Source organism: Aythya marila, assembly GCF_965140915.1.
Source record: "Aythya marila genome assembly, chromosome: 3".
In the NCBI taxonomy this organism is placed as follows: domain Eukaryota; kingdom Metazoa; phylum Chordata; class Aves; order Anseriformes; family Anatidae; genus Aythya; species Aythya marila.
In genome coordinates, this window is record NC_139044.1 from 29,715,866 (window position 1) to 29,860,044 (window position 144,179).

The 144,179-nt window shown below is 41.3% G+C and overlaps 4 protein-coding genes across 5 annotated transcripts; 1 reads left to right on the forward strand and 3 right to left on the reverse strand.

Annotated features, from left to right (window-relative positions):
- Positions 1–1,940: 1,940 nt before the first annotated feature.
- On the forward strand, positions 1,941–11,123 carry SCCPDH (saccharopine dehydrogenase (putative)). The gene is made up of 12 exons (XM_082755802.1): positions 1,941–2,190; positions 2,331–2,443; positions 2,944–3,024; positions 3,588–3,717; positions 5,323–5,372; positions 5,911–6,041; positions 6,560–6,677; positions 7,817–7,936; positions 8,039–8,095; positions 8,616–8,727; positions 9,277–9,358; positions 9,814–11,123. Exons 1-12 carry the CDS (start codon positions 1,980–1,982, stop codon positions 9,917–9,919), a joined length of 1,311 nt encoding a protein of 436 aa, XP_082611928.1. The 5' UTR covers positions 1,941–1,979; the 3' UTR covers positions 9,920–11,123.
- Positions 11,124–11,134: 11 nt separating this feature from the next.
- On the reverse strand, positions 11,135–35,875 carry LOC309877090 (kinesin-like protein KIF28; the record flags this gene model as incomplete). Its single annotated transcript, XM_082758171.1, has 22 exons — positions 11,135–11,296; positions 13,344–13,528; positions 13,768–13,918; positions 14,746–14,852; positions 15,210–15,376; positions 16,017–16,151; positions 17,044–17,318; positions 19,058–19,165; positions 19,933–20,051; positions 22,230–22,374; positions 23,391–23,514; positions 23,897–23,951; positions 24,848–24,938; positions 26,372–26,490; positions 27,650–27,792; positions 28,809–28,876; positions 29,797–29,908; positions 30,471–30,625; positions 31,196–31,420; positions 32,505–32,540; positions 35,183–35,386; positions 35,723–35,875. 22 exons carry the CDS (start codon positions 35,873–35,875, stop codon positions 11,135–11,137), a joined length of 3,039 nt encoding a protein of 1,012 aa, XP_082614297.1.
- Positions 35,876–39,465: 3,590 nt separating this feature from the next.
- On the reverse strand, positions 39,466–84,891 carry AHCTF1 (AT-hook containing transcription factor 1). 2 transcript variants are annotated; one of them, XM_082756280.1, is made up of 36 exons: positions 84,871–84,891; positions 78,518–78,644; positions 77,080–77,333; positions 73,710–73,890; positions 72,721–72,928; positions 71,442–71,558; positions 70,091–70,175; positions 65,526–65,676; positions 64,821–64,953; positions 64,551–64,732; positions 64,013–64,074; positions 62,982–63,110; positions 61,402–61,492; positions 61,222–61,311; positions 60,914–61,054; positions 60,075–60,179; positions 59,431–59,524; positions 58,021–58,144; positions 57,852–57,908; positions 56,592–56,738; positions 55,669–55,856; positions 55,356–55,500; positions 55,131–55,262; positions 53,378–53,525; positions 53,140–53,290; positions 52,490–52,600; positions 51,687–51,882; positions 50,429–50,632; positions 48,720–49,146; positions 47,102–47,204; positions 46,127–46,224; positions 45,329–45,507; positions 42,078–43,917; positions 41,157–41,290; positions 40,563–40,669; positions 39,466–39,937 (listed from the first exon to the last, which is right to left on the reverse strand). In XM_082756280.1, the coding sequence occupies exons 2-36, from the start codon at positions 78,636–78,638 to the stop codon at positions 39,745–39,747; spliced, it is 6,828 nt and encodes a 2,275-aa protein (XP_082612406.1). In that variant the 5' UTR covers positions 78,639–78,644; positions 84,871–84,891; the 3' UTR covers positions 39,466–39,744. The 2 variants fall into 2 exon arrangements, with proteins under 2 accessions (XP_082612406.1, XP_082612405.1); XM_082756279.1 differs by lacking the exon at positions 84,871–84,891 and adding an exon at positions 84,700–84,787.
- An 18,861-nt stretch (positions 84,892–103,752) lies between these two features.
- Positions 103,753–131,340, reverse strand: SRD5A2 (steroid 5 alpha-reductase 2). Its single transcript, XM_082755751.1, has 5 exons — positions 130,853–131,340; positions 109,449–109,612; positions 106,718–106,819; positions 105,623–105,773; positions 103,753–105,062 (listed from the first exon to the last, which is right to left on the reverse strand). The coding sequence occupies exons 1-5, from the start codon at positions 131,248–131,250 to the stop codon at positions 104,996–104,998; spliced, it is 882 nt and encodes a 293-aa protein (XP_082611877.1). The 5' UTR covers positions 131,251–131,340; the 3' UTR covers positions 103,753–104,995.
- Positions 131,341–144,179: the final 12,839 nt, after the last annotated feature.

The window sequence follows — 144,179 nt, forward strand, 5'->3', positions numbered from 1 at the left end:
GAAATATAGCTGACTTGAAATAAGAGATGAAATCTTGAGGGTTGCAGCTTGCTAAACAAGGTAAGTCTGCCCGATTTGGTGTAAAATTTCAGTCCCTCGGAGGAGAGAGGATTCTCAGCACTGCATACAAGCCTGCGCTTGCCAAGCCATTGCCTAACAATGCAATGCAGGCCTTATCAAATATGTACGGCCTACAAAGCTTGTGCTGTCCTGATCCCTCGCAAGTGGTCTGGTCCGAGTAGTAATTTTTAAATTGCTTTGCTTTCTGGAAGTGACAGGGGATGAGATATCAAAAAAGGGATGATGGAGAGGGATGAGGGAGAAAAGGCAAGAGAGCAGTAAAGGCAAGCTTCCAGAGCAAAGGGCTGAAGAAAGCACATGGAAGATCCCAGCCAGCCCTGTAAACTATGTCAGAACCCCTCTGCAGCGTGCACACTCCTTACAGTTCGACAGTATTATGAGCAGAGCTGGAAACTATCCCAGTGCGTAGGAAGGATGAGATGGTAGTAAGAGACCAGCTTGCCTAATGAGATGTTCAGTGACCTCAAGCACAAGGAACTGGTTTTGCAGGGTTGCTCTGTAAATCATATCAACAAAATTAAAAAAGAACAAAACCTGTCTTTGTCCTTCCCTCCCCCACTCTTTGTTTTTTGTTACTGAGTTGTTTCACTGACACAGCTGATAGTGTAGGCCTACAAATAACTGCATCAGCACAACTCAAGGAGTTGAGCTAGGAGGTGAGGATCTCACATGCCTCTGGAGATGGCACATTTAAAATGTGTTCAGGAAGGACATCAATCTTCCCATCCGAGATGGGAGAAGATGGGCTAGGCAGTGGTGATCTGAAATAGCCTGTGAGGTAGTACAGATCATGAGCTGAATGTGCATCAGCAGTGGGACACTTCCACAAAAAAGACAGATGTTTGGGCACGTAGAGACAGGGATCAATTCTGGCACATCCCATAACCTTTCCAATTGATTTAGCATTGGTAAAGTGAATATGAGACTTAGCAGTGGACCCAAATTTCAAGAAAAATGTAAACCAGCTAGGGGAGATTCAGAAAACTACAGGAAAGATGGATGTGTGAAATGAACTGTGGGGAACGATTAAAAAGAATTGGTGTTCTTTAGTCTTGTGAATGCTGAAGAGATACAAGAAAATTTCCAGCTTTGCGGTGTTGTTGGTGGTGTTTGTTCGTTTGTTTGGTTTCCTATATATTCCTTGGGAATCCAATCTTTTGTCAACGTACTCTAGGAAGAGGAGAAAGAGTACAGAGCTGAACCTGCATCACGTAGCAATCTAGCCTTGTGTTTCCAGCGGTAAGGACGACAGTGCCGGAGGATATTGCCTGAGGAGAGTTGTGAAAGCTGCTGTCACTAGAGGTTTAAAAACAGGCTCAGCAGGCATCCATCAGTGGTGGTTCAGGTATGGCAGCCCTGCCTGTGAGCCTCTGGGATCCAGGCAAGCAGCCGGGCCGTGGGAAGCACTGAAAATCTGGCTGTGCCTCGCTGTGCTGGGCTGTCGCCAGTGTTGCCTTTCACCACGTTTCTGCAGGGTCACCACCGCCGCAACTGAGCATTTTATTTTACTGGCGGGGATTTAAGGTTTTCTTTTCGATTAGTAGCAGCCCCTAGTTCATCCTCGCGACCTGAACTGACAGATGGTGATCACTCATAGCAGTGCCATGCCGGTAAGGAGAGAGCAGCCTCTCCACAGCCATCTCTGCTCAACCCCCTGCTCCCCCAGCCTCCTCAGCCGCACCCCGCTGCGCTTCCACTCGCCCCAGCCCCCGAGGGGGCGCCCACGGCACCGAACGCCCCTCGCCGCCTCAGCCCGCGCGGGTTGGGTACCGGCCCTAACGGCCGCCCAGCGGGCGGGGCGGGGGCGGTGCCAGGCGGTGCCGGCCGCTGCCAGGCGCGGAGCGGCCCCGCAGAGCGGCGGCTGGGGCTGGGGCTGGGGCTCGGGCGCTGCCCTCGACATGGCGGCGGGCGGCAGCAGCGGGGCGGGGGAGCAGCGTCCGTACGAGCTGGTGGTGTTCGGCGCCAGCGGCTTCACCGGGCAGTTCGTGGTGGAGGAGGTGGCGCGGGCGGCCAGCGGCGGGGAGCTGCGCGGCGCCCTGCGCTGGGCCGTGGCCGGGCGGAGCCGCACCAAGCTGCAGGAGGTGCTGGAGCAGGCGGCCGAGAGGCTGGGTACGCGCCGCGGCTCGGCTCGGCTCGGCTCGGGGCGGGGGGCGGGCGGCGGCGGCGGCTCCTCCGCTGGGAGCAGCCGAGGGGCTCGGGGAGGGCCCCGGGGCCGCGGTGCCGGCGGTGACGGCCTCTCCGGTGCGCAGGGAAGGCGGCGCTGGGGCCGGAGGTCGGCGTGCTGCTGTGCGATGTGGGCGACCCGGGCTCGCTGGCCGCCATGGCGAGGCAGACGCGGCTGGTGCTCAACTGCGTGGGCCCGGTGAGTGCTCCCCCGCCGCGTCTCCTCGCCCCTTTTTTTTAAAGATCTGGGTTGGAAGGGAAGGCCGAGGAGCTCTGTGCCGAGGCCCTGGCCGACGATGGTTCCGGCTCGTTCAGAGCAGATCAAAGTACGCGAGCTGGAAGTTAGATCATGGCAAGGCCTGCGGAGTTAGTTAAGCAGAGAATATGCAGGTAATGCAAATGCAAAAAGCATACATTGAGATAAGAAGATATTAAACCAGCTTTGACGATCTTATCTTTGGAGAGAGGTACGGTGGAGTGGTTTGTGCAGCAATCTCCTTTATCAGTGATGAAGTTTGCTCTGCTGCGCCGGCCCTAACCTCCCCCCAGAAGGCAAGACTATTGCATTTGCCCCACTTAGAAAAATCAATAGCTATTAAGCGCTTCCTTATCTGGTAGATACACACTAGATGAAGCAGGTTGGGTGAGTTGTGTGGGGGGGTTTATTTTGTTACGTGTGCTGTTTTTTTCCTTCTACAGTATAGATTTTTTGGAGAGCCTGTCGTGAAAGCTTGCGTTGAAAACGGTGCGAGCTGCATTGACATCAGTGGAGAGCCCCAGGTACATGACATCTGAAAAATGCTACCTTACCTTAAGAGAGCCTTAGGCTCTCTTAAACTACTTGGTTAAGAAGTTTTATGTTTCTGCTAGCGTTTTTGAACATGCAGACAAGTTCTGCCTCCTGATGTGCAGTTTGAAGATGCGTTAACTTTAGGATGTGTGAACGTGTAGTATTTGTATAGTTTTCTCACCCTTAGACAAGAGCCCCCCAGGTTCTTTCTGGAAGTCCAACATTTTTAATTTCTCTTTAAGTCTCAGTTGTGATTCCAAGTAGGAATTTTGGATAGATCATTTTTTATTTTTTTCCCACTGCTGTGACATTTTCATACCATAAAAGACAAATGATACACATCTGCCTTAAAGATGTATGTAAGTAATTTATATAATAAATATAATGTGACATAAATATAACTAATTAGTGATATATAAGTTATTAGTGATATAACTATAACTAATTTTAAGTATGTAGGCTGCTATGATTTGAGAATAAAGCACTGATGGTTAATATTGGACATTGTCAGATATGGGATCTGCTTAAAGTATCTGTTCTGATTGTGTTTTAGTTTCTGGAAGGAATGTACCTGAAATACAATGAAAAAGCCGCTGAGAAGGGAGTGTATGTCATTGGAAGCTGTGGCTTTGACTCTATACCAGCTGATATGGGAGTACTGTACACCAGAGACAAGTTGAAAGGTGACTTTCTTAACATGGCTTTATGCTGAAAAAGACACACAGATTATGCTTTTCATCTGTTTTCCTAAAACAAATGCTTGTGGCAAGCTTTCTTCAATTTGTCTTTTTGTCTGCCTTTACCAGCTAACTAATTTCAACCAAATCTGGTAGACAGATACAAAAGAAAATCTAAATCACGTTCCATTAGATTCAAGCAAATTGTTGTTCAGGTAGAGGTGAGATTCAAGGTGATGCTGTTCACTGAGAGGTTTGTTTGTTGCAAGTGGACTGCTCAGCCAGTGTGTGGGCATCCGTGGGCAAGCTGCAGCATACTTCTCTTGTGCAGTGAGAGTATTGTACGGAAGAGATGGTGGGGACAGGATGGCTGTAGGGAAGGGACTGCAAATCAGTGGATGATCAGGTTTCATAGGTTTTGTTTCTCCGCCTCCAGTACTGAGCAGCTGTTGTACAGACCTAAGTAGGTAGTGTCTTACAGTGCCTTTTATGTCAAGAGCAGCTGGACAGTAACTCAGAGAATATATAAATATAAATAATTATTTGAGAAAATTATTAATAAATATTATTAATAATTAATATTATTAATATTTTATTTTTATTATCACTTTATTAATAATTAATAAATAATTATTAATAAATATTTGAGAAAAGATGTAAAATGATTTAATTCTCTGCAAGGAGTTCTTGATCCTAATCCCACACAAGGATACTTTGTTCATCAATTCTGACTTTGTAACTGGAAGGGCCAGTAAGAGAATCCAAATGTTTTGCCTCTAATATTCTATTAAAATTGCTATTACGTGCTTGATATTGGAACATGTCATCAACTTTCAGTTTAATAAAACTAAATCTATAAAAGGATCTGATTAGAGAGAGAGAGGAGGAGAGGCATGAAAATGAGTATCTGGTTGTTCATAAGCTTATAATTTGATGTCTGATACTTGTTTTGAATAAAGATGTCTTTTATCTCTTCCTATTTTGACTTTCTGGTATTATCACCTGTCTATCCAGTTGCTCGTTATGTTTAAATCTGCCCTTACAGGAACAGTTTATAAGCTCAGAAGGAACTGAGCAAAGTGAAACAAAGCAGAATTTGGAGTTGTTTTCTTTTGCTGTTCACCACAACTAAGCAACCTTTGTTTTAGAATATGTTGAGTGTTTCTGCTCTTTCTTTTTTATTTATTTTTATTTGTTTTGTAATAAGAGCTACCAAGCTCTCTTAATTCATCTATGTTTCACAGCCGATGTTGTCCTTTATCTCAAAACTTTAGGGAAATCTAAATATGGCTTTTAATATTCTTTTCCTCTTTTGATTTATTATTTACATTATCTTATTAACTAGATAAAACAACTGTAGCATTTAATGACTCAAGATAAGTTTAATGACCGTTACTGAAGTACTTTATGTATGAAATTATTATTTGCTAACAAAAAAAAGCTCCAGATCTTAATCTTAGTTTACTTTACTTTGAGATAAAGATGTGTCTCTGTCCTGTCTGCTAGCGATGTCAGTAGTCTGCCATTTGAGGCTGCCAGAGTGTCCTCTGGCTATGTGAACTAACCTGAGTGTATATCCCAAGTAATTAAATGTTTTCTCCTCTTTTCAAGGTACCTTAACTGCTGTCGAAAGTTTCCTGAATGTGAAATCTGGACCTGAGGTTAGTTGCTTTATACTGTCATGGGAACTTGTGATCACATCAGCGTAGCCTGTTTGAGTAACTGTTGTTACGTTAATGCAGAACAAGCTGTGCCAGTGCCTTCACAACGAGTCTGTATTCTTTAGAAGCTAATATATAGTATATAATATAATATTTTATTCTTTAGAAGCTAATAAAGTATCCCAAGGATACTTACCCTTTTGTAAGGTTTGCTTGCATGGGCTGACATAAAATTTGTTGTATTAAGCAGTTTCAAGAAATACTTAGATTTTGCAGTTTTCTCGTGTACTCTACTACTTTGGCAGTTTTCTTGTGTACTCATACACAAACTGTAGTGGATATGTAAGTGTGTTGCCGGTAATCCTAATATTTTGGCTGTTTTTTTGTTGCTATTTGTTGGGGTTGTTTTGAGATACTTGATAGTGCATGTAATCAGAATACCTTTGTGTAATAATTTTGTAATGTAATAATTCCGAAGTCATCGTTAAATATTTAAAGCCTTAACTGCATTAATTATTGTTTCATGGTATTTTACCAGGGTGCTTGTATACACGATGGGACTTGGAAGTCTGCTGTTTATGGCCTCGCAGATCAAGACAACCTGAAGAAGCTTCGAAAAAAGATAGGATATGCCCCTGTTCCTGTAGTTGGTGCAAAACTTAAAAGAAGGTATAAAAAGCTTAAAATGTGAAACAAGCTGTTTTCTAACAGTTCCAGGATTTATTTTATAGAATGTTAGCATATTATTAAATGCTAAAAATATGCATTTAAGACTTCAGGAAAATCTACACATACACACACTTGTCTGGTAAAATTGAAGATATGTTCATATTTCACTGAAAAATAACATGTTAGCATTTACCATGTCTCTCAGTGTGTTCTAAAAGACTTAGTGGCATGGCAAACTTTTATTTCAGAAGTGATGAATGTAGAATGGAAAAAACAAATATGAGAATATTATTTTGATTATCATATTTATCCTGACCATAGTTCATGGAATTTCTAGTTGAGTCAAGGATAAATTTGAATTACTGAATTAGTTTCAGTGAAAAGAGATAATGTCATAAAAATGCTTGAAAGAAAGACAGTATTGATAGCACTGCTATGATCGATTTCTTTGTTTGCATGAAGTTTTGAATGTTTTTTTTTGTTTTTTTTTTTTTTGTGAATGTTTTTTCCATTTGCAGAGGATTTGTGTTCTACAGTCAGGAATTCAAACAGTATGCTATTCCATTCATGGGATCTGATGTTTCTGTCGTGAAACGGTCTCAGCGCTATTTGCACACGCAACTGCAGGAAACACCAGTAAGTCACTGCTACTAGTGTAGTATGTCTTTATTTTAATTTGCAGCAAATCCCTCCTATATGTAATAATAGTTCTTTATGTAGATCTGTGTTCCAGGGTTTCTGCAGTTATATAAATAATAATGAGCTTTTGCTTGTGTAAAGAAAGAGGCTTGTTCTCTTGATTATCTTTTGGAAGCTGCTTGACCTTATGTGGTCCAGGTTCTTCTGCATGCCCAGGCCTGTTTCATACTGTGTGATATCCTGCCTGATGAGCTTGCTTTCTGCTGCTAGAAAGAATAGTTCTGAGAGTCTTTTGTAGGGTTTTTATGCTGTCTGATTTCTGGGTATGTGTTTGTAAGAAATTTTGGGTTTGGCTTTGGGTTACAGAAGTGTTTGAAAAGTGGGCTTCATGCTTTTAGCAAACTGTAAAGGTGTTTAGTTTTGTACCTGTGCAGAGGCTTTTTTGTTATATCAACGAAGATTTTAAAGACATCATAAATGTAGTCTATGTAACAATAGACAGGTTGGTGTCGTACTAAACTTTGTCATAGATAAATTATATGCTGCTCATTTGTATTTGGAAACTTCTTTTATGCTTCAGTCTTTGGGGTACAGAGCGAAGGCAACATGAAGTGTGTTGGTGGTGAGAAGGATATATAGTTCTTGTTTTCCATGGTTCCCTGAGAGGAGACCAGCACTAACAGTTCATATAACAGCTGTGCAGAATCGCTGGCATCAGTTAGGGTTGAAGGAGACAATGCTCTAAAAATATACTTGGAACTATTAATGAGAAGGTTTTGTTGTTGCTATTCCAGAATTGTAATGCAAGGCCTTGGTTTCTCTTAAATTAAAACACAGAAAGAAGGAAAGGAGTATCTTGGGAAAGAAGCCTGAAATCAAATACCAGAAAACAACTTTTAAGTTTTCCACTGTTGTTTACCATACTCTCTCCATCTCCATTCCATAGTTACATTGCTTTCTCGTAATGAATTATAAAGTCAAGTGTTATTCAAGGAGTTGTTTAAACAGCTGAGTTCTAAAGTCTACTGCAAATAGCTCTATGTTGTATTAAAAACTTGCATCCTGCATTTTTAAAAATGAATCTACAAGAAAATTTTGATATAAATTCTACCACTGAAAATATGTTTTTGTCGTAGGTACAGTATGGTGCTTATGTGAATATAGGTGGTCTTGGCTCTGTTGTGAAGCTGATGATTGCAGGCATTTTATTTCTTCTTCTTGTGAAATTTAGCTTTGGAAGAAAACTTCTGACAAAAGTAAGTGTTCAAAACACAAAAGAATTAAGTGCTTGGAGGCTTTTTTACTTTACGTTAACGTGAGTTGTTTGTGTTGTTTTCCTTTTCCCTCTCATTATATAGTATCCAGAATTTTTCTCTGCTGGACGTTTCACAAAGAAAGGACCAACCCAGAAACAGGTAACTGACTGCTTTCCATTCTAGTTATTGAAGAAGTTTGTTGGGGTAATGGTAGAATTTTAAACTGTGGTCTACCACTTAGTCTCCAAGAAATAAATCATTTTTAAATGCACACTGTGTATACCTGTGAATATTTTAAGTAATGATGCCGTCTGTTATTAAGTCATCAAAAGTATGTGGAACTGATACAAGAAAAAGTGGATCATATTTCTAGGTCTGATGTATTCACATGAATGGCTTACAACATAGATGTCAAGGGTGATGATAGATGCAGTAGCAAAAACTCAAGCCCAAACACAGTGAAAGAATAACCGGACTTTAGGGCTGTAACTAACTGTTCCAGTAAAGTTAAATGATTATGTAACTGGGATTGTACCTTTTAAGCAATGACTCAGAATTACTGCCTTCATGTTTAGATGTATCACAGCATTTGGCGTAATACTTGCATTTACTACTTCTGTTTGTCTAAAGAAGTGAGTTACTGTTTTGGTGACCACGCTTCATGTCTTGTCCACTACAGATGGATGAAACCTCCTTCACAATGACCTTTTTTGGCGAGGGTTACAGTGAGGGGCAGAATCCAGAGAACGGCAAACCAAATGTAAAGATTTGCACTCAAGTGAAAGGACCGGGTACGTATGTTAGCAGCTAACTGCAGCACATTTCCTACCCTGATACATGGTTATGGTTCCACTACCATCTACTAAATCCGCAGCCTTTACGGACTATTATCTCAGGTACTAGCATGCATTGTAACCTGCTTTTTGAACAGTTTTGTAGACGGCAAGAATGTACATTCAGAAGGGAGTTAATGAACTGTTGCTACTTTAAATAACAATATACGTAGCCAGATACTGACAGCATCACATCAAAAAGTCTTTTAAGCACAGATGGGCAAAGCTCTTGCTATAGTGAAGAGCTTGTTGTCACTTAGCGGTGATAACTCACAGTTGTTCTGTGGTTATAGGCTTATATTTGAGGCAGATCTCTGTTCACCTTAGTTCTTAAGGACTTTTATCTATTTAGGATGATAACCAGTTTAAAAAAAAAAAAAAAAAAGCTAATCTTAAATGGGGATAGCTTTTTGTTTGTTTGATTATTCTTCATCATGACGTAAAAAAGATTAAAATTAGAAATGTGAATTTTGTGTTTCAACACCCTGTACGTTTGGTTTTCATCAGAACCAGGCTATGTTGCAACTCCAATTGCGATGGTTCAAGCAGCCTTATCTCTTCTGGAAGATACAACTTATCTGCCTAAACAGTGAGTATTTTCCTATGCAGAACATACTGATTTCCATTACAGCTATTGTATGCATGTTTCTCTTTGAAAATACAGATTCTCTATAAACCTGTCAATTGCTTTCTTACCTCACTCAAATGGCAGTGCTATTAAACATGATCCTTGTTATGCAAGGGAGATAGTTTACCATGATAAAGTCACTTACTCTTCATCTGCCTTTCAACTTGAAAGGATGTAATTACAGGTTTTAGTTATGTTTTTGCAGTATCCACTGCACCAGTATCTATATTTTCAGCTATGGAAAAATTTCCATTGAGTTCGCTACATGCAGAAATGAGCCAGCTTGCTCACATGCTCCATCTGGCACAAAGTGGCTTTTTCTTTTCTAGCTAGGGAAACATATTTTTGACTTCAGATAAAGACAGTATTTGGTCACTGTACCACTAATGTTTTTCTCTTTTAATTCTTGTTAACAGAGGTGGTGTGTATTCTCCAGGAGCTGCTTTCTCTAAAACAAACCTGATTGAGCGCCTCAACAGTCGTGGTGTTGAGTTCTCTGTCATTAGCCAGCCTGAAGTCTGACATCAAGACATAACTGTATGAACTAACATCTTACCTGTGTCTAATTCCAATAAAGTTCATTTGGCTGTAGAAGCCTGATCATAAAAGTTTCATTGTGCTGTTGTTTACAGCAGAAAAAATAAGCTAAAAAGTATAATAACGTATGCTATAGTGAAAAAAAAAAACAACACAGGATACTGATTTTAATTCATGAATGTATTAAATCAGTAATTTATTGGGTACTAGTTCTAGAACATTGTTTAATCTCTTTCACCTTAAGTAGGAGAACAGCAGCCTAAATTTTCAGTTACTACATAATTCAATCTGCAATTAACCACAACCTTCTCACCGCAACTATTTGAAGCAGGCAGGCCCTGGATACCAAGTGCCTTAGCAGACAAAACCACTAGTTATTCCTCATGCCTGTTTGGGATAGGCATGGTTACCTTTTGGTGTTCTTATTTTTAAAGGCTTAGTACCCATAGTCAAATCAGAGTAGTTTTTTTTTTTTTTTTCTTAAGGTTTAAGGAGTAGTTTTGTCTTTTTGGTGGGTTATTATGAAGATCAGTTGACTGTACTTAAGTAGACCCATAGTGTTGACTTTCAGTCCTACCAGCTTGCCTGTAGCGAGGCATACTAAAAAAGAGAAAACCCATAGTGTAATATAGAGCTAGCTGAAGACCAGTTGCCATTTCATCCTTTCAACTGAGAACAAGTCATTCTAGTATAATACGTGCAGTACACAAAGCAGTGTCAAAAACAATGCATTTACAAAGTGACTAAGTAGCAGCCTTGTCAGTATAGTAATTGTAGGAAGTTAAACTACTTCTAAACTGTTGAAACAAATGCCATATTTGTTTGTAAATATTAAGTTACCTTTCAGGAGTCTCTGTGGTTGAATGATAATACATCTAGCAAACGTGTTGTTTTGTTTTGTTTTTTTTTTTCTAATACATCTGCATTTAGTAATATAACAGCTTTTTTTTCCCACCGTTACAGCTTGCTGAGATCAGAGCATTGCTACAGATGAACATAGTATTTCTGAAAAACTTCATTTCTTGTCTTAGTGTGAAACAGATTTGTAATGAGTGATTTTTAGAGGCTGATATCATAAACAAAAGCTGAGGGAATGGGTATAACATTTGCTTTAAACTATGGTGTATATAAAATGCTTGTGATAGAACTTACAAACTGAAAACTCACTTTGCACTTCGATGCCTTCCTTGGAGGGAATCCTCAAGATTTGCTATGTGCTGTGTATTCCCGCTTCTTCTTAACTATAAGAGCAACATCACTTTTCAGCTTGTAAATGGTTAACTCAAGTTGTTTTCCAACATCACTTATCATCTGTGATTGTCTCTCTGTAAAAAGACGCAGTACCTGCAAATTATCTTCCTGCTAAAACATAATAAAATAAATGAGTTGGGCTGAACAACCATGTCATTTTTTTACTTAAACAGCAAAGAATACCTGAAGGTCTCATGGGTTTAACTACGGCAGTAACTTAATAAGACGGGAGGCTAGAATAAACCACAGCCTCAAAAACTAAAATTAGGATCATAATTTTATGTTCTTTTGCCAAGGAGAAGAATATGCATCACAACAGGAAGGATGTGTTTGGGAAGGTAGCTCTGCTCTTTCTCCAGGCCAGATGAATTGCACCACTCTTTTGCAGCAACATCTGAGGGTGTAAGACTGGGCACAAGCCAGAGCTTACTTCACAGCTACCTTTAACTAAGCGGCAATGAATTTTTCATGTATGCACAAAAGAGATCTTGTGACTTGACAGCATCTTTTGTCCTTGCGATAACCACCAATCATCCTGCTACTAGATAACCAGAAATTAAGCAGTGGGTTTTAGAAATGTATAGCCTGTAAGCATCTCATACCTTTGTTGATAGACAGTTTAGTTCTTCAATTGCAGAAAACAAATACCAAGATCAGGAGAAACACATTTGCTTTATAATTAATGTCTCTTATTCTGAGAAGAAAAACTTGGATCTGCATCCCCACAACGGTTATACTAAAAATGCACTATGGTTCTGTAGGCTAAGGATTAGGCCAGCATAAGACGAAACAGTAAACAGCTACCAACTTCCATCTGCACAGGAAACATAATACACAGTTCTTTAATACAGTTGGGCCTGAAGTATTTGTTGGGCTAAAATTCAGATCATACTACTCTTAACCCGGATGCTAGAACTGCTGCAATTACAATATTAAATACGGGACCGTGTTAGAGTTTGTTTTGTTCCCTGCTCCCAACCATACAAAGAACAGCCTTTTCTTCAGCTGAGATAGTGGAAAGGAATTACATTAGGTTATTGATGCTTTTCTCCCTGACCTAGGCAGTAACAGTTCACAACAGTCTTACGGCCTAGAATGTCTTTATAAATGCTTCCTAAAGAAACAAATGTCCAAGCCTGCTTTTACATATGCAGATTTACAGTACTGAATACAGGCTGTTTCAAATGTCTGCTAGAGGCTGGGGACAGCACTCCAACTCTGAGCTGCGTTTTAGGCCAAATACATAAGAAGCCAAAACAAACTGATGTTTATATGTTTCTAACTTTTTCCCTGCAGAAAAACCATAAACACTGAAAACAGGAAAATGATAAACCAGTTGAGGAGACTTTCTTACCCTGTATAACTTAAGGTTACACAGAGTCAGAAAAAATCAAAAGAGTTCAGTGTTGCTGGCAAGAAATTGGTCTATTGAGCAGTAACAGGAAGAGCTAGAGCCCTCATGAAAAGGTCGCACCATGAAAGCCTACATATGCCATAAAGTCTCCTTGCCAGCTTCAGTAAAAAATGGCTACATTGCCAAGCAATCTAGAAGACTTCCTGAATACCAAGCCAACCACGTCTAAAAGCCCATTTGCATCACACTCCTGACAAATCTGACTTGTGTTCTAGAGGGTAGTTTTGTGCTGAAGAGTTATTGCTTACTTAAAGTTGTCAGAGCCTGAAGTACAACTTATGTAAATTAGAAAAAAAAAAAAAAAAAGACAAAAAGAGCCATCCTGAAGAAACCGCATAAAGAAGATGATGACAAGCTAATTCCCATGAAGCACTATGTAGACATCCAGCCAAACACCTAACAACAGGCCTGGTTAAAGTATGGCTTCCCTGATAAGCAGGCACTTCTGTAGCAACATGCCCACCTGAGTGAGGCTGTTGAACTCTAGTGTTCAAACTTGCATGTCTGACTGCACACAGTCTGCAGGTCTTGGCAGTACCTCTGGTCCCGCGCAAACCACCTAGAAAACTCCAGGATAAGAAACCAACTGTAGCCCAGCCATACCCATCCTGTGATTCCACGAATCTCCAGTTCCGAAACCTCCAGTTTCAGATTCCTAAATCTAGGACAAAATTCCTTAGAAAAGTGGCCTCTGATCCTTAAACTTGCAAAAACTTCGTAAAAAATTGTAAAAACTTTACCTACCGGTGGCCTGGACTGCTTCAGCTGAAGGAATTGCTGTCTGACCACATTCATGTTTTGATAGAAGATCTTAAGGGCCTTAGCAAATTCTGCATCACAGCTGGTCCGATGGCTGCACATCTCTTCAGTTTCTCCCAAAGACTGTTTCATCATCTTAATTGCCTTGGTAGGTGACTCAGCTTTCTTCTCTAAAATGCAAGAGACATTTTTTTATTATTATTAATAAACTTAAAAAAAAAAATTAAATATATATCTATCTTGAATTTATTGTCATTGGAAATGGCAGGCTAATTCCCTTTGTCAGAGGAGAAAAAGTCAGGGGGATATAAATTAACTTTCTGTAGAGCCTATGTCCTAGGGCAGTACTGGTAAGGGAGAACTGTAGCAAAAGCATGAGATACTGAGACAGTTTGTGATGAGCACTGACTTTCGTGGTGTCCTGTGTCCCATTTCTTTAGTTTGTCTTTAAGAAGGACATTTTCTTCTCTTAAAGCTCTGTTGACCTCTCTCAGCAGCTCTGTCTCTTGTTCCATCTGCAGCAGCTTCCGGTACAGTTCAGGCACCTCGTTACCTGCATCCTGTATTTGTTACAAAACTGCAGTTCAGCTAATTATCACCGAATCCTTACTGATTCCCATCTATGAAAAACACTTCTAAGCAGATAAATGAATATTCCCAATGGGGAAATGGAACTGTTACATTCTTCATGTTATTGAACTTTGAAAACAAACTTTTCTATGGCTTCAGATGGATATTTTTTCTTTCCTTACAGTTTTATTAGTCCTTTAAACAAACACTCATTTATTATTTCCCCAGCTGCCAAGCCAATGTTCGCCGGCCTGTTGTCATGGTATTTCATCAGCAAAAGTGGTAAGAGAATTTCTGCAAGTATCAGGGGCAGTGCTTTAGCTTTACTATCTCTTTCCGTATGTGTGTACATGCATGCATACACAGAGCTGTACATGTATTTATACACATACAGAAATATATACATATATATATATATATGTATATATAAAACAATTGTACTGAAACGTGTGTGAGCACACATGCACCTGTAGAAATCACTTAACTGCTTTCATTTCTTTTACAATCTTTTACTCTCTAATGTAATTAAATAAGCTGCGAAGGTCAAGAAACATTTACAATGGAAGCACCTCACTGTGGTGCTCCAGCAAATGTGTGCAGAGCTGCTCAGCACTTGCATCCTGCAGCTGTGTTACACCCCAGCCAGGCTCTGTCATCCATTACAGTGCTTCAGAGCAGTACACAAGGAGTGCTTTGGGCTCAGATGCAGCACTGTGCTTAATTAGACGTTTCCCGGCAGCCTTCGCTCATTACATATTCCCATAAAAATCAAGTGGGTTTGTCGGAATGTAGTTATCGGTAATCCAGGTACACTTACCAGACCAGCATTGCTTGCAGTCAAAGCTTTGGGATTATCAACCACAACAGTGCCCTCACTTGTGAGCAAAAGACCATCCAAGGAGTAGTCCATCTCCATGCAACCTTCTGCAGCAAAGGAAAGGCAAAGCATGGTCAGGACTCAGCCATCACTTGCTCTTTGCTACTGGTGCCCTTATTGTACACTGTGTACGTTACTTAAGGTGAAAACAAACACAGCCTATTTTTAAACTCTGAATTCAAGGCAGAAATAGTCTTTTCCCCAGCACTTCAACCAAGCTGAGAGCCAGCATGCTCATTTTAAAATTATACCATGAAACCACTAACTGTTTTTCACATTCTGAATGTTTTTGTTTCCGTAATGATGGACAATACAGTTTGATTCTATCTACCAACCATCACTGAAGAAAAACATAAAATATGTAATATAAGACTTTCAAAAGTGAAAATTTCAGGAAGAAATACCTTGAAGTCCCCACAAATCAACAATTAAAGCATTTTTCTGTAAATAATTCAAAAATTCATAGGATGCATTTAGAGCTGAGAAATGGACTGTTTCTTCTATCTTCGGATTCACGTTTTTCCAGACAGGTTTTGTGTATAAAGACCGTGGAAGATCATAAACTCTATACCTAAAGACAAATAATGCAAGCATAAAAAAATAATTAAAAGCCAATTCAGTCTCTGAAAACGTCTCTATTTAAATACACACAAAAGTTGAGCAGAAACAAATACTGCAGCATTTCAAGGTCAGCTGTTCTTTCCTGCTCAATAAAGTGCCTTATGCAGTCATTCAGCATCCGCAGGACATGTGAAAATATTACTGTACTTTATTAATTTTTAGTTCTTATTCTGTTGACAGCAGCAGAGTGGGAAGCACACTGTCAAAAATGCTCAAAAAGCTTTAAAATATTCATAACTCCATTTTTTATTCTGAGACTTCCAGCTTTCTGCCTATTAAGTAATCCAGGGGGCATTTCTCCAGCTCCACCCGTATCTTTGAGGATAACAAATGAAGTCATGTAAATCCTTGCTCAACACGGACCTTTTAAAAATGGGAGGGATATTTTTAGGCCAACACTGCATATCTCTCTGCAGTTTCAGAGATTCAAGGTTAAATTCTTGCTGCAGCTTAAAGGCCCCAGCAAAAGAGATAATGGTTTATGCAGGCTCATGACTTCCACAGGAGCAAGGCTAAACCTGCTCTCAGTTTCACCAGGAGCACAAAACAGGCTTGTTCTGAGGAAGCAGGGAGTTGGTGCAACACAATACCCTATCTGAATGCCTCTTCCCGCAGCATCCCGCAACCATTTGACTCCAAGGCACTCTGCAACGTGAATCTGGAAATCAACCCTTCGCCCCAGCAGCTCCAGCGGATCAATGACCATATCGTCCTCCCCAAAGAGTCTGCAAACAGAAAGAACAGCGATGCAAATTTGACCCTGGTCCTCAATCAACATCAACACAGGGTGATAACAGAAATGAGGACAAGGCTGGGATCAGAGAGGAGAGCTGCTGTTTGTGTGACTTGAACATTTTGATAATTAATAATTACTGGCAAATGAAATGACAGTTTTATGTGACAGCTAGTGTGCTGGTTTTAGTTTTTTCTTCCTCTGCACATCCCCAAGTGAGGACAGAGGCTATGTGACCTTCATTATCATATGTTAGTATACAGAAAACAGCTATGCTTGAAAGAGAAAACAAAGGAGTCCAGAAAGACAATACGGATGCAGGAACCATTCAAAACAGAGAAGGACTAACCTGAATCCATTTTGCAGTATAATTATTTTCTCCATCAGATGAAGCTTCTATCTATGTTGATGGCAACATTACTCAGCTAAAAGAAACTGTGATACTTCCAGCCTACAAAGATCTGCAGGTATAAAGAAAGGGCCTGAGGAATAGGCGCAGGAACTGCTGATATATCGACCCCGTTGCCGAAACTGCAGGAAGACTGCTCAGCTCTGACTGTCCCTCTGTGAGCTGCCAGCTCCAGCTGGGGACAGGGACAGAGCTGTCAGTCAGCAGGGCTGCGAGTGTGAAAAACAGTTCTGGGGCCCTCCCTCCAGAGGAGACAGAAGTGGGGACGGACTGCCCCTTGGTGTTGTCTAATAATCTGGAGCCGATGCCCACTCCCATTTTCAGCAGTGAGATCTCTGAATGTCTCCCTCTTCCACATTTTGCTCAGCACTGCCAGCCTTCACTCCCAGTCACACATTTCAACAGGTGAAGTTCCCCAGTTCCTTTAACAAGGAACGACCGACAGCTCTCCAGTACAGAGGCGGTGGATATTTACCTCCCATCGCTGGAGCACGGAGACAGGTCGATCAGCAGGACAGCTTCCTCCAGCCCTTCGGAGTTCAGCAGCTCGGTCTGCTCCTCCAGCTTCATGCGGTACGCCAGTGCCTGCAGCCAAACGTGAGCGGATCCCACATGAACAACCTCCACCGGGTCCCAGAATGGGTCGCTGTCCTGGTTCACGTCCATGTTCTCCCCTTCCAGAAAACGCTGGTAAAGTTCCTCCATTAGGAACTTCCTATTAATGAACTTGGCCTTTGACCATACCCACACCTATGGAGGAGGCAAAGGAAAAGTGATGAAGTTGGACAATCACGGACAAGGAGAACAGTAAAGCACCTCTCCACCTTGAGGAATGATCGAATAAACTTGGAGTCACCTCTGAAATTACTGAAAAAAACTACCCTGTGCTGCGCAACCTGCCGGAGAGATATACTTTAATTTTAACTTTCTTTTCAATAAAGACTGTTGACTTATTTCTTAAGGGGCTATGGAGGATTACTGGTCATCATCCTCTCTACAACAGTCCTTTATGTGCAGGCTGATGTGGTCACCTCTTCTCTAAAACAAATGAAATTCAGTTCTTTCAGCCTTTCATATCAACTGAAATAATTTGCAGCTCTTAGAATTTCATATTTAAAATATACAATAAACTGTTCTGACTAAGCTATCTCAAAGTTTATACAAACACAATAGAAAGAGAAGATTTGTGTTACTGACTGGTGTTTGGAGCATTCACCTGTAACAAAGAAGCGTGAGGCTTAAGACTGCTCCTAAGAAAGATCATTTATCAGGCAGAATGGGGATTCAAGGGATTTATTAGAACACAACTACCTTTCACTTTCATTCCTTCATTTCATCCCAGCCCAATATTGCTTGTTAATTTGCTTCTTCTGCATTAAGATAGTCTTCCTTTGATCTTAGTTTCCGTTGTTTTCAGCTTTAATATAATTTGTTATTACAACCAGCAGCTGAGAAAATACCACTAAATCTAAAGAAATTAACTCTGGTTGGTTCCTGAGGTTCCTTCTCCTGGTTCCATCACCGTTTTTAAAGAGCACATAAGGGGCTCATATCTATGGCCTAAGCTTTGCACATGCCAGATTTATACAAGAACAAATGGAAATGCTTTCACAAAAAAATATAATGGCATCTTAGGTTGCAGCTGCAATGGTTTCAAAGACTAATGGACATCAATGATGGCAAAATGAGGATAAATTACATCATAAAGTGCTCCTGTAAACCAACAATTTACAAATTAGAGTGTGTCTAAACGGGACTATTAAATATATGAAGTGAAAATGTAAAATCGTTTTTCTTTGTCCAACAGTAGCACTTTCAAATATTTCAAATACAATGGTAACAAGCAGTTGTAGAAAAATCTCTGGTTTCAGAAGGGAGAGCTAAAGATCTCTCCTCCATTATTTAAAAGGTGAAGCTTTGTTGCTAAGCAGCCAGAGATCAGCTGCAAGGGAGCAGCAGCACCTAAGGAGGTGTCAGTGACGGAGCCACCACACGCGGCTGAAGCTGATTTGTTGCAGAGAGGTTCTCTGGCAGCCTCCCCCTGCACTTGTTGACATCAAACACGCCTGCTTTACTTCACCAGGTGCATCCCTGCTGTGATGTTCAGTGACAGAATGTGTCTGAAGGTAGCTAACTGCACCCAAATGCTAAGGCAGACACAGTCCTCGAGGGGCAGAAAGAATACACCTCAAGGATCTCCTGTCCATGCCACAAGCTACCCAGGAGCATGGCCATCCTGTGAACAAGCAGCACATGGGTTCCTTTTTAGAGATGAACAGATCCATGGGCTAGGAGGAGTGCATTTCATGTATGGAGGCCCACAAAAAGGGCGTCAAAGAGTGGAAGAGTAAAAGAAGGGCGTGGGTCTGTTAAGGCACAGCAGAGACAGCCATTGCAAGGATTCAACGTCTGGCTTGAGAACGAGCACACAGCCTACATCTCTCTTATCTTCTCCTAAAGCCTGCTGTTAATGCGTGAGCCCTTCTTACCTGATTTGTCGTTGCATGTGTCACTTTTACTGTTATTTCCTTTTGTAGGTCATGGCCTCTGGAGTCTGATAAGGCTAGGTTCTTCACCTTCAGTTCAAATTTGAGCTCCTATTAATTAATAAAGTTTCTTAAACACATTCCAATCCAAGACACCTTTTGCTACATAATTTGGCAATATTTTCATATAAGAGGAAAAATTATACAGATGTGTGTGTGTATATATATGTATATATATATGTATATATATATATATATATATATATATATATATACACATGTATGAACCTGCTTATAGAATAAATTCTCATAGCAATCTTCCTGCAGTGTCTAGGACTTGACATTCCCAATATTTCAAATTTTGGAAAGAATGAGGCTTCCTTTACATACCTCACTGGCACCATACTCTCCCACCAGGGTGCACAAAGAAAGGAGAATACTTATCCTAACAAGTTTATTTCCATTTTTCCTTCAGGAAACTTCTCCAGAAGTTAGTTAGTTAGTTAAAATGCTGGGAAATTGCATCTTGATCCAAAGGGAAATCTATCTCATTATTCCTAACTTGAACTTGGCTGAGGAGGAATTCTCCCTTCTTGGACTTTTCATCCCCTTGAAAACACCATGGCAGCCACTGTTTGCGTATTTATACAGTGCAACTACCCTGACACTCCGTTTGCAGCCTGCATTCCCAAATTCACGTTCCCCCCATCTCCTCTTCTCTCTGCCTGCCAGATGGTGAGGGAGACTGGGGAAAGCAAAAGGATTGGGGCGCTAGGAAGAGTGAGAGCACTGGCAAATGCTCTTACAGTTATTTCTATTCACACTTAAAAATGTACCAAACGAGTCCAACCCACAGAAGTTGGGGAAACCTTACTCACCTTCTTCAGCTCCTGGCTCATCTGATTCGCCTCCGCCACCAGTGGCATCAACTTGATGTAATCGTGGAACGCTGCCAGGACACTGGGGTCTGCTCTGCCCTCCCCGCTGCCCGCAGCGCCTTTCCGAAGCGGTGCGCCAGGGGGCAAAGAGAAGGGGTAAACAGGCTGCCACCTGACCCGTGGGTAGCTTTAGGAGGGTGCTCATCGACTGCCAAAATACGATTTAATGCTTCTGGCCCTTGCCGCTCTCCTGCTCTGAGCTGGGTGGGCGGCACGCAACCTGCTCTCATCCCATGGGGAGAGGGCAGCACAGGAAAAACAGTAGCAGAAACACATGCTTTGCTCACAGCAGCCTACTTCGCCTTTCTTTCAAAATCGGGCTGACAAATTGATCGGATTAGAAAGTGGATGTCAAGCAGGGAGCTTCTGTCCTGTCTGATGTGTGAAGGATTTCCCCCAAACTGTTACAGGACTCGATGTCAGAGTCCACTGTGGTACTCCTTAGAACAGAGTTTCACTGTTCAGTCATTAATTCCCTGCTGTCTGCAGGTGGGGACTGCTTTTTCTTAGGAATTCAGGTTTTGCAGGGCAATCCAGGATGAAAAAACAGGGACATAACATCTGGATTTGAAGCAGACACAATTAGGTATATTTAGAGAACTGGCTCAGCCCATTCTGACCACCTACAGATTTTGGTGATGCAACAGAACGTCAGCTGAATAATTTTACTTATTTATTTATTTATTAAGACAGAGAATGTGTGCTTGGGTACCAGAACAGCTCTTTACACACAAGTGCTGAGGTGCATATTTGCTGCATCCCTCCCCACAGGAGTGAGGCAATGCTATCAAGTTTCAGGCCTGTAGGCCCAGTCCTCTGGGTGCCCTCAGCACTCCCTGAGACGCTCACCACAGGTGATCAGCTGGACCTCAGACAAACGCCTGAAGGCAGTGGTGTGATTACAGTCACAGCTCTGCCATTCCGTAAATTAGTGAATATTTCTAGAGGGATGGAGTGATTCAAAAGATGAAACTGTCAGGGCCATTAAGGAACTCAAAATGGCCTTGCAGATTAGCACACAATTCAAAAACAATGCACAAACCCCCAAGTTCTTTACGAACAATAAATATCTGAAAGCAAAAGATCCACGTGACATATTCCCAGGACCCAGGATTGTCTATGTTATATTTACCAACTAAACATTTTGCTCACTGGACTGATCACATTAAAAAATGTCAGGAAAGTGAACTTCAAAAAAAAAAAAAAGTAATTTTAAGAAAAGTACTGGAGGGTAGCATTTCCCCAATGTACAAAGAAAAAAATATATGTAGATGAAAAAAATTAAAAAGGAGCAAATTTTAGGGGAGCAAGGGGAGTGGTTTGGATGACAGCAAAAGAATATTTAACATTATATTTTGTACTATTACCTAATGCGATCACACATACAACAAAAAATCCAGCATAGAGAGTTAATGGAGCAATGTTAAAAACAAAGGGAAAGACTATTTCAGTGTACACCTGGTGATCCTGCCTGGAAGAGCCTTCTCTGGGAGAAGCTACTCAGACAATAAAATGCACTGTGGAAGGCAGCACTAACTGCGTGTGCTGTGCAGCGTGCAGTCCTGAGCGACCTTCTCATCTGGAGTGCTCCTGCATTATTAAAAGTAATCTGATCTCACGTAATCTCATCAGTACTGCTCACTTTTTTTTTTTTTTTTTTAAATATAAGAAGCAGTTCTAGCACTAAAGAAATAAAAATAAAAATAAAAATAAAAATAAAAATAAAAATAAAAATAAAAATAAAAATAAAAATAAAAATGAAACTATGGTAAGAATGGGATCTGTGTGTAATAAAACCCAAAATAATTATCCAGACCTTCAGCTGTCAGGCTGCTCAGTCTGAGACGCAGAGCAAACGCACATTTTACTGTTTATCAACATGGCAGTATAAGTAAGCTCACATATGTAACAGCTAACAGACACACCCTTGGTTTCTTGAAATAGCACATTATTACATATTATTTATTATATAATATTATATATTATTACATATAGTAATTTCAAAAAATTAAAAAGCATTTCTCTTTCTATAGTATTAGATAGATATGAAGCAATTTTTCTGACTCATGGCTGCTTCCTCATAAGGAACTGCGCAGCCTCCAACCCCCAGCAAGAACAACATGCAAACTGCAAAAGAATAAGGCAGATTTGGAAGGTGTGTGCATATGATCCAGGGTGTGACAAAACATCAGTCCCCACAGAAAAGCATCACCCAGTGCCCAAGCAGTGGTGCTTACCAAGTTTATCCACACTGAAACCTTCTGCTGCTGCCAACTCAGACTGAAAGAAGTCGTAGTCGTATCTGCTAAGGTCCTCCTCTGTTCGTTCTGCAGGTGGCCCGACATACAGGTAAGCACTGTTTGATCCCAAAATAACACGATCCTGAAAGGTTAGACACAGGATGCTGCTGAAGTTATGGGTACAGCATGGCAAAGGTCACCAAAGGGTAAAGTGTTTGCAAACACTACACAAGCTGGCAAGACTTTAAAGAAAAGTGCTTGAGAGGAGAGGACCTGTGTGCTCCCATGGACAAGGAGGGGGTTGACAAAGGGTGACCCAAACCCATCACGGTAGTTGCAGCTGAGAGACCTGAAAATCACCGCTGCCATTGGCACAGCAGCCAGCATGAGGAGAAGCTGATCACCAGATCAGTTTTGCCTCATCTATCAGGAAGAGAAACCTGCTCAATACCAGAATATAAAAGCAGACACAATGGCTCAGAAAAAAGACCCATCCATCCCAGTATCCCATTTGCGGTGCTGTCCCTCAGGGACAGATTTCTAAGGAGGAGTACACATTCCAGGCAAACTGCAGAGCTGCTGCTTTTCTGGGAAGTGATCCCTCTACATTGCGTCCCTTAGTGGATTTCTGCTTCGTGAAAGAAAAAGCTACATCCTCTCTGAAGCAAAGTAACGCAGTTATCATTTCCCCAATGTCTTCTGGCAAGAAGGACTGATTAACTACACCTTTGTTTGGGACAAACATGGACCTTGCTAAGATTCATTTGGTGTCCTTTAATTCTGGCCCGTTGTATTCCCAGTACAGACTCACATGCATTATTTTGTGCTAACTGGATAAAAACAGAACCAATTGCTTAACATTTCAGTAAGAAAGGCACACAGGTTATCCACATCTATACTAAAAATCATTCTGAGGCTGAACAGAGATTTTGAGCCCAGCTGTGAGGTCAAAATCTGGGGTAGGAGCTTGCTCCTTTAGATGGATGGATTTTTTTATTATTATTATTAATTACATGACAATACATTACATTACAAAAAAAATACATTATATCAAATTTATGTTCCCTTAGACACAAGATTCTGCCTGAGGACACAGCGAGCAAATTAGAATGTTTTTTTCTTTCAGGGTTTTGTTTTATGCTCCAAGAAAATACTCACCAAGTGCTGCAGCTTTGTTTTCCCTGTGATGGGCACACCATTCACAACGACCTTGCACATATCTCGTGGTGCTAGGGTAACTTTGCCATCAGCATTCGTAAACGTAGCGTGTTTGTCCGAAATGCTGAAAGATGTTCAATTTTCTTGTGATTCACTTTTTGTTTTTAATATGAGAACCATCATAGAACATTAAATCATAATTTCAAAGACAAGTTTAAGCTGCCATTCATTAAGTTTAGGCTGCCATTCAAGAGGCAGTTGCCACAGTTTTACTTCAAGTTTTTGCCACTACCAGAATGGCAGTTTCTAGAAACATAAAAGCTTATCAGTTATACTTTTTAACCTTTCCCTTAGCAGATACCATAAAAAGTTCAAAATAATCATAACCCATGTTTATGCAGTTTATGCAATTTCTTTAATTGAAAACTAATTAAAATTAAACAACTCCAAACAACATGAAGATCAAAAAAGCAGACATCTTGTTTTCTACAAATTGATGTACTTACCCCAGACCTCTTAGGATTATAGCATTTGAGGTTGATTGACCAACATCACAAGTACCTTTAAAAATAAATAAATAAATAAATAAATAGGCATTTTCCAGTATAAATTATATGTGCTTTGCACACCAACAGGTATACAGTGCTGAAGTTTTTGCATTACTTTTTAGTTTTTCTCCTTTGAATCACTATGTTGAGCTCTGCTTAGCGCTAGCCTTTCACATTAGTGCTGCTACTTGAAAATGACAATATAGTCAGTTACTTTCTCTTTAGAAAGACAAGACACTGGATCCTGAGAAACAAAAAAGGATTTATTCCATGTGGCCTCTGGGATTGCATACATAAATAATTCGAACTGTATGTGGGAGACCCCAGAAAGTCCTGGGTTCCATTACCAGCAAGTAGATGGCAGAGAAAATCATCCAGAGTAAATAACCTGTGTGCAACAGGGTACCAGATCTACAACTCTATTCCCATTTCTGTTAATTGCAGCACTCAGTCAGTCAGTGGTGGAAAAACAGCAAAGCACAACCTGCAGAGGAGGGGTGAGATGTTCAGTAAGTAAGGCAGTAAGGAGGAATGTGGATAGTGTGAGATCATCAGCTTGCAAGAGTTCACATTTTCAAGCCAACAATTTTCAGGGAAGAAATGGCTGACAGAAGACCTGGGTATTTCTTATGACTTCTTTTTCTATTGCATGTGACTTATTATTCCATTGTATCTTAGCATTTTTTGCAATAGAAACAACTCTCACAGTATAATTCTTCAGCCCACTCTGATCTCAAACAAGAGGAGCACGTTTAAAAGTGCTAAAAGTAGGTAAGTGCTTAAGGAAAAAAAATAAGTTAATCATGACTCACATGGCTGAGCAACCTAGTGCAACAGCAGTTCTGATATGTCAGTGTTAAATCACAGCACTATTTATATGTTGTCTTCAGGACTTTAAAATATATTTACCATCCTGAATGAAATGCTTGAGAACCCATGAGAGCTGTGGATCTTCATTGATATTCAGGAGATAGGGGAACGTTTCCATCATCCGCCTCTCCTGAGCAAGAATTGAGAAATATGTCATTTCAGTGGGATGCCTGAAATAACAGCTAATATTACACATAGAGGTGTTTGGTTGTTGTTTGTTTGTTTGTTTTGCGTGTGTGCGTGTACAAGATAGATCATGACCATACAGCAGTTTGCATAAGAACATCCTAAAAAAAAAATCGAAATGCCAAATGCTCAACAGGAGATTGCATTCTGAAACACATTCACAGTCTCCAATTCCTAAAAATGCATTCTGGTTTATCAGAAATGCATGGGAACTCTGCAGATGATTTGAAAAAAAAAGTGATGAAAAAAGGTTTGGTTTAATGTTTCAGTTACAATTTCAAATCACGCATCTCAGGATGATGTTAACCTCCACATCACCTTCAGTGAGATTAATACGAGGAACTGCATTCAATTTTGTGCATGAAGCTCATAACTCATGTCTTAGCAAAACTCAGTTCTATTCCGTGCAACAAAATACTAAGAAAGAACTATTTGTTTGGAATTATCCCCAGAGCTGCTTTCTGCAAAAATGAACAGCTTATGCTATTACAGGTATTATTTGTTACAGCAAAAAAAATAGCAACCTTCTCAGCACTGGGGTCCCAAAGACTGAGGCATGGTCTGAGCAGAGACTTTACTCCATGCAGCTAGAAGCAGTCTGACAAAGCAGACTGGGAACCAACAGCAGGGAACGGAGTAGGATTGACTGGAGAAATGGGAAACAATTCCCCAGATGCCTTTACTTACATGTGCTATCTACACACACAGATGAATGCTTCTGAATCTAGCACTGATAGCATACAAGCATGATAGCTGTAATCTGGGCTTCCCCTTGCTGTTATTGGGTGGCAGCTACCTGCAAGGAGTGCAGGAATGGCTCGTGAAGAGCAGCAGGGAGGAGAGCTGCGTACAGCCTTTCTGCAAAAGGTGCTGAACAAGCTGTTGATCACAGCACCGCCAGGTCCTCCTTTCCCACAGCAGCCTCTCCCTGACTCCCTGGCTCTTACATGCCACAGCCTCCTACTGAAAGGCTTCTGTCTGGCTACAGAATTCATGTCAGCGTGGGTTGCTTTCAGAAACATGCCCAAAACTAAAAGGAAAAAAAAAATAACGTTTTATTTCAGTAATAATTTCTTATAGCCACAAAATAAATCCAAGAAACTATAATATACATTGACGGTAGAAGCAGACAGAATATTCTGTTATCTAAACTCAAGCGAGAATCAGTATGACATTTTGGACCCTTAACAGAGGACTGCATTATCACCACTTTACCCAAGCTTAAAAGCCCTGTGAGTGTTGTGTCGGGGAACTGCTGTCAGAGATGCGTGCAAGCAACAAATCTTAAAGATTGCAAGAAAGGGAAAACATCAGACTCAAAGAGCAGAGGTTGAGGCATCTGGGTTCAGCCACGATGCCCACTGCTGGGAGACTGGCCTGGGTGACGGCAGCGTACTGCTGCTCCCACTCCTGCCGGGCTTCCTCCAGGCGAGCCTCCCACGCTGCCTGCGTGCTCCGCATCCACCCCTCGCTCTCGGCCAGCAGTCGCAGCTCTGCTGAAGAGAGACAGCTTTAACCAGGGCATACGCCTGTGAAACAGCAAGCCCCAGAGAGATGAGGACTGGCAGCACGGTGGCAGCACACTGGGAAGTGGCCTGGCCTCTTGCAGAGCAAGCCCTTACTCCCCGAACCTTGTAAGGTGGCATGGGGTTTGCTATCCTCATCCTAAACTGGAAATTAAGCTGTAGTTTTCCTTCTCCTCTTCTAACCAACAGGGGATCACTAAAATATTCTGTGCCCAGTACGTGCACAAGAATTGACTTGGCTGAATCCTCTTCAAAGGAATATGCAAATACTAGCCAATTGCACGTTTCTACCTCTTCCTTCAGCTCTGATGTTTGTCCACACTCATCTTGTTATTATATTCCTTAAAGTGTAAATATTTTTTCACTCCTGCCTGCTGTGTCCTTACTTAGACTTGCTTTGATCTTTTACCTTGAGCAAACCATCAACACTTGATAAGGGGTCTGACTGAGAGACCAGATGTGGCCAGACCAATGCTGCAAATGCATAAATGAAACAAAAACTGTTTCTCAAAGTGCTTTTTTTTTTTTTTTTTTTTTTTTTTTAAAGTTTTTAAAAGCAGCATCTGTTTTGATAATATCTGGGGAAAAAAAAGAAAAAAGAAAAAAATCCCAATTCACTACTATCAAATACTACACACACATCAACAGACAGAAACACAGCAACGCTTAAGTGTCTAAATAAAGCAGAGGGTGAGCTGGCAATGAGGGAAGAACATCCACCTTGTGGGGCTGCCCATCTGGGACAACGTTCCCAGTAGTCTCAGTTCTTGCATTCCTCATCTCAGGGGCAGATGGAGTCCTAACCCAGACAGGGGCGGGTGGCACTGCCATGCACGTGCTCCCGTCAGGGCTGGGCAGGGTTACTGCAGGTCTCCAACACTCCACGTCCTCTCTTCCTCCCACAAGAGCTTGTGATTTTGAAATACTTGGGACTGGCGCACCAGGGTCAATATTTTATACAATTCCTTGATTACCCCTGCCATCCACTTTGTAAGAAATTCACCTGTGGACATAGCTCAGCTGCATTTCCATCGTACTGCTCCAATGTCACAGACTACCAAAAAGGCCTCCTGATAATGTTTTGGAAACTCCAAATCTACTTGTTATTCATTTATGCTGAAATACATACGTGTTTCATCAGCTATTGATCTCCCTGTGCTCCCGGGCCCAGACAGTCTGGACAATAGCTTGTTATTTTCAGCTTTCAGTTCTCGTATAAGCTTCTCAGCAGGACTTGCATTTACCACTGCTTTGTTCCTGATCTTTTTTGTCCTTTTCAATATGAAAACACATAAAAGGGAAAAAAAGCAAAAAAAAAAAAAAAAAAAAAAAAAGCTGTAACACCATCTCAGCAATGGACAAGATTTTCTGTCAGACATGACTACTTTTTTTTCCTCTTTTGTTCTTTTCCCTGTTCAGAAATATCCCATGCAGCTCTGAAACTTCAGAAGTTAAAAAAAAAAAAAAAAATCCTGCAGAAACTTTGCCCCAGGGCTGAAAGCATTTGATGTCCTCTCTTGTACTGCTACAGCAATCACAGCCCAATTTGATTTTGCCCATCTTTTCCATCTTACCCTAACCTGCACCCACTGCCACAGCTGCAGTGCCTCCAGTGTGTGGGGCAATGAGGGACAGGATACCCCAAAGAGGGACTTCTTTCCCATTAAACACGGGCACCACAGGTCTGCTGGCAAATACACAGGTGGACTCCAGCTGCTCCCACAAGGAGCTGGCTCAGGTGCACGGCGCTCATCGGCACATGAAAGCAATTCAGCTACCTGCAGAACTGAACTGGTGCTGAGAACATTAAATCTCCTGCTCCTGACACCTGCCGGCAGCCAGGACGCTGCAGATGCAATGTCCCTGAGCCACGGTCTGCTTCGGGATAAGGGATGTGTAACTGCCTGACCTTTTCTTGTGGGAGCTGGAGTAAGAAGGAATTGATACGGGGATTAACAGTGAAAGGACTTCCCCAGTGAAAGGACTACAAAGTGAGAGATTATCTCTCCTGAGCCTGAGAAAGGGAAGGAGGAGAGCAGGAGCCTTCTCCTCCAGAAAAGAGACCCAGGGAAAAATAGTTCCCTTGCCAAACAATTCAGTTTTTTAAAAATATAAGCCATTCACGAATAAGAATAAATTCTTACTACACTGCTCTTGCTTATTCACAGATTAACTTTTCCTTCATCCTGAGCTGCTGATCACTTAGAATTGGTATTTTTTCTCATTTTGCCCAGCATCTGCCTGCAATTTGCACCTAGACCAGAAAGGAAAAAATTATAGAAGTATACCTTTCAGCATACCGTAATGTTGACAAAGTTTCTTCGTAACAGATGTCTGCTGGACTGACAGCTGCAATCTGTAAACACACAAAAAATATTTACTGATAATAGATTTTGAATAAGATTTTTTAAAGTAGTCTTAAACACTTCTGGCTGTGAATGTACACTTTTTAACACTATTATAAGAAATGAGAAAGAAAGATGAGCAGATACAGGTAGTATTAGTAATACTAATGCTTACCCTAGCATCAGTAAAAAATAAAAATAAAAATAAAAATAAAAATAAAAATAAAAATAAAAATAAAAATAAAAATAAAAATAAAAAATTGATGGTTCTTCAACAAGTAACAGTTGTAAAATATGTCCTGAACTTTGTTCACATCATCATCAATGAGTTAAGAAGGCTAGTATTTGAAGAAACTCAGGTAAACTGTTTTAAGACTATAAGCATTTAACACAATTGCACATTTGCTATTCATATTTTCCCATCTTTAATTTAATGGTACTTTTAAAAAAAGTCATCAAAGATGCTGGAACACACAATTCACCTAATACAAAGAAAAGAGCCTATGGGAGATTTTCCTACTTAGGAAGGCAATATCTGATCCACAACACAATGATCTCAGAAATCAGGAAAAAAATCATTATACAGCCTAGTTTTACATAAAGAACACGACTTTTATATTACACAAATGGCTATGAGTTTCACAGCTACATATATCTGTATATTTTTTATATTAAAAAAAAATGTTTTCTGCATGTGTCTGCAGTAGGTTTTGCACATTTTGTGCCAGCCACATTTGCATTTGATAACCACAAGTGCTGTCCATTTGAATAATACCTATGTTCTGGTAGTAGTGGCAGAAGTGCTTTCACCTTTATGGTAGGTAGAAAGCAATCTCAACACAAAATTAGGCCCATTTTCACCAATGTTGGAGCCACACAATTCTATTTCAACGGATAAACTGAGGAGTTATAAATTCAAGAATCAATTTACCATGATTGTCTTGCTGTTCCCTCCCAGAGCAGATTGCAGGAGTTTAGTCAGCACGGAGTCCCTGTACGGGATATGCAGCACTTTCTTCCCTGTAGCTGCCTCAGCCAGAGCACTGCAGGAAAACAAAGTGAAGTGAAAAGGGGTGAACAACATAAGTACAAATATGAAAAAGCAAGCTTAGGGGGAAAAAAAAAAAAAAAAAAAAAAAAAAAAAAAAAAAAAAGAGACAGATTAGATAACTTCAATATATTCATTATGGGAACACAAAAAGTCCTCCTTCATGCACCACCTAAATAATTTGCTGTCAAGATTTTCAGACTGAAAGGAAAGTTTTGAATGGCTCAGTTCAAGAGCTTCAGAAAGGCCTGGATGTCTGATGCACTGAGCAACAGCCCTGTGAAGCTGCCTCACCTCAGCCCTGCTGCACAGCCTGCCACTGCTTCAAAAGATGAGCAGGCAGTCCAAGCACTCACAACATATGAAGCCAGGAAAAAAAAAATATTTTTTGTTTTCATGTGCTTATGTACATCTTGGGAACACAGTGAGACTTCACTTAATAAGTACTTTTACTAAACCACACTGCAAGGAAGATGTGAATTAAGAGGCTGTTTTTCAAATGTAGAAATTTGTTTTCTACTTCACAAATATTAAAAAAAAAAAGTAATAATAATTACCTGATGACATTTCCTAGCGTGGTTAGGCTTAGGTTTACACGTGTTCCTTCCTTCAATCTATCTTTTTCAGATCCTGATGATTTTTGCCTTTCACTTCCTGCCAAGTCCACCAGATTTATAACTGATTGCTTGGTGATTGCTTCATCTAGAAAAATCTGGGAAGGTATGGTGTCAATATAAGGAAATGTTACCAAATAAATGGTTAAGGTAGTATTAAGATACAGAAAATGGAACCCTGTGCAGAAATTCAGAGTAAATATTTTGTGATATTTACCAATAGTGGAACATTTTATATATTAAGAATTACTTGACATGTGAGAGCTGTAAAGGTGTGCCTGAAACAAAAAGACCTGCTGTCTCCCACAATTAAGCAGCAGGCAATACGACTCATCCCTTGCACCCACGGAAAATGGGGTGGAAATCCCAGGTTGTTTCTGGACATCAGCCAGATGCTTCTAAAGACCGCTTATAGTATCTGGGAAATGCATTTAGGACGTAGAGAACCTTAAATAGTGAGCCTATCTGCAAACAGGCCGTGGTTTAGGATATCTCTGACTTCACTGATCTAGGCCCCAAGAGCAGCGGTGTGACAAAGTGTGAGTGCCAAAACCTGACAAGGCTGGCCCTGCAGCCTGGGGGTGAGGAAACCTGGTGTGTTCTCCACCTGCTGGCTCTGCCCCGGAGGTGGTAAGAAACACAGTGCAAACAGCACCTGCACACTGCACCTGTTTGAATTGGATTGTGACGACCATGTGGGATCGACTGCTGCTGGCATTCATGGTGGTTGTAGCTGTTGTTCTCATCTTATTCCCTTGATCCATTAACCTCTCAATCTGTGCGTAATTATCACAAGGCACCAACTTCAAACCGTCCACATAAAAACCTTGGTGCCGATCTTCTCTAATCTTGAGCCCACTGGGCTTCCTGGTCTTAGACAATAAGTCTATTACCTGTGGAGAGAGATTTGTAGTTAGAATATGTTACTAAAATAAAATTATAAAAAAAAAATACTATTCTTAATAAGGACAGAATAATAAAAAAAGACAAACTACAGCTCATCATGTGGCAACTATTCTGACTTTACTGTGTTTAGAAACTTATTCCCAGAGAGTTCCACTTTCCATTTAAATTTAATCTACGTTGAAAGTTCATATCTGTAGACTTAAAGATGCTGGCAAAATTATGACATTATTAGTTTTAAAAGGCTTATTAAGCAACTAAAGCTAATAATGTTTGTTTTCCTGTGCATTCGTTTTTCCACTCTCCTTCCTGTACACTACATCAAATTTGACTGAAATTGGCCACGTGGCTCAAAACTAATGAAGGGAAAGGGAAGGGAAGGGAAATAATTCATTGAGACTTATACCATCTTCAGAAGTCCCTCCCAGCTTAAGAGAAACAGCTTAGCCATTTGCAATTAGTAATGCCTCCTATGTCTGCCAGGACGTGGAGATAACATCAACAGCGAAAGGAAAACAAAGTACAAATCTTATCTTAATTGCTCTTTTCCCCAAAAAGCCACTTAAAGCAGAAAAGCACTGCAGAGGATGAAACAACTTGGCCACTGGCGTGCAGAGCAGCTGGCTGTGATGCTGGAAGGTGGCTGCGGTGGCCAGCTGAGGCTCCTGCCCAAACCACTGCTGGGGCTTGGGGCACAGGTCCCACTTTGACTTGTCACTGCAAAGGGAGACGTGGGCCCTCAGTATGACAGCTCTTGCCAAAGACAGCACTGTTTCAAGAGCCTAGTATTGGTCTGAGATCTTCCCAACAGAACTCTCCGTGTCCCACTCCGGCAGCAGCATAGCAAAGCAGTTTATGAACCTGAGCAGACTTGCTACCAGACTTTCATTTAGCTCAAGCAGCAAAAAAATTCTTCTTGGTCCAGATAATGACTACACTTGTCAGCCAACACACCCAGGAGGGTCATGTTAGGAGAACAAAAAGGCTTATTTTCAAATTACAGCGTGCAGAAAATCAAGAAATGTACTTAGAAAACTAAGATTTGTTAATACTGAAATAAAACAAGATCATTACCTGTTCATTATAGATTTCCAGCATACTGAAAGTAATCTGTAAAAACAAGAAGTAATGAGAAGAAAAAATGCATTTGAAAAAAAAAATCCTCGCAATAGAGTCATCCCATTGTAAAAATAGCACAGGTGCCATAAATCAAATCTTCATTTCATCACAACCCATTACGTAAGTTCAATTGAAGCAATTATTTATCAGATCCATACTGCTTTATCACAACTGTTTCTTCTCCAGCATTTCCTTAACCTACCCTTGTATGCATAGACTTTATTGCTCTCTATAGAGATTACATCGTGAGGTATATTTCAATAAAACCTATGACTTAAAAAATTATTAAGCAGCTAGACAGCATTGTAGAAAAGTCAAGAAGAATAAATGTTAATTTTCAATAGCACTGCTAGCTAGCAGGACGGTTCAACCAGTATTTCTTTTCAAGACTATTTTAACAAAGAAAAATCCTATTTTCCTATTGCTGATTTCTGTGTGAACATCAGTGACCGTACACAAATTACCTGCATAAGGGCACGCGTAGCATGAGAGCACCTGCTACATCACGGTGGTCAGATCACAGACCTTTTCCATTTACAGGCAGCAGCAAGCACCAAGGAAGCAGTAAGCAGAGGCACAAGGCTGCCAAGCCCCAAGAAGCAGTAACAGAGGCAACAGCAAAGACCCAAACTCTTCGGAGACTGACTGAGGGGGCATTAAGAAACTGCAAGCACAGCCCTGAGAAGGGCCAGCCCAGATTTTGCAGTTGGTAAGAAAAGGGAAGCAAGGTGCACGTATTTTGCATCCTGAAGGAGGGGACCTAAGGAACTTTTAAGGAAGAGATCAAGTGGGGGGAAACAAGGGGACGACTGGATGAGGGAGGAACAGTCGGAGGGAAGGATGAAAGGGGCTGGTTGTGTACAAAATGCTGCCTGTCAGCATGTCTGTCTGCCTGAACCCTGTGTCTGATCACTGCAGCTTGTCCTATCTTATTGAATCCTTCCTTAACAACCTAGCTGTGTAAATTCCCTCACTGCCCCATGCACTGAGTGCTGCAAGGTCTAAGCTCCCGTGACTGGAGTCAGACCTCAGGTGGCAGCAAACCCTGTACCTGAGGCACCAGCAACCACAGCAAGTGATGGCTCCACCATGGGGACTTGGTGGGACCATGGCTCAGTGGGCCTCGTTGCCCTTGGGGCTGACAACTGAGCAAGCTGAGCATCAGCAAACAAAATTGGGCACGGGTGACAGAGGCCCACGTGCCTGTGGTGGCAGCAGGGGGAGCGGTGAGGGCCTACGTGCCTGCAGATGGACTGGGGGGCATGGCCCCAGGGCCTATGTGCAGGGGGCAGTAACCAGAGGGGGCAGGGTGCTTGTGTGCCATAACCATACGTGTGTGGGCATGCACATGTCATTTGTGAGCCAGCTCCATGGTGGGGTAACCAGGGAGGAGGAGGAAACTCTCCAGAAAGACTCAGTGCAGGAGCCCCATCTCCAGGCGCAACCTGCTAGCTGGACTTGGGGCTGTGCTGATTTTGGGGGAGCTACAAATGTGGGCATGCGCATGAGTGTGCACAGTGACAGCGTGTGTGGTGTCACCAGTGAGCATCAGGTGTGATTAGCATAAGAGGAAGAAGGGGACTCTGCACTTATAGTTTCTGGGAGTTGCCATGGTGGCAGATGGGGAATGTTAAAGGGAGAAGCCTGGCTCTGGTATCCTGTATTTCTGTCATGAGTGTGTGTGATGAACACTCAGCCTTCTTAGAGGCTGAACCTGCAAATGGGAAAGGTCCTTGGGACAGAGACCTCTGGGTCTGGGGGGTGCTGGGCCCAGACTCCTAGGAGCTGCCAGGAGGAGCTGCGTTGCTGTCATTAATAGCAGTAACAACTCCAAATAGGATTGGTCTAGGTTGATCACCAGGTTGATCTAGTGAAATGGGAAGGAAGGCGTTTTCACTATTTTTTTCATACCACAGAGGTACACAATGGATGATGACATCACAGGACATTCACAAAACACAGCCTTATGGGATGGAGTTGTGGAGACTGGCTACGGAATAGAAAGTGTTCTTTTCTTAAGGGAAGTAACACAGGACTGAGTCAGAAGTAGCCCTTGGTCATCAGGCTGGCGTTTTTGTAGACAGAAGGCACCGCTGAATGCAAGGGAAGTGTAATGCCTACAGCAGTGCTGGAATGTGCCAAGTGTTGCTGCATGGAAGTTACTTGGACTACAATTGGAAAAGGATGCAGATGGAGTGGGAGCACCTAGCAGCTACAGATGCTGTAGTACGAGGCAAAAAACATCTTTCCTATTGTAAAGAAGAGATACAACACTATAAAACTCTTTAACAGGTATACAGAAGAAAACACTGATTTTCTTTACTAGAGGTATTGGAAAGATTTTCTCACAAGCAGCCTGTAAGAGAGTGAGGTTAGGAAGCATAACTAAAATTAAAATCAGCTTACTTTCAGTTACACCTGTGACAGAAATCCTCATTTTTAGGGATCATCTGTAAGTCTAGCTCTATTCCATCAACTTTTTATTCAACACTTATAAGACCTACTATGGTTTGTACAGTCATTTGCTCCATATATTCACAGTTTCTATTTTTTCTAATTTCAATTAAATAAAGTCTTCACAGTACAATCTGGAAAGATTTGGGGAATAAATGACAGTTTGTTGCTAATCCCACCTGGTACTGCTTGTTCTTTTCCTGACTCTGGATTGCTTTGAAGAGCTCTTCACACACACTGGGAACCAGTCCTCTGTTTGCACCATACCCGATCATGGAATAGCTCTTGCCCGAGCCGGTCTGACCGTAGGCTAGGAGAGTAGCGTTATAACCTTGCCATGCACTCTCCAGCACTCCTTGACCAAGATCACGAAATACCTCTCTCTAAAAAATTATCAAATAAATCATCTTGAAAGATGAACAGGCAAATACATACAGAAGCACTACTGCCACGTCAGAGTGCCCTCACTAGCAATTTAAATGAAGAATCAGGATTTGCAAACTTATTTAGAAAGACTAAGTTCTAAGAAACAGAACTAAGAAACAGAACTTAGAAGTTCTAAGAAACTAAGACTAACATAGACAAAATGTAGATGATGCTTCAAACCAGCAAACAAGATGCCATCAGTCAGTTCATCCCATTGACGTGAGTGTTAATAACAAAGACAAATGAACTGACTAGTCTACAACTGTGTATTAGTTACAATTGCTGCTACTTACCTGGCCAGCATAACTGTTGGATCCCGCTGAGATGAATGTGCCATTCTCATCCTTTAGAAAGCCACTGTGAGACCAGTATGCCAGATCGAAAGTAAAGGTTTTCATGTGCCCTGGATTCCTAGGATCATATATGCTCGTGCTGTTGGAGTTCATAGAAATCACACACCTACTTCCTGCATCTTTCTCTCTCTGTATTGAAATTATAATTGTAGTATCAAAATACAAGCAGTCATTCACTAAAAAAATCATGGTTTAGTCTGGATTTAAAATAAGTTCAATAGCAATGTACAATGTACTGGTAGTTCTGGTGGAGTAAGTCTGCTCTTGAGCCACGTGACATGACAGGAAGCCAAGTGAGACCTGACGGTGCTGACAGATGAGTAACGCTTTGTGTTATTTCACAGTATTGTTAGATTGACCTAGGCAGTATTTGTAATGTACTAGTCTAATTCCTCATGAAAAACTATGGGTTTGCTTCTGCCTGCAGCTTTTCTCCTCACCAGAAGATGGAACCAACACTGTAAATCAGCAACTTAAGCTATTTATGATGTTACATGTGAACTGATGAAATCACAGCAAACAAATGTATTGTGCCAACCAACCCTGAGAGTGGTCTTCCATGAGAGAAATTTCTGATGAAATATATAGTTATATATATATATGTTTATATATATAGATATATACATATATTTATATATATACATATATATATATATATATAGCTATATATTTATCTGTGACCTTATTTGCACACTGGGCATGTAGGAATATTAATTCAAATAAACTAAGTCAATGTGAATCAGTTAATGCTTAAAGTGCTAAAGTGGCTATCAAAAGTGATTTGCTGTATTTCTCCTTTGTATTATAACCCAGAATGAATACTTTCATCACATTTGGCTTCTAAATACTTTAAAAGTCTTACATTTTTGTCAGTTATCTGGGAACTCAAGGAAACATCTGTACTGAAACATCCTGTCAAATGCCCTTTTGAGACAATAGCTTTTAGGCTTATTAGTATTCATTTTCCCTTCATGAATATCTCCTACTATGTTTCCTGGAAATAAAATCTGCCATTACATATATTATTCTATTTTCTGCAAGGTGAGAGCCTACTATCCTAAGGCAGTCAATGTTCCACTAAAATTTTCTTTAAGGTTAAGGCCCCAAAAGGTACAGACATGGGATTTGGCTTCAGCTTTTAGCAGTCTGTACGAGAAATCCCAGCAATTCCTTAAGGGGAGAAAAACAAAGAGAACAACCCTCAAGCAATTCGATCTCCCATGGAAGGACTTCATAATTGCTCTATTTAGTGATAAACTGCACGGAAGAGTCCCTAAGAAATGTTGATCTTGCTCACAAAAAGTTTTCCTGTGCTGTTTCTCTAAGAGAACTACCACTACGGCCTTCTGTGTGCACCCACCATGATGCTGCATCACAGCTCTTTCCTTCACAGGCCCCTCATGTCCTTCTCTGGAACCATAGCTGTTACACCTTCCTCTCAGACACGTACTTGCAGAAGCCTACAGTTGTCCAAGAGGACCCCTAGCCTGCTCAGCCACTTGCTCCCAAGCCATTTTAACACCTTTTAAAATAGCAGTCTCCTTCCCAATTCAGCCTCCTCGTTGAAAAGCATTGCCCATGGACTGGATCTTCCTCTCCCTTACAGAAATGTTTTACTTTTTTTTTTTTTTCTACATACTGGTAGCAAGCCTGCACCAAATAAACCAAGTACAATCTATTTTCTCTGCTTCAATATAAACTCATCCCTCCTCGCATTGCCATCTTTTTTCCTCCCGTTAGGCTTACTTCTGTTCAGTTTCTCAGGCTCTAACAAAAACATTCCCAATGCCCATTTCTGCTTCTATTTCCTTCACCTTTCTGAAATTCCATTCCTTGTTAATGCGTTATGGTTACTCTCCCATTCTTTTTACACTCCGTGGGGATACAGGTCAGCATTCAAGAAACGTGCACTGAATGTAAACAACTGAATAAAAATGGAGAAAAACATTTAGCATTTAATAGGATTAAAGCTCCTTTAAAATAAAGATTACTGGGCTATTACAAAAGTTGAAGAAGTTATTAAATCCCATGCCAATTTCCTTGTATTACTATTGCTTTCTTTTTTTCTGCCAAAGCACTGCCAAATGAGGGCAATTCAGCTGAGGTTATAAAACGAGAGGCTAAAAATGACTACAATCAATAAAATTAGCTAATATGTTTTCTTCTCTTTTCATACAAAAATATTTTGTAAGTATAAAGGACAGACTCATGTTAAAATCCTACTAAACAATCTTCACTAGCATGACAGCTACTTGTTTGATCAAGAATCCAAACACATTACACTTCTGTGCACAACACACACAAAACATATATTCAGGTTTGAAGTCGTGTTCCCCCTCCCCCCCAGTTATTGAAGTTTGGTCTTTTACCCCATTTTCTTAGCTACTCAATGCACGTCTGTACAATGTGCATTAAAAAATATTGTTAGAACCCTCCTGCTCCCACCCCCTTTTTCCTCTTTAAGGTTATATATATTGGAACTCAAGTTAAAAAGTATTGAGTAAATAACTACTAACCTGACTGAAAGGTCTCACTCGAACTGCCACTTTCACGCTGTCAACATTTGGCATTTTTATAAACTTTCATTCAGTCATGAATACTCCCAAGAGGAAGAAAATTAAAGTGCATGCAGCTACTTTTCTAGAACATCCTGCTCTGAGATAGAAAAATCATGGCCCCAAAAGACACTTTTTACAAGCTTAGTCTATTATTAATACATTCATTCATTATGTACAAGGTGTTAGTTAACCAATAAATTATTTCTTAAAGTAATTGTAGCAGTTTTTACTAATCAAAAAGTTTAATGTCAGGTTCCACCATTTGGTAGTCTTCAAAGTTGCATCCATATATAAATTAACATACATAAAAATAATCCATTGTCTAAAAGACCGCACATCAAAATAGTACTTCCATGTTTGCTTTTAAAAGAATAGTCTTTTTCATCTATTCTTACAAACTGAAATTTTATAGGGACATTTACTCCATAGGCCAAGATTATTAATGAGATAATCATTCAAAAATATGGTTTGTAACTAAGATTTCTGTACATTTTGGTACCTTCAGACTTTTAAGTTAGCTTTACCATCAACCTTTCATTTCAGTGCTGTGATATGTAGACTTCAAATATTGCAAAATGTTTACAGACAGTAATTATTTCAATTATAGTTGTATTCGTATCAATCTTATGAAAATACTTTGAAATTTGAGCCAAAATTATTTGGGCAATATCCCTCTAAATTTGATATGCTATTGTAAGCATCAAACTCTATAGCTTTTTGCTGATAACAAATTGTAAAAAATACTGAAACATCTGAGATGTGATCTAGTTTTATAAACTGAAGAGCAGCTTTCCCCAAGTTTAAGACAAATACAAAAAAAATATTGCACAGCTTAAAATACAATTGTTTACATTCTGACTTCAATACAGTACAACTTAACCATGAATGTAAGTAATTACCAGTTTGTATTCATGAGCCCAATTATTCGTGCCAGAAGGTCAATCATCATCTATAAAATTTAAACTAGTACATTTTAAGTGTTTGTTATAGTAGTTCTAAGCAAACTTTTAAAAACTTTTGGCCTCATTTTTCAGTATTAACAACTCTTGCAAACCAACATTAAAATTTGAGAGATACAGGCCATTCAACCCACTATTCCCTTAAAAAGCTATCAGACAGTAAGCATATTGTGAAGTATACATTTTTATTTAACATTCCTAAAATAAGCTGTATTTACATATTATATAAATGTATGAAGTCTTAATATAAAATAGAAAACTGCATTGACTGAGGAAATCACACTCCATATGGAGTTACTTATTGAAGACCATTTGTTTATGAAATTTTACAATAATTTATATAAATTATCTCTTCCAAATTAGATGATTATTTTTTATTTTTACTAATCCACACAATTTTGATGACTTTACAAACAGTGGTGTACATTACAAACTTAAAAAACAGTTACAGCATCTTCCGGCGCACAACTGGCTTTGGAAAATTAGACAGTCTTTTTTTGTTCTTACGTAGATTCTTCTCTGTCGCATCTGTGGTTTCTTTCTGTTTGCTTTTCTTTCCATCCACTGGACTTGTAAAAGGAGAAATGAACTGTATTTCTACTGGTGGAGGTGACCAAGAACCTTCCTTTCTTGTGGTTCTGTGAAAGCAGCAAGTGTCAAATTGATTATCAACAACAGTTAGTAGAGGGGAAAAAAAGTGAAATTACAAAATCAATGCCAACAAATTAATTTATGGGCTTCTTTTTAGACAGCAATGAGGCAGAGAAGGTACATAAATGAACTTTTTGCTTTCATTTCTTTTCATTTCTTTAATTTCTGCACTCCCAGTCATTATTCAGATGAGATTTTTAAGGCCCCTGCAAGCTCTAAGTAGCAAATGTCCTCAAATTAACCATTTTCCAGAAAGAACCAGAAAACAGGTCCAGAAACAAGACCTTCTCTTTATTCATTGTCTGACCCCCTCCTGCCTTGTATAAGGAACTAAAGACCTTAAGGCTGTGGTTTCTTTAGATGGAATAAGATGAATTAAGAGCACATCACCATCAAGTAAACACAGGAGTAGCCTTTCACCATTTTCTATCCCCTTCTTCTGCTAGCAATAGAAAACTCAATCACTACATGGGGAAAAATGTGTCTATCAGACCAGCGAGCTGGACAGCTCTGGACTGCTACATAGCCAAGTGGGATGTTTCAAGTTAGGTGGCTATTAACAGAATGACTACCACAAGAAATAAACTTAAGTATTTTAAAAGAGTTTCATACTTGCTTGTTTTGTTCGCTTTTGATTTTGCAGTTCTACCCCTCTTCGATTTTTGTTTTCCCACAGACTCTATGGATTTGGTATCCTCCTCTTCTTTAGATGGAAGCTCCTATGTTATGGCAAAAAAAAATGTTACTCATGTGCATGCATTCTTACACTTCTACAAAATACAAATGAATGCTTTTTTTCAATAAGAAATCATGATAAAACTATGATTTCCATAAGCACCTCTAAAAAAAAAAAAATCAACCTTCCACCTCAAATTACTGCATCATCCTAAAAGTTCAAATTTGGAAATTAACAAATAACACACCACCTAAGTTTAAAGATAAAGACAGACACTTGGTCTTGGGCAACACTTGGCAGGGCAACACTTGGCAGGGCAACACTTACTGGTTCTCAACTTACATAGATTCAAAATTGACTTTTGTAGCTAATTTTCTTAAAGCAACAAACCTCTTTTGCTAGCTGACTGATTTAGAACTCTCTTTTTAGATATACTTCCAAGGAAAAAGACAAGGCATTGAGAAGTACTATTTCAAAAAGAGATACAGACTAGAAGTCAAAAATATGAGACAAGTACAGTTTTTACTTACCGGTTCTTTCACAATTCGGGAAATACTAGAGACATTTTTTCTCCTTGACCTCAAAAGAGGGGGTGAAAAGACAAATTGAGAAGACAAGTCCGGGTCTAAATCCTTAAGCTGCACAGGATGGTCTGCTTTTCCAGCTAAAACGATAATGAATTGTTAACATGCACGTACATTATAAAGTACAGTGATGTTAAATTAGAGCTGATAATAAAGAGTACAATAGCTTCCTAAAATAAAGGGCCCAATCAAGTTTATAAACACTCAGTGTGGAGGTACTTCTTCATAACTGCCTCTTAGGATCCATCATTTTATAGTGAATTGTGAAACAAAGAACTAGAGCAGTGATTTTACTTGTACCTACATAGTCAAAGATGTTTTGCTCAATCAGCATCAAGTGTCCTCACAGATTTCCAAAAACAATTAATCATGTTGTCTAACAAAGAACTCTGTATGCAATAACTTCACTAGCAAAGCATATGCCAAAAAGAAACAATCACATAATTAAACAGCTGTCTAGTGTGTTGCAAGATGCAGCTCATTTTACATTAAAAACTGAACAAAATTTGGATGCCTCCTTTATTTCTGCCATGTGGGGGAACGGATGACAATTGTCTGAAAAGATGTCCCCCTAGACTTCTAAGTTGATAGGAATTAAGGTCATGACAAAAAAAAAAAAAAAAAAAATCAGGTAAAATTTTATTTCAGTCTATTTGAAATGTTTCAGCCTCATCATTTGCTTCCCCCACAACTGGCCAGCCAAGCATGTGGAGTTCAAGAAAAAGGTGAATTTCCAAATTTTTACTTTTGTAAAGTTAGATTATTTACAATACTAAAAGCCATACTTTGGGTCATAAAACAGTCTGTTTTATGTCATTTACAAGACAGCAACATACCCTGTTTTGCATATGAACATGTTGCACCTACCTTTAACTTTCTTTGACAGCTTTGTGAGAGGAGGAGAAAAAAGGAAGGATTCATTTTCCTCAACAGACAGTTTCTGATGCACACTAGTTTTACGGGATCTTGTAATACGATCTGTTAGAGTTCTTGATGCATCATCATATCCTGATGTGTTTACATCCGTGAGCAGCAAAGGACTGCCATCGGGTCCTTGAGGGAAGGCTTCTTCCCCTGTGCTCTCCTCCAATATCGATGGCAATCGCCTCTTTCTGCCCCGACCCCCTGTCCTTACTGCAGTCCTGGGTGTGGTAGATTGTTCATTTGGCTGCTCAGGTGTTCTCTCAAGAGCATCTGTTTTTTCTGGTTTAGCATGTGTAACCCTTCTTGCTCTTCTCCTAGGAGTATCAACGACTTCCACTTTCTCACCTGAAGGTATGTCTTCCTGAGTAGAGGCAGATTCAATGTCTGCTGAGAGATTCCGTACCAGCTTCCTAACACTTCTTCTAGGAGTCACAGGAAGTTTGAGTTCTGTTTGAGGAACTGATGATTTAGACAGATCAAGGTCAGAATTTTCTGAAAGATCCGATGAACTCGTTTTTCTTCTTCTGCCTCTTTTCATTGGCACAGGTAAAAGAAGTTGATCACTAGGCTGCACCTCTTGCTCCATGACAGTATTTTCAATAGGTTGTGAATTACTGCTTTTTAATTTTCTTATACTTCTACTGGGACTGACTGCTGTTTTTATCCTATGATCAGTGCCAGTCTGGCCAGTTTCTTGATCTCCTGCTGAACGTTTTCCTCCTCTAGTCCTTCTAGAAGTAGCAGAAGTAAAAACGCTACCTTCAGCAAGAGAAGTTTCCTCTTTAGCCTCTTCCAAGAGTTCAGATGCAGCTTCCTTTGCTCTCCTTAATCCTCTTCTTGGAGTAGTGGCTATGGACTGTGTACTGCTGGACAATGTCTGTCCATCAGATTGGCTGCTCTCTGCTTTTTCTAAATTAGTCTGTTTGGGCTTCCTACCTCTCCTCGGGGTAACAGGGGTTACAGGTATTTGCTCATCTTGAGTATTTTCTACTCGTAGAAGACTAGAAGTCTCAGGTGCTTCTTTTGTTCGCCTGGTACTTCTCCTCGGAGACAGTCCAAATAGAACTGGTTTGTCTGTTTTTAGTAGCTGCTGATCATCTGATGATGGAATAACTAAACTTCTATTCAGTTGTCTCCTTGGGCGTGATCTTGGAGTGACAACATACTCTACTTGACGTATGCTGGTTTCGTCTTCCACTCCCTCTGGCACAGTTGTTAAGGAAGATTTTGACCTTTGCATTCTAGTTACCTTTTTACCTATGCTTTCATGAATAGATTGTTCTACAACTTCGGATGTAAATTCTTTACTTCTTGTGTCTTTGATTACATCCAGTAAGTTCTCAGCAATAGCTACCTTAATGGGTTCAGGCACATATGGGAGTGACTCGGCAATATTTTGAGATTCCTGGTCACTAGTCACAGTAGACACTGAGTTTGTAACATGTTCTTCATTTTCAGTATTTCCAAAACTGTTCACGGGTTTTTCATCTGTTGTGTTAACAGCTGGTTTAGAAGTATCTACTAATTCAGGGTCTCCCATCTCTCCTTCACCTTCTTCTCCTTCCAACACTAAAGTAAAATTACTCTGAGATATAAAAAGCTCTCCATCTGCTTCAGCTGCATCACATTCATCATCCTTATTATCAGGCAAATCACATGCAAACTGCTGCTCTATAGTATCATAGCTGTATTGAAGATTGCCTGATGGATGTAGTTCACTACGTGGAGACATTTCAGGTGCTTCTTCTGAGGCTTGCATGTTAACTGCATCATCTTCCAGAACCTAAGTTAAAAAAAAGTATGTTAATGCATTAATGATTACCAGACTAGCTTCAAACTGAGACAGATGAAATTAAGGACAGTAAAATGCTGCTTTTCCTTTTAGATCACCACTGAATGTAAAGTTAAAAACAGATAGTGTACTCTCTGCTACAGATGAGGTTCATATATTTGAGGAACCGAGAACAGAATATTCAGTGTATTCAATCACACGCTCCATTTCTGGTATTTTGGTTTATGACTAATGATTTGCCACCACCCATGAACAAGGGGAGCAGTTTTACAATACAAGCTGTACACACAACCAGCAGTAACCACCGCACTATAGTACTTTTTGGGCTGACTACACATCCACAGTGACTGACTGCATCCAACACAATTACACCCCCCAAAGTTTAAAGTTTGTCCTGACAGTTGTGGCTGCAACAATTCAACATTTAGTCAAACTGGCTAGATATCATCACAGCAGGCAAACTCAATACTGCACTTCAAGGAATCACTTGGATTTGGTGAAATAACACATGTGATGTGAATTAGTCTTATTTTTTGTAGTTCCCTGTACTGGATGGTTATTTTTTCCTTCTAGATCCACATGAGATACTTGATCTTTTATGTTGAGCACAAAACATAAGAGAATATCCTAAAGGAAATTGACAGTGTATTCCGTATGGCACTTCGAAGACATGCACCTGTATCCGAATAACAAATCAGCTCCAGTAAGGTGAGGAAAACAGGATAACTGTAGAAACCTTAGTTCTAGTTTTCAGTCCATGTGAGCAACCTTTTAAATTCTACATTTAACAACATTTTAAGATGTTAAAAAAAATGTGTGCTTTTACAGAAAAAATCTTTGAAGTAGCTGAAAATATATTGAAAATGAAATTAAAACAGAATTCACAGTAATGAATTATGTTAGCAAGAAAAAACTAGTAAAGGATATAAGCACCTAAGTCGCTCTGAAAATTAGTTAGGTTACCCTAACCTAATAATTTTGCCATTTAGTAAAATGTTATGCTGTATTGAAAAAACTGCTCTCCCCAGCTTCCCCAACTTTTCATGTTTTCTTTAAAAAAAATATTAGAAGTCACCTAAAAACATTTAAGCTATAGTAAATCAAATGAATGCAGAGTTTAGGGGCTTTGTTTTTTGTTTTGTTTTGGTTTTGTTTTTGTTTTTGTTTTTTTTAGTTGTTGGAGATCTCAATGACCCAAATCTTGACAGGTTCTCTTCTGTGTTATACATACAGAAAATACAAGAGGAAAAAAAGTTGTCCACCCTTACATAGTGAGGTTAACTCGTGTTAGCAAGCTCAAGAAGCTGAGATGTTCTTGTGTACCTTTTAACTCTAAGACAAGACAGTCCTGAAATTTGCTGCATTTTCTATTTTGTAGAAAATGAGAAACTAATTCACTTACGTGAATTTCTTCAGTTTTTGGAAGATTATTAGAAACATGCATTTCTTCCTGCGCAAAGGGAAGATTTTCTTCAATTTCGTCTAGGTTACGTTCTTCAGGTAAATCCACATACTTTCCTTCAAGACGATTTTCTGAATTGGTACTGACCACATCCTCACTGTCAAGGATACTTATCACAGCTGAAAGAGATTTACATCGTTTAAACTTAACCATTGAATGAATGGCACAGGTTTAAGCAACAGAAAGTAACAAAGGGAGCAATAACAAACAATACAGTTCACCATCCTACCATGTGTATTGGGCTTTCTCCAAAAACTAGGAGGTAGTCTCACAATAAATAAATAATTTAAAAAAAGAAATAAAAAAGTAGGAAGGGGAAGTCAGCTGCCATAGAGAAAAAGAACAGAAGAAATGTTGGCTGAAAAGGCACCTTGACAGCTAGCTATGCTTCACAGCCTTCATATTGAGGATGCATCATTGTTTAAAATAGCAAATTGAGTAGCAGATCTCATTACAAACAATATAAAAATGGGGTACAACATTAAAAGAAATATGAATCTTTCCTTCTAATATTTTAAATTTTACCAATTTTCTGAAGATAAAAAGAAACATTCACTACACATTCTCTACATGGACTTCCTTTGAGGAATGTCTTCTCTGTATGGGTTAACAAAAAATAGCAGTAATATCCTACTAATATTTCAGTTAGAGACACATAGTGGTATGACAAAATGCTCATTTAACTTCAGGAGGTTAGTCACATTAACTCGTATAACATCTCCAACATACTATACATACATTCGCTGTCTGCCTCCGGGGATTCAGAAAGCTGGGGATTTACTACAGGCAGTACGTCTCTTTCTTCCGATGTAGAGGCCTCTTGGTGGTTTGTTTCACTTCATAGACAGAGGAAAAAAAAAAAAAAAAAGAGAGGAATTCACTGTTAAGCTTCAAAAGATACCTTTAAGAGGTTTATAAAAACATTCCCCCACTGTAAAATCTTCAAGTTTAAAAACTGAATGAATTGATTAAAACTAGAAATTCCTTACCCAACTTACCTACACCCAATTTGTGACTCATTTTAGGCAATGAATGATATACTTAATATTCTTCCCAGCTACATAACACTAGTTCCATGAGAATGAAGTTTTAGTAAATAATTTGCTTTCTGTAGAAAGAACGCAACTGCTATATTGGAAGCTTAGAACAACCTGAACAGGTTTGTACCAGCATAAGTTACCACATGAAATTAAGGGCTCTTTCATTACTAACATTCCCGTTTCATCTCTTTAAAAAACAGTTGTGCAGGTGAAAAAACTGCTTCCCTTTCTATAAACAAGTAGATACTAATTAAGTTCTCTTTTCTTTGTACTGTCAAGTGTACAAAATACTGCCAGAAAGAATTCAAACCCCAAAATAAACCTGCTAAAGCTACAGGAATCTTAGGTGTAATTTTTTAGCTACACAGTTTTCAGACAAAAGCAGAACAGTATGTTCATGCTATCTATCCTCAAAGTGTAAGAAGATTTGTGTGGCCCATTGAAAAAAGTCTTTATCACAATACTTTGGGGTCCACAACCATTTGAGAAGAAAGGACGACAGCTAGTCAATATGGGTTATATTTGTGCCAAACTATTTATATTCATAGATAGAAAGGAATAGGTAAACCATTGTGCATAAGAACATAGGGAATAGCCAAAACCAACATCATAGTTTTAAAGCACAGGAAGGTCAGCAGTTGCACAAACCCAAAGATGCATTTTATAAACTTACCCTTCATTTGCAGTCCAAGAAGCAGCAGCCTCAGCAGCTTTAAACACAAATTTACCATCCTCAGGAAAAGTAGGACATTCAGTAGTTGATTCTTCCAAATATCCTAGAAAAATAGACAGATAGATGACTTTCCTATTTCACTTAATTACTTTAAAAACATTCGTATGAATTAAAGAAAAAACAAAATAATGCTACCAAGTCTTCAAATCCATAGGCCTGAATTTGTTACAGTAAAACCAGAATAGCCTGCTGCATAATCTCAGTCAAGAAAACAAAAAGGCAAGTGGATATTTTGATTACAAATTGAACTTGATACATTATTACTGGCCAAATGACCTACGCACTTCAGAAAACATCTTTTGTTCTTAGAATTAAGAAGTCAATTTTCTTATTTCTCTTTGGGTATTTATCTCATTTCAGCAATGCTTACTCATTTCTTGACTGTACTTCCTCTCTTTTACAAGAATGCATCTAAGCCAATTTCTTGAGTTTTCCTTCTAATAAATGATTGGTGTTGTTTAAACCCAAATGCTTGCTCATGTTTTTACCTTGACAGCTTCAATTTCAGACACATCCTCCTTTTCTTATTTCTATTGCCTGCTTCCTCCAGATCCAGCAATCACCTCTGCAGACTGTATGCAAGACTGGGATAATTTTGCCAGCTCTGGCCAAAAGAGAGCTATGCAAACTGCCCTCTAATGCTTCCAGAGGACTGAAATTGTACAAAACTGTTTCTACCACAGTCCAGCAATGACAAAGCCTCTTTACAGGGTTATTCTTTAATGATTAGTACCGTACTAATATTTTTAATGAAAAGCACCTGTGGTTTCTTGTCCATATACAAGACAAAATAAGAGAGGACATTTTGACCTATCTTACTAGAAATATTCAGAAGAATCCCTTTTGACCCAATTGTCAAATATTGACGTCAGCTGTGTTTACACATCATCTTCCTGTTCCCACAAAAATGAAAAAATGCTACCACTCTCAGCTCTTCACCACTGCTTGCCAGCTCGTGCGTTACACCCCTTCTCACCTACCAGCAGGCCTGTTTCATATAAATGCATCCTATGTATCCTGGAACTTGCTTGAATGAGTTGAACTGAGATGAATTACTGAAGACCAACTGAAACAGGTCTGGAAAACGCTATGTAAGCTAAGCTGTTGTGCCAGTAAAATGAGTAAGAACAACTGTAATGAAAAGCAGACAGATTCATTTCCAAAAGGAAACTGAGGACTATTGAGGGGGTAAGTATCTAGTCAACATACATTTTACGCTAAGATTTCTGTAAAACAAGAACAAAAAAACCTTTAAGTACCTCTACGACAGAGCCAAAAGCCTAAATTTTCAACTTTGATCCCTCAAATCACTACTGCCTCTTAGCTGCAACTACACAGAAGAAATGCCAGTCAAATCAATAATGCATTCTTAAAGTCCAGGATATCTGGAAAATCACTCAAAATGAAGTGGTAATTTTAAAAGCCTAGGACAAGGAAGTACCTAGGACACTTGTGAACCCTCATCAGTACCAACTCTTGCACTCATCAGTAATTTAACCTTTTGAAGACATTTGAAAAATTAATTCAAAAACTTAAGTTAGCATATGATGGAACACACCAGCTTCTTTTCTTGGTTCTGATGAATCTGTTTGTTTTATCTGGAAAGGTTTATCTTCACCCATTCCACGGTCCTCTCTCTCTGGTTCTTGAAAATCAGCAGTTTCTTCGGTGAAAGAATTAGCTGGTTTAGCAGCTATAAAAATGACATCATCTTCAAAATCACCAGGTGATTTTGCATCATGATATTCCAACGTAGTTTGGTCTGACCTGGCAGAGACATTACTATTTTCTTTACTGACATCCATTTTCTCCAAACCACCTCCAGGTGTGCTTTCCAAAGACTCTTCCATTTCAGCATGACCATCCTCGGGATTCCTCAGAGTGAACAGAGGAGTTTTCTCTCTACACTCAGACCAAGCATCCTCCACCAATCCACGATGATGCTCAGATGAAGCTCCAGACTGTGCTTTATCATCTTCTGTTACCTTAAAAAAAAAAAAAAAAAAGTAACAATGTCTGGTTAAGTTTTACAACTGTCACCTTAAGCAAGGTACTGCAAAACTGTTTCTCATTCTAGCACTACCTACCATAGCTTTTAAAGCCGAATGCACAAATTCACCATGCTTTTAACTGCTTATTCAGTTTCCATGACCTTAGAGAATTAAAACTATGTCTTGTTTGTGCTTGCTTCTAGTGTCAAGTCTGCTCACTGTTTCACTACTCTTTTCTCAAAAAGAGGGAACTTAATTAAAAATTCTCAAGATTTCTTTTCACTGCTTGCTGTTTCAACTTGTATGCACTACCAACCTATTTCAGAGTGCAGTACGCCTACAGCATGGAACAAGTAAATTAAACTGGCCACTGTCTGCTATTAGTAAAACTTTATATAGGAAAGAGAACTTGTTACAACCAAATATCTCTTTGTAACAGAGAATATTCAGGTATTCTAATAAAAGGCTTAATAAAAGATAATAAAGTGCTGATTGCAATGACAAGTTGTACTAATACATGTATGGAAAGTTCATTCATACTAGCACATGTTCCTGACTTTGATACATCACTTCTGAAACAGCATGATGAGCTGGATCAGGGAATCAAAGCAACAGAATAAGACTGTGGGAGGAGTAGAACAGGGCAACTTCTCAGATGAAGAAGTTTCATTCGATAGCTACATGAATGCTATCCCTGGTGCAAACCAAGAAACAAAACTACGAACTTTAGGCCTGAACAACAGACAACAATACAGCTCTTTTCATCAGGAGTCAATTTTTATCTTAAGTAAACACAGACTCTCAAAAAGGCAGACTGGAAGTAAATGCAGCTCATGGCTTCTGCTGCTTTCAAAGGTGTTTAATTCACAAAGCTTAAAAAATATTTGTCACTTCAGAACAACCAGCTGAGTCTATGTTCACTACTTTTCTGCCGCATCATTATTCAATGAGATACAGCAGGAAGTTGAATTAGCAATTTGGACCAACCACAGCTCTTAACAACACCTAAGTAAGAACCATCAACACCACTGGTCTTTATTACAAAATATGCTCCTAAAACATCACATGCCCGCAGATCTAACACAACCTTTTTTGAACAAATGCAAATAGCCTTATGACTTGCAATTCCAATTCTCATTATATAAGTTTTGGCAAACCTTTTAATAAATATGAAATAATAAATTTATTTTAATAAAAATACTTAATGAATATGAAAATCAAATCAGAGTCTGTAAAGCCTTTAACTGTAAAAATCATTAACTGCAGCCCAGCTTACCCCAACAGTCCATTTTACATTTGAGTTCTCTTCTCTGAAAGATATTCTAAGTTCCTTTGCTCGTAAAGGAGGAGTAACTGATCGCCCTGGAGATGCAGAGGGAGTTGCTAGGGGTGTGGTGCGAAGGCTGGATCTCAAAATAGACTGAGGAGTAAACCCAGGAAAACCAGGAGCAGCAGCAGATGTCACCAAAACTTTAGCTCTCTATGAAAAGATATAAAAATATTTATTTTAAAACTAGTTACATCTTTAAAAGAGAAGACTTCACTTGCAAAAACATTCATTTCAACTACAAACACAATTTGTAACAGCATAGAGGACAGAATTTAGCCTTTACAATGCTCTCTTTTTCCAAATGTATGAAAAGCATAATGATAAACAATCCTTTCTATGCCTCTTTTGCCTGTCTTTTTTCCCCATTTTTTCTTCTTGTTTATAAAATGTAAACAAAATGTTATTTTTCAAATTAATTTCATGAAATTAAGCTGCAATGTCAGCTGTAAAAATACCAATTTATCTAGAGCATTCAGGTCTTCTTATTCCAGCTCATAAAAAAGATTTTTCAGAAATTAAAAGGTTTAAAAGTTAAGGATACTGAAAATAGCTTAACAATATGAACAAAACTTAGTAAAAAGTTTATAATTCAGAGTAACATCTATTTTGTTCAGGTAGGCAAAGGAAAAAAGAAACATCCCAAGAAGGTATGTCAAACGTTATTTTCTTACAAAATATGCAGTTTGATGGCAGTGAATGAAAATACAGTATATTGCTGTAGAAATTATTATTAGTTACTGCAACAAGCGATCACTGAATTTGACACAACACCTGCAGATAACCACAGCTGTTACTCACTTAACACTTAATAAACTGAAGTATATACATTCTTGCTTCTATATACACACAAGTCAGACAGAGCTATTAAGTGCTTAAATAATGAGATGATTATGCTGCAAACTGCACGTTAAGTACTTTGAGAAGTCCCATTTTAACTTTGTTCCACGGCAATGAAAACAAGCGTATTCCATGAGTTATTGGACAACGTGCATACTACAATTAAATCAGAATTAAATGTCCAATTTTAAATTTCCTTTTCAGGACTTACCAATGTACTGCTTCCAAAGGCACCGTATATATAATAACCACATGCAAATTAAAATTTGAAACCCATGTTGTTTGTGTTAAATACTGCGGTTTCATTTTAAAGCTTACAGGCTTTGGTTTGGTTCACCGGTTCTTACTGTTTTCTTAAAACACAAACCTTAACCACAAGAGGAGTCTCTAGTAAACCCAGTTCTGATGCTCTTGCAATTCTTTTTTGTGGGATGGAACCATGTATGTTTGATTTCAATGGGCTGGATGCCATGTATGAAGTAGAAGGTAGGCATGGTGACTGCCAGCTATCATCCTGTGCTAGAGAACATGAAGGAACAGGGCGAACCACCAAATCCAGCAATCTGTTAAGATACACAATTTAAAATAAGAAAGTAAGTTAATAAATGGAAATGAAATTATGTTGTGTTCAAAACAGCTGAGATGATACATAACTAAAATATACAATGGACAAAAAATATATGTATACATTACTGCAGCAGTGAGGGTATCAAGCCCAGGTCCAAGCTACAGGCTTTTTTTTTTTATTTTTATTTTTATAAACTATTTGTTTACATTTTGTATTTTATTTCCTAAATTACTGCCTCTGAGGCAAGAGTAATCCAATTTTACATAAGTAGCGTAATTCTCATGTCAAAAGAATTAATCTGCATTTCAATGCTGGTACCAATTCAAATTCTCCACTTAGTTGCACCCTTATGTTGATTTTTGGTTTTCTGTCTATTGAACAATTTGAAAACAGAACACTCTGAAAACACAAGAACACGAGAAGCATCTTATTTCTCAAGATAATTTAAATGTAGTATTACTAACTATATTTAGTACCAACTAGTAATTCTGTAGGACAAAAATCAGTATTACTTATTTTCTACAGTATTAAGACAAAAGCCACATAAAATAATATTCCCTCCCCCTTATCTTTGGAACATTCTCTCTGTGGATCTACTTTACCTGGAACATTTTTGTGAAAATTTTGTAATTGGTGTCCCAATAAACGCCTCAGGCAACTCTGCATCAGGGAGAGGTTGATTCATTATGACTGGTGGTTCTGTAACTCTAGGACTGGAATTAAAAGGAAAATATGATTGACTTTCATTCACCTGCAGTACAAAACATATGGTGAAATAAACTAGAATTCTGGTATCACCTACAAGAAAATCATTATTATTAGTATTACTACTAGACCCTTTTTGTTGCTTGTAATTCTACCTATTTCTAAGTTAAAAAGCTGAAACAAAAACAGAAACCAGACACAAAGTGGTAAGAGTGGTACTTGATCACACAATAGCATCTATCAAAATTTGTACGCAACAGTCTGATGGCAAAGCTTTAGTTTCAGTTATCTTAAATTCTGTAAACACATTTAACACCATAAAAATACGTATTTGCTTAAGTAAGATTATTAACAGAAAACTTTCTCAAAATATTATTTCTCGCATTTAATAATAATTACTCTACTTTGCATATGCAAAGCAGCCAAACAAAGCTTTATTCAAGGTCCGGTTTCTCAAACACCAAGAAAACAAAACACAAACATTTTTTTTAAAAATCTTTATCCAAACACCTATCTAAAGACTTAAGTTTGTTAAAACAATCCTTACCTATTGTTTTGTGCAAAACTGGTTTTCTGCTCATTTCCTACCCATACTTCTCCAATTTTGGACAACACATCACTGATGAAAGTTGCTCTTGTATGCACACTTTCTGCATTAGCTTTTTTTGCTACTGTCGATAATGGCTTTGGTCTTGATACTGTAAAGTAAGAGGGGAAAAAACATTAGCCTTATGTAATCCAAGTGGTGGTAAGTTGTCCATTACACTTTTCCCCCCAAAATTTACCTTCTCTTAAGACTGAAGAAGGCAAATGGTAAGGCTTGGCTCTCTCCATAGCCAGCTTCCTTTGAACTCTAGGAAGGATCTTGCCATATTGGTCTAATATAGAATTTCTGGTAACTGCTCTCTCTCTCAAGCGAGGATCACAATCATGCTGATAAATTAAAAGAGTAAAGGAAAAAGTTTATAAAAAGTTAACTAATTACAAAAAGTTCATTGTAATCTGTGCTATTCTAATTAGTGAATACATTTCCTCTAAAGACGCATTAAAATGCATCCACTGCATGTAACAGCAAGTTCTACCCAACAGCAAACACCAATTCTGCCTAATATTTTTAGCAAGCGGACGGAAGACTTCCAGAACAATGAGCCTACAACCTTAAGTTGAAGGAGTTCTGGCACTCTGTACAAACTTAATCTGCCACGCATGTTGTCACCTGCAATTCCCACTCTCAAATAGCTTACCAAAGAGTAACAATGGACCTTGGTTTTCTGAAAAACCAAGGGCTGAGATGTCCTTATATACAAGGCACCTGCAAATTATGTTAGACAAAATAATTTGAATATTCAAACAGGTAAGAAAAAGCTACCTATACACATCTTCCAGACAGGTAAGTTTTCAAATGCAGGACCTAGAACTTCCAATACCATCTAATAGATTTGATTCATTGCAAAATTAAGGTCCTGGAAAACATCATACGCATCACAGATTTGTAAGAGAAGTTCACATAGACACGTGAAATGTTGAGGTATTTTAAGAAACAGAAGGTAGATAAAAATTGATTTTTCTCATACTAGAGGTAAAATGGAAATTGTGGAATCACAGAGCTCATACTGTAACTGAGGAAGTTAAAAAAAATAATAAAATTTTACATCTGGATATGCATCCAGGCTGCTCTCAGAAAAATAAAGTTGCATGGAAGATGCAAGAGACGACATACAACATATTCTTCATTCCACAGAAAGGATCAAAGCAACTTCTAATAACCTATGTTATTAATATGTTAATATGCATATATTATGTTAATATGTATGTAACATACATATCTGAACAACTAAGTAGCAAGACTGGCTGATATTTACTGTAGTAGCAACATGCATACAAAAAACAGTTCAAACCAAAGACCATGCCCTATAGCACCTCACAGTAATTTGCTCATATCCTTGAATACTTTACACTGAATTAACACTCTTGCAATCATACAGAATTCATTCATTAGTTTCTGGACCTGGAGTTCTTCAAGGGTTTAAAATCCCTTGATGTTGAATAAACAGTATTTAAGCTTACATATACACTGTGTACACACTATTTAAGCTTAAGCATTTTCTATCTTCTTGCCTTATCCAGACCATTTACAGTGAAAGACACTTTTCTTTAGCAAAAATAATTTGCTTTAGACTGTTAGGAATTAGGTAAAAATTTATTTTTGTAATGCAGGACTACAGTGAAATTTTAAATTTACAGCTTTATGTTACAAAAGGTAGATTCCTCAGATTCAGACTTTTAAGTGGAGTCAACCGGTCTGTAACAATTTATAAGTTCACAAAATAGCTCTGACTCGGTGAAAGATTTTGTTTAACCTTTAGGTTCAGCTGCAACTTAAGGTGTAGAAACTTATTCCTAGTATTTCAAAAGAATGGTATAAGAAACACTTAAACCATATTTGAACAATAAAAAAACAAGGTTTTTATGAAGTACCATCAAAAATAGTAATGCCTTAAAGAAACTTGCACCCCTGGACAGAACATTTATGCTTACCATAAGATTAACTTTCATTGACTGATTCAACTGTAGTGCTGGGATATAGTTGGCACGTTGCAGATGGTGAACTAAAAGAAATTCGTGATTTTGTACACCACCATTGGTCTGCAAAAACTTCTCCAAACACTCCTATGAGAAATAACACATTTCAGAAAACTATTATGATTCTGCCTCTTATCATTTCCAAAATGTAATTAAGACTTCTTTCTTGTCCACACTTACTTGTTCAGTGTCTGTGAAAGGGAGCTTCAGTAAATCTTGCATTAGTCCCATCTCCTGACAGATTTCATACATGTGTCTTAACAGCTCTTCTACATTTAACTTAGTGCTATGTTGCTGCAACAGACTCCAAGCCTCCACCATGCACCTGTTATTAATTTATAACATGTAAAGAGTATTAATCATATAATCCAAAAGATGTCTGAAAACTGTGTACTGAACACTTAAAGGGAACTGAAGTGACAGTGATTTACATCACTAGTTCTCCACCTTTCACCACACTTGAATACTAACATTGTGGCGTATATTTCTTTACCTATTGGACAACAACACAGTGAGAAAAAGCTGCACTTCACTACTGCTTGAGACTGATGGCTTCATCATCTGCATGTATTTGAGGGCTCGCCTATGCTCTCCTTGGCACATGAGCGATTGAATAATTCTCATATGTTGCCATGACACAGTTTTGATTGTAGCTGGATGAAACAGAAGGGCCAATGAATTCTGTAAAAGTTAGAAAATAGGTTTATTAAGATAGATAATAATCACTTCTGCAATAAAAGCACTCAAAAGCTTCCTAAATAATGGTGAAGGTGTATTAGATAATTTTAAATGACTAGTACTAATGAAATATTTGATACAGGAAATATAAATAAGAATGTTTAAGCATTTGCACACAAAAAAATGTTAGCCATCTAGAATTGTTTTAAAAGAACTTTAACTTGCACATTTCTAGGTTAATAAAAAGTAATATTCGTATACAGAAATTTGATAACTACATTATTGAATAGACAAGTTATTCTCCCAGATTATATTAACATAATGAAAAGCAAAGAACAAACTTCAGCACCAGAAAGAACATGAATAAGGTTCAAAAGTCACTTTTGCAATCTTCTGCCTTGAATCATACTATTATGATCACAGTTTTAGTATTTCAAATACCCAAAACATTGTTTTTGAGAAACTGTTCAACAGCTAAAAATGACTTAAACAAATGGCTTTGAAAATTTAAACAACAAGCATTATTCGTGTTGATTTCTTCTGTAATCAATTTCCCATCAAAGTAATAAAAACAAAATTTCAAATCATAATTTATTGCTGAAAGAATAGCAACAATATTACAATAGAGCTTCTGCTCCTTTATCAACTGTTAATGAGCTCAGCACCAATGAAAAAAAATCTTTTTAGTTTATAGCTTTGTACTGTAATGTATGCCTAATCAAACTGTAACATACTTACTTCATAATCATTGTGATCCAGAAGCCAAAAACCTTGAATAAGCCTAACGAGACCCCAGGGGATAGCAAAAACAGTTGGGAACGAGTCAATGGAAGTTTCTGTTTTATTCGGAATGGAATGCATGATATCTAGCAGCAAGTAAATTGTCTGATATCAAGTATCTGATTAAGGCAAATATATTTCTGAGATTAAAAATTTATCCCATTATACTTAAAAAGATTGTAATGAATGAGAACGTAAGAGTATTAAAAAGCAGAAAAAGAGTAATGGATTAGTCTTGCCATTTAAAGCTATTATAAACCAAAGAAAGCCAAATACTGAACCATAAAATTGCATCCTGAGTACATAACCAGGAAGAAATTTCTGTAAGGTATTCAAAAAAAGTTAACTTTAGATATTTAAATATCTCAGTTTTAAACTCAGACCACTGTTTAGTCAGAAGAGCTACCAGATGGACATTCAAAACATTGAAACACTCAAGGCTTACAAATTCCCTGGTGTTGGTTTATTTCCTCATTTCCAGAGTATGCAAAACAAAGTAAATCCTTATGAAATGTATTAGCTCTCAATGAAAAAAATCTGAATTTAAAATGGCATGATTCTTTGGTAATGCCATTCTCTCTTTCTAACGTGTTTTTAGGAACATACTCTAAGTCAGCTGTAAGGTACAACAGCTTTTAAAACACGTGAACTCTCTTGGCTCCCCTCTCCGTTTGCTTAGGCAAGAAAGCAATTCTGTATATTTCAGCAGCTTAAATATTAAGTTTCTGCACATTGGCTTTTCCCTTCTCTCTGTTTATTATTCTGTGTGCCTGCACTTAGAACAGAACAAAAGCAATCGCTGTTAGCTGTGCTGGTGGGAAAAAAAAAGGTACTGATAAGCTTCTGTTACATTTCCTTTTCCTCTGAAGCAGCACTTTTTGCGCATCATACTAGGAAACTGCCATTTACTACAGATACGGCTGCTTTAAAAAAATACATTTACATTTCCAGAAAAACTGTTTTTCTTATTATCTTTAAAATTCTTTAGTACACCTGTTTGCTCATACCAGAAAAGACTTTGCAACAAAGCATAAAAAATCCACAGTACTGAGAAGTAAAACAATGCTTCTGATTACCACTTAATTCTGAACTGAATTTTTTCACACTTGCACTGTGCTTGAAGTGTAAATTAAAAAGTTCTATTAGGCACCCACATGACATTTAAGTACATTTATGTGCACATATTGAAAACAAAATAGAAATAAATAAAAAGGATACAATTGCATGTTTGTCATTTTCTTCAATGTTTTCTAACAAATAGAGATCCAGCAGTGCCTGAAATGAGAAATTTAAAGTTTAAGAAAACCAAAAAACTCCAATCATCTGTAAGTCGTTTGCTCTTGTTTGCTTTTTTGCTTTTTGTTTTTTAAAGGAGCATAACACTCACGTGTAAACTAACAGGTGGGTATCTCCCAGTTCCTCCTTCATCTCTCCGCCACAGTTTCTCAACTTGTTCTCCTAACTGGGAAACCATTCCATCAATCATCAAGCAGTCAGAATCCCATTTTCCTCTGGAACAAAAAGCAACAAGGATTTGGACAGAGTAAAACACTAATTCTGTTTCAGTTTAAGAAAAAAACAAACAAACAAACAAACAAAAAAAACCAGCCAACTCTTCTAAAGCAAAGAAAGAAGACATACATACAACGCTGTGAATATCACTTGAAATATACATGCAAATACGTGAGTCGTTTGAGAAATGTTCATTAAGTTCTATTCAATTATTATAGGAGTTGAAAATGAGAATCTTAAAAGTTGTTCTATTACACTAAAAACTGCAATGAGGCTGTTTCAGGCTGTGTTACTTACCATACTAAAGGAATTGTAAACAATGTTTTTTAAGTGCCAAAAATAATCATTCTTATACTAACAGAAGAAATTTAACAGCATCAAAACACAACTTCTTAAGAGCAATATAATACCTCTAATTGAGTGTTCCAATATAGTAACTGATACACAACTTAATGAAAATTTCACATTTTGTTTTCAGTATCTCACTTTTATTACTGAAAAATGAGGGTTGGAGTTAGATGATGTTTAAGGTCCCCAAGCCATTCTACAATACACTGTTATTTTCAGAAAGCTGGACATACAGGTAAATTTTTACCATCATAAGCAGCATTTATGTTTCTATAGACATACCATTACAGTTATGTATGTCTGAACTTTTTAAAATTACATTGTCCCATAGACCACCAGTCTTCTACTGACTGTTTCTGCCATTTAATTTCCCCAATGATCAAAAGCAAAAAAAAAAAAAAAAAAAAAGCAAAAAAAAAGTGATTTTTATCCAATAGCCAGTACTATGCTAGGTAAGTCAAAATTACTTGTAGCTGACAATCTTATTAAAGCACACAAATGTGTGCTTTACTTGTGAGTAGGAGACTTAGGCCAATACAATTATTACCATCTATTACCAGTCAGTAACAGAAATGTTTTTTTTTAATTTATTTTCAAAAACACGCTTTATTCTATGTCCAAAATAATTGTTTTGTGAGTATTGTGTTTTGTGGTTGACATTTATAAAAAAAATGACAAGAACAATAAACATAACTATTGCCTCATCATTTTCCCTTAAACTATAAAAAAAAAACAAGGACTGGTACTAAGCAGAAGTATACACACACATTTTAGCACAGGAAAGTAACCTCTGTATTCAACAGAACATGTGCATCACAGAATTGAGTATTGCTGACAAATGCATTAAGCACAGCAAATACAACTGTTGATATCAAAGCTATTCACTAACTTCTGAATTTTCAGTGGAAGTGTTCCAGAATTCTCTGGTAAACCTTACCTTGATAAACGCTCAAGTTTCTGTCGATGACCAGTATAATAGCTCTGAATCAGAGGATAATTGTAGAAAGGTCTAGACAAGTGCATATCATCATCTACAGGCAGTAAAGCAAGAGCAAGTTAAAGTAGTATTGTATTAAATTTAAACAGAAGGTCATAAAAGCTAAACATCAAGAAGCACATCAAGAAGCATAAGCAAGCCTTCAGCTTTGAAAGAAACTAACTTTGTTTCTGCCTTTACTAGAACAGAAGGCACAAGACAATTCCTTCTTGCCTCCACTGTCACTTGAAGTTTACCGTTGATGTAAAATTCAGAACATGTACTGTAACAGTAAAACCACCTATTAAAAAAATGTTTAAAATACTAGGTATTTCATGTTACTGATCCAAATTACCTCCCTAAACTCAAAAGCTTATTGCTATTTTTAAAGAACACGCAGGAAAGAAACTGGCTGCATTATTCTACACAACACATTTGAAAAAACACTGAAATCTCTATTTCACCAACAGAACTTCAGCATATACTATCATGGAAACAACACTATTTGTTATTGATGAAACATTTACTAGACTATGGCTAAAAACATGTTTACAGGAATCACTGGACAGTTTCCTTGTTACAAACGAATTACAGTTGAAGCTTACCTAAACCCTCTGGTAGGAGACTGGATCGACAGAACCAGATGACTACTTGTGCATACAAAGAAATGAGGCTAGTTACCAGCTGCTTATTTGTCAAGTCTGTAACACCTTAAAAAAAAAAAAAAGAACAAACTTTTTTTAAACAAACTCCACAATACTAAGTGGAAAGCAGCAAAACAATGTGGTAGAAATCTCTGTATCACTTTCTCATTTGAAGAAAAAAACCAATCACAACAGAAAATAACTCTGCAAAGCAAGAGATTTACTAAAAGGTTAACATTAAAAAAAAATTAAAATAGAGTCTGAACTACTGAATACACTCTTAAGACATCTGTTTTCAATACAGCAGTGATTTTTAGTATGGCAAAGGAAAAGAGCTTTATTTTTTCAATATGCCACAAACAATTTATAATATAAAAAACTGCAGAAACTTAAGCAACTTTTCTTTTAGCAAGTTACTCATTTGTGCTTCCTTTATAATTTGTAATGCAGTATTTGTATTCAACTGAGTTGCTAGCTAAGAACTAAAGAGAATAATTTTAACCATTACCATATATAATTGTTGCAGTTTCAGTCTAGTTGCTTACAAAGCTTCTTGCTAAATGTAACCTCCCTTACTCACTTGCACGAAACTCCAGAACAAAGCATTTCCCTGAACAGATGCATATTAAGCAATAGTCACAATTTCTCACTAACAGCTCTTCTCCTACCTAAACTTGTCTTCTGAGCATCAAAACCAACAAAAATTCATGTTTCCACAACTACAACCCAAGTGTCACCCTGAATGAGAATATGAACTTCACAATAGAACATATGAAAGATTTAGTAATACTGTTACAAACCTTTTTCAGTAAGCTCTTGTGCTTCTGCTAGGAAACAATTCAAAACTGTGCTAAGGTTGCTCAAAACCAACTGGCAGTGCTGAAGAGACTGTATTGTTTGTGGGTCAATGAAGTTGCAGGAGCCATCAAACAGTGGAACACCTTTCCAAGAATAAATATTAAATCATTAGCCTATAGTGTAATTCCAAACAAGAGTTTCAAAGTACATTTAAAGTACTGTGTACAATATCATACAGAGTCAGATTATTTAATATGCTCAATTTCAAAGGATAATTTTATGATTGCAAAATGACTACAGTAATACTCACAGATTTGGTCAAATTCATCTTTTGTATAAATCACTTTGTTCCACGTCCACTCAAGAACAAACCGTAAACTAGCAGCAGAACTTGGCTGCTCTTTAAAAAACAAAAAGAACAAAAAGGAATGAATGAATGAACAACTTAAAACTCAAAAATATAAAACAAAGTCAACATAAGATGTATTACCTTCAGATGTCCAATGTTTAATGCACCCAGTCAGAAGTTCTAAAGAACTTGTCTGGACAGCAGCTGACAATACAGCTTCTAACTGCTCCTCCTAAATGCAACAGGCAAAATAAAATGATCGTCTTACACAGTTGCGATGTCTGAACCATCAATAATTAGTGTTTCTAAGTGTAAACTCATATAGACACCAAAAAGTCTTTTCATGCATACTCAACTAATTCCATATCCCTTTTCTTAATTCTAATCACAGTCTTGTTGGTTTGCGGAACACATTAACTTTTCCTCTGATATTTCAACTTACTAATTCTAACCTCTATTTGCATGCCTCTGCATTATAGTCTTAATTTACTGAGCTCCAATTAACTATTTTTGGTAACATCCTCTGCTAATATCCATTACGCATTTTGTGCATGTAAGTTTTGCATCAGGAATGCATTAATATGCAATGTTTGCACTAGAAGCAGTGAAGCTAAGGTCAAGCTGCTTTCTAGACTGGAAAGACATGAGGCAGCTTCAACATCAGAACATTAAGCTATAATTTTCTAAAATTATAGAAACAAAGTGAACTGTAAATTTTAATAGATTTAGATTTTATTTTAAACTGTTCAAAAAGTGCATTATAACATAGTGGGATTCATTTAGGAGGGTAACAACTATGCACAGAAATAAAATATTAAAGGGTAGTTTACTGCAGCTGGTGCTCTGATACTTCAAGCGAAACGATCCTTCATATCATTTTACTGAATTTACTCTTTGTTTGTGTTTTTGTTATTCATTTCTTTAGAACACAGTCAAAACTACACTTCTCTTCTAGGTAAAATCATTATGATCAAAGCAATCTCTGCAAGTCAGAATAAACATGGGACATTTCCATCTTTTTCTTGGAATTGTTTCAGACAAGGAAACAACAAAGAATTCTTACGGTGGTAAAGAAAACTCTAAACCAAGCTTCTTGACCATAATCCTGAAATTTGTCTTAACTAATAACCAAAAGAAATCCCTGCTCAAATCCACAAGTCTCTGAGTGATATTTTCACAATCAAACAATGATTAAAAAAATCCCCAACTTATTTCCAATTTATAGTTGACATCAAAGCATCAATTTTGAATTTAAGACTATGCATCATGCTTGCAAAATAAGCAGTCTAATGGCCAGGCCAACTTGACAAGAAATTTCCTTCAGCTGTCAGACTGTTTAAAATTGTTTCTTGTCCCAACATACTTCCCCAAATCCAGTGAAGAATCCAAGAGACTAGTACATGAGGGCAGTAGGAGGACTGCTCTCCCCTGCCTGTTTATCACAACAGCTCCCTTTCTCATGAAACACTTTAGATGACAGAACGGTTGGTGTACTGCAAATGGAAAATCTATGAAAGAGGGGGCTGCAAATACTGCAGTGGGATAAAGCAGATAAAAAGCAGTGGGTGTCAAGTTATCAGGTCTTAGAGTTTCCACAGCCCTGTCAGACAACACGGATCATAGAATACCCCGATTTGGAAGGGACCCATAAGGATCACAAAGTCCAACTCCTGGCACCGCACAGGTCTTCCTCCCACCCCTGATTTCTGATGAGCACTCACCTGACTCAGACTGGATGGCTGGACATCAACTAGTCTTGGAGACAACAAGCCAGCTATAAGACACCTATTGTAGCTATCACAAATGGCTTCACTTATTGAAGGACCAGATTTCTTCAAAAAATTCAAGGTCTGAAACATCAATCAAAAATTACAGATTAAAACATCATTGTAATTTAACCATGAAGATTCTAAATAATCATTGGAAAAAAAGAAAGTTTTGACAAACTACCCAGAAGGTTGCATCAGTAACATGCTTTAGTGATCTAAGTATTACTATGTAGTCTTAAAGATGGAAGCCAAACTAAGTTACAGTTTATAAAAATCCTGTTCAACTCAAATCAGCCCTTACAGTATTTTATCTAGGTATTTTCTAGCTTCTTTAGGTTGACCTTTCCTTTTCCTTAATCACTGCAGCAAAATACATCCTATATAAATGAAAACTAACACATTTTTAAACCACATTTTGGAAGATCCTTTCCGTAGTTGTTTGTGCTGAAGCTGATCAAGCAGTTCTGTGGGATGGTGTTCTTTAGTTCTTAAATATTTACTTGTGTTCAATGAGATATGTAACTACTTATGTTGGAAATGCTTAGCTAGCTGAAAAAAATGACTTGTTACAATTTGTGTGGTGGCTCAGAAGTTATTACTTGTCCAAGTTTGGAAGGAAAAAAAAAGACATTTCATCTTAACTTTTTTTTCTTCTCATCACAGATTAAAACCCTGACTGTACGATGTATCAATCAAGAAGCAACAGCTTTCCCTGACTTCTACAGGATTGTTGTTCTTGTTCTTAAGAACAACTTTCTTTTCCTTTCTGGACATCCAATCCTTCATCATGCTCACAAGTAGTCAATGGTAGTTTTCAGTACCCACAGTGGACCTAAAACATAACCATTTGCTTAAAACTGGCAGGATGCAGCTGCAATTCTTTGAGTGGGTGGGCAGAATAACCACAAAATGGCCTGATGGTGGAAACAGTGCAATAGAAAACACTTCTTGACATTCTCAATGAAGATAAAATAAAAGATCACCTCCTTCTGGAAGCCAGTGCAAGTCATGTGAACAACTCCAGAGTTCAGCAAGCACGTACCATCTGCAGAAACAAAGAATGTTTGTTAGAATTCTATACTCTCACCATTTCCTTACAGCCAGTTTACATTTTTAACACAGAAATGTATCTGGAAATATGTGAGTACCCCCCGTTTTTTTTGCCTTTTTTTTTTTTTTTTTGCCAGTTCATTTACAAACATTTAAAAATATCATTACTGCACATATACTTTTTATCTCTAGTGTTATTGAGGTTGAAGACCTTCAGCTTAAAGTAATGTGATTTTATAACCATCACTAATTCACTGGCTATGTTATATAAGCACAGAAACCCCACAATGTCTCTGGCGTGTTTCATGATATTAAGTACCTTGTTGGTACAGCATAATCACACGTTGGATTTATGTGTGTTTTTTTTTTGTTGTTGATTTTTAAGTGACAAACGTTGAACAAGAGAACCAGTAAATGACATTTGACCTCAATTCTTAAACTTATCCTTATTAAAAACAGTGAAATACCTACCAAAGTTATAGGTACTTGGATTAAAAAACTGCTCAGGCGGTGGATAAGAAGGAGGAACTCCACGACTTAAACTCCGCTCGTGTACCAGAATATCCAAAATGCGGTTTGGAGAAGTCATACTTATTACAGTATCCAATGACCATAAGGCAAAATAGGGGCAATTATAAAGGAATTCTTCTGGCCTTTAAGGAAGCAAATATATAATTTCAATACCAACATTCAAATTAAGTTATTTGTAAGGACACTGAAAACAACTTAATAAAAATCTACCTTAGTGAATCTGGCATTTGAGCATGATACCAGCGATTAATGTCAAATACACCCAAATAAGTAGATGGCTTTCCCTGACCATATGTATTCACTTGCCAGCTGAAGATTGATACACTGGTGTCAGGAGATATTACTGTAAAAGACAAGAAATTGTGTCTCAGTAGTAGAAAATATTATATTTTTGATATTTTTAAAGCATCACTTTCCATTTCATTTTAATTCTTCTGTTTCACTCATGACAGACAACACCAACTAAGAATAAAAAAATTGGTAGGATAGCATATCTCTCTGTGATAGATTAGTCATACTGCTCGTTTGCAGTTTCCTCGGTTTTTTTTGCTCTTTGCAAATACTGCAAAGACCAGCATTGTGCTTTAATAAACAATGTCCAAATTACTTTTTAAGTTTTAAAAATGGCTAAGTTTTAAAAATGCAAGTTTTAAAAATGGCTATGTCAAATATTTTTCTAAAAAAGAAATGCACAATTTCTGACTTTACGCAATTTACTCAATACCAGATCTCTTCATTGCACTGTCCATTTCCATCTTTAAATGTAACTTAAGCATCCCATTTTTCTTTTTAGATAAGCCAAACAGGCTATTCTATACAGATATTTAACTTTCAGACCGTGGGTACAGAACATTCATTGTTCACATTCCAAAACCATTCCTTTTGGAATAACCAAACATGGACATCACAACAAACCTTCATTAATGCTATCCTCTCTGTCTACGTGGTTGCGAAATTTCTCTACAGTCTGACAGCTGAGTAATTTAGTATTGCTGCTCTGTCCTCTCAAGGGAAAGGCTCCACCTGTGAGATCTAAACTGTACCTTTCATCACAATATTCAAAGCCCTGGGGAAGAATAAGAGAAGAGAGAAAAGGTCATTTTGAAATGAAAACAAACATTATACCTAAATCAACTGTATGTATCTAAATGTAATACAGATGTGATGATGTGTATTTCCCCCTAGATTATTTCCAATAGTAAATACAAATTACATCTGATCTGCAAGCAAATTTTAAAAAAAGTAAAATCATAGTGGGTAAAATTGATAATACTTTCCCTGTTTTCAAAGCACAGCATTTCTCTAACATTATTCAATTCTAAAAATGTTTTGCAGAATTTCTTCCAAACAAGGGTTTGTTACAGATCAAAATACGTATCTACAAATAGATTCCTAAAATAATGCAATACAGATGCAAACAAAGCTCTTTGCTCCATGTCTTGATTACAGAACCCATGAAATCAGAGAAGTAATGGCATCACAGCAGCTGAAATTCTTTATTTATTATTAATATTAAGATATTAACTGTAAGCACACCAGAGATACAGTGATAACAGAGATATTAACTATAAGCACACCACTAGAGTGAACACACATCCCTCTGGAGTACCTATGAGAAATTTCTTACTGATTAACAACCTTCTATCAGGCCATATAAGCTTCTACTAGCTCCTCCTCTGATCTTGTCAGACTAATGGATTAAATATTCCTTGGTTCCTTCACCAAGCACAGCCAACAGCAGAAGAGGAAAACAGAGACAAAATGGGGTAGACATGAACAACACATCTAGGATCACAAATTACTTCAGAATGGGCAAACTACTAGACATATTTCAGAGGTTCAACACAGTCCTGCTGCCGTTTCTGATAGCATCATTTTCTACAGTAAGCAGTAACTGAAATACTGCCTTTCCAAATGCAGCATTGGTTCAAACTGTCTGCCATGAAACACATCAATTTGCGTATTGTGGACAAGCAACAGCTCCACAACCTCAAAACAAAAAACCACCACCACAAATAAATAAGGAATGCCGAAACACAAAAACAACCCTAAAACCTAAACAAACAAACCAATCCCAAAATCAATTCTACCCCAGTTTCCTAAGCTTTAAGAACTCTGAAATGAGCTGGAACAAAACAATACAGTCTCACATGGCACATCTAATTCATCTAGCCTCAGAAGAGGCCAATTTTCTCTCTGAAGAAATACTACAAAGAAATATCAAGACTGTCTTAAAAAAAAAGTCTTTCATTACTACACAGAAAAATGCTGAAGTTTACCCTGAAGTATGCACAGTCCATTCTATCAAGTAACTTCAGAAATACCAGACACACATAGACAGATGAGAAAAATATAAAAGGTCCCCCTGAAAAACCAGCACAAAGCCTAATTGAATCTCACTTCTATTATGGCGGGAAACTATCCAAACAATTTTTAATAAAATGCCTTCCTGAAAAAAAAAAAAAAAAAAAAAGTCCACCATTCCTAAAGTTTGTTTCATCAAATAAACTGCTAAAACCAAATAAACCTGCTAGAGATGAATTTTAACTGCTGGACAATTCTGCTGGTTGGAAGGGCCCTCTGGAGGTCATCTGGTCCAAATCCCTGATCAAGCAGGGCCACCTGGAGGCAACTGGAGGACAGAACTGTGAGTGGTAACCAGAAAGTGCTGCTAAATGAATCCAACTGCATTAAAGAATTATCATTGTGCTTAGGCCCAAGTCCTTTTCATACCGTTCCACATATGTATCTGGATGTTTTAAAGGAAACTGCTATTCAAGAAGTCCAGATGATTTTGATTATAGCTTTTCCACATCATTTAAGAAGCCAACCTATGCAGCCAGGTTAAAAAGTACTACTCCCTTTGACTTGAGATTTCAGATCTTGAGGCGTAAGGAAAAGGATCAAAAGGTCTCAGATCTTTTAGTTTATGAAATTATAATTATTTTAACTCAGCACAGAAAAATATCACTGAATATGTGGATACCTCTCCTACTTGACATTGAGTAACTTCATAAAGGCCAGTTCCTCACCAACTTGGGAGGGGGGGGGGGTAGAAGTCAAACAATTCCTGCCCTAGAAAACTCCTGACGCATAACAGCGCATGCTAATTTTTCCATCGAGGAAAGCAAATCTATGTTAAGCAATATAGGAAACTGATATAGGAAAGAAATCTTTCATGCTCCTATAAACTCAACTCAATGGCCAAAGGCCAATAGTATTTTTCTGTTTACTCAAAGTTCACCTGGCAAATTGGAACAATTTTTATACCTTCTGCCCCTGAACACGAACAGGAAATTTGATTCAGACAGCTGCGTAGGCATATTTAAGTATTAAGACCTTCAGAAACCCACTGAGAGCTCTAGTACTGGCTAAAGTGACACTACACGTTTCCCTCATGTCAACTGCAGAGCACACCTCCTTGTCCTGACATGTCTCAATCTTTTTTAATTTGTTGACAGTATGTGTTATCACGTCTTGGTATGAAGCTGTATGTGTAAGTGGCTCATATGGAAGCTAGCTGAAGAAGTCAGATATCTTTTCTCCCCAGCATGTCCAGCTGTTTAATTCTCTCTTCAATCATCTTGTAAGATTGGTCCCAGTTTCACATGTCCACAACACTTATGGGAAGCAGAAACAGCACAGGGGTAGAATATCTCAAATCCAGAGAACAGTACCTGATACCTCTTAGAAGAATATGAATGAATTACGTGTTGCAAGGTCTGTAGAAGGTTAAGTGTCTTAAATTCTTTGACTACACCACAGTTCTCTGGAGTCAAAAGCACGTTATGTTATCACACTGCCTTTTTTTTTTTTTTTTAAAGTATTAACTGGAATTGCTACTGAATCCATTTTTAAAATCTGCTGAACTTCTGAGCTAAAAATTGACACTTGTCATGTCTAATTCAGACAAATAAGGTGACTAAGACAAAAAACTGCTCAATAGTAAAAGGACCCACATTCTAACATTAAAGCATTGAGATAGAACTTGGTTACCACAAGAGTGATGGACGTAGACGTTTTTTTTTTTCCAAAGAAGCACATGCAACATGGTACAACCTCTGCCACTGCCAAGACTGAAGTTAAAAATAACATTTAAAAGAGTATAAATAACAAAGTAGTACAAAAAAATGGAAATAGAAAAAGATTAAAGAAGCGTTGTCCTATCAACTTGCCAAAGTTCTTAGAGCAGTGCAAGAAACACAGAAGTGAACTGTAGCAAAAGCCCTTTTAAAAACTAAAAACCCAGTAAGGGTGTGCTGTTCCTCTAAAGCAAAGTATATTAATATCGTAACAACAAAAAACACACACAAAAATAAAGAGATGGTATCCATATTTAGAGCCTAGTGAATCACTTGGAGATATAAATATCTTACCAGCGTGATAGGTAATGCTTTTTAAAGAAACACCACCATTCCCAATCACCTAAATTTAACCTATTCAAAAAGCAACATTTACAAATGAGGAAGGAGCTTTGCTGTATATAAGGAAAAAGGTCAGAATTTATACTCAAATTTTTGCCTTTGTTCTAAAACATCAAAGGGCACAGTCCCTATAAAAACAAGAGTACCATGACATAAGAATCATAACTGTTGAGGATATTCAATTAAAAAAAAAAAACAAAACAAAAAAACCACCAGAATAGGAGGAAAGAATTGCTCCAAGTAAGAGGACTTGACTTAAAGGAATTTTGGAAGAGATTCAAGCATACAAAATTATGTTTTGCTAGAGACAGTCATCAAACAGATTAATCTTATTTATATCTGTTAGATTTAACCAGCATCGGTATCCAATACCTCACCCATATTTTAAACACATTATTTTTGGAGCCAGTTTTAACAATTCACGTATACTCTTTTGACCAAATCATACCACTGCTTACTGTATTCACATATTCTGCTGGCTTTAAGAATAGATTTAACAGGAAAGCCAATCAAGATGTATAAAGGATCTTAATAGCTACTATGCTTCAGGATCAATACTTAAGACACTATAGATGCATTCTCTTTACAGTCTGGCTGACAAAATACAAAAGAAAAACAACAATATAAAACAAAAGATCAGGAAAGAAAGATACACAACTGTATTTTTAAAAAGGGTTACAGACAGAGAAGCTTATTCAAGTCTGCAGTTTGGCTAAACAAACAAAGCTACTCAAAGCCCTTCTTCTGTTACTACACCCCATTAATTTGATGTTTTGGTTAAGGATAATTTTATTTGTAAAACCTGTTTTCTGTTTGGAAATTGAGTTTACAGGAGCTCTTAGCAAATGAATCTAGTTTGAACACATGACATCAGAGTTTAAAATCATATGACTTGTTTTCAAAATGCCTGGACAAAGGTCATGACCAAGAGGAATAAGCTGAAGATGATTGTTTCAGTCAGCTCTGAATTTTGATGGTGTTACCCTGCCAACTTAATTGATCCTCCCCTTAGAGAAGATTACTGTTGTCATATTTTCACATACACACATATCTTACCTCATACATGACTTGTCCTGATGCCAAGCGTTTTCTGTCACCAAACGCTAACTGCAGCAGATGTAAACTCAAAACGTCACCTTCACTGAAAAAGGTACAAATGATGAAATTTGATTAGAAAGTTGTTTTATAGTCCTCGTTGTCATTTTTATCAGACCTAGACCAAAGTTTTCTTAATAGTGTGCTCTGGCAGAAAAGAAAAACACCACTTCCCTAAACATGACAATAGGTCACATTTAGCTGCTAAAACATAAAGGAGGAAATTTGGACACTAATAGCTCCACAGCAGTAAATGCTAACCATGTAATTTGAAAGCTTCAATATGTTGTATATACTAAAATATGTTGGAAATAGTTCTTCACAGCGAAGAGTTCTCAAGCCAAACTGCTTTCAATTTAAACTTTAAAAGATTGCAACTCTGTGAACAGCTGAGTTGACAAAATAGCTGACTAATGGTGAAAGAGGGAGATCTCTCCTTTCCCCTATCACAAAATTTCAGTCTCTCTCTTGCATATACTGCACCCTTGCACACACTGGTTTGCTTCATTAGCCCAGCAGGAAACCATTTACTTTTCTGCTGAACAGGGATGGTATTCTGCCAGATGAGCTGAACTAACTCATGGAGGTTCCAAAGAATGCTAAAACTGGCAGACGGTCATCAGCAATACTGTGATTCTCCTCCTTTAGGGACAGCAGGCTGTTGTACCGGCACATTTAGTGTTCTAGATTTGCAGCCTAAACTGCTTTTAATACCACACTGTGAGTATCAAACAAATCATAAAGCAGTCATCAAGGAACAAAAGGAAATAATTATGCATGCAAGCACAAAAATATAGCCACTACTGTTTCACCTTCTTTCTGAAACTCTGAGCAAAGTAGGAACTGCATGAACCCAAGGCTTCCAGAGAACTCTCTAAAAATACAGACACACAATTCTACAACAGCAATTTCAATAAATGCAAGAAACATCAACAGTCAAAACTAAGAGAAAGTATGTAAAGAAAATGACAGATATACTAGTGCTCAAATATAATGGCATTACACTCCTAGTGAAATCCCAAACTCAAGAAAAAGACTACAACATGATAGTCAATGTTTATTCATTCTCATCGACTGACTTCTCAGAGGTTTCAAACTACAAATGAAAGAAGAAATTTATTCTATAATAAAAGGATTTCTGAGGTCATCATTATTTTAACTAGTAGTTCCGTCTTCACATTTGTTAAAAACTATAAGAACGGCATTGTAAGCTTAACACCTTCTGTACTTGAGAAAACACCCTGGATATTTAAACAAAGTGAGCATATTTTAACTTAATTCAGTGAAATATAGAATATATACTTTAATTTACCTTTCTTGGGTAGATTGAACAGCCCACAAGTAGCAACAATTGCGAGGATCATTTTCAGGTTCCTGGAAAGTAACAGCATATACAGGAATCCTTCCTCCTTCAAGTTGAGAGTGGTACCTACAGGTTTAAAGAAGAAAAATAAGGGAGGTAAGTCTATCGGCCAAGTTTGCAGAAGAGTAGAAGCATCTTCTCAGAAGAGTACCCACATGCTTACTCTCATACTTGCATCTTGAACAAGTGATTCAAGGAAGTGACCACTTTTCAAGGACTACTCAAGAGGTAAGGAGATTGTCTATCAAATGTAATAACCTGTGTTTACTACCTTTGCATAAGATAATTCAAACTAGTTTCTCCCAAACAATTACTTAATTGCTGGGCAAGAGACGATTCCTACTTTTGTATCTTACTTAAATATAGAACTTAAAGTTCCTTTTAACAAATTCAAAACAGTGCCAAACAGAAGTAGCTTCTTGTTTCTTTACTTGGACTATGCAGAAAAGCATTCTTCTTCCAGACTTGTGAATTTTATATGTAACTTCATAATCTATTCTTGCTAACTAGTTATTTCACCACTGTCTATTTACGTATCCAATAATTTCTGGTTAGTCACTGCAGATTTATTTAAGTGAATCCCTTTCTAAATCTGGCCAAGTATTTCAAGAGAGATTCCTCTTTGAAATTATCCCTTAACTTCTCTATCACCCATAAATTTATGGGTCCCTTTTTCTAGTCTCCAAGCATTCTAAGCAAACTTTCATTCGCATGCATCCTTTTCTTGATAGAGGCCAATCGCCTGTATCAGAGAAGGCTGAAACATAGAAAGAAAGAAATATTAGATCACAGGTCAGCTATTGATTTTTCGTGTCTCAATAGTCTCACCCTAGACTCTTTAGAGAATATTGTAACAAAAAAAAATTATTATTAACATATTTCAGCCTTGCAATTTATGCCCTACTTGCAGTAACTAGTTCTGAAAAATGCACTGTCTTAGAAAAATCAGCTCTGTCACATCTTAATGGCCTAACATAACCCAAACAAGAATGCTTTCCACAATTCCTCAATCCAGAGGCACAATAAGTAAAACAAACGTAGGCCACTGGGGAGAAGGTGGTCAACTTATCCCATGTATGAATTCGTAGTTCAAAAGAGATTTTCTAAGCATTCCAGGATTATTCTAAAGAATTTCAGTCCCTGAAAAAAGTTTCTTTAATTTAACATATTTCCTTAAGTCAAGAATTGAGCTCTTTGAACCCTCCTGCAAGCATACAAGCCTACTTACTCCTTCTTCAAAGTTTTCATATTCCATAGTGACAGGTAGCCATCTGAAAAACCCACAGCAAGCAGATTGCTTCTGCTTATGTAGCACAGGGTTGTTATTGCTGTTCCTGATGGATTTTGTACTTGAAAACAGAGATGTCGCCCCTCTCTGGTTACAGCTTCTCTTCTTTGTGGAACTTCAGCAGGAATTCCAGTGACAACTTCTAGGTCTACACACATACAAAAAAAAAAATCATGATAAAAGAATGTGTTATTTCACTTAGCATGCATGTTAAACACTGACATGACAACACTGATAATCTAGTTTTACCATCCAAGGCCAAATATCCATTTATGCAACAGTAATTTGCTATTGTCATTTCTTTGAATACATATGAACTCTAACGTGATTGAAATTCTCACTTGTATTTCAAAATCTGGTAGAAGTGTAACCAGAAAGAATTTTTTCTTGACTTCCGTACATCAGGAGCATGGGTCTTATGATGAAGCTCTCTGAAGGACATCAACTCCTGAAGCTACTGTTGTAATAATGGAACAGCATACGAAAACTGAATAGGTAAATCAGGTATTTCATTCGTGCAAATGCATGACTTTTGGTAAGTTGGATTTAATCTTAAAAATATGCCTACAACTTGCCCCCATGTTAGTTAATAGAAGCAAAATATCATTCCCAATAAAAAGAGCGCTTCTGACAACTTCCCATCAGACAGCTGCACTGGCTCAGATAGTAAAGTTCCTATACCTCACTGGCAAGAATTGGTGACATAGTGATCTTGGTGAAAGACGGTGGGCATTTTAACTTTAGAAAGAGCATTACGCCACTCCCATCTTTAACCAGTTCAGGACTTCATGATACCAAACCACCGTCTGCAATCAGTAGTCTGTATGCTAGTATATTCAAAATTGGATCTATATTATTTACTTAAAAGACATAAGCTTTCTTACATTTAAAATGGGTGTTTCAAGTTGAAAAAAAAAATGCAAGCTTACCAGATGCTTCTACTTCATTCTGACTACAAGATAAATCATCCAAACAAAGATCAACCAGAAGTATATGTCCAACATCTGTAACCACTGCTGCCACTCCAAAGAGCCATCGCAGACTCTGGTGTAGGTGCTGAGTGCTCACACTGGCTCCTCCATGATTAATTATGGGTTCTATACCAGTTACCTACAGGAAAAGCATAAGTTAACATTTAACCTGTCTGACAAGCTAAACAAAAATCATTCAACAAGGAAACCAAAATTAGGGCATCAGAAACACTCACTATGGCATAAATGCACAATACTTGAAAGCAAAGCATTGTTTTCAATTATTTCAATTAAAAAAAAATCAGTCCTGTACTAAAATCTGCTACTGCCTCTCATTTACTGTATTTCCTACAGTTATTTAATTGAATAAACTCCAACTTACATTGTACACTCCATTATTACAGCTTACCAACTTCTCTTTCCTACTTAGAAATAACTAAGGAATTTTTTAAAATTAATTACAGAAGAAACTTTACTGCATTTAACAGCCTTACATAAGGCAAAAATCTAGTTCTCCCAGTGCTCACAGCCTATCAGCACTGGGATATAGTCTATGCCTTCATAGTTGACATCAGAAGTCAACATGGACTGACCAAAGGGAATCAACATGATAAACTTCTGTGACGAAATGACTATACCAGTTAACAACGGGAGAGCAGTGGATATTGTCTGCCTGGACTTCTGTAAGGCCTTTGACACTGTCTACTGTAGGATCTTCGCAGACAAACAGTTGTTACATGGGCTGGGCGAGCAGACAGTGAGGCAGATCAAAAACCAGCTGAAGGGCTGAGCCCAGAGGGTGGTGACCCATGGCACAACATCGAGTTGGAGGCCAGTATCAAGTGGTATACCTCACAGGTCAACAGTGGGCCCAGCCCTGTTAAACATCTTCAGGGATCTGTTGATCCCTGAAGGAGTGTTGGCACAGGTTGCCCAGAGAGGTTGTAGTCTCCTTCCTTGGAGATCTTCAAAAGCCATCTGGCTGCTGTAAGGCAGTCTGCATGCTGTTTTACTTTAAAATGAAGACACTTCACAGCACCTGCAACGCCTCCTGGGACAGCACTCACTGCTATACCAGAGATACAAACACCTGAAAACTCCTGCAGCAAAGCTATACAAGGAAAGAACGTAGGCTGTCATTTAGCTTCTTGCAAAATACAACAGAATGAAAACAGGAAGCTTTATGTCAACAACGTCACATCAAACTGAAAGAAGTGTCCATCACAAGGTAGTCTCTTCCTATATATTTTTTCTCTTCCTATATATTTTTTCCAGTGTTGGAAAAACTAACTAAACCCTGAAGCCTCAAAGTCTTCTCCTCTCCCATATTTGTTATGACCACAGTGCCCAACAATCCACTACAGAATTTACCTTTCAGCTGTCACAACACTTCTAATCATAGAAGTATCTGCAGCTATTTACATACCTGCATTTTGTTTCATTTTCCTGTGAATCAAATTAAATCTCCAATCTTCTCTGCTACTCAAAGCAGTACCAAAAGCATTTTGAGTATTCAAATTTTTTGCTGTGCATCTTGATGACTGTGATGAGGAGAGCACAAGTACAGTACACACCTCACTGCAGCACTACCCAACGTTCAGGTGTTACTTCTAATTTTTCTTTGACCATTATTGTCATTGTACTACTGGCTCCAAATGAATCTTCAACTTTTGCAAAAAATATTTCTGGGTTCTAACACATCAATTTTCTATGTAAAAGCTCCTGAAACAGCACATTTTTCCACTGTTCTCTGCACTGTCTTCATATCCTCCTAGCCCAATGCCAGCTCATTCTGGGAATGAACAAAGACAACTCCTCTCAGCTCACTGAATCTCAATGCTACCCTTCTGCCTCACACAAACCAGGAAAATTTGTGAAAATACTATTCAATAGTTCTGAAACATACAAGCACTGTAAAACAATTTAATGTTTTAGTTCAAATTTGCTTTTACTGGAACCTAATTCAAATAGGATTGCAGTAACATTTTTAATTTTTCTGCTACATTTTGCATGGATGTCCAGAAGCAATTAGAGATGCTCGCTCCCACAAAAAAGGCATTTTTTTTTCTAAGTTTACAAGTTTTTTGAATCCTTTCCTTTCTGAACAGCCAATCTACTCTTGCACTAAAAGTCAGCTGTACAGTCACTATAACTACGCTGTATGGGTACATCAATGGGTGAACACCTCAGACCAGAGTTACTGTAAGCTAGTTAACCTCTGTATCTGGCTACAGAAGATATACCCACAGTAAAAACAGTCCGTAAATTAACGTGCTCATTAAAGCCATAAAAAAGCAACAACTCAAACTGCAGAAAGTGATACTAAGAATAGATTTGCATTTTACTTTTAAAAATAATCAGTGTGGAAGAACCATTTAGGCAGATTAAATCAGGTTATACATTACATACGTGCCGGTATGAATTACAGAATAATGAAATCCAAAACAAATGGAGAGTAGTCAAGTGCAAGCTTTATCTACTTGTTTCTGCTTACCTTTGCTCCTACACACAACGTAAGAACTTTATGCTCCAATTAGTAGTACCTGTGCCCTGTCTATGTTGATGTAATTAATCTAATAGCAACAAGATAGGAACCAAAGTGAAAGCAACAGACCAAACATGCTTGTAATCAAAAACATTTAGGGCAGAACAGCAAAAATTCAGATAAGCTTTGGCTTTATCCCAAAATTCATAACCCTTATCACAAAACAGCCAACTTCCCCCTGCAAGATTCCTCACATCTTCTCCTGAACAGTTTGCTGTGCCACAGCAAAACTCCTTCCTACAACTGATAGTTGTAACTATATTCAAATGACTTCCATACACACAGATTAAATATGTGACAATGATCCTTCTTAACCTATTTTCATTTTTCTATTCCCAGCTCATTCTATTTAGATGTAAGATATAAAACTTCAACTTGAAATGTCTAAATCATTCACTGCACAACAGCTATGGAAGTCTGAGATACTTTAAAGACAGTACTTCTGACAGAAATTAACCACTTAGGAAACATGTACTACAGATACTTCAAAGCACTTTTTTCTTTTTCAATCTGACGAGGAAAAAAAAAATAAAAATCAATGCCTTTTTTGAACTTGGAGAATTAGATAACAAACCCATTTTACTACCGGTATAATTCTAAAGACAATGGTATTGTTAGGCCCCTCCTTTTACATCATGATTCTCTTGACTGGATGCTCTGAAGTTACAGTATGTTAATACAGCATAGAATAAAATACATCCTACAAAGAGATGCTCCAAAGCTTTTCCTGAAACACCACGTAGTAAGATAAAAGCTTTGTTTCTCTGATTAACAAGTACATACCCTTCCTGGAAGAACAACTGCTTTAACCACTCTTGATATTCCAAGGTCATACAGACAGAGAACACTTCCCTCTGCTTCTTCCAATCCAACCAACAGCCCAGCTCTCTTCTGCCAGGAGAACTCCTTTACCACGCGAACAGTGGGAGGCTGGTCATTCACTCCACTGAAACGATATGCAGAGAGCCTCTCTCCTGTCACAGAGTTCACTACCTCAAGTTGAGGACCACATGCCAACCACGCCTGGCCATTTCGTCCTGTAAGAGAAAAGAAAGCTGACTCAAAATTTCCAGCAGAGGACTGAAAGCAACTTAAAAGTCATCGCCCCTTTCCCTCAATGAAAGTACCTAACAGAGTAAGACTAACTTACTTAATTTTGGTCAACTATTTAAAATCACACGTTGAAATCCTCAAGCAGCCCACCTTAAAATTTACAACCTTATTACTTGGCATTTGCACTTGCCATCCATATACTGAATGATTTTAATTGTTGGGGGCAAGGATTTCAATATATTGATCCAGTCTGTATGCCATATTTGGCTTGATTTTGCTAAAAAACATCTGAATACATAAGGATATTCAATTCTTCGAGTACATTTCAACTGTAACATTCATTCCAGTTTATTAATTTTACTTGACATATCCCTACTTTGGGTATGGATTTGGAATTTGAGAAGAAATTATCTTAAAATGATGGTAAATGCATTAGTAAATTACAAATCTTACCTGTGATTACCGAAGGATTTAGAGTTTTTGTGTCACAGAACTACCTCAAACTCAAAGAAGTATTAACTCAATTACTGCATTTACGGCCAGGTAGGTGGATTCTACCTGGTCTTAACAGAAGACTGGAAATCCAGACAGGCACCCAGCTCTACTTTCTGATCACACAGAAAGAAAAACTATCTAATCTGCTTAGCCACTTCAGAAACTCTCACTGGATATTCATCTGCATCCTATTCAGGAGTTTGGAAATAACGGCTGCAGTGCCTAACATTCTTAGCCTCTTTGTTCTACTCAGTTTGGAAAATATTTTTTCTTTTTTGTCTCTAACATTGTAAAACTATTCCCACATGTGGTATCACGATGGTCATATAGCTTGTGCTGGTGCAAATAAATATAGCCCAAGACAACACTATTACTTGAAAAACTGTTCTTTAGTTAATTAAAAATTGAGGAAAGCTCACTGATTCGGCATGCTTAAGTAAATGACTTCAATAGCATAAGATTATTTCAGCCTTCAGTGAGGATTGTTGTGATTTCAAAGTTCATTCTAATATTAGCATTTTAAATAACCAAGACACCCTTTTTATCTTCTCTAAGCCTGATGCATCTCAATAGAACCAATCTAAAGCAGTTGATTCTATGACCCTATGTTTCAGGTAACCTCCAGAAAATAATGACTTTATACAACAATAACATTTTAAAGGGTAATGCTCACCTCCAGAAAACTTCCCACGCAGCACAGAATCTAGGGTTATCTCATCTTCCCCAAGTGCTTGAATAGTCACCTCAGGAAACTGCAGCAGACTGCTTGTTACCTGAGCCGTTAGGTCTTGCATTCTTCACTGTAAAGAAATAAAGAAATGCAAAAATACTCGTGTCAGACATATATTTTTGAGATTCACAGAATTTTCATGAATATACATCAAATAATCTCTTTTACATCACATGTAGTTCTTATAAGCAAGAGGGGGAAAAAGGCATTCGGAAAAAAAAGGCATTCAGTTTTTGACCTTACAAAAGAGCAAAGTGACAACCATTTGCTTTTCTAATGCCTGAGACGTTTCAGTAAAAAAGCAATGCACAGGTATTGACAGATAAATAGCAGCAAAACAATTCACACAGCTCGAGTCTACTCACATACTGCAGAGTAAGACAGGGTTTTAGAAAAATAACTTATTTCTCTTACAGCGTAAGTCACAGCTAGTTTTGAAGACCAGGCTCTGGGAATAACAGATGAATTACAGAATATTAAAGGGGAAATGACTAGAAAAATAAACATAATTTGTATGAATTATCATTCTGTGGAGGATTATTCTCCAAGACCTGGGCATCGGAATCGACTCTATCTAAAGTCACAAGCCTCATGCATTTGAGAATGCATTGCTGTATCTTCTGCCAGTATTCAGAGCCCCCACATGAAGAAGGTAACATCTTGAAAAAAAAAAACACAACAGTTTCTGGCAAAGTCAGTATTGCAGGACACCGCTGCAGCCAGCCAGCTTGACCACTCTGCCAGCATTCACAACTAGCACAGATAACTTCCAAGTGGGACAACTTATTCACAGTAGGTTAGCTGAATTTGCTTTTTGGTAATTACATAATCACAGAATGGTTTGGGTTGGAAGGGACCTCATGGATCACCTGGTTCCAACCCCCTGCCATGGGCAGGGACACCTCGCACCAGACCCATCCAGCCTGGCCTTGAACACCTCCAGGGATGGGATATCCACAGCTTCTCTGAGCAGCCTGTGCCTCACCACCCTCAGAGTAAAGAATTTCTTCCTTGTATCTAATCTAAATCTCCCCTCTTTTAGTTTAAACCCCCTTCTCCTGTCGCTACAACAGCTGCTAAGAAGTCTCTCCCCATCTTTCCTTTAGGCCCCCTTTACATAGTTAGCATCATTTAGCAATGCCAACAGGATGAACTTTTGCACTGCATAGAGGTGCTCCAGACAGTGAAATGCTCCGTATTTCAACCAGCAGTCTGCCTGAGTTTACTCATAAATGAGTGACTGAACATGTTGCATGAGTAACCCATAATGCCAAATACTAATAGATATTCTGGGCTTCTGAATAGCATCTTTTTAATTTCCATCAATATTCAACTGCTTTCATAGGTTTCTTTGCAACTCTGTGATGCTGAACAAGTAGGAATGACCTGAGAATATAATCAGGAGAAGAAATTTCAAGAGAGGAAAAACAGGACAGCCAACTGATACATCTGAAAGAGCAGAGAAAGAAGGCAACCAAGCAGAAAAATCATATTCAAGACAAATGCAGGATAAAGTAATGGGGATATACTATGTAATGAACAAAGAAAGACTACTCAGCAGAGCACATGCAGAAGGAGATAAACAGAACAGATGGAAGCAGCAGATAAAATAGATACCAAAAGTAGACTATGTCATTAACTTAAAAAAAAAAAAAAAAAGTAAGAAAACCCACCCAAAATGCTTCTCATGTAATAGGATATAATGTGTTCTTATTACTTGGGTTCTTTTTCTGTCAGCAATTGTTATCCTGTTTAGAAGACATGTAAGACAAGGAGATAGAGGGAAGAAAAAAGGATCTGAAACATGTAGTCTCTGTCCAGGGTCCCAGCGAATTCTATCCAAGATGTTCTGCTAGGAATCAGGTAAGGTTCTGCATTCTGACCAGGCCAAAGAAGACCCACCACCACCAGAAATAACTTCTTGGGTATTTTGCACATGGCAACTGCTTCACAGTCTAATTCACTGTTTTGTTAAAAGCAAGCTGCTGACGGCTTGACGGAAGAGTTATTTGCTGAAGGTACGCTCTGCCTCGTCACCCAGATCATTACTAAAAGCACTGCATTTTGTTTTAAATACTACTTCAAAAACCCTGACATAGCCTGTTTTAAAACGTTCACCCAGTTGATGCTCCGCTAAGGGAGAGCACTGATTTTGACAGCACGTACGAAGGAAGTGTAGAAAACAGCATGCAATTCAGAAAAGAACACGATCGTGGGGAATAAAACCATAAATCTTCTCTATAAATAAGCACGAACGCTTCTGAAAAACACGTTTGTGTGACAAGCACTCCATGATTACTAAGATGGTATTTCGCAATAGTCACACGATGGTTCTGTGTTAAAGAACCGAGGTGTCTCCCTCCCAGTAGGGCAGGCAGGTGGCATTCCCAACCGCACGCCCTCAGCCCTCCTGCCTTTGCCACTGCCCACCTGGAGGCCAAGAGCACAGAGAAAAGGCCTGAGCTCCGTGTGGCCAAACTGGAAATCGTATTTTAAGATAATCCAGTGGGGAGATGCGATTTCAAAGAACAAACGAGCCCCACAGCCACCACCCTGAACCAAAGCCAAGTGGACTCCTCTTCTCCGGTGGGAAGCTCCCGGCTTGACACAGCGCCGCCCTGCCAGCGTCCCCTCACGTGTGTCAGTCCAGTGCCACCCCTCAGGAACACCAAACACTTCAACACCTGGAGCATTCTTGTAACCTTACATTTAATCATGCTGCAGCTATTTTAAATGCATATACAAGCATGAAAAAAAAAAAAAAAAAAAGCTACAGCACCAGGCATGCCTATGTCTCCTCTAGGAAGCCAACACGAATTTATGACTTTTTTTTTCCTAGACATCTGGCCTGGCAATATGGAACTGGGAAGATAACTCCATGATAAATTATGAACAGTATGTATAGTGATCAGGTTATTAGCATGATTTACTTCCATCATTCTGCTAAGTTAAACCAACGACTGCTGGGAAATCACAACAGTGGAAAAATATTTGCTCACAAGAACCCTGTGACTAGGACAGAGATAGGTTAAAGGCACAAAACCTCTCCTGTTCAGAAGTACATCCAAAACTGACTGCGTTTCTGCTCTCTCTGAAGACAATGTCAGTGATTACATTTGTATTCCTCCTGTCTGTTGGAAACCACATTAGTGTGAAATGCCCCAGGCTTACTCCACATTCAGGAGTAAAATCGGCATCCGACCTTCCAGCTGCATCCTACACCAAAGCGCTCTGTGTACACACTGCCAACTCCTCTTCCACCCCGGGTGCTTAAAACTTCACACATCATGAATATTCCCAAAGACATGAATGTGTCAAAAAACCCTGAATGATGGCACGTTTTTGGATGAACAGACTCCAAAAGAAAAACATGAGAAACCACATGTTCAAGAAGAACCACAGACAGCCAAGTCAGAGTTCTGGGATGTCAGTTTTAACTGACCGAAGTGCATGAAAACTACTTTCAAAGACAAAGAATGGTGTCTGCTTACTGAAGAAAAAGCCCAAAGCATGGCCAGTCACAAGCAGGTGTGATTTCACAAAACACGGTGAATTCACTGGCACCAGAAGAGAGACCTGGCTGCTGCCTCCCACATCTCCATGCACTCATGTTCACCCCACCGCATCCCTGCGGCTCACCCTGCACTGACTGGCAAGCCTCTCCGACTGCTCTGCGAGCCAAGCCAACTCCCTAAGCAGGCAGGAAACTAACCCCAAAAAGCCAACAGCTTTCTGCCAGGTTAGAGAGTTAAACTGGCTTGCAGATAGAGCTAGCGAGCACAAAAGTCAACACAAGGAAGAGGCAGGCCAACGCATCGCAAATCAGCAGAGGGAGCAAGGCCTTCCCCATTTTATGGCAGCCAGCCGTTGTGCTGGCTCCTGCACGTGTGAAACTCCACGCTCAGTTTCAAGGAGCTGAAATCAACTTCACTTTTAGAAAGGTCACTGCCCAAGACACAGTCAACTTTTAACTCCCTGTTTCACATAGAGACTACCTCACTGAGAAGGCTCCAGGTGACAAGCATCACTCTCATTCAGCAGATAAGGAAACTAAAGTGATTTCAGCAAAGTATTATTCAGTGATCAGAGAACAAACAGCATTGCACGACATCATTCCAGGCACATTTTCTATAGAAAAAGGACAAAGAGTGGGAAGAAGCCAAGGAAGAGAAGGTGAAAGACAAAGCTAACTCTTTCGAGATGAGCAGCGTTCACTCTGTTGACTAACAGGTAAAGTTGACAATTACAGAACTTCAAGAGCTATTACTGACTACTTCCATGACATTTTCAGTGGAAAAAAACAGGAATCAACTCACAGGCACTGGAGGAGGAGCGGAAGACGATGACACTTACAGCACTTTGGTAGTCAGGTGCAGTGAATTAGCACTTTGCCGTGATTTACTCCTGAAGAAAGGATTTAGTAAGCACCACAGGGTACTCTCTCTCCTAGCTGCGCAGAGAAACTTCCCCCTAATGTCTTAAGCAAAAGCTCCACGCTTAAACCAAGACCTGAACTTCAGTGTAGAGCCACTGCTCATTATGGTCATCCACATCGTAATTCTAGAACGCTTCCCCCAAGCACAGCCTAGAAAGAGGCTGTCACAGTCAGAGGCTGTGTGGATGCACCACAAGCTCACTGAGAAACACAGATCCACAGTGCGAAGAGTGAGGAGAAGAAAGAGTTGCAGCTCTCTATCCCAACAATCCCCAATAGCTACAACCCAATACCTGACACAAATCATGTATTTGGTTTCCCTTTAAATCAAAGAACAAGCAAAACCAAACCAGATCAGAACCCGACACAGGACCCAGTTCACCCAGCTACCTCCTATGGTTAACCTCTAACATGACTATGCTTTTACCCAAGAGGTGCAGACCCCAGCTAACATGGCTAAGCCAGCAGAAGTTCCTGCAGTCAGTTCTAAAATTACGGTCTTTTTTTACATTATTTGGTACGCCAAGGGCGGGCAGAGGCAGGTGTTAGCAGCACAGAGCACACACAAGCCTCCTAACAGACGGCCAGTAGTCAGCCAGGCATTTCCAGCCTCCTGGCATGCCACCGTAACATACATCCTTCCTGGCGCTTTCACAGGGGGCAACAGGATGAGCTGAATGGCAAAAACATTTGAAACCCAGACAGAGAGGCCTAGGCTTTTGGTGAGTGCCCTCCCAGTTTGAGCACTCTGTTCTCTGCACAGGCAGCACAGCACCATGCCAGCAACCGCTTGTCACCATTATTTTTCGAAAACTGCATCTGACAGCTTACTAGGTAGAAGGCACGAAATTAATAGGAGCCTGATTAAGTTCACTGTGCTGCGTGAAAAAAGCAATCCCCGAGCAGATGAATGCAGCAGAACGAGTCGATGCAGCCCGCGCACGAGGAGCTGTCCTCAGCAGAGCGCCGTGTGCCCCAGCACGTGACAGCCGCCCGCCGGGACCGCCACAAACACCCACAGCCACGGGGTGAACACGGCACCTGAATGACCACGCTGCGCTACGGGCAGGGCTCAGGACTCCTCACCAAGCCCCTGGATTTCGGAGTATTTTACAAACCACCGTGACGGAGTTGAGAGCCGAAAGCCAGCCGCCACGCTCCTCCTTCCCTACCAGCAGCACCTCCGGACCGGGCTCATTGAAGAAACGCAGTATTTACGGTTAAGGCAGCAACTTGCAAGGGTGATGCAGGAACTCAGCGCGGCAGGCACACGCTGAGCACCACGCCGGGTCCCCATAGCCCCAGCGGGTCCCCGCACCCCCGGCGGGGCAGGACCAGCAAATAAAAAAAAGCACAGAAAGGGAAAGCAGAGAGGGAAATAAAGCCAGGCGGGGGCAGGGAGCCGCGGGGCGCGCTCGGGGGCTGCGGGGAAGCCGCCCCCCGCCCCCCCCCGGGCCGTGCCCGCCCCCGGCGGCGCTGCCCAGGCCTCACCCGGGCCACGTGCGGGGCTCGGGCCGGGCCGCGGCGCCGCCGCCCGCGGGCCCTTACGTAAGGGGCTCGGGGCCGGGCCTGCAGCCGCCGGGGGAGCGCCCGGTACGCGGCCGCCGCCGCCGCCCACCCCCCCCTTGCCCTCCGTTCCCTTCTCCCTCCCGCCGTGCCTCCCCCCGCCCGCCCCCGCCCCGGTACGTGCCGGTGAGGCCGGCGGCATCTCCCGCAGCGGTTACAGCCGCCTCCCTCCGCCCGCCCGCCCGCACCGGGCCCGGCCGCGCCGCGCCGCGATCGGGGCCTGCGCAGCCGCGCGCGCCCCGCCCCCTCCCCCCCCCCGTTCACCTCCTCCTCCTCCCGCGCGCGCGGCACCCACCTCGCCCGCTCACCCGCCGCGCGGGGGCCGGGGGGCGGAGGTCTCGCGAGAGTTGCCGCTGCCGCTGCTGCTCCTGCTCCTGCCGCGGCTGCTGCTGCTGCTGCCGCCGCGGGAATTTTCAAATTCGCGGGATCGCGCCTCGGCAGGACTACGTGTCCCAGCGTGCCGCGCGGCACGCCGCTTCCGCTCCTCACGGCCCTTCCGCCGCGGGGCGCGCTGGGAGGCGTAGTTCCTGGAGGGTTGGCGCCTACGCTGGAGCGGCGCGGGGAGAGGCACCATTTTGGCTCGGGGCCTGGCGGGCAGCCCCATGGCCGGGGAGGGGCAGGAGGGGCAGCACCACCCTGAGGGGCCAGACCTGTCCCACCGCACACCCAACGCCCCATGGCGGCAGCTGCGGCCTGCCCGCCACAGAGGATACGCAGCTGGGGCTCAGCGAAGCTAGGGCACCCCGAATGGGGTTTCGCCAGGAGCAGTTGTCTGTGATATACACCAAGTGCCACGGAGGAGACGACTTTGTATATTTTATAAATAAACAGCCTTCCGGGCATACTCGATCCTTGGTTTTTAGTTTATTGCGTTTATTGTTTCTGTTTGACTGCAGAGGTTCACACAGCAAGGAAGCAGAAGCATAGCTAGACTTCAATAAAATAATACTGTAAATTAAACATATTTTAACATGTATTCATTCTAGACACTACATTGAAATTTTAGCGTAAAAAAATACCCAAGTGGCAATACAAATTAACATTTCTCTAGAGATAGAACACAACTGTCCCACACATTCACCCCTGGACTGAGGGCAGCTGGAGGTACTTACATAAAACTATTCTTTACAACCACGACAACGATAGTTCTTTGTGTTGACTTGTCAAACTGATTTATGACCTTTTTCCCATCTACTTCAGAACGCAAGCTATACATCACCATCACCTTGGCAAGATACTCTTTCAGTTTCTGCCTCATGGAGGGAGAACATCAGCAACATTAGAAAAGTATCTGTACTTATAAGTTACCGTTCAGAGAATCCTAGTGCATAGCTCCTGATGTTCTGGATGTCGTTTCACTTAGGATGAGAAGGTGATAATAAATTGAGGTATCTCTTGTGCAACACTTCCTGTACAAAGAATGTGCAAGCTCCTCCTTTCTTGTACTGCGTAAGAATTAGATGACTGAAGATATTTTCAGCCCCTTTCCCACCTAGTAATTGTTTCCACACTCCCCTCCCCTTTTTTTTTTTCAAAGTAGCCTAGCACAACATGTTTTGTTCTCTTTTCCATGTGTATTCAAATCTCTGTCAACACGTAGAAGACAGTTTTTAATCAATCTGTGCATGGCTGTTCAATATATGGTAATACTTTTATTTCAGCTACTAAAGGAGGTCATTTTTTTCCATATTCATGCTAAATAAAAGAAACCCATTAACTCTCCCAGCTTCAACAGAGCCTAATGCAGTCACTAACACACTTAAATAAAAACCAGCTAATTTCTTTTATTCAGGTGTTTTACTGTTGTGAGAATTTACGCGAAGCTTACGGAACTCACAGGAGTACCTGTAGCACAATTTCTTTTCATCCCTCAGTTTAAACTACTGGACTAAGTCTTCTGTTTTCAACTATAAAATCAGAAAGATGGAATTTTGATCTTTGGCATTTTAACAGATTTTTCACTTTCAAGCTATTTTTTCTCCAGCCCACATAGTAACCTTCACAAAGAGATTCATTGCACATTGCGTTCAAGATCATTTCCATTACATTCTACAAATTGTCCAGAAAATACCAGAGCTATTAAGTGTCACTCTAGCAGTTTAATACCCACCTTTTCTCTCATACTCCTACTTGCATGTCCTAAAATACCCTAAAAACAATTAGAGTGAAAATCAGGATACGAGTCAGTTTTTATATTCCAGACCTCTTTAGCACATCCACAATGGATTTTGAAGCAAAGCAGCAGAACTTTGAGATGAATGTTTAAACAGAAAAATACACACTCAGAAAGGCGGACTGACAAAAAACAACCAGGTAACTAACACTGAATAATCCTACCTGAGACTGCAATGTCTTCTTTCAGAAGAATAGCTTCTTGTCAGGACTAATCTGTTTCCCATCACAGCAAGGACTCCCCGTTAGAGTTTCTTTAAGGACAACACCAAATTCAGCAGAAAAAAAAACTCCCTGTAAAACACTTCCACCAAACACTCTCAAATATGTCTTTGCAACCAACCCAGGCGTGTGATTCAAAGAAGACTTGCAGACACCCACCTCTTTCTTCACCTCCTCTTTTCCAGGAGAGGAAGCACCTGCCAGTTTCCTAAATTGGTCTGTTTACTGCCTCCTCACCCTCAGTCCGTCTGGGCTTCAAAGAAGCAGGCTATTTAGCTGCACTTGTCCTCTTATTTTTAATATGAAAACATATGCTAAAAAACAAGATGGCCAACATAAAATTAAGGTTATTCACTGAAAGGATGGAAAGCAAGTAAGAAGGAAAAAGAGCAAGTCTAATGCTATCCTTTGGAGTGTAGGTATGCTATCATGGTCAAAACACTTTTCTTTTAAAACAGACATTTTTAGGTATTAATAACCAAATCTGCAGTGCTACCAAGAAGTGGCTGGATCACCAAGGGAGTGTCAAATACACTCAGTTTCTCCCAGCTTCCCACACTATTAACAGCATCAGTTATCTCTAAATTACAGCTGCACCTCTTAAGGTTAAGACTCAGTTTTTTATATTGTCATGCAAATGACAATCATGACTCAGTGGCTGCTGATGCCATTTTAAATATATTAATTTGTGACACGTAAGAGCATGGGTCGTGGACAAGGACCTCCCTGTGCCAGTCACTGAAGTAGCACGGGAGAGTCCAACTCCTGATGCAGCGCAGGAGCTTGTGTGATGGACAATATGAGGAACTTGCAGGATGGTGTGTGCCAGTACAACAATGTGACCCTTGTCCAGTGTTTTTGTGGGCAGTGAGGAAAAGGAGAATTTGTAGATGCGGTGTTCTTGCAGATGTGTGCAGATAGCTTGTCCCAAACATGCTGGACATCGTGAAGGCTGTACAGCAGTGTATGAGAGCATAGCAAGGTTGTTGTATCACAGGGTGATGGGTGATGTCAGGACCGGCTCTTTGTTCTTCATGAGAGGCTATGCATTAGACAGGCAGAGCTGAGATGACTAAGAAAGGCCTTGGAAATGAGAAGAAGCAGCTCTCACTTCATTAGGGATAAATGCAAAGAAAGGTCTGGCAGCACCCAGAAGACCAGCCAGACAAGTGTTCTTTGTGGAAGCGTGATGATGTGCAGGACAAAACTGCATTTGTTCAGGGAAGGAAAAGCACTTTTGCACTAAGCACAGTTCGAAGTGGTAACAGCTTGGATGAGATTCTTAGCTCTATGGATGGAGACAGAAAGGCTTCCTGTCAGAAGTTTTTGCAGAGAACAACCTTGCGAGGCCTAGATACAGGCCTGAAAAAGGTCATAGGGAGAGGTCTGGACCAAAGATGCCCCCACCTATAGGCATGTAAAGCTGTTGGCCTGCATGGCTGAGGAATACCATGATGAAGTGGTCTTTGTAGCCATGCTTGGGTTTTGGCTGATGGCAAGGCTCACCTGGACCAGCACCAGAGAGGCTGTGTTAAAGAAGGCCTGGGAGTCTTCTTGACCATCAGCATCAGAACTACTCCCTTTTCAGGTAGGGGAGGGAAACAGGATTTTCCTGTGTGCCAAGCATCTGACCTGCTTCAGGTGCCTCCGATAGGGTAAGGTGGTGATCACTTCACTGTGAAGGGAGTCTGCATGGCTTTTGCAGACACCAGCACTCTGCCCTTTTGTTTTTGGTGAGATTAATCTCACCTTTAGAGACTGGCCAGAACAGAGCTCTGGATCTTTAAGTTGCTCAGCAGTCAAGTTTATGTTTGTGGTTGAGATTACCTGCAGATAAAGCATAGAAGAAGAGGACAAGTCCAGAGCTGTATACAACCCACTCTGTGGCCTAGCTGGTGGGACGTGCTGATGGAGAGGAGACTGAAGGGGAAGGGAGGGCAGAGCCATGACAGACAGAATTACGTATCGGGGAGGGAAGCATGGTTGCCATGTGGGGAGCACCTGGCAAGAGAAGGGAGGCTCAGGGCAGAGTCGGAGCTGGTGGAGAGGTCACTCGAGGTCCATCACCAGCAACATTAACTGAGTGTGGGGCAGAGGCCGGGCAAGAGGGAACGAGCCTCATGAGGGCTCTGGGATCCTCTGGCAAACAGGCTTTCTGTCAGCCTGCAGCGTGAGGAGAAGAGAGGTGCGTGGTGGTTGAAACAAGATGCGTGAAGATTTGTGGTCGCAGCTGGGGGGGAGGCGTTTGTAAGCAATGAAGAGGATTAACACATACATTCATTGAAATGCTGGGGAGCCAGAGAGGGGTGAGAGATTAAAGAGAGAAAATGAGAGGGAGGCAATTCAGGAGGCAAGGGAGGGTGGAACGAGGAGCAAGCAGGGGAGGCAAGGACAAAAACAGCTCAGCATCTGTGGCAGAAGCAAAGAATTGCAGGGGAAAAATGGGAGTGGATTTGAGATGGGGGGGGGGGCTGGGGTCCAAAGTCAAAACACTGGAAGAAAGCAGCAGGATCCTGTGCAAATGAAGAAGGAAGATGTAGGGAAGAGGGGGAGAAGCAGCAGCTGGAACTGTGTACAGATTGACATTGTTCAGCCAAGCTGGAAAAGCCAGGCTGCGTGGCCAGCAAGATGTCATCAGGTTGCGTGCAGTTAAAATTGTTTAAAGCCTATTGGACAAACTATATTTCAGAGGTAATCTTATTTAGCTAGGTCAATTTAGCCAGGCCAAATATAATTGCCAGGGTTGTGTAGGGAACGAGGGGGCCCCTCCTGCATCAGCACAGCAGCTCCTGAACAGGGCCCTAACACCCGGATTGGGGCCCCAACACAAGGAATGGGGCCCACAGTGCACTGAGACCAGCAGAGCTGGGGAGGAAAAGGCAGGCGAAGGGCTGGAGCTGGCCATGGGGCTCAGGCTCCTCAAAAGCAGCAGGGGCCGCATGGCCTTCCCTCCACACCGACCGCAGGTGAGGCGGGCGCCCACCCTCTGCTGCCTCATGCCCCTCATTGTCTGTGTTAAAACCCTCTTTGGACTGGAAGAATACATCAGGGACTTAAGGTGAAACAAAAAAGAAAATGCTCTGGAGATGTAGCAATTATTTCCAAACCCAGGATTATTTGCAAACACAGGATGTTCAGAGAGGTGGTTATACTTATCCAAGCATGTAATTACAAGGATACTAGTTTAAAAACAGGAATTAAATACAGTTTAAATCTGCCCTTCAGTAATTACATAGGAGGATACTATTTGTAAAACATATCCTGTCTTTAAGGCCAAATATTAAAATACCTCATTGGTACTGTGTTGACACAGCAGACAGGATTTTTTTTTTTTTTTTTTTGAGGAGTTTCATTGTGAACTGAGAATTTCATTGTTTCAACTGAGATTGTCTCCATTTAGTCTGCTTTAGGGTTTTTAAAAGACTAATCTGCATTTAACTTTCTGGATTCAGATTGCCTGGTTGTGAGATAATAGCAATTAGTTCTGTACAGTTTTTGCTCTTATATAATTTATAGAGCTTCTCAACCTTTAATTCTACTGTATGTTTCATTGGGAATAAATATTTTATATTTTTCCTTGAAAACGGTATTAATTCAATTGTAGTGCATTGCTACCATTACACATTAAAAGCATTAATTAGTGCTTTTGAATATCAAACCCAAAGTGATTAGAAACTTAATGAACCAAAAATAGTATAACAGCATCTCTTCTGTTCTCCACTGGAGCGGCAGTAATTTAATATAATGAGAGGCACTCCAGAATTTCCGAGGGAAAGGGAAAATTAAACAGGGCTGGAACTGCAGTTGTAAGGCACTGTGTAGCCATTAAAAAAGAACAAGAGAAGTGTCTGCATTTTAGTTCAAGCAGAAAAGCAGACCTTAGGAGACCTTGAAGATTGCTTCCCTCAGCAGCACACTCTGCACGGGTCGCACTTCGGTTTCCTCCGTAAAAAATGTTGCCTCCTGATGGCCAGAGGTATTCCCGGCTGCCTTGTCATGGAGTCAGGATTCCCCCTGGGGAATGCTGTCTGGGCCCGATCCTGTCCCTCTCCATGTACGTGGTCATGGGGAAAGGACTGCAGTGAGCCGGTCATATGCGAGTGGTGGTGCTGAGCAGACCCATCTTCACTCTGCAGCGTGATGTGCCTTACGTGCCATGGCTGAGCTGCAGTGAGGGGCCAGTGCTGGGAGCTCTGGCTTCAGCCTCTGAGCAATGCCGGTAGCTTGGCTAGTTTTCTTTCAATAACATCTGGACACCATGTCACTTATTTAAAATTTACAAAAAGGAGTCACTTGGAAGCGGGAATGAGGGATTTCAGGTATTTTACATTGCCCACGCAAAGTTTTTTCACCTCAAGTACATGTCTTTCTGCACAGGGCAGTAAATAACCTCCATATTAAGCCAAAATACATATAGCTCTGTCAATAGTGAGGCCCAGAAGGAATGCAAATCTACCTGTGAGGGAGATGATTACCCCTAGAAGCAACCTGGTCATTATGACAGGATTTATCTCGTCCACCTTTAGCTGTGTGAAGGATGAGGATCTAGGTTAAGCGTGCCCAAAAGCCTGTTTATCTCCAGCTGTGCTGACTGATCCGTAAGGCAGATTCCCCTTCCTTACAGCCCTGGGCCTTATGCCACGTCAGCTCCAAGAAATGCCAGAAGTCACCTGGGCTCCCAGTCGCCAAAGGCTGGAGCACATACTTTGGGAGGCTTCGTGGATCCCACAGCACCCGTTTGGGTCAGCAGGGGTGCCTTGGGTCTCTCCTCCGGCATTAGAGGGAACCTAGGCAAAGTGCAGGGAAGGGGCTTCACTTGTAGATAGCCACCAGAGGCTGGGAGGCAGGCGGTTGCTTAAACTGTGTCTAAAATGACCAACTGATCAAAACAAGCGACAGGTAAGATGTGCCAGCATGGCTGCACCTTACCCCAGATAATTCCCAGCACGTGTTTCTTTCTTTGCAGCTTGCATTCAGTTGACTGCACAAGAAGTTCCTGAGTTCTCCACCAGCCTTTCACTTGCCCACCCCTTTTGCTAAATGATGTCCCGTTTTATGTGGCGCGAAGGTCACACAATGGAAGGACCCACCTCCCTGCAAAGTGTTCACATGCCGGCAGCAGCACTTCGTCTGCATTGCACAGCTTGACAGCTTGAAAAAAGTGGGGTTTGTACTTTGCGGTGTCGATAATAGATGCTCTTATGCACAGGAAAGGAATAGAAGACCCTGCATAGCACGTGTGCAGTGTGGCTGAATTAATCGTGCTGTTCAAGTGTAAGGGGTTTTATGCCCATGGTTTTGCTGGGAAATCCCAATGGTCATTACTTCCTAAATCAAGATCTTCCCGACAAGAGAATTTGTTCAGGTTTGAGATTGCATTTCTGGTCTCTCTTGCAGCTCTGTCAAACCTTCATCATTGTTCACACTGAAATAAAGCAAGAATGGGCTTGTGCGGAAAAAGAAAAAAAAATCATGAAAATCTAACTGTGAAATACATTTTCCCTGTGATTTCTGGTGTAGAGTTTTTTTTTTTTTAATTTAATTTAATTTTTTTAATTTTTAATAAATGCAGCACAATAGCAACAGGCAGTGCACTAGAACTGAGAAGGGGGCTTCTGTGCTGAGGTGCTGCAAACTAGCCTGCAGATGTTTTCTGAGATCTAAAATAAAAACACTGCGATAATTAAGAGGGGGTTTTGTTCTCTCATTGGCACCAAAGTCGCTCTGCTGTCTACAGTTCATTATCACAGTGCAAATACAGTATGTGTAAGGTTGTTTATACAGTGTTCAAACTTGGAATGCCCTAATTTACCACAGCTTGAGCTGGGAAGAAATCAATTTGAGATGGCTGATATTGGGCATTTTCTTTGGTCGTTACCATCTCCATGTGCAGCTTTAGGCCAAAATTCCAGAAGGTGTAAATTAGAAAACTTGCAAGCAATCAAATCCAAACTTTTGTAGCAAAAATCTGAAGGCTGGAAACCACAAGCTGAAAAAGGAAAATAAATCATACTGGCTGCTTTTCATAGGGAACATGGACATATGTTGAAATGACTGTCAAGTAGAGGTTTTTCAAAAAGCGTGCAATATCCAGCAGTTCCTCCCTCAGCAGACAAAGCAAATAATAGAAGTTCCTCATAGCAGCACGCAGGGGAGCACAGGATATCCGTGTTTCCTCAAACCACCCACAGCAGACTGCTTCCTGAAAATGTCTGAGAGTGCAAGTGATTTCCCTGTACAGGTAAGCTTTCATGCCAATGTGCCCAGCTGTGTGAGCAGCACTGCTGAGTGTGAGTGATGAATACATTTGCCAGCACAGCAACTACAAGGTCTAATTTATTGCTGTGTGGGCTGTCTGGGCAGCTCAGCCCTGCAGCCTTTGATCCTGCCAGATGCTGATCACCTCCCAAGAGGTACTCAGACACCTTATTTATCAGTGGGTGCTCGGCGCCTTGCAGAAAGTGATCAGCACCTTGTTGGATATGACCCACATGTGCTGAAAAATAAAGGTTATCCATCCTCTTGCAAACACAGACAGTGAACACAAAGCTGGTGCCCTTGAGCGAGCCACTGTGACCTCTGGTGTGAGCAATTTGGAGGAGGAGACATCACTCAGTCTGCTGAATCTGCTCATTAGCTGCTGGAACAAAGATTTACTGTGAATAAATAGTCCTTTCAACTTCTCTCACTCCACCATTTCAAAGATAGAAAGCATGTTCTGGAAGTGGCGTCGTGGAAATTATCTGGGTGCCACCAGGTCAAGGGGCTCCCCGGGTAGCCTTCAGACATGGGGCAATGCCCAGCCAGGCTCCATGGGAGGCTGCGGAGGCCAGCCCCCATGTTTTGCCCTCCTGCCCTCACCTGTGGGGTGCTTTGTGCTGTGACCATGCCCCTGCCATGGCCGGGGCAGCTCCCCACACTGGCAGGGACGGCAGCGCTGTGCTGGGTGTTGCTTCTTTGTCTAGGGGTCCCGGGGGCTGCCTGAGGAGGGGACTTAGGTGTAGCACCTGCTCAGTGAAAAAAAAAAACTGCCCCCAGGTTTCTGTTCGGTTTCCCTGTCCCTTCAGCATGCCCCTGCCTCTGCGGGACAGACTGCTAAGCTCCTCTTCCTTTCAGATGTACCCACGTAAAAAAATTCAGGGTCTACAAGTTTGGCCTAGATGTGCTGGCTGAGAGCAGAGTCCTGTTTTGTGAGGCTTCACACAATGATAGGATTATGCTTAGCCTGTTTCACAAACCACTTGCAACTTGACAAACTGGAAAGGAAACAGCTGTAATAAGAAACACCGTGCTAAAATTCACCCAGCAGATCAAGCGCTGAGCCAGAAGCATTGGCCAGGTACCCCAGTCCCTGCCATCACCGGTTCGAGTAGACTTGTTCAAAAGCAGGCAGCAGGTGGGTCTGTGTGTTTGTTCATTGCAGTGGCTGCTGCCTCTTAAGAAATGTGCTCAAAAAATTAGTCTGCTAGATTAAATATGTGTTGGAGGAATTGCTAGCTCGCAGCTGACTAGCACTCTATCCAAGGAACAGCTCCAACAGCAGCTGCTCTTTCTGAATGATCAACATCACCTTCCTTTAATTTTGCAAAGCTAACAATGTACAAGGATCCATCTAAGGGCCAGATGGCACCATTGACTTCTAGTCCAAATTTGCCATTGATTGCAGTAAAGAATTATACCTAAAAATAAGCACTGTGACTGGGTCTTGGCTCTGAAAAATAAAGTTGCATAGATTTTCGAACTCTAAGAGACAAATTCAGTATTCTAATGCCCCTTTCTGCATGAGAACAAATTCTGGATTTTACCTAGTCATATACACGCAAAGATCATGACTTTTGGTGGGATGACAAATGACACTGCTACAGTATGCATGCTAGTAGAGCTCCTCTCACTTCAACTGGAATTAAATCATAGGAGTGGGAGTCCTCCTCCCAAGCCCCCATGCCTTTCTGAGTGAATGTGATCCATCCCAAAGAAGCACAAAGCGTTTTATTTCTTTGTGTATGTGATAGATCCTAGCTGCTTTGCAGCTTCCCCTTTATGAAATGAAATCAGCTCCCCGTGAAGGAGGATTAGGTCTAGAATTTGCTTTTGACTGCCTTGTCTGTTTTGCCTGCCAGGAAAAGATACTACTGTAATCAAGAAACATAACCCTGGAGATTGATAAACCTGATCCCTCTGAATGTACTTAGGAGTATCTACTTAGGATTTCTGTTGTGGTTAACCTTCTGCATTATTAATAAGGGAATTCAAAGCCCTTTATCATAGTCAATCTCTTTTAAGACTATTTTGCAATGAGCTGATCCAAACTGTTTCACCACAGCCTGCAGCGTTTTAGGGCAGAGCCAAGATACAATGCAAAGTACCAGTGAGACAAACCCAGGGACAAAGGTGAGATCCTCATAAGGAAAAGGAGAGAAACAAGGAACCAAACAGCAGGGGTTACATACATTGTTAAAATCCCTTGGTCAGCTGAGGGGAGTTGGAGATCACAGAATCACAGAATCATCTAGGTTGGAAGAGACCTCAAGATCATCAAGTCCAACCTCTGACCTAACACTAACAAGTCCTCCACTAAACCATATCGCTAAGATAGTGCTGAAGAAGGCAATTGAGCAGCTTGGCTGAAAAAAAAATAAAGAAAAATTGAAGCTGGGGGGGTTTCTTGTACTGAGAAGGTGACTTTTCCCTGTGATAGATAGTGACGGGGATGGGGAGTTTGTTCAGCAAAGATTTGGCTGCCCTGTGGGGCTAGCACTGTAGGGGCTGATGGGTGCCGTCCTATCCAGGCTGCCTTGACAGAGCTTCCAGTGAGGAGATTGCACTTGTGGCTGTGACATTGAACAATTATAAGAAAAAGCTGTGTTGACTACCAAAATCACATGTTTTCGTCTACTTCTTCAGCTCAGTTGAGGAGATGCTGTATTTCTGAAATAGACTGAGGTTGCAAGTGTTTGCCACCACCAGCCATGCACAGGACAGCCCTACCGTACTGTTTAGCTGCCACAGGATGGGCATTTTCTCAAATCTAAATGTAGAACAAATAAGTAAAGTTTCTATCAAGAAAGTGACTTGCAGCGAAGTGGGAAAAGAAGCGCAGTTGTTGATACAGCAACGGAAACGATCTGGTAGGAAATCTGAAGCAGCATCCTGCAGGGTTCATTTTGTTTGTTTTTGCCCTTCCTTCTGAATTTGTGAGATGTCTTCAAGTGGCTAAAGTGCTCTTTTTCTTATTCGGGTATTCCAAGCTTGTGAACTGAGTTTGATTCATTGCAGTTTTCACCATTTTTTTTTGTTTTCTTGTTTGGTCTTTTATAAAAATACTGTATGGGATGAGCATTAATCAGGCAAAAATTACACTTGCCAGAGGCAACAGCTGTTATACTTGTGCTTGAAAAGGAGGAAAGAAAATCTTTTTGTAATGACTGCCAACAACTTCTTCATGCTTTTTGGAAAGAGTGAAACAACAGCTGGTAGAGACACGTGTTCCTCTCGCTCTCTCTCTCTCTTTCTCTCTCTCCCTCATCTTGCCTTATTAACAACTGTTGGTGCAAGTCAAAATAACAGTCATTTACTGAAAATAAGTGAATTTATCTGGAAATAATTAATTCCCTACATGTGTGAACACATTCTCAAATTGAAAGATGCAAATTATTCATGGTAACTTCAAGGAATAATTTTTATTTTTATTTTATTTTTTATTTTTTGGCCTAAAACATGTGCAGCATTTAATGTTTGTGGTTATAGCAATAAAACAATCATGATATTTTCAACAGATCATTTGAATGAGAGGTTAGGAGCTCGTAATGCTCAATATGAGAAACTCATGACAACACTTTATGTTAAGCAATTGCAGAATTGCAGTTGGTAGGAAATGAGACTGTCAACATCTCCTCAGGCTGAGGGACAAAAACATCACCAAACACACTTTGCTGTGATTGAGAAATCCTCCCAGTGAAGGAAAATAAGAGAAAATACCAAAAGGATTCAAACCCAGCATCAGGAGCTGGTAACATGTAGCCCTTACCCAGCGTGGCTGTCCTGTTCAGAAAATGTGCTCTTGATGAGATGTTCCTCAGGCTGGCTGCCTTAGTCTGCTCCTCAGAGAGGAACAGGCCCCAAACAACTTTCCTTTTCCCTTTTCCACTCAGGATAAAGTATCATGTTTTCTGTTATCACCCTCAACTCAAGGAAGAGGGGGAAAAAATCTGTGTTCTATCTCAGCTGCATATACTGGGTGCAGGAAGGAGTCAGATCTTCTGGATATGTTTCTGAGGACTTTCTGCATTTCCTCTGGTAGCAGCTGGGTGGCATGTTTTCATACAGAGCTTACCAGCTCACACCCCTTCTCCTGGCCTCTAACTCACTGTCCCGCTCACCCCTGCACCACCAGATCTCCACAGCCGGGGCTGAAATTTGACTTTTTCAGGAAAAACGTGGGCTCATTAATCAATCACAGCACTATGATGAGTCCCCAGTGCAATATAGACGTGAACCAAAGTATATATAGTTGTAGGATATGTCAGGCTGGGCATTTTCAGCAGGCTCTGGTGCCATCGCATAAAGGCAGAGGCTAAGCCCTCTTCTACGATCCTGTGAAGAAGCCTGAACGCTCACGCTAAGGGATGATTAAGTCCAACTGAAAAAGGTGAACATTTAGGACTTGTTTGGCAGGGAAAGTGCTAAAGGATGCCAAGAAGAAGTCACTAAATCTTTTTTTTTGCAGTTGTGAGTGAGGAGGGCTTCCTGGGAAACTCTCCAGCTCCAGCGCTGCCTGAGTCGGCCACGCGGGGCCTGTGAGCCAGCTCCACCTCCGAGTTGTCGCCAGGCCCCCGGCATGGCCATGACTCATCCCTCCTTGGCTGTTTTTCCTCTCAAAGTTTCAGCATGGCAGAAAACCCCAAACAAAAGTGTGTTGGGTAGGGAAGTGTGCTGCCCTTGTCAGAAACATCCATGTAAAAACTGCCATCCTGTGTTAGTCAGCCCTGGCAGACCCGCCGCTGCTCTTAACATCAGTCTCCCTATATAACACACTAATTACCCTACTAATTCGGGCATAATCAAAACCGTTCGTTTGTTTTACTCAAATTCCCATTTACTCAGTTCCCAATCCCTGCTTTGCCCAGGGGAGTGGGAATGGCTGGAGAAGGCTCATCATGTTCTCTGAGCAACAGCAGTGACGCAGTGTCAGTAGACCTCAGATAAGATGGGCTCAGAGCAAGAAAATCCAAGGAAACGCAGTGCTACAGCACCAGCTGCACTGTGAAGCCAGGGCTTGGCCAGAAGTTGTGGATTGGATTCACTCAATATCAGTTACAAATTAATGACTGATTAGATATATATAACCAGAATATGCTTAGATTGCAAGAACAGTCTTTCAGGGAGATGACCCTTTTGCCCCACAACAAGGGGTAAAAGGAAGGTGTCCCATCCTTGTGCTCACCTCCCCCATGACCTGCTGGTGGAGAGATGTGTGGAGAGACTGAGACACAGGGAGAGAAGAAATTCTGAAAATACCTGTGAAATGGCATCTCAGTCGGAAGCAAGGGAAAACAGAAATACTACTTTATGAAAAGAAAGCTTGCCTGAGCTGCTGTGGCTAACACATGGCTGGATGCTGGATAGGAACAGTGTTGAAAATCACTGGATACAGGCCACTAATATATTTGAAGGGAGAAAATGCAGCTGAAACCGAAGCCTTGCTGAAATCAGGGAGGATTTTGCCATTTGATGTATTGTGAAGCACCAGTTGCCAAGCCTGACTTCAGTCCAATGCCATTACCACAGCTCCAGGGCATCCATTTCAGCTGTGGGATAGTCACCACATTTTGCTGTTTATGGCTTTGTCTGTGATATGCTAGTAACCACTGGGGCTCTGGCTTGTAGCTTGCTGGCTGTGAAGCCAAAGTTGTATCACACGTAAGAGGGCTGTCTGCCTGACACAGCTCAGCTAACACCCTCAGAAACATTTCTTACTGTGTGAGGCTGCCAGGACGCGTGACGATAAAGTTTCACCCCGCTGCACAGAAGGCAGGATTAGTACGTTCAGTGCTGAAATGCGCGCTTCCTACCTCCTACCACAGGGTTAGCTCTGAATTCCCAGCCGAGGAAGCAGAGGGTTTAGATTAGGAGGCTCCATTGATGCAAATGCGTTTTAAAGCAGCTTTTTATCATGAGTGGTGGTTGCTGGTATTTTAAAATTGTCTGTTCCATAGAGCTGACAGAGCCAGCTTCCCACATCTCTAGAAATCTACTGTGAATGCTTTCTTGGTTTCCTCTACATAACCACTGTCCAAGTGTGTGACTGCTGAAAGGACAGGCTTTCTGTTCCTGCAGAGGTCTGAAACATGTTTTTTTTTCTGGTCAAATAGCAGTGATGCTGATTTGGCTCAGGCAGGTTCCCAAATCATCTGCAAGCTGCTCTCTTGCTGGGGGGGACTGGCCTTGTTTCTGGAATTTCCATCAGAGGAAACAAATGTTCCTGGGGCTGCTCGCAGGTACCGAGCCACGCTAGGTGAGAGGAAGAGGGGGCTTTTCTCTGGTGTAGCATCCAGAGCTGCAGCTGGGATGTGACTAGGGAGGATGAGGATGAAGACTCCACAGGGGACACCAGAGAGGTGAATTCCCCTTCACAGGTGAGAAACCAAGCACTCCGTGGGCAGGGGGAGTCTCGCTCCTGAGGGCTGGTGGGCTCGGCGAGGGGATGCAGGGGGCTCGTGGAGCTGCTCCTTCTCTCAACACCTGAGGCAGGGCAAGGCCCCTCCTCCCAAATTTGGCTCAGGCCTGATTGAGGCTGCTGTGAACCCACTAAAATTAACCCCTCTGCAAGATGTCCATCTTTCACCATGCACCATGTAATGTGTCCACATATCATGATGGGCCTTTCCTCATGGCTGCAACACGAAAAATTCAGCCAAAACAGACATTGTTTTTCCTATGCTGCATATGAATTATGGAAGGTACAGCACACTACCTGTCTCTCCATTCACTTTGTGTGTGTGACCTCACATGGAAAATTTGGGAAATTTAGGCAAGTAAACTGGCAGGTGCCTGTGGTGCTGGAGGGGACATGAGAGGTGTTCAGATGGGATAACCCTGGTTCTGGGAATGACACTGCGTGTCACACTGCCAAAATGCAGCTGTCTCCCATTTGGCCATAAACGAGGCCAATGTCCTTAATGAATGGATGCAGGCTCACTGTGGGTACTTCTAGCATCCCTACCTCCTTAGTGGGATGGCAGGCTTCCCGCTAGGGCGCCGTGACTCACAGTCTGAAGGAGCTGAAGTCTGCACTGCCTCTGCAGGAGGCCGCTGGCACCCAGCAGAAAGGCCTGGTGGTGGAATTGTTCCAGACACTGCATCACTTCAGCTCTGAGTCTGTTCTCTTCTGAATATGCAGAGGAACTCGTCTAATGCGCCTTTGAAATCTGTGTCCTTTTCTTTTACTTTTCAAACGTACAGCTCTGAAAGACAGGGTTGTATCTATACCTCAGGCCTTCACAGCACTCCGGCATTGAACAGGCACTTGTAACTTGCGGTAGCATAAGCCAGAACCAGGCCTGAATATCTTCCTTTACTCTTTCAAGTGTTACCATTAGGCATTTCTTGATGCCTGACTTTGGTACCACAGAGCCCAAACCTGCCACCTCTGTAGAAAACAACCACACGAGCAGCTCAGTGGCCGTCAATGCCTTTATTCACAGCGTATGGTACAGCTCATGAGGAACATATCTGGCAGGCTCTGGCCCTGAATTAATGTCAGATGTTTGTGTTTCCTAGATCACATTACTCCTGCAGGGATAGCAGCTTTTGGGTTTGAGAGGAGAAGTCCCTAGAAAGCCAGCTCTGAGACATGAGGCCTATTCAGGAGGACCCCAGAGGTGGCAGATGAGAGGATACGAGGCTTCCAGGACTACGCTCAGATTTAAATGATTATGGTGATTTGCATTAAAAACTTTTTTAATTAAACAACTGATTCAAATGCAAGCAGGCAATCTTGCTGCTGTCAGCAGGTGATCCTGAGGTTCAATGGGAGACATGTGTTAGCCTTTGTCCTTATTAGAATATCTCAAGATACATCTCAGTGCACCAGTTGGACATCTTATATATCTTCAGAATATTTTGCAATACTATAATAACCCTGTGTCCCAAGAATATGCAGCAGGCTGTATCTTATTTGTGCTACATTGGTATCTAATGGCCTATTTTGCCAAGTACTATAAAACACATAAAATAGGAATTAATCCTGGCCCTCAAGACCATTTCCAGGGACAAGCAATAAAACAACCCAAAAAGTGGTGAATAACTTGCTGAAGTTCCTCAGTGAATCAGTGACAACATCAAGAGTACAAACAGATATCTTGAGTGCAAGCCATTAGAGCACTCTACCTATCTGTGATGGTCCCTTGGTATTTGTGATTCCAGGACACATCACGGCTTGGTATTTATGCAGAAACATGCAGAACTTCTGGCCAAGCCTAAGAAGCTTCGTGTTCTGGGAGAGTAATGGGAGCAGAAGTGCAGCTCCCAGATGAGGGCTTTTCTTAAAGACAATCATTCAAGGGCCAAAACTGGGGGCTCTGCCTTTTGAGTAAATGTATTGTGTACAATATGCTCTTTAAAACAATAGCAACAAAAGCTCTGTGTTGCCTGGAGCCAGTTTTCTATTGTCTTTGGTGACCCCTCATCTAAAGCGTGGACGGAAGCCAGGCAAAGCCTGGAGTGTGTGTGGCACAGGGAGATGGGAATAAGAAATGGCAAGTGCCATTGTTCTCCTCTTTGCCTCCCCATGAACAGCGTTTCAACTCTGTTTTCAGTTGTCAGAAGAGATTAGATATCTAAATTACGGTATCAATAAGTGGTCTGTCTGATCACTTGGGTGCAGAAAATGTGTTTCACAGAGGAAACTGTCAGATGTGTGGGGAAGCCACTTGTGTATTACCAGAGCAGTATTGTGCATGTTTACAGAAAGTCAGAATCTGAAGACAGCGTTTGAACAATACAAAAATAATTAAATTAACAGGAGTCCTAGGAACAAAGGATTAGTTTTCCCAGCAGTCTGCCAGCATGGACAAAGGCTGGGCGATCGGCTCCGCGTACGACAGGTCTGCAACACTCAAGAGCTGTCCTCAGGAAGGCCCTCTCCAGGGGAGCTGCATTGAAATGGAGTTGTTCCTCAAAGAGAAATGAAAACTTCCATATGAATGATGGGAGGAAACCAAACAGAAAAATATTATTGCAAAAGGGGGAGGAAAGGAATGAGCTATTATTGTAAATGCTTACCAGCAGAGGACACTTGTGTTAGCTTTTGGCAGAACAAAAGGGCATTGCAAAGAAAGTCAGAAAAGTGCTGGTTTTCAAAACACTTTATAGTCAACTCTGTAATCATAATATGTGCACATAACCTCCAGAGGCTTGAGCAGGGGAATATGAAAATGTCCACAATGTTTTTCTCCTGGAGACGAGCTGAATGTATTTCTCCTTATAAAAAATATGGGATGAAAGAAATGTATGGGGAGCATCATGTCCCCCACCAGCCCCACTGGGGAGCTCCATGTGGGGACAGCCTTTCCCTCCTCTCTATCACTACTAACGTCAACCATTGCTTGTGGGTGGTTTAAAGCACACATGCATCACTTCTGATCTCCAAAAATGCCATGGAGTGCTGGGCTGATGGGGCCCCAGCCTGCAGATGGCCACTGGTGGGCCAGCTCCCATTGTGGAGCATTGCCAGTTCTCCCACCCCAGTGGGTGTCTGGGCTTGGGGCCAGCAGTGCAGGTAGCAACGATCCAACTGGAAATATTGTGGAAATATTTTAATCCTGTTGAGAAAATGGCCCTTTTACTGACTTTCCTTAGGTATGGATGGGACAAGCTCGTGTAGGTAGAGTAGCAAGATGAAGTTAAACCTAGGCTTAATGTTGGACCAGGGTGACAGGAACCCAGCAGGGTGTGGGTAAAGACATTTTAAAGTGATGGAGCAGAGCAAGAGATAATAAATTCAGGGAATAATCCTGTTCTAAGAGGAGGGGTAAGTAAGAGGGATGAAGGAGTCTGCATAAAACACTGTTCTGGTTCAAAAAGTGAGGCAAAACTTGATCACTACTCAATCTCCAAATGCAAAAATAGATGGAGGAGACAGCAGTTAGGGAACGGGCACCCATGGCCCTTTTGCTCTCTCACCACTTCGAGGTTTAGGGGAAAGAGAAAATGCAGGGAGGAGCCATCCAGACATCAAAGCTGGCACAAGAGCCTCAGGGCTACAGTCCCCTTCCCCATGCATTTCCACACAGCAGATTTAAATAAGGAAACAAAAGGAAAATATGTTTGTGGTGCTGATGTGAAATTCATAGCCACAACAGTTCTGCTTGTGCGTTACTTCATCCTGCCCCCACCTTTGCCTGCACAGCTCTGTCTCACAGACGTGAGGAGTGTCTGCCTCTGCTGTGTGTTGTACAGGGATCAGTGCAGTGGGGCCCAGCCTCTGCTGGCCCCTGATCCATAGTAATCATAGAACCACAGAACAGTTTGGGTAGGAAGGGACCTCAAAGACCAGCTGGTTCCACCCCCCTTGCCATGGGCAGGGACACCTCCCACCAGACCAGGTTGCCCAAAGCCCCATCCAGCCTGGCCTTGAGCACCTCCAGGGATGGGGCAATGAGGACAATATTAGCAAAGCAGTGAGGGTTTGCCCAGAAGAAGGGACCCAATGTGGGCAGGACTGTATAATGTCAGAGGCTCGTTTCTGTAAACAATAAATCACAGACTAGCACAGCTCTGTGTTTTACATACATTTTATTTTGTTTTGGAGAAAATTGCATACAGTCAATCAGGTTACTCCAGCAGTATGTAATATGTTTAGTATGTGTGGTCTGGTCTTTTTCTTTCCAGCTACTCAGCATAATTCTTAGCAGGATTTTATGCTTTAAAGAGTAACTAAACTATCAGCATCCTCTGGGACATCTGTTCCTATTGACTTTTTTTGGAAAATTCCTAACTATATTCTGAAATTATGAAAAGACATACTGTGTCTTTGTGGAAATTCAATAATATCTCTGTATCATTTCCTAATAGGAGTATCTGAAAATGTTCCTCTTAGACAAAATGTACTGCCAGTGTCAGAGAACATTTTCTTCAACCCAGAGCTTTTTATTTGTTGTATTTTTTTTTGTCACACATCACCATCTCAAGTTATTTTTATGAATAAAAATTGAGTGGTTTTGAGTGGACAAAGTTTTTATTCTGAAAAGGCCTCTGGATTTGCCAGAGGGGAAACAAAAGTCCTAATGGAGCTGCAACAGCTTTAACAAAGTACATTAAAAAAAAATAATCCTGATGGCTAAAGATTAATCATCTGGCGGTGAGGAGGGCATTGCTTAAGGAAGTAACACAGACATGCTTGTGAGTGCCAGCTTAAGGTGCTTGCATCTCCATATATTTCACGGTGCCTCTGCACCACGGCACCTGGCCCCAGCCTTGTGCTGGCACAGGTGTCCTCCTGTCGCGTTGTGGCTCCGGGAGCCAACCTCGCTTTTAGGTGCAAAGTAATGGGCTGAGTTATTTTCCTGACAAAGGAGACCCCTGCTCCAGTGTAAAGTGTGGGAACACGGAGGGCAGTGCTGGCAGCACGAGGGCGCATGCGCTACGGCATGGGGGTAGGATGTAGAAGGGCTGCAGGTTGGAGTGGCTGCTGAGGACTTTCACCTGAAGTCATGGGCTTACTTTCTACTTTTCTTCATCAGCTTTCGGCCAGTGCTTTCTCTCTGATTTCAGTGGAGTCATACCCATTCTCCACAAGTAGAACTCCACAGAAAAGCAAGTACGTTGCTTGGGAAGTCCCTGTGCCCACAGCTACCTGCAGTTTCCCCCATAACTAAAACAAGAACTTCAGTTCCAAATGATCTACTTGCCTGTTACAACCCTAGGTTATCATTTGTATAATTATTTATAATCAGACCTAACTTTAAAACTAGGAAAAAAAAAAAAAAGCCCTATAAAAACAGAACACAGAGTCCATATTTCAATCATTAAAAAACAAAAGGAATCAAGGCTTTCCTTGATTTTGGATAGTCCGTAAATGTCTTGAGATAGTACCTGAAAGAAAACAAGCAAGAGAGTGAAACTGCATACATGTAAGAAAAGTGGACAGTTTCAATACAGCTCAGCTGAGGAATCTTATAACACCTCCAAACTACTTTGCTTTGCAATCTCTCTGTGTTACTATGCAAAAAAATAATCCCCAAATATTTGTATCTGGTTATTTAATTAAGTGCAAGCTGATAATAATGCTAAGGTTGTAGCAGACCTAAAGTAGAAACCTTAGGAATTCAGAGCACAGGAGCCTGCCTACTCCAAAATATTGCAGAGAGTGCAAGGAACCTTCAGGAAAGGTTCACGTTACCAGGCCCGGTGACAAGATGCCCTAATGCAGGGGAAGCAGTGATGCAACTCGTGCTACATTAACTGACTGTCAGGCCCATTTGACTCCACAGGTTTTCCAGCACGCTGCTGTACTTTCACCTAGCCACAGACAGGCCAATACGCTTCTTCTACATCGCATTACATTTGGATTTTATCTTGAATTCTGGCCCTGCTCCTTTGCCCCTCCCTGGCATTTTGCCACACACTGCCGGAAGCAGTATGGGTTGCGGTACCTGTGATGGTGATAAGCACGTGGCCCAATGCAGCAAAGAGTAAAAAAGGCAAAGGCGAAGGCTGGTAGGGACCAGGTTGCGATGGCAAAACCAAACCACTCCACAATTTCTCCGAAGTAGTTGGCTCCAGAAACATAGGTGAACAGCCCCCCTGCATCAAAAGACAAAATATGTGATTTTTACCCTCCTGGGAAGTTCCTTCCCATGAAGTCAGCAACAGATACCCTACCTTCCTTATTCAGAACCCATAACAGAAACCTAAAATGACTTCCCTGAAGCCAGTGGAGCCATGTCAAAGTACAAGGAGAGTCTTGTACAAGTATAAGAATCAGAGGTAATTCTAAACCAGAGGTTTCCAGCATTTCACAATCATTTATTTCCATTTGGAGAAGGGCTTAAGAAAGCCCATCATTAGAATTATCCAAATTATAATTATTAACATTTATTGAATTCTTTTCTGGCCCTAAAAATATTTTGCAACTCCACTGCCTTTGGGGAATGCAAAATCTGGATCTCAGTCTTGCTAATCAAAATATTTACAAGGGTCATGTCAGTATTGGAGGCAAGGAATGGGGCAGGCGGGAGAGATACCAGCATCCACAGCAAGCCAGCAGGAGTCAGCTCCAAAAGCAGGACCTCCTGGATCGCTGTCCATGTTTCTCTACAGAGTCAGGCATTTCCTGGTTCATAGCTCTGACTTTTTTTCCCTGAAGTTTACGTTTTGAATCTTCCTTTTGCAGTGTAAGAAGTCCACTGCTTCTTCTTCCCGGACCAGAGGATTTCCTTCTTTGCAGCTGCCTTTTACAAGGCTAAAAACTCTTATCATGTCCCACTTCAATCTTCTTTAAATTATCCAGCCTATTTCCTACAACCTCTCCTCACAGGCTGTGTTTGCAGACACTCTTGTTGCTTCCTGCCGACTGTCTGCAGCCAGCTCATGCTCGTTCCTGCTGCTCAGGGAGCATCTGCAGCAAGTACCTGAGCAATACTGGCATTTATGCCATTACTGTTTGTTTGTTTGTTTGTTTGTTTGTTTTTATTTTGCAAAATGTCATCTGTCTTCCTGCACTACTTCCCCTAATGACAAAAACATACCTTGAGGAATCTTGTAAGTAACTTCCCCAGGTTTCCTCAGCTGGCGCAGCAGGAGATCACTGTGAATGTTGATTCCCATCCCCAGCAGAAATAAGAGAAGGCCTAAGGAAGAGAAATGAGAAATGGGTTAGAAAGGCAGCTTCTGGTCTGTCCCATTATCCCTACCCAAGGAATTCAAGCACATTTGTGAGGTTTATCTTTGGAGCACACAGACGTGAGCCCTAACATGATGTGGGTGGATTCTTTTTCAAGTCAAAAATGTGCTGCTACTGAGAAAGCTACTGAACCAGGGAAGTATGAATGATGGCTGACAAAATAACCGTGTATCTCTGTGTCAGCCGTGGGATCCCCTACACTGGATAATTTCAGTGTGGAGAGCAGTTATGCACAGAAAAATGACCACCCTGAGCAGACTGTTCTGTCAGTCTGACCAGAGCACTTTCAGGTGCTGTGAGAAAAAGCTGAACTTCCCAGGTGGCCACAGTCACTGAGCAGCACAGTCAGTGAACATCGAGGGGAAGGGCAGATGGTGTGTGTGTCGGAGATGTGTGCACGTTCCAAAACCAGAGGGCAGGTCAAGGCTCCATTTTCAAGAAGGACATAAAGAAGATAGCTTTCAAGAAGCTATTACAAGAAGAAAGGCTAAAAAGTCAAGAAGCATCCCTGCACATGGGTTTGTGGGCAGGGAGCAGAGCTTGGTGCTACCACGTGCTACCAGCTGGAGCAGCAGATGTGAGGATAGCCTGCTGCCAATTTTCAACTGCTATACAGTTGACCTTATCAGGTCCCACAGGTACAGGCATTAATGATCTGGAAGATCAGTCATTCAGCTCAGGCTCCCCCTGGCTGAGCAGCACCTACGTATTGACAGTCCCCAGGGACATCAGGTGGCCAAGGACTGGGATGGGCTGGGGTGGCTGGGAGAAGGAGGAGGCCAGGGATTGAAAGGATCAGAGAGAAGCTGGAGAGAAACTGCGATAACTAATAGAATCCTGACAGCAACTGAACAGAAAGTTAAAGGAATAGGCAAAGGACCTGAGGAAGAGGCTTATTTTGGGTAGCTGAGGGACAGGTGGCTAAGGTAGCCAGAATTTTCTGGCTGAGGTAGCCAGGAAGGTTAGCTTGAGACAAAAAAAGGGTCCTCTGCCTGCCAGTCTAAGAGACCCCTGCTGTTGTACTTTCTCCCGACTTGTCAGCTGCTGCTTGCTCTTTTTCTTCCTGAGGCATCTCTTTTAGCAGAGAAAAGTGAAGAAGAAGAGCGGATAGCCTGCTAGCAGGCTCCATACCACATCCACGCTGATGGCAGCCTGCCACAGCTGTGCACGTTACTGCAGAGCTGTAGGCAAGTTTCATTATTCTCACTTTACAGCTGGGGAAAGAGGATCCCAGGGAACACAAATTTATCCAGCACGTCACCGGAGCAGGGAAGGGAACATACATCCCAGGGCAGCTCAGTCCACCGGCAGCGAGGCCGCATGGACAGAGCTGTGGGCATGTACACGGAGCAGTCGCTCCCTCGCTGAGGGCTGCTGACAGCTTCTGGGCGGCGTGATTCATTGATCAGCCTCCATTTAGCTGAAAAACTAGAGGCATCTGATTGAGGAACTCTGCAGGTGACATGCCCTACATTTCATGCCACATTAGACACTGAGAAAACCATGTCTGACAGGAATGAAATGGAGGTGGTGGGTGCTAAGAAGCATAGCAAAAAGTACTGGTAAAACCTCAACGCTTCCAGGAGCAGCAGAAAGTTGGGAAGAATCTGCAGAGGAAGAATACATTGGTTTTTATTTGAGATTTTAAGTGCTGCTAATAATGTTTTCTCTTTTTTTTTTTTTCCCTCATTAAATATATTTTTAATTTATTATGCAAATTAGGCAGTGCGGCATTTACTTTGATATGTATGGGAGCTGTTGCTAAATAACATCCCGGATTTTTAACATGTGATGCTGTGACACAAGGCTGAACTTTCATCCAGTGCCTAAAACAATGTATGGAAAGTACCTTGGTTACTTTGTACTTGTCATACCCAAAACACTTCCTCTGACTCCGTGCTGATTTTCATTTCAAAGCGTGCATTTAAAAATCATCTTCTTTGCAGCACCAAATGTGTAATGCCACCTAGCTGCTCTTGCTCAGTTATTCTCTCAGGGTTTTTACAGGGTGAAATGTAGCTAGATTCTTAAGTTAGGGAACAGAAAGGAACCTTATTAACATACAAAGAGACTGTGCATGATCTCTAATCTTCCCATGTGCCCTACGGGAGAAAAAAGAGCCCTTTGTCTCTAAAGCCTCATTTATGCTGGGGCTTTGCCCTCTGTCAGTCAGAATGGCTGCATCAAGTGCAAACCACCCCAGCAGGGACAGAAAGCCACAGTTTGCCCTTGCACGCTCTCGCCACTGCCTGGTGGACATTTCTGGCCAAGTGGGGCACATTCCTGCTCAGCTGAGGTCTGAGGCAGCAGGAGGCTCTTGGATGGCATCAGGAAAACAAGGCTGGAGATTTGAGGCTGTGCTCTAAGACCCTCCATCTTCATCGTGCCTTCAGAGGTGGCTGCCTAGCAAAAAAATGTCATTGCACATTCAGTTTATCTGGGCCAGCAGGCAAGTTTTATGCTGATTTCCATCACAACTGATTTGACTCACATGTTCTGTGAAGATTAGGACGTAATTCAAAATGCTGACAAATTGCTTGGAGATTACATCTTGGGAATCCTGCAGCTGTAATTACCTGATGTAAATCTGATGTCAGTGCACCAATCGTTTGGATATTCAGCGCAGTAAATCAGGTAGTACCCCTGGAGGAAGCCATTATAGATACAGAATAACGTGCCAAAGAAAAGCAATTGCAGTGGGAAAGGTCTGCCTCTAGTGAAGAAGGGGTAAATAAATGTCCTAAGGTAGATAAGAAAACAAAGTCAGCACATTACATGATAACATTGTATTTGCAATTTCTCTGCTGTAGGAAGAAAAACCTTAACAAAACATAAAATATATATATATATATATATATATAAGTCAGTAAAGATTAAATATTGGGAAACAACTGTAACAAAATCAGACCAACAACAAATGGGAACAAGAAATACTGCCAATACCCAGATTTTTCTGGTCCCTTGGGACTGAGCACAGGGTGGGAAGCTCGAAATCTCATCCAGAGTCTCTGTGGCTTCAAGAATATCTCTCTGCCTTCATTCTCCCTTGCTGGTAACACGAGGAACTCAAACCACAAACAGCACTTTCATATTAAGACCTTGGCTGCCCTTTGCTGCTGTACTGCAGAGGGCTGAGCAAAGGAAGCTGTGGAAGCACATGCGCACACCGATATTCAGTCTCCCAAACGTGCCACAAGCACTCTGGAGGAGCTTCCTTGTGGAGAAGACATTCCTGATCCCACCACCAGGAATGATCCCTGAGGGATTTAGCTCAGGGGGGGTGTGGAGTTGAAGGCAATGTCAAGACCCCTCTGGTTCTCCCATTCCCTGTGGTGTGTAACCTGAGGTGTAATAGCCTTTCCCAGCTCCTCCTGCTCCACTTTCGGATCTCCGCTCATCTCCGACACACCGCAGCTCTGTCCTGCTCTGCTTGGACACCTCGACCTAGAGGCAGAGTGATGTTGTTGCCTGCACAGGAGGGCCACTTTGCCCCGGTCTCTGCCTCTCCTCCATGCTTTCATACTCTTCTCTAAAATAAGAAGAGCTATAAACTTCAGTTTAATATGCTAAACACCAAGATTTTCATGCAGTTCCAGCAACCAAAGCTTCCTTAGACAAAGGCTGTGCTAACACTAGCATAAACATTTGTAGGAGCAAATAATTTGTGATTGTGTGGCTTTAGTCATCACACGTTCTCCACTTGAGAAGGGCATACCCCTCTTGACACTGTAGGCAATCCATATCATTTTTGGGAGAGTGGAGATGTTATATTCAGGACTGTTAAGTATTTTCTTACCTGTCCAATTAAGTTCTGTACATGATAAAATCTACACTCTTCGTGTCTTTCTTTTGGCCTCTCAGGCTTTGGATGGTGCTTATCATCGCAGTATGTAAGCTCTAGTGGTAGGCAATCCACAGCCCGGGTTGCCAACATCAACTTCAGCAAGCTGAGGCATAAAATGTCATAACACTATAAATCTAGCTTGAATCTTATTAAGCATGTCTAAAAGTGAGTAAGCTGAGTACAAGCAACAACATGTTAATGTATTCACTGCTTTCCAGAGCAAGATAAGCCAAATTGCTGGCAATTAAGACAGCTATGATGCACAAGTACTAAATCTTTCTAAATACAGTGAAAGCTAAGAGGTACAGAAAATATTTTTCAGGCAGTGATATCATGAGCCACACTTAATAAAGCATGGAAAGGAATGCTCTTTGGAGTATTGTTACCAGCTATTGCTTTTGTCCTTCAGGAGTGAGGTGCTGGAGTAGGCAAGGCCAGCTTTAGCAATCAGACCTGCCTGTGGAAATCATTCTGGCAAACTGGACCCGAGCAGCTATGAGAAGTGGGACACTCACAGGTGGAGACTTGGAGAAAGCAAATTGTACAGAAACATGAGTTTAGGAGGGGAGTTTACACAGCAGATTGGAGTGAGGCCCCTTGTCCAAAATAGGTATGTTTGAGAATCTCCTAATTTCTTTAGCTGATACAGACAGAAGTTCCCACCCTCGCTTCTGTTCCTCATCTCAGCTCCTGGTGAAGCTGCTGCTTGCCATGGCACTGCCTGAATGTGCCGTGGCAGTACGAAGGCTACAGGCGCTCGCAAGATGGTTCATCCAGCAGTAACGGAAGGGAAAAATCAGACATGGAGCTACCTACCAGGGGTGCCGTGGATGCAGGAGGACAGAAGGAAGCTCCGTGCACAGTGTAAGCACAACCTCAGGAGAGCCAGGAGGTGCCAGCTTTTTGTTGTTGTTGTTGAGGGGATAAAATCCTGGCATCAATAAAATCCTGACTCATAGTGAATTCTGAAAATCCAGCTCAGGATTTCATCCAATAACCTGCGTTGTGGAGCAACTTCTCTGAGCAAATCTGCTTCAGTTAATCCAGAGGCCAGACTCAGTTTCCTGTATCTGAACAATGCCAGAAGCCTTTGTTTTAACACAGGGCTTGTCAGCTTGTGCCACACAGCTACCTGAGAGTGCACAAACTATTCCTGATGGGTTTTGAAAAGACAGCTGAGACAAAGTGAGGATATTTAATAGGATTAAGTAGTACATGGAAGAGTCTGCATCTCTGCTGAAATTATTTTGCAATGCGCAAATCAAAAGAGGATCAGAAGCCACCATTTTAGACTAACAGATCAAAAAAATGGCCTTTTGGATTTAGACCAATGACAAATTTGACCTTTATCTTTCAGTGCAATATTGATGACTAATCCTTTAGTCCTTTATTATCTTTACTGGCCAAAGGCACTGCATCTGACTAAACCATTGCCAACAGCTTCCTTTTAAATGAATGAATAATAAATTATTCATCTCCTTTTCCATCATTTATTTTCCAGAAGAACAGGTTTCAAAGAGAAAATGACTTGACATTGCATCCAGTTTCATCTCACAGGTATTAGTCCAGCTCCCTCGAAAACTGTGGAGGTTCCCACTCAAACTGGGGGAAACCAGAGGTTTCTTCTTCTTTCCTTGGAAGGTGGAAATCTTTTCACCAATGTTACCATAGTCCAGTAAGAGAGAGTTCTCAGACCTCCTCCAGCATCTTGTTAACTGGAGGCGTTTATCCTGCTGCTGTCTTTTCTTCTCCAGGGCCCAGGTGCAGTAGTTCAGGCAGCAGCAGCTTGTGCTTTTCAGTCTAGAAACCAAAGGTGTTTCCAGTGTGCATGAGCTATTTTACACCTGGGACAACTGTGTTAAGCCCCAAGATACACTGTTCAGCCTGGAGAAGAGAAGACTGAGAGGTGATCTGACCAATGTTTATATATTTGTAAAGTGCAGGAGGCAAATGGACAGGGCCAGGCTCTTTTCAGGGGTGTGACAAGAGGCAGTGGCCAAAAGCAGGAACACAAGAAGTCCCACACAAACATGTGGAAGAACTTCTTTACGCTGAGGGTGATGGAGCTCTGGAACAGGCTGCCCAGAGAGGTTGTGGAGTGTCTTTCTCTGGGGATATTCAGTACCTGTCTGGACGCTTTCCTGCTCAACCTACTGTAGGGAACCTGCTTTTAGCAGGGGGGTGGACACAATTTTCTCCAGAGATCCCTTCCAACCCCTGTGATTCTGTAACCTCAACGCTATTTTAGTTGCATGGCCAACTAACAACACAGGAGTTTTTGCTATAGGTTGTCACTTGACCATGTTGGTGGGGAGCTGCTGATGCCCTTGGCATACCTGAGCAGTTGGGTGAAGGCTGAAGACATCCACGAAGATGGATGTCTTCTACCTGGGCTATCTGTGATGCCCTGCACGAAGCCTCTAATTATTCTGGAGACTCCTGGATGTCAAAGGACACATTGCAAAAACCCTGCTGCTGAAGGGTCTGTGCTAAAAATATGTACATACTTTCTCTTTTTGATACCAATCCCATAAATTATTTGTGGATTGCTCTCTGAGTCAATTTTTAACTTTTACTATTCTTGAATTGTATCATACTGATTCTCACTGAATACTTGCAGAAGACTGTTGAGCCTATTCTGCATGTACAGTCAACACCAGGGCACAATCTGGTAGTTCATTTTCATGTGCCAACTCAATTTTTTTCAGTTATCCCAAATGGGATTTAAACAAATGTGACAGTTAAAATGTCAGTTTCAAGCAGTAGGCAATCTTGCTATCAGTTCAAAAGGACAAATACTTTCAAAAGTGAAACAGAAGTGTTTTAACCCTCCCTCATTGTGCTGGCATCACAAACAACAGTAGAGCTTCCTCACTTCTCTATTCCTCTCCCCATACATCCCACCCTAAGCTGCTTTGCACCTCCTCCTCATTCCCATGGACTGTAATAGCCCCAAAAGGTCAATAAGACAGGAACATTTGAGCAACGAAAGCACGCAGGTTCTTAGGAGCCAGTTGTATGGCACAGGGTGGACCACATCCCTTTAGTTAAGGAAGTGTGTGCAGTCAGACATGCTCTGGCGTAGCCTCAAGAATCATTTCTGGCCGTGACCCAGGCGACACGCACACCAACGATGCTGGCATGCAGGAACGCCTGTTGGGCTGCTGAACCTCTGGCAATACCTGCCGTAGGTCCAGGACAGACGCCAGATCTCCTGACTGCAGTACTGCAGTTGCACATCATCTCCTGATGTTTGGAAGGCTGTAAAATCAGGAGCTGAGGTCTAGCTGCAGCTGCCTGTGGAGGCTGTGTGTGGCCCTGGGTGACCACCAGCTACAGGGCACCCCTTCTTCCTTGCCCCTTCCTGCATTGCTGCAAGTGTTTGGGACCACCATAGAGCTGTAATCACTTGCTGGCCCAAGGCCCAGTCCTGTAGACTCATCTTAAATAATTGTCCAGTGATTGTGATGGGAACAAGAACTCCCTTTTTACTTCAGTCATGCAGATTAACAGATAGCTATGACTAACACAAAGCTGAAATTCACTCTCCTTTCAAAACCACATGTAATTCCACGTTCTTCCAAAAATCTTTGAACAAAGTTTTGGTTGCTATAACTTAAGGAACAAGAAAGATATACACAATACTGACAAGCTTACAGTCCAGCTGCAAAAAAACAATAGTAAACCTGTCACCTCGGGTTTGTTGCTGAGTATTCTGTCTAAAAAAAAAATTTGCTCAATCTATAATTATTGGGTTATTTGTGGTCCACTTAGAAAATTCATCCAACCTGGAGCCTGTTCATAGGGACACTTTTTCTTTGCACTCTCTTAGGAGCAGGTTCAGGACTATATGAAGGCTCCTGGAAGAAGCACTCACCTTTCCTGGGGAAAAAACACGGGCACACATCTGACTAAGGGATGGAAAAAGGACTGAGGAAACCCTGAGACAGAGATGGCACCATGAGATGGCACCAGAGATGGCACCAGAACTTTCAGGAGTTCTTGAGAGAAAGGGCAATGGAGCACGGAAAGTCTGGGCAACACTGACTGAGGGAAGGACAGCAGAAATGGAAAAGGATTCAGAGCGGCAAAATAAGAAGAGGCCTGGAAGAGATTCCTATACTGGACCATTGGTCTGCTGAATTTGGACTGAAGATTAAAATGAGAAGATATATTGGAGATAAAAAATATCAGAAATAATAGAAAATGATCTATTTGGTGGATCTGAATATCTGTGTGCAGAAGTTCTCATGATACTGAAAGGAAGCAAGTTCAAATGCAATCAATATTCATAATAACATTGTACACACACACACACACACCAAAAAAAAAAAAAAGTAGAGAGCTCAGTAGGACTGGAAGAAGAAGGGGGATAACCACAGGTTACAGACACAGGCAGGTCCTTTAATAAAGAGGAGAAAAAGTCTAAGGCTTTGGAATGCATATGCATTTTTCTATGGATAAATGTGGATAAATCATATTCCAATACAGAGAGACAGAGGATAGCATCTCCCCTGGGTGACCGACCACCAATTAATGCACTTTCTTCTGAAAGACTTTTACCAAGACAGGGCACAAAGTGCCCTTAGATCTCTGCTCTAAGCCAGTGTGGTAACTTGAGGGTTTTAATAGTGTCTCCAATCTCGTCTGAGAAAATCACACACAAACTGAGCGAGTTAAAAACAACAGAGTTAACTCCCTAGAATAGAAAAGCAATTGCTTAACATTGGCATTTATGAGCAGAGCTCCCGAGTGATACTCACTATCCCAGGAAGGCTGACACCATGGATGGCAGCACTTGCAGAAGCCAGCGCCGTCAAAGATTGACAGTCAAAGGGAATCAACAACTGTGCTTGACTTCTTGCCTACAGTTTAATACAGACTTCAGGTTGAATTCTTGGTGCTGGATCAGAAAAGCTCAGCTGCTTACAACTGCATTTGAATAAAGTGGGATTTTAGGAAAAGATCTACAATAATTTGCAGAGGCATGTATACCCAATGTGAATGGCTAAGAATAAAATGCTGCTTCTACACTACTATCAACCATTGCTTAAAAAAAATGATGCAGTGAGGTTTTTTCCTCAGATAAATCTGAGGAATGTGAGCTATGTAATGTTCAATTTCAACACTGTAAACGCGTAAAGTCAGTCATTCTGACAATTTAGTACTAGTTGGGAGCACGTGGTTAATTGTTACAAATTTTAGGCATGCTATATGGTTAGAAAAGTAAGAAGGACATCTACAGTGTAGGGATGAAATTGAGTCCTCTTCACATCAGTGCATGCAGGAATGATTAGATGTGCTTCACTTAATAAAATACATGTGGTTGGAGGAAAAAAAGAAAAAAGAAAAAAAAAAGGAAAGAACAGTACCTAATAATGGGTATTTGTTTTTAATTAGTAAGGAAGAACTGTGTAGGCTTGACTCCAAGGAACACATTCCTGCTTTTCTAAATTCATTGCAACAGCAGCCAGGTTTCAAAAGCATTTTGCAAGTCTGTGTATGAATTACTTCCTTGCTCCTCTTGTTATTCTGCCATTATTTCAGAAGTTGTCGCTGGAAAAATCTGGTATCTCCCAGCGATTACCAGCACCCAGTCAGAACCAGCAAAGGGGAATTCTTCCCTTTCACTGTTTAGAAAAGGCATTGAATCGTGAAAAGCATTGAATCATTGTGATCTTTTCTACTGGCTTTAGCAGGTAACAAGTGCCACACTTCAATTATTATGCATTTTCTAAAGGGAAACCAAGAACAAAATTCTTGGGCTTGGTGCATTAGCAAGCTGTGCCAGCCAGACGCAGTCCATTAGCAAGCTACAATCAGTATACATTTATATTGATATATTTGTTCCTCACAGGTTTCCATTTTGGAGTAGAAATTCCACATTGGTTTTAAATACCCCTAATTGCGAAATATTATTTTATGTATATTTGCTCTTAGCTAAGCAAATTTTTATGATGTCTTCCTTTTTGCAGAAAGGAGATCTGAAAGAAAGATGGACTAAAAATTGGGGAAAATGGATTGAATGTCCATAACCAAAAGTGACTGGAGCAAGATCCTAGAACCAGCTGTCTCTATCTATCTCGTCTGCCAAACTGGATAAATTCACTGGAAAGACTGGGATTTTTTTTTTCAAAATATTTTGCTCTTTAATAGCCAAAGAAGGTAAAGTGAAGCTAATAAAGCAAAGGAATGATTTCCTGTGTACAGATCCATGCTGGAATCAAGACCATCCCACGCAGACCCACAGTTTGCCCACAAAGACCACACAGCAAAGCACTGGAGTCCACGACGTACAGCATGATGGACCTTTTGTCTAAAAAGCCAAACTAGTATTTGCAACAGCCTCTGCCTCCAGGAGTGCTATACACCTATAATAGCAGGAGGCAGGATTTATTTCTATATTTAATTTAGGTAATCCCATTTTCTTAAAATAGGTTTATTTAGTGAAGGAATTAACATAAATTGCATGTATTATGGGAAAGGGAGGGTAGCAGCAGCAGTTGTTCCATGTCTTGATCTTAGCAAGACTTTTTATACTGTCTTACATGTCAGTCTTAGAAGCGTCTTGGGGTTTCCTGATATAGAAGATGTTATTTTAAGTGGCAGTGAAATTGATTGTTAAATTGTATCAAGGGATCATTAACAGTCGTTCACTATCAATGTAAAAAGGGTATTTTGAGAGAGGTTCTGTAAAAGACTTTTCTGGTATTATTCTGGTTTTATTCTGGTATTATTCTGGTATTATTTTCTGGTTTTTGTGAGTGATATGCTTCTGGGAAAAGGTGAATATTCTTAATATGTTTATGGCTAGCACAACTCTGGTAGATGCTGAGCACACCAAGAGTGAGGAATAGAGTTAACAACAATCCTGAAATATTGGTTTCCTATTTTTAAAACAGTAGGTTTGATTCAGTAAAGACAATGATAAAATAAAACACTTGGGTAAGTCTAACCAGATGTAAGACAAACTGGAAAACTGTCTGGATAGTAGAGGGAATGCTGGTAGGGCACAAACAGCGTGAGCTCAGAATGTCAGCCTGTGGTAAAGAAGGCAATAAAATATATAATGTGGAAACAGGAGTGCTGATGGAGACACTCAGAGCAATCTTTCCCCTTTGCATGGTGTTAGTAGGAACTTAGAGCATACTAAGTACAGCTGAACTCTACTTTATAACATGCAGGGACAAAGCAGAAGCAGTCCAGAGAAAAACAGCTGTGGTTTAGGAAATGTGAGCTATGTGGAAAGACTGAAGCACTCAGGGTTGTTTCACCTGACAGAAAACCTGTGGATGACATTGTAACAACTTACAACTTCATTAAAAGTTGCTGCAAAAAATAAAGAAGTATTAGCTGGAGGGTTGGAAGAACATCCATCACTGGTCGTTTTTAAGGACAAGTCAGACAAATGCCCATCAGGAATGATGCTTAGACTGATCGTCTTTCCTTATTCTCTGTAATTTACCCTGCAATTGCAATTCTGGGCTGTTGCAGGCTAGGTCATTACAGGACACTGGAGCTCGTGGAGGCCTCTCCTGTGCTAATTTTGTCCATACAGGTCAAAGCACTGAGAAGAAAATTCAAGGACTATATGGCCGGGAGCTGTACAAGAATGGGAACTTGGAGCTATCTTGGTGAGAGAGAGCTGGGGAGGAGTGATGAGATCTGGAATTAACTCAACAACAGCAACAGCAACAACAAAAACTAGCATGAGCAAAACCTCTTACTCAGGCTGCAGACTGAACCCAATGCCAGGTCAGCTATCTCAGTTGAAACCCTAACTAAACTTGGTCCAGATTTAAAATTGTATGAGTGGTAGAAGACAGGACTAGGGTCAACATGAAAAGATGAACTGCGGTGAAGACAGACGTGCAGATACCAACCACAGTACTTCATGCTTGCCTCTACTAATTGCTGGTATCTAAAGGACAGCAGTACATAATGATTAAGGGAGTGTTTGTTGTTTTATCTAAGCAATAGTGTGTCAAAGGCTCAGCCAGCTAAAGCATATATTTCAGCAAGGTATCTCACTCTTTTCTTCTCCAGAAATAACCACTTGATATTTATGAAGACAGATCACTTTGTTCCTATTGCTAAACTATGGGTGCCTGCCAAAGGCACGAAACATGTGCCAGAGTAACTTAACCAGACACTGTGCTATGCACTTCAAAAAACTCCCTGCTTCACTGGAGCGGAGAGCTGAAAGAGTTCACAGAGGCTCAGAGTGTGAGAAGAACAAAAGGACACATCTACATGAAAAATGGTACAAAACCCAAGGATGCACAAATCTGTGCTCTTACAACTGCACTTATCAGAGAAAGTGTACTTATTTCCCACAAGTGGCCCACATGGGGCTGAGAAATGACCAAGGAAAACCAGACAGTTGGTAAATTAACCCCCTCCAAAGTTACATCTTGGTCAGACTGTATCCCACTGACATACACTAGCCTTCGTATCTGTTCAGAAAGCCCCTGGAGAGTTGCAAGAGACATTGCTAGTAGTATTTAAAACATTATTAACTGGCTTTTTCCAGTCCAGTAAGGACCTTTTTGTCCTCTTTTAAGCCTAAACTCCAGCTCTTTCTCCATTTTGCTCTTCCAGCCTTCCTGACTTTGTCTTTTCTTTGTCTTTCCTTCTTCAGATTCTTGCCTCCCTTATGGCTTCTCATGATTTTTTTTCCTCTAGTCAAGATTTGTCTCTCTTGCTACCTAACAACTGCACTCTGCCTCTCTGTCTTGTAGTTCTTTCACCTTTGTCCCTCTCCCTTTGCAATTATGACTGGATATCTTTAGCAACAGGATTGCTTCTCTTGGGCTCCCAAACAGGTCCTTGACCCCTCTACAACAGATTTTCCAGATCCTGTAGCTGGAAATGACTCAGCCATGACACAGTATTAGTACAGTTTACACTGACTTGTCCATGAAAATGTGTTGTGCTTCCTAAACTATTTAATTCTCAATTCCATTTGGCTTTGCATTGCCTCCATAGGGTCAGTTCTTGATAAACTCTTGCATAACTTGGACACATAACAGCATTGGTCTACACGGTTGCTATGGCAGAGAGCAGCAGAGACTGGCTGTTACTCCCAGTAGCAATGCTTGGTACTTGTGGAGGTGAGGACCAGGTTAGGACCTCCTGGGTTTGCTCTCCCCCTGTCCTAAGTGCCCATGCAATTGTTTTTTGTGAAGGAGGAACAGGCCAGGAACCTGGTGGAGGTTCCTGTGCCAGTCTCTGGCTGGGGAGCACGTCCGCACTTGGGGACCTGTGAGCATGTGTTCAGAGGCAGTGTGCTCACTGCTCCCACACAAGGCAAGCAGGCTCCCAGCTGCCTCGCTGATCAGCCCGAGCAGCTGTGTCTGTGACAGGGGCTCACAGAGCAGGAGGGACACTTGGGGACTACAGGAGACTGAGAAACAGACCTAAGGTCATGAGTGCATCTGGTGACAGCCAGCAGCTACCTCAGAGTCTCACCCCAAGTCTGGAGACTTGACACATCTGTGTTGTTTATTCAGCAACATGAAGCAATTTGAGATTGTGAGCTATGAGTTGCTCAAAAAAAAAAAAAAAAAAAAAAAAAAAAAGACCTGAAGACCTGTGAGAAAACTGAGGTCATAAATTAAAATGGTTTAAGGCCCTACCTCGGCTGAGAGTGCTTCTGCCTTTCACCATGCAGCAGGCTAACGGTAGAAGGATTTCTGACTGTTTCACCACCGCCCACAGGGTTCAGAAGTGCAGCACTGGGTCATCTTCTTCCTTGTTTCTTAATATGCGATGACATGCTCTGAGAAACTGAAAGACTGAGCAATAAACTTCTGCAGCAGTTTGGGTTTGTCTCGTGTTGGGAAAGTCTTCTTCATAAACGTAATGACCAGAAACACTACATACATTTTTTTCCAAGTTTGGAGCCTAATTCTTTCATACGAAAATTTCAGGCCTTTTAACAGACTTGTTCCCTGCACACATTCAAAAACACATTTAACTGAACAATTACAACATTTCAAATTATTTTTCATCTCTGACAGCTTTGCACAGTCAGCTTAGTTAAAACAAATGTCTTGCATTAGTCTGATTAAAAACATGGTGCGTCATTAAATTCCATGTGCCAGACCAAGCTCTGTCCTCAGCTGTGTCTGTATTTCAAACTAATTCAAAAGCAATAAGGATGAGCTTGATTTTTGAAGGAAGACAGAAATTCAAAGGCCAAGATATATGATGACAAAGCAGAAAAACTGCTTATTGCAACACTTAAACTCTTGGAGCCCATGCTGCATTTGAAGGGCTGTTGATTGGTATAATCATTTTAACCAGTAGACTATAGCAACCGAATATGGAAACCACAAACAAAAAACATGGAACTCCAACTTGCATGGCTAAAAATTAGAGGAAGTCAGGTCCATGCTGAAATGTCCTGGAGACTCACATTTGCATAGACGTGTCCTAGGTCTTGAGGAGTACTGAGTACGTTCGATTTGATTAGTTTTCAATACCTCCCATACCTCCGCTCCTGTAATTGGCAGCATCCTGCCATTATAAGTCAGAATCTCAGACATAGCCTTCTATCAGCAGTTTAATCTGATCAATGTCTACAGCTGATACCTAAAAAGTTGTTCTACTTCTAAAAAAGTAAAAAATGTTGAAGTTGGAAGTTATAATTTCTAAATCCTTAGGTTCACATTTTGAAAAACATTGGTTGAATGTCTTTCATTTGGAAAGGTAGTAATCCAAATTACTCCTGAACCTGTATGACCTCATGGCATCCATGGCAGTACAGACACAGAGAGGAACAGAATCTGAAATGTCCAGTTGAGGTCCCGAGTTTATGTTCACACTAAAATGGTCAGAAGATTTATTTATTTTTTATTATTATTTTATTTTTTGTAATGAAAAGACCTGTCATGGGCTGACACTGAGTCACAGCCAGCTCTGCTCCCTTCCAAACTAAATACTACATCGAAAGATTTCCTATCTCATAAAATTGCTAAGTGAAACACTCAATTCATAGAAAATGTCAGTATTAGTGTCCTTTGTTCCCCAGATTTACCCCAATACTGTCCTCTTGCAATTTTTCTGTTCCATTTCTTCTCAGTCCTTTCTGTTTCTAACATTTCTCTTACTAGCCCTTTCCTGTTCTGCTCTTTCACCTGACCTTTCTATCTCTTGCCATCTAACCCTGACCAGAAGCCTCACAGTATTTTTTATTTCTCTGCATTCAAGACAAATTGTATTTTCCTATCCCTCGCTGACAGGACTCCAGACAGGGGACCCTTTCACCCCTACCAGCCTGAAATGCATGAGAAGCGCTGCTCTGCCCCTGCAGTGCTGGCCTGGACAATACTTGGCTGGATTGCAGGCTCGCACACTTTGGTCCTGCTTATAGCCTCAGATGAACCAGAACTGCTCAGCACAAGTAGACTCTAAAGATGTTAGTTGACAAACTTTATGAAGTTTTTATGAACAAATACAAATGCATTTCCCAGAAACAACTCCACCAAGTTTAAATTGCTTTTGCTGGGAACAGCCAGAGACACATCTCTTGACTTTAGTAACCTTAGCCCAGGCCAACTTTGAAAACACGAATGCTTTGATGATTTTTTATTTTTTTTTAAGTTATAAAGAGAAGCAAACACACACAAAGAACTCAATAGCATAATGTAAACACAACTTTTGTTTCTCCCCTTCATTGTTCTCAGGAGCAGCAAAAGTTTTATAGTTGCGCATGCATTTTCCTGCCCCAGGTGTGTGACAGGAGTCCCTGACAGGTCTGCTTAGGACAACACTCTCCAGAAGTATTCTGCATCACTTAGTAGAGCACTTAAAATCACAGAATCATCCAGGCTGGGGAAGACCTTCAGGATCATCAAGCCCAGACCTCACCCAACACTACCAAGTTCTGTCACCAAGCCATGTCCCTAAGCACCACATCCACTCCTCTCTTAAATACCTCCAGGGATGGCCACTCCACCACCTCCCTGGGCAGCTTGTTCTGATGCTTGGCCACCTTTTTGGTGAAGACATTCTTCCTGATATCCAACCTAAACTTCCCCTGGCACAACTTGAGACCCTTTCCTTGTGTCTCATCACTTGAGATAAAAGGGACCGACCCCCTCCTCACTGCAAGCTCCTTTCAGGCAGCTGTAGAGTGCAACAAGTCCACCCATCAACCTCCTCCTCTCCAGACTGAACAGCCCTGGTTCCCTCTGCTGCCCCTCACAAGCTTGGTTTGCCAGTCCCTTCACCAGCAGGGTCACCCTGCTCTGCCCACGCTCCAGAACCTCAGTGTTCCTCCAGTAGTGAGGGGCCCAACACTGGACACAGCACTCAAGGTGCTGAGTACAGAGGGACAGTCACTGCCCTAGTCCTGCCGGTCACACCACTTCAATGTGCATCTCTACCAGGAGAACACCCTTATGCAATTAGACTGCATTGAGTAGCCCAGCTAGCTTATTCAGATGGTGGCATGAAGGCCTAGTTTAAAGGGATTTGGCTTTATAGCAAGGCAATCCAAGTCGTCTTCACCAGCATGTCAAAGTGACACGAGTCCTCACTCGGCCCTGGGATCTGCTTCAGCGTAGTCCTGGCAGGGAAGTGATCTGCTCCTTAATGTCACAGATAGGCAAACCCACTTCCTCTGGTAGACAACACATCTCTTTCCAGACAACCTTTATACAGGAACATTTTCCAAAGACTTTTCTGAGTAGCAGCCTCCTAGCATGAAAAGTGTTGGATTAGGTTGGTGAAATCTAGCACAGTTGTAAGCAAAATGGTATATATGGCAAATGTCAACTGTGGGTGACTACTGATCAATTCACCTGCCACATTTAAATCAACATCTAGAAGAGAACAGCACTTCAAGGTGTGTAACATAAGAATGGTTATTTGATTAATAGTTTAAGTATAATTCTACTTGACCAAAATGACTTTAATTTTGAAGGAGATAGCATGAATATCACCACCGGCAGTCCTATAGATGCAGTGTTTGGAATGTGTACATATTTATAATCAGAATAGTACAAGGCTGTTTCACAGGTTTTTATTCTTACCTGAGATCTCCAGAACTAGGAAATGACCTAAGTGTATAAGCTTTTCAATACACAAAGGGGCTTGTGAAAATTTCTGCTGCGTGTATGGAACAAACCTTAGCTCTTCTCCCATGCTTTTTATTTTATACTTAAAAGAGCAGCCCTAATAAAGGGATACTGCAGACTTCCCACGATCAAAACAAGTAATTTCTTTGTTTGGTAGAAGGAATATTATTTTAAAGTAAAAACATTTACTAAGACTCTTGCATATAGCGTAGCCTTTTTTCTCTTAGTTTACTCCTTTACAATTCTGCTTGTCAAATATCAACAGCAGGAATCTGGTAATGCAGATACAAATCTTTACGTTCTCTTCAGTCTAACTGAAGCTCAATGGAGTTCAATGCTCAGCATGTATCTTTCCACAAGGCTTTAAACTCCCAGGGTACAGAGCATTGTAACTTCCTCACTGAGGTTTGGAAGCCCACCTGGGTGAGATCAGAAGGACCTACTTGTGCCTTGGTGACTGCCTCATGGCTGGGACTTCAGGTCTCTGCAATTTGAACAGCTCTCTCCAGAGCGGCTGGGACTGAGCACCCACTGAGCCTTTATTTATCAGTGACAGGCAAACAGGAGTGACCGACTGAGGTGCTTCAGAGGAAGCACAAATACTACTTTAGCTATGGCCCTGCTCCAGGTAGCAGAGATGGAACAAGGAGAAAAAACTTCTGTGATCTGCTCTGCATGTACCATACCTTCCTTTCCTTCCGGAGGACAGAATAGACACTTGGTATATGAAGCCAGTTGCTTGACTGCAAGACAACAGGTATAGTCTGGAGTGCTAAATTGTAATGATGGGCAGCACACACACACACACACACAAAAAAAAAAAAAAAAAAAAAAACCTTCTTGAACAACCAAATTTGGGAATTACTGCCTTAGGTGGCACAGCAGGAGGGGTGGACATGACAAGGAATGGAGAGCAAGAGAGCGGCACACAGTAATGTCTAACTCGGAAGAAAACCTCAATTATAAACTAAAAAATAAAAATAAAAAAATCACAGATTAATTGGCATCACGTAGAAATATACTGATAGCAGGCACGCTGTCTTGAAAAGATGTGAAGAAAGATAAGTCTAAGTCACCTAAGTGATCTGGGGGTTTTGGTCTACAGCAAGCTGAAGACGAGGCAGCAGTGCAGCAGTGTGCCTTGGTGACCAGCAGGGCCAACCCTACCCTGGGGTGCATCAGGCACAGCACTGCTAGTTGGTCGAGAGAAGGGATTGTCCTGCTCTGCTCTGGTGTGGCCTCACTTCAAGTACTGTGTGCAGTTTGGAGCACCACAATAAAAGAAGAACATAAAACTATTAGAGGGTGCCCAAAGGAGGTCTACAAAGATGGTGAAGGGTCTGGAGGGGAAGACATATGAGGAGCAGCTTGAGGGCCGTTGGTTTGCTCAGCCACGAGCAGAGCAGGCTGAGGGGAGGCCTCATGGCGGCCTGCAGCTCCCTCACGAGGGAGCAGGTGCTGAGCTCTGCTCCCTGGGGACACCAACAGGACCCGAGGGAACAGCATGGAGCTGGGACAGGGGAGGGTCAGGCTGGGGGATAGGGAAAGGTGCTGCACCCAGAGGGTGGTCAGGCACTGGGATGGGCTCCCCGGGGCAGCAGTCACGGCACTGAGCTGCCAGAGTTCAAGAAGCGTTTGGACAATGCTCTCAGACACAGATTTTTGGGTGGTCCTGTGTGGAGCCTGTGTTGGACTAGATGATCCTTGTGGGTCCCTTCCATCTCACAATGTTCTGTGATTCTACAATACCTCTGCAGAAATTCTTCCAGTCCAAGGGATAAAAGGAGAAATGATGTGGGTACGCTTTATGCTGGGCAACAACTGCAGGTGTCTGTAACGTTAGGCCATTTTCCAATGGAAAAGGAACATATAGATGAGACTGTTTGTACTAACAGTGAGGAAGGCAATCAGCTGGTATTCAATTATAAGGGAATAATTATGAGGGTATTTAATAATGCTAGAGGAGACTGCAAGGAAGCAAATTCAATAGCAGCTCTGGATATGTGAACATTTTACACTTCTGGGACAAAGCATGCTGAGATGTTTTAGTTGACTACTTACACGCTAATTTGAGGAACCTGGGTAGAAACAGCAAGAAATCTAATATTTTCACTGATGAGATGAAACTGGATATAGCTGGCATTACTGAAACTCATTGGGATGAATTGCAAAAAGTTAAACTCACTGACTGAGCAGCAAAGAATGCATGAAAGAGGCAGAGAGAATGGCCAGCCTCCTCTAGGGATATCACTACCAGATCTAGAGTTAAGCCCAAACAGAAGAGGGAATGCAGATGTGTTACTGGACGGCTGGTGAAGGCCAAAAGGTATGTGGTTAAGATCTACTGCAAAGGATCGAGGTGAAGCAAAATAGAGAATTGTGGTTGTTACTTGTCAAATACCTGCATGTTATGTGCTGGGAGATGAATGGTAGAGGTTTCAAGAGGCCGCTATTGAAATATCTTTAGTTCTTGACAATTAATGATGATGACTTTCTAAGAACAAAAGATAAAATAGGTATTTCTTTGGGGAAAAAATAATTTCTGGATTGAAGCTGGTGGCTATTATATGGTCTGATTAAATCTAGTATTAGCCAGGAGACTCCTATTTAGAAACATACAGTTTAAATTTAATCTAATCTCTGCTTATCTACTTGGTGTTTCAAAAAAAACATAATAAAACCCCATTATGAATGAGTACAAAATACCATTGAATGAGGCAATACAGGCAGGCTTAAGAAGACTGGATGAGCCCATTTTGCAGAGCTTGGGGAAAGGGAGCAGCTTTTTCTTTCTAATCCCAGTTTGGTTTTGGAGGGAGGAGTACTGGCCAAGAGATGCATAAAGAATTTGTGCAGGGTTCAAATGCTCCTGGTTTCCCATTCTTGAGCCATGAAAGTTGGCTTTCCCTGATTTTTTCAGAGTGATCTCTGTAGAAAACTAAGTACAGGCACACCAGATGGGTCACCTGTAACCAAAGGAGGCTGAGGATTCAGCTGTCTCTGAAAGACCTGCCTGCCTAATGCCTGTCAGACCGCTAGAGCACACTTCAAAATTAAAACAACAAATTTATTTATTTATTTTTTATACACTAACAGAGTAAAGGATTATGTTTGTAGCTCCGTAAGACAAGACTTTCTCCCTGACTGTTGAAGTTGGCATCTCCTCTGCTCCCCCACCACTCTGTCTTACTCTTTTCTTGCCTGGTCTGAGTTCTAAGAGAAATGCAGCCTTATGGTTTATATGGAATTTGATTGTGATAGCTCCCTCTCATCCTCTTATATTCTGTTTCCCCACTTTGGTTCTTGAATGGGATGCAAAACAGAAATGCAGTGAACAGGCTCCCCACCCACCCCAACACCACCTGAGGACTTCAGCTGGCATCCTCACTGCATTCCTGAACCAACGCAGCCCCTCTCGCAGGAAAGGCTGTATTACAAAATACATTTCAAACCACAGTCCTTTAAAGTGATTTATGACAAGAACTATTCCGGTACATACATCTCATGCCACTCATCATTTTCTGCTCACAGACAGCTTTTCCTAGAGACTGCAGATACAGATGGCAGATTTGGCATTCAGTGAGTGCTTCTCTCACTTTCTTCCTTTCTTCTCTGCCTTCCCAGCCCATCAGTTTTGGAGGCCCTGCTATCACAGACCCTTCATATGGAAAGTGAAGAAGCTGTGAGCTTACCTAAACCAGATGTGATAAGTTCAGATTTTTATGGTATGTTTTCTTTAGCACCGTAGGGCCTCTGGATTTGATTAAATTCACACCATGCTGCGGTAATACAGCGCACACGGAGAGACGGAGAGCTGGCCAGCCACAGATAGCAGACAAACGGGGGGGGGGGGGGGGGGGGGGGGAGGGAAACATTTGGGATTCCCCCGTTTGCTCCCCCCACTCCAAACCAGCAGGCGCAGAGTGCCTTTTAGCTCTTGCCGGCGGCCACAGGGAACGCACCATCTCGTGCTTGCCACGAAGAGAGAGGCTGCTGCCTAGCGGTGGCCGAGAAGGCTGGAGAGCGCCCTGCTTCCCCACGAGGAGGGAGGGCGAAGGAGGTCTCCTGGCATCCTCCTCCGGCTGCGGGGCTCGCTGTGGGGCCGCGAGCAGGCTCCTGGCACCCCGCCTCGCCCCCTCCCGCCCCAGGAGCCCCCGGCATTAACCCCGGGACTTTCTAGGAAAGGGTTATGGGGTCCCTGCCACGCTCCACCCTATTCCTCAACGACCTGGCAGCAGATACAAAAGCGCCGCCGAAAAAGCCGGCAGATGGCACAAATTCTAGGCGAGTGGTGAGCATCGGTGCGGGTCGGGCAGCTGCCCGGAGCACTGAGCCCATTCAGAAAATGACTTCCAAAGCAAAGAGTGTCCCTAAAGGGACTGTAACCTTAGCAAGAACCAGCTCCGGGGTGCTCCAAGGAGCCTGGAAACACAGGGCTTCCCGGCGTCACTCTGGAGCAGAAGGCATCCTGTGGTCTGTAAGCATGGGAATAGCCTATGGGAACGGGAAGGTGCTGGTCTCTAGATACGGTCCTACAGCTCTGGTGCTACAGCCAGCTCTGAGGTCTTCGCTTTAAAATGGATGTAGGAAAGGAGAAGAGGAAAATAGTTTCCAGGGAGGGAAGAACTGCCTTGCATTGATGGCCTTCAGCCGTGCTTCAGTGCCGTGATAAATCTGGTTTAGGTATGATACCTCAGATCAAATAAAAAATGTTGCAGCTATGTGACACCACATGCAACAGCAGGACAAAATCATTATGCTCATTTAAACCTGTTCCTAAATTTATGAAAAGGTAACTTTATCCTGACAAACTTCATGCTGGATGAGGTACCATGTATCTGCACCGCTCTGTGTCAGATCAGGTAATGTCCATTCCCCTGTAGCTGGCAGAAAGCCAGCATAAAAACATAAATCTTTCATAAGCACCATATCATGTGCATTAGCCAGTTCATCAGAAATACGATCATGTGCTCCTGTACTATCTGGATCACACCAGTGCAGACAGAGGACCTGACAGCAAGTCCTCTGTAACAAGCAGGTTGAAGGATGATCTGATTACTGTATAAGTGATACCACGGTCAGAAAATACTAAAGGATACTACAGAGTGCTTTAAATTAGCACAGAGCAAGAAGCAACAAGCAACACTGGGAAGAAATCAAGAGTAGTCCTATTCAAGCACAACATTTTAAACACATTGAGTGATAGTGAAAGAATTCACAAGACTAAACTACCAAAGAAAAGAGCAGATTTTCCATAGAAAATGATGGATTCTCCATCTTCCGGGGTCTTCGGATCAAGACCTGAAGATACTCTGAACTAGGTGCTTCAGTCAAACACAACCTACTGGGGCGGGCAGCGCAGCTGGTCACAGCATAGAGGAAGGCAGAACAGCTATTATAGTGGTCTTTAAAAGTCTGTTTCTCTAATAATCCACATTGTCCTTCTGGGCATACCTGTTTAAAACTTCTATTCCACATGCATGTTTGGTGTAAAGAGATCTGACAAAATTAGGAACAATAAAAGCTTTCCTGTAGAGATAAAGTTGTTGCTAAAATATGCAACAATATATGAAGAAACTTCTCTTTACAAAGAGGTTATTTGCATACAAACATAAAGTAATGCTTAAATGCAGATATCAGATGATTAGTAGCAAAAGTAGGAACAGATTAGTTAGTTGGATAATTTTATAACTAAAACCAGAACATTTTTATTCACTTCAAAATTTTAAAGTCAGAAAAACTGCAGTAGGCTACATCCACTAAGTAAATGTAATTTTATTAATGATCAATTCTATATTTAACTTATTATATTTGCAGTCGAGTTTAAACATTAAATTATTTAAAACTGTTGTTAGTTCATTTCTAATGAAGATAATTAAAAAAAAATTTAGATAAACTCTGGATATTATATCAAAGTGCTGAACCTCTTTTCAAATACCATAAACCAGTGAAACATTTGTAATCAGAAAAACTCCTCATTTTCTCTTTTTGTTGCTCTTCTACATAACAAGAGAGCACTAGCATGCAATGCAATATTTTGAATATTAATTGGTTTAAAAGAATTCCCGAATGGCTTGCATGAGAAGAGGCTGCATGCTGTAAGAATAATACTGGAGTAACATGCAATGCTAGAAACAAAATAGGTGGTTATGTAGACTTGGCTAAACGAGAGCTTTTATTTTTACAAGGGAAAAAGTACAATCTGGCCACGGATGAGAAGAATCTCCAAACTGTTTGAGGAAAAAGAAGTATGAAAACACAGGGCTTCTGCCTAAGTCTAGCAGAAATGTTGGGAAAGAAGGCACTGGCTCAGATATATGCCCACCGGCAGGGTAACGTCTCGTTCAGTTGTCTAGTGGTGCTCATTGATTTCCTTTTCTGAAACGACCAGAAATCCATGAGAAGAGCAGAAGGCATTAAATTAAATTTAGTAGGACTACATGCAATTAATACATGTAGCTTTCTGGGAGCCTGGTGTGTGACAGGTAGCATCCTCCAGCTGATTTAGTATAGCAAAGACCACCTTAGTGATAATGAATACATCTGTAAAATAAGTGTTTTAGCCCTTAAAACCATTTCCCGTTTTATTTTCAACATCCTAGGGTCTGCATCCCTAAGCTGGCTGTTGAGAGAGACTGCTGCTGGATTTTCAACGTATTGATCGTGGCTGAGTTGCAAACAACCAGTTTTGCTCAGTTGTCACATGCAAGTTTTATATTTCTGGGAAAATAAAAAAAAATAATAAAATAAAAGAGAACTAGGAGTTGGGATAAAGGAAATAGGAAGGTTTCACTTCAGAAGTCACATCTCCCTTCACTAGGGAATGACATACTCTTTTCGCCTGCCCTCTCCGCTTGCGGAAAGTCGGTTTTACCACCAGCCGAAAAGCAGCAGCATGCAAACTCCTCACGAGACCCCGCGGGAAATGGCAGGGGGGCAGCGGCAGCAGCAGCAGCGGGCACACCACACCCGGCATACGAGGAGGCAGACGGACAAACTCCTGCGGTACCCTCCGGCAGCGTCCCCCCGGCCGGCCCGCTCCCCGGGGTACCTGTAGAAGTAGTGCCAGCAGAAGAGGCAGCAGAGGAGGCGGCAGCCCAGCGGCTCGAGGCGGGGCGGGCTGCGCAGCGCCAGCAGCAGCGCGGGCACCAGGAAGGAGGGCAGCTCCTGCACGAACCAGGCGCAGCGAGCCGGCAGCCGGCCCCGCGGCCGGCACAGCCGCTCCTCGTGCTTGCCGTAGCGGGACGGCACCCGCAGGTACAGCGACAGCTGCAGCAGCGCCAGGGCGCCCAGCAGCGAGCTGAGCGCCGGCACCAGCCCGGGCAGGCAGTGCATGCTCGGCGAGGGGGGCGCGGGGCACCGCCGCTCCACGCCCGGCGGCCGCCGCCAGCCCCGGCCCTTATTAGAGCGGCGGCCGCCGTCACCCCGCCCCGCCGCGCTGCCTCCCATCGCCCGGGCTCGTCAGAGGGCGCAGCCCCTCGCTCGCCCGCGCCCCTGCCCGCCCCGAGGGGAGCTGCGCCCCGCGGGGGGCTCCGCCGCCCCCTCCGCCCGGCCCGGCCCCCTCGCCTCTCCCCTCAGCCCGCCGCCGGGGCAGGGCGGCGGTTGGCGAGGGGCCGCCCGCGGCCGCGCTGAGGCGACGAGAAGGGGCGGGCGCCCCGGCTCCTGAAGCGGCCCGGGGAAGGTGGCGGTGGGGCCAGCGAGCCCCAGGCTCCGCTCTGGGGAGCGCTCCGAAAGCCGCCGGTCCCAACAGCGGTTTTGTCGGCAGCCGAACTAACGCCGCACCTCGGGAATTGGGATTGTTTGGTCGTTGCGTTGTTTCAGTCAGGATTTTCAAGGCGCTGAGGTGCCGCGTGAGGGCTGGCAGAACAGTAAGCGGTGTTACAGGGCACTGCGGCGTGTCAGCCCTGGGCTGTGAATTCTATCACAGACTCACAGAATCGTCCAGGTTGGAAGAGACCTCCAAGATCACCCAGTCCAACCTCTAACCTAACACTAACCAGTCCTCCACTAACCCATATCCCTGAGCTCTACATCTAAACGTCTTTTAAAGACCTCCAGGGATGGTGACTGAACCGCTTCCCTGGGCAGCCTGTTCCAATGCCTCACAACCCTCTCAGTAAAGAAGTTCTTCCTAATATCCAACCTAAACCTCCCCTGGCGCAACTTCAGCCCATTCCCCCTTGTCCTGTCACCAGAATAGACCAACCCCCACCCCTCCGTGTCATTCTGGAGCTTCACTGAGAAAGTGGTTGGATCCAGCTTGGCAAGAGATTGGATGCCGCACAAAATGCTGGAGAAGGCACCCTCACAGAGCAGGAGTGGCAGTAGTTCACTTTGTATTTGGTGTCTGAGTGGTGGACGTGTGAACCTGAGATGAGGAAGGCTGGGGTTCGAGTGCCTCCTCTGTTTCAGGGGGTTCTCTTTCTGCAGAGGCTGAGCAAACCACCAGCCTACGGACTGTCCTGTGGTCCTGGAGGCGCTTGTTCAGTTCTGTGGGCTGCCCCACGGGGTAGTGCTCAGAGGAACACAGCTCTTCTGCCATGAGCTGTTTCTCCCTTACCTTGTGGAGTGCTGTAGTCACTAGGGTCACCTTTGTAGGTAAAACAAGGCATGTCTCCAGCCTAGGAGGTATGTGCCATCTTATGGCTGTCAGCCATGTGCCTGAACGCTCTTCCCCGATAGAAGTCTCTTGTCTGCCTCTGAGCTACCTGCTGGAGCCAGTCTCTGGCACTTGCCACCTCCCAGCTGTGCATAAAGAGGAGACCTGGTCTGGAGCAGAGCTGTGCCAGGTATGCTCACCATGATACAGTATATATCATGGCTAGTGGCATACACACCTGTGTTCAAGAAGCAGTTCTTGAGGCTGTGAATCACCAGTGGAGGAAAGTATCTGTGGGAAAAATTTTAGAAATTTAAGGCTATGTCTGAGTTAGGAAAAAGTGCAGTTCAAAAGAAATGGATCTGTAGTAGAAGTGATGTGGACCCAGCACCCACAATATGCAAGTTTCAGGGGGAATTACTTCAAGCTACCTCTAGTCTGATCTCTGTGCCTTGGAGACACATTAGCAACAGAAGGACATTAGGCATACTCATGGCATGTATCTTCTGAATGAAGCCTAGCTTCATCCAAAAGAAAAACAATGTTGGACTCAGAGGCTATTTCATGAAGCAAATCAAAGCTCAGTAGCTGGGGATGTTTGTGGGATTCACTTTGAAAGTACAGTTTGGATTCAAACTAAAACTAGTGGGGAGATGGTGTAAGAGCTAGAGGAATCTGTGATCTGAAACAGTGTTGGTAGCTTCCCCCTTAACCTGTCTGGCTGGGTTCAAGCTGAATGAGCCTAGTCCTACTCATTTAAGGTGGAGGATAAATGGGGTGGGAATTCATCTAATGTTTAGAAAGTGAGCTAGTCAGATAGAAACCCTTTCCAGTTCGTGGAGAAAAAGGATGAATCATACCCTAGAAAAGCCTGTTTCTCTCTGTTGGCTCTAAAGGATATCTAGACAAATGTGTCAGAACTAAACCCCACTTTTGCTATGTCAGAGCTCTGAAGTCGTTTTCATGGACAGACACTCCCCTAAATCAAGTACCAGAGCATTTATGTTCATTGTTTGAAATAAACACTGCATGATCATCCACTTCATTCAACGGCTAGATGGATCTTCCCCAAAAATTCCTCCTCCTTGCCTAAGTATCCCATCATGGATTGTGATGAGAAGGTGAAAGCAGTGTAGCGAAAGAAAAGTTCTTCATACTTCATATACATGTACGTCAATGAGTTTTGAGAAGTCAAGGTGCATGTGGTATGGATATGTGTTGTATAGCATCACTAAAACTTATTTTTAAACAAAACTTTATGCTTCCTATGGGGGCATATGCAGATGTTGGTTTCACCAGCCCAAAGGAGCACCAGGCAGTAATGAATCTTGCCCTGAAATTATCTTGAGCCAGCACAATCAAGTTATAAAATGCAGTTCATTGAATTCAGATGTTTTCTCCTCCAGTAAATTACAGATATGCAGAATGCTTTTTATGTCTCAGCAGTAAATACTTCATGGGGAGTATTTGTTGAAAAAAAATACTTGAACAGGGGGAAGATGTACACTCTAAGCCTGTTTGCACATCTGATAAAACTTCAGAACTCTTGGCTTGTTTTATCTTCAAAGGGAGAAATCCAACTCTTCTGGAGAACTGAATTGTAGGATGTATGAAATGAGGTGTGTCGTGTCAGAGGTAGAAACTTATAAATAGGGGTCATCTGAGGAAAAAAAAAAAAAAGTGTCATTTATAAATCTAAAGGCTTGTTGATTTAGGATTTGTACTACTACAGATCTCCTCCCTGAGTTCAGGAGGCCACCAAGAATCATCGTGGCCCGCTGCAAAACCCTGGAAGAGCTGGAGGGTGGTGTTCCCAAAGCACAGCCTGCCTTGTGATGCAGCTGTGCCTCCTGACCACATCACGTATGTCCCTGCTCTGATAACGCAGGGTAAGAACAGCATCGTTCTGCTTGACTGCCTCTCTGCCCTCTGGAGAAGCTTCTCACCTGCAGGAGCTCCTGCAGGCCAGGATCGGAGCACAGCAGAAGGGAGAGACGGGCTGCTCTCTTGGCGCTTGCAGCAAGAGGATGCAGAGCTTGGGTGTGGCGCACCACTAGGTGTGCGGTCCTTGCAGTGGCACATAGCTAATCTCTAGCGAGGATTAAGTTTGGAATGAGAATATACAGTAATGTAAAGAGTTGCCTGAGGAGACTCCTTAGATCTCCTTAAAACTTAGAAATTTCCTGTGCACTGGTGCAATTTTGAAAAAGCCTCTTCCAGTGCCGACATGAATTCAGCTGGGCTGGTGTTGAGACATATTGGGACCCATCAGCCGCTGTTGCCACTTTGCTTTACATCATACATTAACCTGTGCTGAATAAGAAACTTTTTCCTCGTGGTCCTTTCTATCGCACTATCCTCATATAATTGTGAATGCTGCAAGAACACAGAGCTGATAATCTGATCCAGACATCTCCCTCTCAGTCACAAGTACTCTTTCACTATGTGGCAGGAATTGCCATCTTTTGACATAAGAGGCTGGATTACTGCCACTTTGCATTGCATGTTTATTCCAGTGGGTGAAATTGCAAGCATAAGAAAAGAGAGAAAGAAAAATATACTCGTTTTCCTTCTGTCACAGATGGTGCAGTGAAAGAGCAGGAACCAAACTACATGTGGTTAATAAAAACTACATTTCTAAAGGCCTGTTCTGTGACTTGTGCAAGCAAGCATAGAGAAGCAATTAGAACTGCAGAAGCATGCATTAACTAGGCCTGTGAAGTTTAATAAATAAGCCACTGCTATTGTTTGTACTCCTAACACTGATGGAAGTGTGAGAATCTCAGAAAACTATAAAATTGTCACCAAATCCTGGTAGAAGTAAATCAGTATCCAGTTTTATGCCTTCATACATGGAAGAGTCAGTGCTTGCAACTTGCAAAGAAAACTGCATTGGCAAACCTTCACGCTGTAAAATCTGTGGTCTGCTACTGATTAATGCTCTTCATTATGTATGCTTACTTGGCATCAAACAAATGCAGAGAAATACTCACTTAAGCAAATACCATTTGAGTGAAGAGGCAGTAAAGGTAGGGTTTGAGGAAGAGAGGTCAGATTGCCCCAGCAGATGTCAACAAGGAGGAAGGAATCTCTTGGAGGATTAACTTCATTGTAGTGCACACAGGGTTTTGCAGCAAATTATTTTTAATACTGTGCTTGCGTCATTACTGAGATAAATATAAAAAACTGTGACAAACAAAAGGCCGCAAACAGGAGGGAGAAACATAATATTTTGAGACTGGTTTTCCTTTCATTTTAGTTTTTCATGAACAGCATCAATATAAATCTGCCAGAAGATCAGAGCCTGAGCACTGGTTTTCTCCTTTAACAGCTCGTCTTTTATCAGGTGATTTTCTTACCATGTCGATTGGTTTTCATGTTCTGTTCCCTAAGAACACCGGTCTTCCAGCAGAGAGGGAAGATGCCTTTACACCCACACTGCCCCACCTATTCCAGTTTGTGAGCATTAAAACATTCTAGCCACTGAAAGTTACAAGAAGGTGAGGAAACACACTCAACTGTCTCACTCATGGCCGTTGAGACAAAATCACAGAATGAAAAGCAGGGGGAGCTTGAGGAGCACGAGAGAATCTTCCTCATCTGGTGTCTGGTGTGAGCGCTAAGTCCCCACGGCACTGAACTGCAATTTCTCTGCTCACCAGAAGTTGGGTCATCATCGTTGCAGACAGTCCCTCCTGGGAAATCAGCTACAAACGCCAACATGTTTCTCCTGATCACCAGAAACCAAGTATTTTCAAAGACTTCTCATTTGGCACGTCCCAGATGTGAAGGCCACCTCCTGTCAAATGTCATGTGAGTGCTCCAGAGCTTGGGGGTGCTAGAACAGCTCAAAGAAAATGTCTTTTTTTTTTTTTTTTTTTTTTTTTATTATTGTGGTTAGCTATTTTCTTTCAAAAACAGTTGAATTGTTGGCTGACATTTTCCAAAAAGTTTGAGCGCACACCAAACTTGGAAAACAGCGGACTGTATGGTTAGAGCCGGCAAAGTTATAAACAACTAAAGATGGGGCATAACAATGGGAAATGCCAGGCATTGTTAACAATTTTGGGGATTTTTTTCCCCTAGTGGCCATGCAGCATGTCCTGGTCATGCAGCAATTGAGGCAGAGCATTTTCTGCTGCGTTTTCATGCCTGCAGCTCAGCAGCAGGAGTTGCCACTGGGTGTTGGTTGTTGCCATCCCAGCATGGCTCCTGGGTAGCTTGTGCTGGCAGGACACCCCGCTGAAATTTGGGTCAGGCTGGCATGTTCTGTTAAAATTGGGAACTTGCCTGTAGTGTGCCGCAGCTCCCAGCTCATGTGACTGAGTTTCTTCTCCATGGAAATGGGGGGGTGCAGGGTGGGGATGGGACCTGGAGAGAGCAGGGTTGTGTCCTGGGTGCTCTGGGTAGAGTACATTACCTAGCCAGCAGCGCAGCCAGGTCCTTGTGTTGACATGTTTATGCCTCAGTTGCCTGTGCAGGGTCTGTTTCCAACTATGCCGATTAGAGGGATTTTGATTCTTGAGCTCTTACAATGGTCAACAAGTTCAGAAACAGGAAGTTTGTTGAATATTTTAGGCTTGCCGAACATCTAGCAATTGTTTTGTATAACTGGGAGGCATGGAAAGTTTTCTTTTCTCACCAAGAACCCGTCTTCCTAGTTGTCTGTGCTGTTTCATTCTGGCTGTTGGCTCTGCACTGAGACTGCAGTCCCGCTTTGGCTTCTCTGAGCCACTCCAATATCCAAACTATCTTCCGATGGCTCGCCATATCTAAGGAGAATCTACAGGCAGAATTTGAGCCACAGCAGTGCTCCAATGCTAGAAGTCCACAGGTAGCCTGGGACAAACCAGGGTAGCCCAAGACCTTACTCACGGGAAGACTGTGGGCTGCATGGAGTAATTCGGTGTGATGAACAAGACAATTGTCCTGGATTTTGCAGTATGGACATCTGTGTTACACAGTACCTTAAACACTCAGAATTGTGATAGCACAGTGCTAGCAGTGTTCTGACAATCCGTACTTTATGGTAAGCCAGCTCTAAATTGTACCTGTGTGATAAAGAAGGAGGATGGTGTCTTGGGCTGTATGAGGAGGAGAGCTGCCAGTGAGCTGAGGGAGGGCACCCTTCCTCTCCAGTCTGCACTGGTGGGGCCACACCAGGGCTACTGTGTCCACAGGACAAGAGGAAATGGGCACAAACCAGAACACGGGTGGCTCCTCCTGAACATCAGTTGTTTTTTTTTTCACTGTGCAGGTGACAGAGTGCTGGCGTGGGTTGCCCAGAGAAGCTGTGGAGTCTGCCTCCTTGAAGATCTTCAGAAGCCGCCTGGACATGGTCCTGGGCAGCCACTCCCAGGGAACTGGATGAGATGAGCTCCAGAGGGCCCTTCCAATCTCAGCCATGCTGTGAGTCTCTGAAATTCTGTGGCAGTTTCTTTTAAACTGAGGTAGGGAAGCTACCAAGGAACTATTTGTTATTTGAACATTACTAACACATCTGTTTTGGTAACTGGATGGAATTCTTCATGCTTTTTGTGCATTTTCATTTTACCATATTTTGTGATCAAAATCACAGTATATATAATCACATTTTTATATAAAAATTGCTGGTCTTTCAAGTTATTTTGTTTTCCATTTTCAGTTGTTTAGTCTGCCACAATTACAAGACTTGAATGAAGCTAAATACCTCATATAATCTCTTGAACCTAATATTTAGGACATTATGACAAGCCACAATTAAAGTAGAAGTTGCAATTAAATTAAGATGATAATGCTGTATCACTGATGTAAATTGTTTAGTCTGGACAACTGCTTAAGTCTCATCTAGATCAGGGCCGAAACAAACATTAGTGAAGCAGCTGAGAATATAGGCATGTGGATTGCAATCCCAAACCGAATCTGATCTTTAGCAGCCTATTGAGAGGAACAGGACAGCTCGTATCTTTCAGTGATGTTACTCCAGGCAGCCCGCAGACTCCTGAACCTATTCCTGCACTGGTCTGCCCTCAGCAAATATTCAAATGTTAGTTGTGAACTGCATTGCAAAATTAACTGTGCTCTGGACTGTCTTCCAGAACAGAGATCAGCTGGCATGAAATTGCCTGTATTGGTACAATTAAACTTTCCTAACCTCCAAAACAGGGCGGAGGCATGCCGGTTGTCTATGAGGAAGAGACCCTTGCCAACACTAACTGCCAAACCATGCTGTATAATCCCAGTTGAGAGTTATTTGGTTTAGTCCATGCCAAAGATCACTCCTGCAATTTAACAGTTGCCCTCTAATGCACCTAGGAGCAATTTACGGCATTATCCAACTTAGATGTGGCCAAATGTTGCCAGAATGTATTTATTTTTAAAGACTGACTATGTTCCACTGCACCATTCTGAAGCCCTTAGCAGTTTCTAAAACAGATTTAACACTCATGAAATCAACATGTTATTGTTAGTTAAGTTTTTAAAGAGATAATCTAGTGAGTGCAAACAATGAAGGACAAATGTCTCCTTGAACCGTATATCAGAGCACAAAGAATAACTATGAGTTTGTCATTCCAACCCCATCTTCTGCGGAGCTGCTGAGCCCCCATCTGTTAAGCTGACTCTTGGCCCCTGGATGTCCTCCCTGCTACCTGGCAGAAAAGCCCCTTGCTGATTTTTGGCTTTCTATCGTCCTTTGCAAGCTTGGCTTTCACAAATACTGTAAGAACAGCACCTCACTTACTTCTCTAAAGCAAGTGTAAGCAACTGTTTCAAATAAATTTGCTTTGACTTGATGAGACCTAGCGGGAGGCCCTGTAAGATGAGGACCTTCATTTCCTGACCACATGAAAGAGAAAAGAGTTCTGGTTTCACACTCAACTTTTTTCTCTCTCCTTTGAGTTACTTTGGGCACTTTTAAATCCATATGGTATTCACAAGTGATGGTGCCAGTTACAAGGGGAATTCTGTTTCCAAATCTGCCAATCATGTTTGTATAAAGAATGTTTTTAAAAGTGCTGAAATGAGCTATAATATGATCCTTGGTCTGAAAAAAAAAAAAAAAAAAAAATTTAAAAAAAAAGCTTATAGCAATATTTTAAAGTTACTCGTTTTTTTAAGATTGAGAAGTGTCTTTATACATATGAAAGTACCTGGTGCTAAATGACTCTTCAGCTTATAAGAAAAATGTGTAACAAAAAACTGTATCTGGAATTCAAAACCAGACAACTTCAAAAAAAAAAAAAAAAAAAAGAAAAAAAAGTCATATATTTTTAAAACTGGAGGCAACTGTCATAAAATACAATTTCAAAGAGAAGCAGTTGATTCTCCATTGCTTAATGCTTTCTAGTTAAGAATGGCTGCATTTCCAGAAGGCATACTTCAGGTCGGTGTAATTATCAAGCTCAATACATGAGTACTTGGATAAAATAAAGTGGCCTCAGTTAGGAGCTCAGATAAAATGAATTAGGTTCTTTCTGGCCTTGAAATGCATGGGTCTATGAAAAACATGAGGAAGCCATTGCTGGATCTATTAAATCCACTTCTCTTCTAGTTATAAGCATTAGCTTATGCAGTTGTACTGCTCATACCAGAAGGACCGTTTGCTTCTTTGGTTATTGAAGAAGTTGGGACTAAACCTATAAATAAAGTGCTCTCCAGAACAGCGTGAGCCCCTAACAATACACAGCCACCTCCACCTGTCATATGGAGCAGAAGACAGAGAAAATCAGTGCAGGCACGAAGCCACCAATGCAACCACCATCCTCTACCAGCCCAGCCTCTCAAGTTCAGCTTTTCACATACTCCATTGAATAGTTCGTAGATTTGATCTCTGCAGCAACAGTAAATGTAGTATGGTATTAGATTATTTGAGAAAAGTTATGTGATCAAGTAATCAGGTGGACTGTTGCATGCAAATGGTATCTTATAGGTACAAGCCTACATGTAAATAACAGTGTATTTAATTTAAATAGGGCAGTGATGACAGAAAAGGTTGTGCGATGTACAAGTTGGGAAAGCACAGTCTTGTTTTACTTGGTCCTCTGGAAGCTGTTTTCCTTGATTATACTTCTAATTCCTTATCCGTGTATTTTGTCATCCTCATAGTTTGTTTTAATTTTGGCTCATTTACAATACTGGCACTGATCTAGTAACAGGACACCACATCTTTCTGTGCTGTGACTTCTAAACACTTGGCTGGAGAATCACTCTTTGCCATTTCTACTGACTTTCTGGCAATTTAATACACAGTAGACCCTTATGAAAGCATCATGCAGAATGAGAACGAGTTGTGCCTGGCAGTTACAGTAAGAATGTGGGTAACACTCAATCTGGGTAATAAAATGTACCCAGACCAATGTGTTACCTTTATACTAAAATCTGAAAAAGGCAATGTAGATTGTTGTCATTACAGCTAAAAGTCTACAGCCCACCATCTAAGTGCCTGCAGGAACTGGAGGGGAGACACAAGGAGGGTTGGTCATGGACTGCAGAGACAGCAGTGTCTGCTATATCCACAAGGGCAAGATGTGAGGAAGAAAAAGCATGTGATGTGAGGACAGAGCATCAGTGTAACAAACAGGATTAAAATTGTTTGTGGATTAGGCCAAAAATGACCTGGTATGAAGTGCTCTCTACAGGGATACCAGGTGACATACATGTAGCTAAAAGGACAGTTTGATGAACTGTAAAAAAATGCCAAACACTATGGCCTTTTTCCACATACATGTCTGTAGTTTTCATACTTCAGTTACCCTACCATCTCTTTTACATACTCTTAATCTCTGTTTGCTACATGTCTCTCCCCTCCCTCCATGAATTCATTGTAAATTCATTGAAATTACTTGTAAAGACTTGTAGGATATAGGAAAGACATAGGGCTCAGAAGTCCTATGGACTTCTGCAAGGTTCATATGGCCTTTTCTTATATTTCAAGCAAATGTTATACTAGTCACTGGCTACCCTTTTGTATTGGATTTAATCAGTACCATTTGAGAGGACACCCTGGGGGCATGCATTTTCTCACATTGTTTCTTCACACTTTGCTCATGTCCTAAGCATATACTCAAGCAGACAATAGAAATTTAGCAAGAGAAGGAATGGTTCAATATTTTACCCAGCACTTGGGAGATCTGCATTGACTCCTCAGGTCTGCCTGAAACTCCACAGGTAGTTTTGAGCAAGTTCAGTCTAAACTACTCCACAGGTAGCTTTGAGCAAAAGCTCAGTCACTTTTTTCTTTCGTCCCTGGTTTGTGAAATGGCAACCATAGCACTCCATTGAGTCACAATTCCCTGGCCTGCAAGGAAGCTAGTGTGTTCAGGATTATGAGCATCTCAAACACTACAGTGCTATGAACTACTTGCTTAAAATAGAAGACATGGGACTAAGCTGAAGGAAGTGTGCATCACCAACCCTGCAAGACCTTGTCATTGGCAGCAGTGCTCCATGGCTCTGCCCATACATATGCCTTGGTACACAAAGCAAGGAAACAAAGTTGGCTGTGCTGGTGATGGAGCATTTCTGACTGCACAGTTTCTGAGGCTGACACATTCCTGGCATGATCTTAGACAGTATGAGCCACACTCATTTTATGACTTCACTATTGAAACATATTTTTTTATTTTCCCCATGGCAGTATTCTTTTAGGAATAGTTTGCCATTGTTCTTACTTATGTTTTAAGCATCTTTGTTTTTTCTTCTATTTCAGCATTTCCCTTTTGTGTGCTTGCAAGCTGCTATACAAGCAGTGGTAATGGAGGGGCCATAACACATTTTACCTCCATTTTGCCACGCTGCTCTGGCTGTTGTGCAGGAGGTACAAATCTTTATGTTTTGCACTTCGAGCAGTCGATTGCTTTCTGGTTGTTGCCTTTCCAGAGTTGCTGAGCGTGCCTACACGAAGGATTGACTGTAGCTAAGGGATATGTCAAATTTATCCTGTTTTTATTATTGTTTTTGTTTGTTTGTTTGTTTGTTTTTTAATGTGCTCCTGGCATGTCTCATAAGGGTGCCCAGAAGAAACACACCTCCTGCTGTCTCTTTGGGAAGCACAAGCTGCCCCAGCCCTTGCCGAGGCCCTTTCCACCTCACACTGACATCAGCTCTGCTGCATCCTATGCCCCCTGGAGCCATAGCGCAGAGCCTGGGTAAGGTTCATTGCCTGATTCCTTTCACTAAACCCCATGGGTCTGGAGCAAAGCAGGGCGAGTGGAAGGAACAGGAAGGAAACAGCTTGTGAACCAAACACTGGACCTCTGGAGTAGTAGAGTAGTAGTGGAGTAGTAGATTTGCTTATATTGTCCCCTGTAAGCAAATTTCCTCCGGTGTACAATGGCGTTGCCAACAGCCCTTCCCAGAGGCTTAGCTTACATGAACACCTGAGCAGAGCAGAGCCCTTCTTCCCAAGCCTTTTGCTAGGTCACAGTGGTGGGACCCATGGCTTTCCTCCATCATCTCCCTATCAGCTGCATGGTCCAAAACATCACAGCTCAACAGCACACTGAGACTTGGCATGGGCCACTAGAAAAGGAGACTTGACCTCTACTTAGGGTATTATGACATCTTTTTCTTTAATTTGTATCTCCCCCATGTTTAGAGACAGACTTGCAGTTTAGGAGTACTTTGGATCTGGGCTGTCTTTCAGAAATGTGGCATTTGCCATTCTCTCCAAGATCCACATAGGTTAGCTCAAGTTCGAAGTATTGTTATCATTATCTAGAGTTAAAGTCAAAGCTGATGGCTTTTATTAAGAGGATTCAAATAAGATCAACAGGATTCTGGCAGAATTAGAGGACAACTATAGCTGACATGCTGACCTACATAAAGAATGAGAACCAACGAGAACCTTTTCACTTGGTGTCAGTGAAAAGAGAGAAGCAACCTTGCCTGCACCAAGCCATGTGCCAAGTCCAGTAACTTAGAAGTTCTACATATTGGCAAGCATACAGGACTCATGCCCTTTGAAAACTTAGCAAATGCCTCCTTACAGCTTCAGGGAAACTCTAAAAATGTCTAATTGTAATAAGAACTGTGATGTGTATGCCAGTGGACTAAAATTAAATTTCTGGAACTAGAACCTACACTTAAACAAGTGCATATGCAGGAAAGATTTGGGAAAAAAAAATAGTTTCTGACCAAAACATTCTGAATTTGTACATTAAATATCAAAGTATCATGTGCTTTTACAAATACACAGGGATTTCAACATATATGAAGTTATAAATCTTCATGATTTCTACATGATTTTAATATAACTTCTATCACTCCCACCGAATGCAACTGTTAACTGTTACCGAGTGAGCAGCTGACTGACCTGCAGGCTTGCTGCACTGACTCAGCATGAGCCGTGTCTTTTCCTTGCTGTAAGACAGAGCTGGATAGAGAAATGTCTACTTTTCTTGGACAGCCATAGACACAGAGTGGCTGTTCAGTCCCCAGCCAGATGTCTGACTACGTACGTCAGCTGTAGTTCGGTTACTACACATAGCTACCAGATAGCTAGCTTCTGGTTGCACTGGGAAGTAAGTGAGAACTGATCTGCACATGGGATAAATAGGATCTGGAACCAATTCATTACTCTGGAATTAAAACACTGTAACTGGAAGCCTTTGGGAGGGGAAGGGGGGAATATCTGATTTAAACATCCCTTGCTAACGTGAATGCAGAAAAAGACGAGCGTGTGCATCTGAGCGTGTGGACCTGGGCTGTGCTCATTGCAGACAGGTGTCTGGAGAATTAGCTGGCAAATTTCAAGAAGTTTCTAAAGAGTCTACAAGTCATCTTGAAATTTGGACATGTT

What these genes read in the sequence shown, in the direction of transcription:
- SCCPDH (XM_082755802.1), top strand. Translation starts at nt 1,980, where the DNA reads ATGGCGGCGGGCGGCAGCAGCGGGGCGGGGGAGCAGCGTCCGTACGAG. An exon ending in GGTGCAAAACTTAAAAGAAG is followed by an intron (nt 6,042 to 6,559) that starts GTATAAAAAGCT and finishes TTCCATTTGCAG; the next exon opens with AGGATTTGTGTTCTACAGTC. An exon ending in GAAGAAAACTTCTGACAAAA is followed by an intron (nt 7,937 to 8,038) that starts GTAAGTGTTCAA and finishes CTCATTATATAG; the next exon opens with TATCCAGAATTTTTCTCTGC.
- AHCTF1 (XM_082756280.1), bottom strand. Translation starts at nt 78,638, where the DNA reads ATGCAAGACCTAACGGCTCAGGTAACAAGCAGTCTGCTGCAGTTTCCT. An exon ending in AGAGGATAGCATTAATGAAG is followed by an intron (nt 64,954 to 65,525) that starts GTTTGTTGTGAT and finishes TGTCTTTTACAG; the next exon opens with TAATATCTCCTGACACCAGT. An exon ending in AGCCATCCAGTCTGAGTCAG is followed by an intron (nt 61,493 to 62,981) that starts GTGAGTGCTCAT and finishes TGTTGCATTTAG; the next exon opens with GAGGAGCAGTTAGAAGCTGT.
- SRD5A2 (XM_082755751.1), bottom strand. Translation starts at nt 131,250, where the DNA reads ATGGGAGGCAGCGCGGCGGGGCGGGGTGACGGCGGCCGCCGCTCTAAT. An exon ending in TGACATCAGATTTACATCAG is followed by an intron (nt 106,820 to 109,448) that starts GTAATTACAGCT and finishes TCTCTTCCTTAG; the next exon opens with GCCTTCTCTTATTTCTGCTG. An exon ending in TACTTACAAGATTCCTCAAG is followed by an intron (nt 105,774 to 106,717) that starts GTATGTTTTTGT and finishes CTTTTGATGCAG; the next exon opens with GGGGGCTGTTCACCTATGTT.